Here is a 144,179-nt window from a genome sequence, read left to right on the forward strand (position 1 = left end):
ACTGCACATTAGATCTACCTCCAGCTTATACAAAAGACGATATACCTCTAGATCGAGATCGCATACCTACCTGTGAAGCAGCCAATGAATGGGAGCACCTATCTGTCATATCTCATGAAATGTCCCCGCTGAAGGAGTTATAAGTTGCAGATATAAGTTCTAAAGAAAAGAGTGTATCCCAAGAAGACAAAGTTCGTACACACTCTAAAAGAAAATATTCAGCAAAATCAACAAGGTCATCTTGAAATGCCTTTACCTTTTAGAGAACGGCCTCGTCTGCCAAATAACAAAAATCTTGCCCTAGCAAGATTGAAATGTTTGAAGAAAAAGATGGGAAGAGATCCCAAATTCAAGCAGAATTATTTGAAATTCATAGAAGGCATCCTCGAAGAAGGACATGCAGAGAAAGTTAATAACCAACCTAAAGAAGTGTGGTACATCCCACATCAAGATGTTTACCACTCAAAGAAACCAGATAAGATTAGAGTAGTATTTGATTGCTCAGCAAAGTACAATGGTGTTGCATTGAATGATCATCTACTAAAAGGACCAGATCTTACAAACACTCTGCCTGGAGTACTCTGTAGATTCAGAAAGTATCCCATAGAGGTCATGTGTGACGTTGAAAAGATGTTCCACCAGTTTCATGTGAAAAATGAAGATAGAGACTTCCTGAGGTTTCTATGGTGGGAGGATGGAGATACAGATACAGAGCCAGCAGAATACAGAATGAAAGTACACGTGTTTGGAGCAGCATCATCTCCAGGTTGTGCCAATTATGGTATGAAGTACCTAGCTAATCAGAATGAAAAGGATTGCCCATCAGCAGCAAATTTTCTGAAGAAAAACTTTTATGCAGATGATGGTCTTATAAGTCTAGAGTCCACAGAATCTGCAATCAAACTAGTGAAAGAAAGCCAAGAGTTATGCGCAAGAGGAAACCTGCACCTTCACAAATTCATCTCAAACAACAGAGAGGTACTGGAATCCATCAGTGACTCTGAACGTGCAGCAACAATGAAGAATGTAGATCTCAATTATGATCATCTGCCAGTTCAGAACGTACTTGGATTGGGATTAAATGTAGAGAACGAAAAGTTAATCTTTGACGTATCTATTGAAGAGAAAGTTGCAACTAGATGAACCATTCTTTCCGCAGTGGCTTCTATATTTGATCCATTGGGATTCTTGGCCCCAGTAATCCTCAGAGCAAAAGAAATACTGCAAGAATTATGCAGACAGAAGTTGGGATGGGATGAGCCCATACCTGAAAGTTTGAGGCCAAGGTGGGAGAGTTGGATAAGAGACTTGCAAAACTTGAGAGAAGTTCGGATACCCAGATGTTTTGTACCTCATGATTTCCGAAAGTACAAGAAAATAGAACTTCATCACTTTTCAGATGCCAGTAGTTATGGTTATGGTCAGTGCTCCTACATCAGAGTAATAAAAGAAGAAAAGATACACTGTGCCCTGGTTATGGGGAAGGCCACAGTTGCACCTACCAGTAGTCAGACAATACCAAGACTTGAACTGACAGCAGCTGTTGTTTCAGCACCAGTAAGCAAGTTTCTGAGAGAAGAATTGGAATTGAAAATAGATGAAGAATATTTTTGAACAGACTCACAAGTTGTTCTAGGATACATAAACAACGAAGCTCGAAGATTCCACATCTTTGTTGCCAACAGAGTTGAGAAAATTCGGGAAATAACAAATCCGGAACATTGGCATCACATTGACACAATGCATAACCCAGCAGATCATGCTTCAAGAGGCCTAAATGTAACAGAATTGAAAAATTCAAACTGGTTCACCGGTCCAGAGTTCCTTTAGGAAAAGGAAATCACGCCCAGTAAAAGTTACACAGAATTGTCTATGGGTGATCCAGAAGTAAAAGTTGTACAAACATTAAGCACTGCTGCCAAGTGTCAAGATGACATACTTGAAAGACAAATGTTCAAAATGAAATAGTCATAAACGTAGTAGCTCAAATTCAACGTTTGGCAAAGGAAATCAGAAAGAAGGAATCATTGAAGGTAGAAGAAAGACTGAAAGCTGAAGAAACAGCCATAAGACTCATTCAACAGAGATTCTACAGTGAAGAGTTGAAGAGACTTAGTCAGGAACCTAAAAGGCTTTCGAACAACCACCCATTGTACAAACCGGATTCCAAAAAAGTTGGGACACTATACAAATCGTGAATAAAAACTGAATGCAATGATGTGGAGGTGCCAACTTCTAATATTTTATTCAGAATAGAACATAAATCACAGAACAAAAGTTTAAACTGAGAAAATGTACCATTTTAAGGGAAAAATATGTTGAATCAGAATTTCATGGTGTCAACAAATCCCCAAAAAAGTTGGGACAAGGCCATTTTCACCACTGTGTGGCATCTCCCCTTCTTCTTACAACACTCAACAGACGTATGGGGACCGAGGAGACCAGTTTCTCAAGTTTAGAAATAGGAATGCTCTCCCATTCTTGTCTAATACAGGCCTCTAACTGTTCAATCGTCTTGGGCCTTCTTTGTTGCACCTTCCTCTTTATGATGCGCCAAATGTTCTCTATAGGTGAAAGATCTGGACTGCAGACTGGCCATTTCAGTACCCGGATCCTTCTCCTAGGCAGCCATAATGTTGTGATTGATGCAGAATGTGGTCTGGCATTATCTTGTTGAAAAATGCAGGGTCTTCCCTGAAAGAGATGACGTCTGGATGGGAGCATATGTTGTTCTAGAACCTGAATATATTTTTCTGCATTGATGGTGCCTTTCCAGACATGCAAGCTGCCCATGCCACATGCACTCATGCAACCCCATACCATCAGAGATGCAGGCTTCTGAACTGAGCGTTGATAACAACTTGGGTTGTCCTTGTCCTCTTTGGTCCGGATGACATGGCGTCCCAGATTTCCAAAAAGAACTTCGAATTGTGACTCGTCTGACCACAGAACAGTCTTCCATTTTGCCACACTCCATTTTAAATGATGCCTGGCCCAGTGAAAACGCCTGAGCTTGTGGATCTTGCATAGAAATGGCTTCTTCTTTGCACTGTAGAGTTTCAGCTGGCAACGGCAGATGGCACGGTGGATTGTGTTCACTGACAATGGTTTCTGGAAGTATTCCTGAGCCCATTCTGTGATTTCCTTTACAGTAGCATTCCTGTTTGTGGTGCAGTGTCGTTTAAGGGCCCAGAGATCACGGGCATCCAGTATGGTTTTACGGCCTTGACCCTTACGCACAGAGATTGTTCCAGATTCTCTGAATCTTCGGATGATGTTATGCACAGTTGATGATGATAGATGCAAAGTCTTTGCAATTTTTCGCTGGGTAACACCTTTCTGATATTGCTCCACTATCTTTCTGCACAACATTGTGGGAATTGGTGATCCTCTACCCATCTTGGCTTCTGAGAGGCACTGCCACTCTGAGAAGCTCTTTTTATACCCAATCATGTTGCCAATTGACCTAATTAGTGTTAATTGGTCTTCCAGTTCTTCGTTATGCTCAAATCTACTTTTTCCAGCCTCTTATTGCTACTTGTCCCAACTTTTTGGGGATTTGTTGACACCGTGAAAATTGGAATCAACGTATTTTTCCTTTAAAATGATACATTTACTCAGATTAAATGTTTGATCTGTCATCTACGTTCTATTACAAATAAAATATTGACATTTGCCATCTCCACATCATTGCATTCAGTTTTTATTCACAATTTGTTTAGTGTCCCAACTTTTTTGGAATCCGGTTTGTACAAGCTTAATCTTGTTCTGCAGGATGGTATACTGAAGGTGGGAGGGAGACTGGAAAATGCATGGTTACCTAGCAGAGTGAAGCATCCACCAATCCTACCCAAAAATTCGAAATCGACCTTCACAGGATTGATTATTGATCACTACCCCAACATATCCTTGCATCAAGGAAGAAGCTTTACCCAAAGCTGTTTGAGAGAAGGTGGTTACTGGATTGTAAAAGGAATCAAAGTTATAGCAAAGTATATAAGTAAATGTGTAGTCTGCAGAAAGGCACGTAGACCTACCGAAGAGCAAAGAATGGCAGATTTACCGGCAGATCGTGTAAACCCATCACCTCCATTTCTTTGTAGCGGACTGGATTGTTTTGACCCATTCATCACCAAACAGAACCGCAAGTAGTACAAGAGATATGAACTAAAATTTACATGTCTGAGCTACAGAGCAATTAACCTGGAAATGTTAGAGGATATGTCAACTGACGCATTCATCAACGCCTTAAGATGTTTAATAGCCATTAGAGGTACTGTGAGAGAGCTTAGATCTGACCGAGGATCTAATTTTGTCAGAGCAAAGAATGAATTGAAGAAAGCTCTAAAAGAGATTGATAAAGAAAAAGTAACTGAGTATTTGTTAGAGAAACAGTGTGATTTTCACATGAATGCTCCACATGCAAGCCATACAGGAGGAGTTTGGGAAAGACAAATCAGAACTGTAAGAAATGTATTAAGCTCAGTGTTGAAAAAGAACGTCGGAAGAATAGATGATGCTTCACTTAGGACCCTATTCTATGAAGTAATGTCTACTGTTAACAGTCATCCACTTACAGTTAACAACATCAACGATCTAACAAGTTTGGACCCTTTAACTCCCAACCATCTACTCCACCTTAAGTCGGATTACATACAACCACCACCTGGCAAGTTCACCAAAGAGGATTTATATGCTAAAAGGAGATGGCGAAAAGTTAAATATCGATCAGAACAGTTTTTGAAAAGATGGAGGAAAGAGTACTTAGCCAATCTTATGCTAAGAGGTAAACGGCAAACACGCAGAAGAAATGTCCAAGTTGGTGACATAGTGTTAGTGAAAGAAGAAGATTTACCTAGAAGTCAATGGAAATTGGCCAAAGTTCTAGAAGTTCAAAAGGATGAAGACAAACTAGTAAGAAGATTGTTGTTACAAATAGGAGACTCAAAACAAAAAAGAAAAACGTCTCACTACTCCACTTAAGTTGGAACGTCCTATACAGAAGTTAGTTGTTCTACTTAAGAGTGATAAAAGACACTTGGAAGTTGAGAACCTGATGGAAAATTCCTCAAATTCATGTTCAAGTCCTACCACTAAGAACATAGAATTATAGGTAATTTTGGTGGGAGTGTAGCTGGCCAGCTAAGACTTGTCCTAATTTTCTAATTTAGCTTGTATGTTTATGCAGCTGGACCTGCCAATAACCTTAATACAGTTCCTATGTTTATGTGTTAGAGACAAAAGCAGAGTTATTTATTGTGACATCATGTTTTGGATGTCATACAACTTTTATTTTTGTGTTCACAGAAGCAGAAAAAGATAATATGCATTTAAGATTCATTTTGTAATGTAAGGTAAGCTCAGTGACACAGCAGAAACAACAGAAAGCATAGTGTTAATCTGTTGTTTCTGGGCAGAAGTCTAGACCAATCAAAGCCAGCTTCTCACACAGCAAGAATTTTCACCAATCACAGCCAGCCTCACACACAGCCTGTCTGGGAATTCCCCTAGCAGATCTGCTAGAATCATTACTCACCAGAGAGAGAGGAGCTGAACCGACACACAGTTCCAGTCAGAGTCCAGTTTTATGGGAACAAGTGGCCAAAAAAGGGAAATAGAACAATTATATAATGTTCCTACTGTTAGTATAGTGATTAGAACTGTATACTGAACCAGTTATATGTGTGTTTACTTACAGTTCCACCAAATACAAATACAAGTTGCAAGCATACAAACCATATTCCATACAAATTGCATACAAACTGCGAACTGCTCATATGAGATCATAAGCAATTGCAAACTGCAAACCAAGTTGAGCAAGCAGAACTATTAGTTAGACCTCAGATATACCTCTCAGAGAGATCATAAAGTGCTTAAATAACTTAAAGTGAGAGTACAGATACTCGAGATAAATATATCCACCATTTTATGTTGAATGACAAGATTGAACAGTTGAACCACCATCTTATGCATACCGCCATTTTGTGATATCTTTTTAACACGTGTTTTGTACATGGACTATCTGCTGCGGAGGTGGCAGTGTTATATGAAGAAAAGTTGAAGTTAATAAAGAAGTTATTTCAAGCATTTGGTGTGCTCTTTAAAGCCTAGTGTTTCCATAGAACGGCGCTAGAGGAATTACAGAGTAATAGACAGTCTGGTTCGACTAAAAAAGTAAGATATCAAAATTCTTCTAATGCCACAGCGCAAAAGGCACTTCACAGTGCTGCGCCTGCCACACTGAGCTTGTACTTTACTCCAAGTGACCTGACTCTGAAGAAGTCCCCAAATAAGTTCTATACAGTTCTGATAAGATGCATTGGGGGTAACATCTCCTAACGACATGTCCACCTCTACCCATACACTGAACGGCATTAGAGTATTCTTGTGCCTTCTAAAGTCTTCCATGTGCCAAATAATGTTCCTTAAAATCACGTGGAAATCAACATTAATATTTCATTTTAAGGCTCATAATCAATGGTCAAAGTTTGTTTGTGTTTCACTTAATATATAGGCTTTAAAACATACTCATCTCTTAAATGCCCTGTTGCTCCAGCACCAACGTCCCCAGATGGTGTGAGCTCACATTGCTGCACCTATAAAGAGCTGTACTACTGCAGCTAATTCTTACCCACAGCAGTCCACATACTAGGGAGTGCACTTTTGATTAAATTTTCGTGCTATCACTGCTGTGCCCAATGATTACATGCTGGCGAAGCACGTCATCATTGCAGTGATGTAAACAGGGGTTGACAGATACCCCCCCAGACTGTCGACACATAGGTGAATGTGAACTGTGCTGAAATTCTATCTGCAAAGAGCAATCCCAGGGTGGCATTCATTTCAGATATTGTACAACGTGAGGTTTAGGAGGTTTTCTCTTCACTGACAGGCGGTTCCCTATTTCCCATATATGGGGTGAAAAAACAGACCTGTAATGATGGTGAATAGAGCACGAGGAATGCTTGAGAGTTGTCTACAACCGGTCTCCCATTACCCTGCAAAACACAGAACCTCAGCTTTATGTGGAGCTATGAAATGGGAATACCTCTGGAAGTGCAATTCCAATCCCAATCCGGGAAAACGTCTGAATCCTTGTAAAGTATCAGATGCCAGAGCCAGCTAAGAGCTGCAAATGTCTACAGTCATCAGACTGACAAAGCACTTGAGGTTCCTTAAAGACATTTAGCTTATCACAAGCACTTGCCTGTTGCTGTAATTTTACATAGATTAACCACTTAAAGTTGTTGTCTCACTTCAGCAAAAGGCATTTATCACGTAGAGGAAGTTAATGCAAGGCACTTACTAATGTATTGTGATTATCCATATTGCCATATATTGAAAATGTCAAAAAGAAAAAAAAAGTGTTTATTTTTCCATTTTTTTAAAATACCAAATAATTTTTTTTTAAACTATGTCACCTTTTCATAACAGTCGCTTTGATTTATAGGATGTATGGGTTATGGTTGCCAAGTGTGGCGTGTCAAGCGTAGGCTTTTAAAAAAAAATTTTTTAATATTTTGTCTTTATTATTTTTAACTTTTTTTTTAGACATTTAAGTGGGTTGTCCGGGTTCAGAGCTGAACCTGAACATAACCTCATCTTCACTCATTTAGCATGTATGAGTGGAGCATCAGAGCATTTCTTGCTACAATCCCCCCCCCCCCCCCCCCCTTGCCCTGGCAAGGCCTGTTTTGTTTACGTCTTCACTGGTCTAGGCAAAGCTTTACGTCTAGCAGTGGTCAAATGGGCAGTCTATAGCCTAGCATACTCTTGTGAAGCCTGGTATATCACTGGTAGTAAAAAAAAAAAAAAAAAAGCCCTTGCCCTGTGCGATGCAGCGCAAAGCAAGAGGGAGCATCAGGGAAATGATCCGATGCTCTACTCATACATGGTAAAGGCGCTGGGACCGGAGCAGGAAGCAGCTATGCCTTTTCCTGATCTGTATATACAGCTGCCATTGAGTGCTATGCATACTGCGATCTGGAAGTTAACGACGATAAAAAAAACATCCCTGCTTGCTCTATGGGGAGCATGGCTGTCCCCAGCAGGGTCCTCACTCCCGCAGCTGCACGATTAGCGTGCAGCTGCAGTCTCTGTGAGGACGTTCCATATATAGCTAATAAGTGCCACACTTATGCTTGATCAACTATCATCACCTTTGAAGCTGTTTTTTGCTGACCTCAAAGTTACAGCATGGGCCATGGAATCCACGTTCTCGCAGTAGACAGGGGGTCCCAGTGTCGGGGATGCCCATAGATGCTGAAAGGGTTCCATACACCTTAAACAGGTTGTCCCAAGATTTAAACTTATAAAATATGCACAGGTGTCCAATTGGTGGGGGTCAGAAATGATAGAGCAACAGACAAGCACACGTGTTGCCAGTCTACTCAACTTTATGGAAATGACAGATAGTTGAGCACTGTACTTGGCTTCCCTTTAGCAGACCCATAGAGATGAGACTCAAACACCACTGTGTTCACACAGGAGGGATGGGGAGCACGACACCAATTCTGGTGATCAGTGTAGCTTTGGTTATACATTCAATTCAGTCTAAGAAATCTTACTCAAAGAAGGATATCTGTGTATATGTCAGTCAACAGGGACTAACCAAAGCATTGCCAAGTATTACTGTTGATCGAGCACCAAAGTGCTTGAGAGAAACCGAGCATTAAACCAGGCACCCCCTGCTCTGAAGAGGGCAGGGTGTCGGGTCCCACTGAGGTCTATAGAGAAGATCACTGTACAGTGAGGGAATCCCCCAGTGTGAGTCTGTGGCTTAGAAGTCCCTGCTCTGACTCCATATATTGCTATGTACATATATGTAGTCAGTGCCAGTGTATTTAAATCTAATTTAGCCGCTATTACTGAAAAGTTTCTGCCGGGATTTGAACTCACAACCTTCTCCATTAGAGGCAATGACTTTAACCACTCAGCTCTAAGGCTGAATGATAAACTATGTCAGAAAGACCTCATAGTAGTTTGTCATGTAGTAAGTATTCCTATACAGCAGAAGTATCATTTCATATTTCAGTGCAGGTTAACATGTAGCTGTATAGCATAGTGGTTAAAGTTCTTGGCTCTAATGTAGAAGGTTGTGAGTTCAAATCCCGACAGAAACATTTCAGAAATAGAGATTACATTTACATTTATTTTTCTTTTTTGTAATTGTAAAAAATGTATGGCACAAAATAAATGCGTAATTAAAATAATAATAAAATATATATATATATATATATATATTACACACACACACAAAGGTAAAAGTATGGCAGCACCAACCATTGATGGAAGGGGAGAGACTTACCCAAAATGTATTGCTGAAAAGCAGAGCAGCACTCCAAGATTGCGGCAAAAAAATTGTGTTTATTCACCCATTAGTGACGCGACATTTTAGCTCCAAAACGGCTTAATGTTGGAGCCGAAACGTTGCGTCACTAATGGGCGAATAAACCCAAATTTTTTTGCCGCAATCCTGGAGTGGTGCTCTGTTTTTCAGCTATATATATGAAATTCCACGTCACTTCCAAAAATAAATAGCGTGTTTATTACACCAGGTGCGACGTTTAGGTCCTCTCTATGGAACCTTTTTCAAGCAATGCCCAGTATATTGATTTTATATATATATATATATATATATATATATACACACACACATACATATACACTTAGGTCCATAAATATTGGGACATCGACAATTCCAAAATTTTTGGCTCTATACACCACCACAATGTATTTGAAATTAAACGAACAAGATGTGCTTTAACTGCAGACTGTCAGCTTTAGGCTACATGCACACGGACGTTATTTTGGTCCACATCTGAGCCGCAGTTTTTGCGGCCTGGATGCGGATCCATTCACTTCAATGGGGCCGCAAAAGATGCGGATAGCACTCCGTGTGCTGTCCGCATCCGTTGCGCCGTTCCGTGGTCCGCAAAAAAAATATAACCTGCATAACCTGCAAAACGGACAAGAATAGGCAGTTATATTAATGGCTGTCCGTGCCGTTCCACAAATTGCGGAACGCACACGGACGCCATCCATGTTTTGTGGATCCGAAATTTGCGGACCGCAAAACACACAACGGTAGTGTACATATAGCCTTAATTTGAGGGTATTTACATCCAAATCAGGTGTAGGAATTACAACAGTTTGCATATGTGCCTCCCACTTGTTAAGGGACCAAAAGTAATGGGACAGAATAATCATTATAAATCAAACTTTAACTTTTTAATACTTTGCAGTCAATTACAGCCTGAAGTCTGGAACACATAGACATCACCAGACGCTGGGTTTCATCCCTGGTGATGCTCTGCCAGGCCTCTACTGCAACTGTCTTCAGTTCCTGCTTGTTCTTGGGGCATTTTCCCTTCAGCAAGTGAAATGCATGCTCAATCGGATTCAGGTCCGGTGATTGACATGGCCATTGCATAACATTCCACTTCTTTCCATTAAAAAACTCTTTGGTTGCTTTTGCAGTATGCTTTGGGTCATTGTCCATCACACTGTGAAGCGCCGCCCAATGAGTTCTGAAGCATTTGGCTGAATATGAGCAGATAATATTGCCTGAAACACTTCAGAATTCATCCTGCTGCTTTTGTCAGCAGTCACATCATCAATAAATACAAGAGAACCAGTTCCATTGGCAGCCATACATGCCCACGCCATGACACTACCACCACCATGCTGCACTGATGAGGTGGTATGCTTAGGATCATGAGCAGTTCCTTTCCTTCTCCATACTCTTCTCTTCCCATCACTCTGGTACAAGTTGATCTTGGTCTCACCTGTCCATAGGATGTTGTTCCAGAACTGTGAAGGCTTTTTTAGATGTCGTTTGGCAAACTCTAATCTGGCCTTCCTGTTTTTGAGGTTCACCAATGGTTTACATCTTGTGGTGAACCCTCTGTATTCACTCTAATGAAGTATTCTCTTGATTGTTGACTTTGACACACATACACCTACCTCCTGGAGAGTGTTCTTGATCTGGCCAACTGTTGTGAAGGGTGTTTTCTTCACCAGGGAAAGAATTCTTCGGTCATCCACCACAGTTGTTTTCCATTGCTTTCCGGGTCTTTTGGTGTTGCTGAACTCACCGATGCGTTCCTTCGTTTTAAGAATGTTCCAAACTGTTTTGGCCATGCCTAATGTTTTTGCTATCTCTCTGATGGGTTTGTTTAGTTTTTTTCAGCCTAATGATGGCTTGCTTCACTGATGGTGACAGCTCTTTGGATCTCATCTTGAGAGTTGACAGCAACAGATTCTAAATGCAAATAGCACACTTGAAATGAACTCTGGACCTTTTATCTGCTCATTGTAATTGGGATAATGAGGGAATAATACACACCTGGCCATGGAACAGCTGAGAAGCCAATTGTCCAATTACTTTTGGTCCTTATCAAGTGGGAGGAACATATGCAAACTGTTGTAATTCCTACACCGTTCACCTGATTTGGATGTAAATACCCTCAAATTAAAGCTGACAGTCTGCAGTTAAAGCACATCTTGTTTGTTTCATTTCCATTGTGGTGGTGTATAGAGCCAAAAATGTTAGAATTGTGTTGATGTCCCAATATTTATGGACCTGACTGTAAATATATATAGATAAAATCATACTTCTGCTATATATGAATGCATAATATGTGGGAAACTACTAATGATGTTTTTAGCCATAATATATTATAATATATTATAATATATTATATATTCTAAATATATAATAATATATGTAATAATATAATATGTAAATTAAATTTAGTCTCTATTTTTGAAAAGTTTCTGCCGGGATTTGAACTCACAACCTTCTACATTAGAGCCAAAAAACCTTAACCACTACGCTATACAGCTACATGTTAACCTGCACTGAAATATGAAATGATACTTCTGCTGTATAGGAATACTTACTACATGACAAACTACTATGAGGTTTTTCTGACATAGTATATCATTCAGCTTTATAGCTGAGTGGTTAAAGTCCTTGCCTCTAATGTAGAAGGTTGTGCGTTCAAATCCCAGCAGAAACTTTTCAGAAATAGAGGCTAAATTGGATTTAAATACACTGACTTGAGCATCGCATACGAGGTATTCGGTTGGACACTGCGATGTGCCGAGCATCGCGATGCTCGAGCCGAACTGGTGTTCGGCCGAGCATGCTCACTCAAAACTACTAAGTATCATTCTTAGGTGGAAAACGCACATAGGCATTTTATAGCATTTTAAGCACTTTTGTTGCTTTACTGGCATTTTTGCACATGCAGTTTTTGGGAGTAAAAATGTCAGCTCCAGACCAGATGTTAGCTGAAAGCTTAGGGGAAATAAGAAATGCAGGGTAAATGAGTGTTTTTGCCTACTGGCTTTTTTTTGTCTCTGGTGGTATATGAAGTTATTGCCATGTGATATGGAAAAATCTGCAAGCGGTTTCTATAGCATTTTTAGTGAACAAAAACGCTAGAGAAAATTTGTGTGTGTAGGACCCCTAATGCTGCAATCGCAAATTAAACCTTTGGTCCAAAACCTGGAGTGAATTTTAAAGAAATAGGTAATATGTAGGAAGGACTTCTCCTTCCTGCTGAGTCCACTTCTGGTTTTGATGCAAAAAATTGTCATGAAAATGTGTGATTCCAGCCTAATAGTACGCTCTTTCTAAAAACTCCAAGTAACTTCTAAGGCTACTGTCACACCTCTGGTCTGTTCCAGCAGACAAGCATAGAATCAGCCGGACACAAACCGCAGCATGCAGCAGTTTGTGTCCGGCTGGGTCTCCGCCCCATTATACCTAAGCAGTCCTATTAACCATACTTAGACCACCATAGCTGGTCTAATGTAGATGGGGTGGTCTTGGGTATTGTGGCCGTAAAATGTGGCTGTATTATGGTCAAGTGGAACTGGTATTGTATATCTATACCTATGTTGAGCTCTATCCACAATAGTGTCATGCTTTCTGAGTCAAGACAACTGTGCTGGGTAAGGTTTAGTGATGATTGAGCATGCTCGGCCGAACACCTGTTCGGCTCGAGCATCTCGATGCTTGGCACATGGTGGTATTAAGCCATGTGCTACGCAGCCAATAAACGTGCAGGTAAGTACTGCCCTCACTGTAATGCCGTAGCCATGTTGGTCATCGGGTGCTATATAGGGCCCGATGACGCATGTTCGGCTCATTCTTAGGCAGGGAGAGCTGTGCTGAGGAAGGGACAGACAGTGTAGGGAGTGATTTAAGAATATTATTACCACCAAAACTTTTCAGAGACCCAAAAGTCATTTTAAGGACTATTGTGTGTGGCAGCAATCTATATTTTTAGCGCAACCTGTCAGCACCTCCCAGTGCGCAGGTGCACGCTGCCATGGCAAAGACCTAGAGGAAAAAAGACAATGCAGCAGCACCCTGCAAATCAGATAAAGTACAATAATGCCATAGTCACAAAAAATTATAGTGCTACGCTTATTTATAAAGTGAGATGCTTGGCCAATGCATTTTGTACAAAACCATCTGAGCCCGCCTGCCGAACGTCAAGGCGATCTCTGTAAGACGGGTCCTAACACTAAATACTACCTGTTATGTGCCATAATGGCCGCCATAAAGTTCAGGAAGTTGGATCCACATGCATGCTGGGTCCACTCTGCCTTTTACCATTTTTGGTGCCATAATGGTCTCCATTACAAGGGATGCAGGTACCAACATGCATGCCGAGCCCACTCTATACCTTTCCTTGTGCCAGACAGCTTCCAATGAATGTAGTGAGAGCAGGCTACAGCTTTATACTGAAACTAATTAAAATCAGCCTATGGGGCAGACAGGCTAATCAGGAGTGCACAACTCGCTGGAGTGCCACATCTCCAGCGCTGTAAATCTGCAAATAAAAGGGGGTTAGTCATCACCTCCCAGTGCGCAGGTGCACGCTGCCATGGCAAAGATCTAGAGGAAAAAAGACAATGCAGCAGCACCCTGCAAATCAGATAAAGTACACTGCTCAAAAAAATAAAGGGAACACAAAAATAACACATCCTAGATCTGAATTAATTTAATATTCTTCTGAAATACTTTGTTCTTTACATAGTTGAATGTGCTGACAACAAAATCACACAAAAATGAAAAAATGGAAATCAAATTTTTCAACCCATGGAGGTCTGGATTTGGAGTCACCCTCAAAATTAAAGTGGAAAAACACACTACAGGCTGATCCAACTTTGATGTAATGTCCTTAAAACAAATCAAAATGAGGCTCAGTAGTGTGTGTGGCCTCCACATGCCTGTATGACCTCCCTACAACGCCTGTGCATGCTCCTGATGAGGTGGCGGACGGTCTCCTGAGGGATCTCTTCCTAGACCTGGACTAAAGCATCTGCCAACTCCTGGACAGTCTGTGGTGCAACATGACGTTGGTGGATAGAGCGAGACATGATGTCCCAGATGTGCTCAATTGGATTCAGGTCTCAGGAACGGGCGGGCCAGTCCATAGCATCAATGCCTTCGTCTTGCAGGAACTGCTGACACACTCCAGCCACATGAGGTCTAGCATTGTCTTGCATTAGGAGGAACCCAGGGCCAACCGCACCAGCATATGGTCTCACAAGGGGTCTGAGGATCTCATCTCGGTACCTAATGGCAGTCAGGCTACCTCTGGCGAGCACATGGAGGGCTGTGCAGCCCTCCAAAGAAATGCCACCCCACACCATTACTGACCCAATGCCAAACCGGTCATGCTGGAGGATGTTGCAGGCAGCAGAACGTTCTCCACGGCGTCTCAAGACTCTGTCACGTCTGTCACATGTGCTCAGTGTGAACCTGCTTTCATCTGTGAAGAGCACAGGGCGCCAGTGGCGAATTTGCCAATATTGGTGTTCTCTGGAAAATGCCAAACGTCCTGCACGGTGTTGGGCTGTAAGCACAACCCCCACCTGTGGACGTTGGGCCCTCACATCACCCTCATGGAGTCTGTTTCTGACCGTTTGAGCAGACACATGCACATTTGTGGCCTGCTGGAGGTCATTTTGAAGGGCTATGGCAGTGCTCCTCCTGTTCCTCCTTGCACAAAGGCGGAGGTAGCGGTCCTGCTGCTGGGTTGTTGCCCTCTTACGGCCTCCTCCAAGTCTCCTGATGTACTGGCCTGTCTCCTGGTAGCGCCTCCATGCTCTGGACACTACGTTCACAGACACAGCAAACCTTCTTGCCACAGCTCGCATTGATGTGCCATCCTGGGTAAGCTGCACTACCTGAGCCACTTGTGTGGGTTGTAGACTCCGTCTCATGCTACCACTAGAGTGAAAGCACCGCCAGCATTCAAAAGTGACCAAAACATCAGCCAGGAAGCATAGGAACTGAGAAGTGATCTGTGGTCACCACCTGCAGAACCACTCCTTTATTGGGGGTGTCTTGCTAATTGCCTATAATTTCCACCTGTTGTCTATCCCATTTGCACAACAGCATGTGAAATTGATTGTCACTCAGTGTTGCTTCCTAAGTGGACAGTTTGATTTCACAGAAGTGTGATTGACTTGGAGTTACATTGTGTTGCTTAAGTGTTCCCTTTATTTTTTTGAGCAGTGTACAATAATGCCATAGTCACAAAAAGTATTTGTGGCGCATGTGGATCCAACACTCCCTGAACTTTAAGGCGGCCATTATGGCACATAACAGGTAGTATTTAGTGTTAGGACCCGTCTAACAGAGATCGCCTTGACGTACCGCAGACGGGCTCAGATGGTTTTGTACAAAATGCATTGGCCAAGCATCTCACTTTATAAATAAGCGTAGCATTAGCACTATAATATTTTTGTGACTATGGCATTGTTGTACTTTATCTGCTGCTGCATTGTCTTGTCTTTTTTCCTCTAAAATTTTACAGACCCAAAAGTCCTTCTAAGGACTATTGTGTGTGTTAGCAATATCTATTTTTAGCGCATCCTGCGCTAAATAGCGTACAATAGTTAGGCTGCTGCAGACAGCAACATTAGATGCGCCACATCTCCAGTGTAAAGTGTGCGCATCCAAACAATATCTGTGACATACAGTTTACTTTGTCCTTACACGGTGTCCACTGTGGACAGTGACATTAGCTGCACCACATCTCCAGTGTAAAGTGTGCGCATCCAAAAAATATCTGAAATCCAGTGTACTTTTTCAGTAGACTGTGTCCGCTGCGCACAGTGACATTAGCTGTGCCACATCTGCTGTTCAACTTGTGCACTTAAAAAATGTATCTGTGACATAGGCCTCATGCACACGGCCGTTGTTTTGGTCCGCATCTGAGCTGCAGTTTTGGCGGCTTGTATGCGGACCCATTCACTTCAATGGGGCCGCAAAAGATTCGGACAGCACTCCGTGTGCTGTCCGCATCCGTTGCTCCATTCCGTGGTCCGCCTAAAAAATATAACATGTCCTATTCTTGTCCGTGCTTTGTGGACAAGAATAGGCAGTTATATTAAAGGCTGTCCGTGCTGTTCCGCAAAATTGAGGAACACACACGGACCCCATCCGGGTTTTGCAGATCAGCCGTTTGCGGACCGCAAAACACACAACAGTCGTGTGCTTGAGGCCTCACAGTGTACTTTTTCAATAGACTGTGTCCGCTTCTGACAGTGACATTACCAGCGCCCCATCTGCAGTGTAAAGTGTGCGTTTCAAAAATTTATCCGTGACATACAGTGTACTTTTTCCGTAGTCGGTGTCTGCTGCGGACAATGACATTACCAGTGCCACATCTGCAGTGACATACAGTGTACTTTTTTGCGTAGATGCTGCGTACAGCGACATTACCGGTGGTACCTCTCCTGTATAACGTTTTCTCATCCCAAATACCTGTGACATTCCTTGTAATTTTTAATTAGCTGCTGGTGACAGCATTGACATTATCTGCATGATATCTCCTGTGTGACGTTTCCACATCCCAAATACCTTTTTAAATTTATTTGCGCATACACTTACAAATCCTACACTACTGTACGTGTGACAGACTTTCAATCATATATAACATTTAATATGAAGAAGGTGAGCAGTAAGGGACGGGGCAGTGGCCGTGATGCTGATGGTGCACGCAGAGGCCGTGGCCCTGGGTGCGGTGAAACTGTGCCTGCTGCAAGAGCACAAAAAAAAACAATAATCCACGATACCTAGATTCATGGCCCAGTTTGCAGGGCGACGCAGGACACCACTCTTGAAGTAAGACCAGTGCGACCAGGTGGTCGGTTGGATTGCAGCAGATAATGCTTCCAGTCGGTTAAGCACCACCCTGTCTTCCACCAAGTCCAGTCTCAATAGCCAAGAGTCTGCTCAACCCAATCCTCACCCTGATCCTTCTTCCTCCCACCATGGAGAGTCTGGGCAAACAAGTAATCCCACACTTGGATATTCCGAGAAGCTCTTTTTAGGGCCATTCCTTGATTTGGCCCTCTCGCCAAGCACGCTTGAAGAGGGCTGATCTTGTGCCCTGATTCCCAAACTCTTGAGCATCCACAGTCACAAGAAGATGACTGTGGGGAACGGCAATAACTGTTTAATGAGGTGGATGATGATGAGACACAGTTGTCAATCACTGAGGTAGTGGTTAGGTCAACAAGTCAGGAGGATGAGCAGAGTGAGGATGGAAGAGGAAGTGGGGTGGCAAAAAGGGAGAAGGCGGGCCACACAAAACAGGCCCGCAATTGTTCCCCGGAGCACCCCCTTGCGGAAATCTCCCTTGCCAAGGGGTAGGTGTTCCACAGTCTGGCGCTTTTTTGAGGAAAGTGCGGACGACAACAGAATTGTAATTTGCAACCTGTGCCATACAAAAATGAGCAGGTGCGTGAACACTAGCAACCTCACCACCACCAGCATGGTCCGCCACATGGCATCAAAGCACCGTAATAGGTCAAATGCCTGGGTCCACAATCTGTGTCTGCGGGTCACACCACTGCCTCCTCTTCCCCTGTATTACATGCTGGCCAATTCCCTGTCGAAGGCGCAGGCCGGATGCCTCCCACCCTGGACCTTCACAAGCACCATCAGTGACCACATCCACTTCAGTGTCCCAGCGCAGCGTACAAATGTCCTTACCCCCAGGCATTTGAACGCAAGCGCAAATACCCAGCCACCCACCCACAGCCCATAGCACTAAATGCGCAGCTTTCCAAATTACTGGCCCTGGAAATGTTGCCATTTAGGCTTGTGGACACTGAGGCCTTCCGCAGCCTCATGTGGGCGGCCGTCCCGTGTTACGCAGTCCCCGGCCGCCACTATTTTTCAAGGTGTGCAGTGCCCGCCTTACACCATGTGTCCCGTAACATCACACGTGCCCTGACCAACGCAGTTACTGGGAGGGTCCTCTTAACCACGGGGACATGAACAAGTGCATTCGGCCAGGGACGCTACATATCCCTGACGGCACACTGGGTGAATGTTGTGGAGGCCAGGAGCGAGTCGTACCATGGGATAGCACAGGTGCTACAGACGCCAAGGATTGCAGGCACTATGTCGATCAGGGTTTCTGCCAGCACCTACGTTAGTGGCTCCAACCCCCACTTTTTCTCCTCCACTTCCACCTCCAAATTATCTGCGTGCAGCACCAGTCAGTAGCTGGAAGCAGTGTAGCCCTGCAGTGGGGAAGCGGCAACAGGCCGTGATGAAGCTGATATGCTTAGGGGACAAACAGCACACCGCCACAGAGGTGTGGCTCTCGCCACTAAACCTAGAACCAGGCATGGTTGTGTCTGATAATGGCGGTAACTTGATGGCGGCTTTGGAGCTCGGCAGGCTTAGACACATCCCATGGCCGCAATCTGTGTCTTGCGCACTGCAAAACGGATACGGTCTTGTGCATGAGGCATCTGTCATGGTTCCACAAGTATATTTGGGGTCCGACTCCTGAATCAGCCTGTTATCGCCACATATGTTGATCTTCATATACAGTATTTCTCCGGATTATTCACAAGAACTGTGCCTTTGCGGCTCAGCTTTGTGCAGTTTGGTCAAGCTAGAACATCTACACAATAATGCTTTAGTTTTGCAAATAGGAACAAAATGAAAAACATGATAAAATTGAACCTAAAGTGCATTTGTTTGTACGATACAAACGTAATTAAAAATAAAGCTAAATCAATAGGATTTCCGCTTGTGTGTTGTTACGCAATATATTCAGTGTCTGGTGGAATTCCATGGAGGATCATAGAAAAATTAGGTAGAAAGCAGTGTTTGCATAGCTTACATCTTCGAAAATTTAAGTGGCCCTGCGTAATTCACATGGCCGGGTCGTGAAAAGTTCTGCATGCTTCTCATTTCATAGCACTGATTGCCTTGGAACCTTAGCCTTCCTCCTGAACCACAGAGTAAAGGGTGAAATAACAAGAGCAAACGCCAGAGAGGATTAGAGCCTGCACGGAACACAAGGAGTAGAAAGGAGCCCAAAGGTTTCTGATGTAGGCTAAGCCCTCTAATTCTGGGCATATGGGTTTCATTAAAGCTCAGATTAGAGAAATGAACTCATGCAGACTATACAGGGAGGACACACTTCGGACTCTTCCATCCCCGCGAGCACAATAAGGCCACACATATTCTTTAGAAAGTTAGAAACTGCAGTGCCTCTGTTTGAAAGCACATTACAGCCGAAAAGATAATTGAGTCCATACACAGTAGACTTGAAAACCAATACTGTATGTTTTACGTACCTGCCTCTGTATATGAGAAACTCGAAATAGAGGAGATGTTCACAAGAAACTCAATTCTTTTAGAGAAACCGAAAAACATAAATGCGCCTGTATGCCTCTGATACATAGTGTGCGAAACGGTCATCCCACGATGATGACATGTCAACCAACTGGTAGCCCATGTGGACACTAGGACAACACTTTAGGGCCAGTTGACACAAAGTCTTTTGGCGCTGATTTTGGCCAAAAAGCAGCATGCCCTATCTTGGGGAGAAATCCACTCTGAATATTCCATTGAAAGGAATGGAAAGCCCAAAAAAAACTGCTCCATAAGTGTCCATGAGTTTTTTTTGTCTGGGTCCGCGCCAAAATATAAACTGTACTACCAGTTTTGTATGTATCTAATTGCACTTTATTGTAATGCGCCCCGGAATACGCATGCACTATATAAATCTTAATTAAAGATATATGTAACAATCACAATGGATCTGTAGTGCTAATTCTATCCCATTCATTGTCACAGATGCTTCCTTCCTTTTCCCACTGCCACTCAGTTTTACAATGCCATAAAGTGACAATTTCACATGACATTTCATGACCACAGTGGACCATGACTGGAGGACATGGTTATGTGACGTCATGTCCCCTGTATGACCAGCAGGCCTTGGAAAAAAATAATTGCCCCATCTTGTAGGCGGTATACATGAACAAAAGATGGGGAAACACAAGTAGGCAGGGCCTGCAATACCATAGTGCACAAAATAGTGCGGTGCTGCACAAAATACTGCCACCTTCACCACACAATTCAACTGTAGCATCGTCCTGAGGATGTGATACAGTTGAGTTGGGCACTTGCAGAAGTTGGCCAGGTGCATACGTACCCGAGGCTCCCCAGCATTAAAGCTGAGAGCATCAGATCATTATGTACTGGACCAGCTTCCATGGTTAGGGCCCCCTTGGGCATCGTCCCACCGGAAAATTTCCCTGTAAAGTCTATGGCCAGTCCGCCCTCCGCCAGCAGTGGCATGAGAAAGGAGTGATGACAGCAAAACAAGAGAGGACTTGTACTAAAACCTCAATGCCAAAAGCCCTTCTGTTTTTGCACAAATTATGTCGTAATGATCTAAAAATGTATATTGCACCACAAGAAAGGTTACAGTTTTTATACAACTCCTACTGTGATCGTCCTGAATTTCATCTGTTTTTATAAAAAAAATAGCTGCTCATGAGTATTCATTAGATGGTCTGCCTTATTAGGTTGGGCGCATATCAGCTGTTAGACCTACCATGTGTAGTGCACAGGTCTCCATAGAACTGTCAGTTTGTCCAGCGTTGTTTGACATCCAGCATCAAAACTGATGTGTTGGATGCCATGAAAGATCCAATAGAAAACAACGGGATCAGCACTGGCATCAGTTTCCCTTCAGTGCTTCTGTACCACGCTAGAGGGAAACTTAAATGGATTGCCACATGTAGGTAGACCCAGCCTAGTGATAATGGACTGACCGGTCAGGTGATATCACTGTTGTGCAACGATTAATGTGACCGACCTCAATCCAGCATCACAGGACAATCCTATAGACATTTGCTGGAAGAAAGCTGAGAGAATCGAATCCCTCCATGAGAATACGGCCTCTTTCACATGAGCGTAATGAAATCCATCAGTATTCTGGCTCTGGATTATGCACCCATTCCAGGTGACATACCATCAGTATTGCTTCAGTAATTCATCCGGATTTACATGCGTTTTCTTTCCTTCCTGCATTTTTGAAGCACTCCCATAGACTGTGGTGTGAATATTTGGAAACTAATACGCACAAAACTCAGACATGCTGCGGATTTCAAATACTCATGGAAATTATACGCCCATGTAAATGGCGCTATTCATTAACATTAGCAGCGGATTCCTGGACATAAAATCCGGGCCATATACAAATTGAAAATATGCTTGTGTGAAAGCATCCTATATTGTAAAATAACATTGCTTACAAATCAAAACACAGTGACACATGCCCTTTCTCATGTAAGGCTAGGTGCGCACTTGCACTTACCAGATCCTATTTACTATAATGAGATCCGTTGAGTACCAGACGTTCCTCATTTTAGCTTGAACCTCCACCGCAGAGGTGTATGGCGCCTAACTAGTCATATAAAGACTATGGACACCTTTGGGGCAATTTTTTAACTATATATACATTTTGGGCTAAAAAAAATAATATTTTTTTGTAAAAACATGTCCGACTTCTGCCGCTAGTGAATCTTCTACGACTGGCTGCCTGATGACTCTCGCCATCCCTCACTCTCCTCTCCTGAATGATCTTCTAAGCTGATTGATGTCCAAATCAGAGCAATTTCTTTAGTTCAATAATTTAAAAGGGCTTTCTGACATTTTATTACCGACGACCTATCCTCAGGATAGGTCATTAGTATCTGATCGTGGGGGTCCGAGACCCCCGCCAATCAGCTGCTTGAGAAGGCACCAGTGCTCCTGTGAGCGATGCGGCCTTCTCCGTGCTTACCAAGCACAGCGCCGTACATTGGATAGCGGCTGTGCTTTGTATCGTCCATGCAACTGATGAACATGTCGTGATTGGCCAAGGGAAAGCAGCGAGAAGGCCCCGACGCTACTGCGAGCGTAAAGCTGATCGGCGGGGGACCCCCACTGATCAGTAGTAAACTGTTGGAAAACCCCTTTAACAAGGAGTTTTGCTGCTTAACTCAACCACATCTGGGTATGATCTTATTCCCAGTTTCTGACAAACTAGAACAATGGATGCTTTGGTTATGCACTTACTACAATGTGCGCTCCTGAGGCAGAAGAGCTCCCTGACCACTGCCGTGCAACATCTGATACTATGGGTGGTATGAATTATGAGGGCAATATTTGAAGTCAGTTTTGCTTGAGTCCGCGTGGGCAAACTGCAGCAAACACATTTTGCATGTTGGTTGTTACATCTAGTGCATCTTTAAACCTAACACTTTTGTCTAGAAACAATACTCAGTTTTTTTTAACCTACACAAGTGAATTTCCAACTTTTTAAAAAAAAAAATCCTTAACATACCTAACCATATGCCCACCACTTTTCAAAATTGGAGTTGGTGGTGTAAGATTGCCAAATTTGTGCAAGAAAGCCCAAAAAGTTGTCAAGCCCTATTTGGCGACTTTTTGAGGCCAACATTCTGAAGTGTAAGGCGTGATAAATTCCGCCTTATGATTTCAGAGTTGTCAGTCATTAGTTTCTCCAGTGTCTTTTATTGAAAATGAGTAACATGCAGTTTGTTTTTTAAAGTGGTTGTGTCACGAAACATATTCTAGATTTTTGAAACCAGCACCTGGATCTGAATACGTTTTGTATTCGCATGTAATTAAAATGTAACTATAGCCAGTGAACTATTCAATAAAATGTATCTGTATAGCCCACCTGCTGTTTGCTCTTTTCCGTCTCACTGAGCTGGTCAAATATGTTCATTTTAAGGGTCCATTCACATGTCAGCAAAATGGGTCCGCATCCGTTCCGCAATTTTGCTGTCCGCATCCGCACTTCCGTTCTGCGGCCCCGCAAAAAAATAGAACATCTCCTTCCTATGCATTTTCTATTATAGTGCCGACCATGTGCGGTCCGCAAAATGCGGAACGCACATGGCTGGTGTCCCTGTTTTGCAGATCCACAATTTGCGGACCGCAAAACAGTTTCAGACGTGTGACTGGACACTAAATGTTCAGTTGCCACCAGCCATATGTTCTGAGGGAGGCTATGGTAGTTACATGGAGAAAGCAACAGCAGAAAGGACACACCTACTAAAAGGCTAGGCTCAAGGAGCAGTGAATGTAGATATCTCTTTACCCATGTCAAGTACAAGGCTGGTTCTAGCTTTGTTAGAAAGATATTGTCATTGTCTATATGATGTATGATTTAACCTTTTTTTTTTACAACAATTATGGCATAACCCCCTTTAAGTTCTTACTGTTCCGCTCAGTCATATTTAGTCACTTTAATACAAGGTGTTCATTGCAAGAATAGCAATTGCCCCGCATTTAAACACAAAATATAGCCTACTAAAGAAAATAAAGGAAGCACTTTTATGATTTTTTGAAGATTTTTTTTATTGTGGGGGGGGCTGGTAACATCCGATGTCTGTGTAACCACATAAGAGAAAAAAAAATCTAACAGACGTTAATTGGACAGTAGGCAAACAGACTTGGGCTGCTTTCACACTAGCGGTTTCTGCCGATCCGTCATGGATCTGCAAAAACGCTTCCGTTACAATAATACAACCGCATGCATCCGTCATGAACTGATCCGGTTGTATTATGTCTTCTATAGCCAGGACGAATCTGTCATGAACTCCATAGAAAGTCAATGGGGGATGGATCCGTTTTCTATTGTGTGTCAGGACGGATTTGTCTCGCTCTGCATCCCAGGACGGACAGCAGTCCGCCTCCAGAGCAGAATGGTGACTGAACGGAGGCAAACTGATGCATTCTGAGCGGATCCTTTTCCATTCAGAAGGCATTAGGGCAAAACTGATCTGTTTTGGACCGCTTGTGAAAGCCCTGAACGAATCTCAGAAACTGAAAGCCAAAACGCTAGTGTGAAAGTAGCCTAAGGAGACATGAAACGGTTAGCCTCCTCCTGATTCATTATAGACATCACCAAACCACCAAAATATTCTCTGTAACTAGAAATCTGTTACTTGATAGGGCAGGTTTTCATGACGAGAAGAAGGTTAAGCTGTTGTGGGCGTTTACAGTGGCTGTATAAAGTTTTGCGTATACACAGTGACGGTCGGGCATTGTCTGCCAAGCATCCTTACAGTTAAGAGGCACATAGTGTGACAAGGGACCCGGTCATACATGTTAGGATAAAGTTTTCAAAAACATCCACAGCACTGTAATAGTTTAAAGTGAAGCTTTCATTAGTTTTGGGGCCACTTAATTTACCCGCAGGTCCTTAGAAAAAGAACCCGTCTGTTACCGGAGAGGAGCCGGCAGCTCCAGACACATTTAATCCGAGGACAGTACACCTCAATTCGTTGCACATGCGCAGTGAAGCAAGTTGTGTGGTCCTTGGGTTAAATTAACTATTTACTTATGGTCCTTGGCAAGAATCACCTACTGAAAGATTCTTACTTACCCGTTCTGCCATCTTCCAGTGCCCAGGCTTGTATACTTACGGCCAGGTAAGGACACTGTCAAGTACGCTTCTGCAGCCAATGACTGTCTTCAGCAGTAACGTTTTCCCAATGGGTACGTAACCTAGCAGTGATGTACCACTTGGGGAAAGGTCACTGCTGAAGCCAGTCATTGGCTTCAGCAAGCGCACCCGACAATGTCCATACGTGGCTGGCGAACAGGTAACGTAAGATGGTGAAACAGAACCCAGGGTGCAGAACTGAGTAGTGGGGAACAGGTAAATATGAATATTTCATTTCACCAAAAAATCCCTTTCATCCGTGCAAATACTCATGTGTCTGAAGAAGCCAGACGTATCTCCTGGACTCATTCTGGGTAACTGATAAATTATTTTACAACATAATGCACCTGGTGGTTGAGACAGGGACATCTTTAGAAAGCTAAATGATAGGACCCCTTTAAAAGGTGACAAATGATATGCTAAATGATCACATATCTATTTGATGCCTTTCAAGTAGAAGATACTTTGACTAAATTAGATTTACATTTCATATCAACCTGGTTAATTATCTAGCCACCAAAAACAACCAAAAATCATGTCTATAGAGGCCGAGTCCTGCAGAACATCCGAAGCCATACATAAAGTGCAGTCTCTTAAATACCAACACATTATATATTCATATCGGTCTCAGCAACAAAGAGCAATGGTTTCATTTCTAGAATGACAGAGGGGCACATGGACTGAAGCCACCACATTTTTCTTCCTTCTTCTCACATTTCCACTGCATGGTCTCCTTCACCAGTGCGCTGAGGAGGGGTAGATTTCTCAGGGGGCATCTTAATGTATGCGGGAGCTGGTGGCAAGTCACACTTTTTCAATGAGTCATCTGGCAGATCTATGTTAAACTTGGTAAAAACAATGGCATGCAGTCTTCTTCTCCAGAGCTTTATTTATGAGGGACCATACTCAAGGAATTTCAGCTGCGGTATAAGAGCATGCGTTCTGCACAGGTCTGACCCACCAAGGCGGCATATTGTTTCACAACAGTCTCATCGCTTGGCCCTTTGCGTCTCTTCTTGTATACGCTGTAAGGCATGACCGTGCGTTTGTGTAAGACTCGAACTCGACTCAACTCTGTCAGATAATCTAGGTCTCCTGTGAAAAAAAGACGCAAAAGTGATAGTCACAATGTGATGCCACAAAAGAGAGGGGGGTAAAAAGCTATAGTAAGGAGGATTTCCTCAACCATCTGTACAGAAGAAAGACATCAAGATGCAGGAGTGCCAGTTCAATCTATGATGGATGAGAGGAATTTAATTCTTCACAAGAACATCTGGGGGCCAGCTGGATTTAAAGAGACCACCTCAGCACAACACTTGAAGTCCTCTACTGAAAATGAACACTATAGAAAGAGTCCCTCTGGCCTTGTGTGAAAGTTGTATTGATGAAAATGGCTGCTCATCAGCTAAATAAAGAATAAACTTAAACAAACGTAAACCATCTTCACATAAAAGCCCAAAAAACACAGAGGGCAGGAATGCAGGCCAGAAAAGAACATACCTTCTTCAGGATTACCATTAAACCGAGAGTATTTGGAGGACTCAAGCAGTGGTACACATTTCTCAATAGGCACCCAGGAATAGCTCTCCGGACAAAGTAGTTGCGATGGCTTATAATGACCCTAGAAGAGTGAACAAACATGAATTACAATACGGGCAGGTAGATGGATTAACTGTTTAGGACTTGACAAAATACTGCATGTGGGAGCCTCCAGAAGCCTATGATTATTGTAGTGCTCAAGTAATAAGGACATTCACAGTCATGGGCAAGAGTAAAATCAAAAAGTTAGCAACCATAAAAAACTAAAAAAATAAATAAAAATAATCCCACTGACTAAATGATCCCGGGTTTGTCCTGAGGTCAGTGATTGGCTGCAGTGGTCACTTGGCTGTACATGATGTCATCATCATCACTCCAGAACAAGTAAACAAAGCTTGGGGATACCAGGGGATCTGTAATACCAGGGGTTTTTAATATTTTTTTTCCTGCTTTCAGTATATTATTTTTTTTTAGATCCTGGACAACTAGACTGCACCTCCAAAACTAAAACAGGATTTATTAAAAGTTACAAACTCATTAAAGGGAACCTGTCACCAAAAAAACACTTACTAAGCTGTTAATAGTACCTTATAGGGCTGCATAGTAGTTTCCGAATGCACTTTTCCATCATTTAGCCGCATCTAGCCTCCTTGAGAAATCGATGTTTTATTCATCCGCTGCCCCCTGCTTCAAGTCAGGATTGAAGTCAAGGGGGCAGCGGCCTAGGCGTCTCCAATGCTGCTCTCCCCGCCTCCCGCCGCCTTTATTGACAGGCTGGATCTCAGTGCTGGGACCGCGCTCCCAGCCCGCATGCGCAGTAAAGGGCTGCTGTAGCGCGATCCCGGCCCCACTCGTACACTCAGCCGGCTTCAGTTTCGCTACTGCGCATGCGCCCGGCATCTTCTGTAACTGCGCTAGTATGTAAGGCGCTGAGAGCGCGGTCCCGGCACTGAGATCCGGCGTGTCAATAAAGGCGGCGGGAGGCGGGGAGAGCAGCATTGGAGACGCCTAGGCCGCTGCCCCCTTGACTTCAAACCAGACTTGAAGCAGGGGGCAGCGGCTGAATAAAACATCGATTTCTCAAGGAGGCTAGATGCGGCTAAACGATGAAAAAGTGCATTAGGAAACTACTATGCAGCACTATAAGGTACTATTAACAGCTTAGTAAGCGTTATTTTGGTGACAGGTTCCCTTTAAAAACATCAATTCATGGAGCATTCCCCACTAGTGGGTAAAATCATATGCAAAAATTCATCCGGTACCACCATTGAACAATCAATGTATAAAATTATCAAGAATATAACAGCAAATGCCTAAAATCTGTTCAATAAATATACTTATCAGAAACACAGTGGTGGCACATAGGGAATGAAGACCCACAAGGGGGAAAGCAAATCCTCACGCGTATCGCTAGAACATATGCTAGCTTCCTCAAAGGTCCATGTGAATGTGCATTAACGTTTCAACAATATATACCCTATTGAATCAATCAATTATCAATTGTAGCTGTGGTCAGATACATAAAACAATAAACAGAGGAGGAGATAGGGAAGGCGCACGTGGATATTACCTGGATTCTTCCTGGTGCATGGTCCGAGCGCGAGTGAAGGCGCCGGTAAAGACCGGCGTGCTGGACAAACAAACGCGCATGCGCAAGATGGCGCCCGGGCGGAAGTCGACGCCGCGATGCGTTCCAAAAGGCGGAAACACATCACGGCCTCGCCAACTCCACAGAGCGCCGAACCGCACAAGTGCATCCCCCAATGGATCGCCGAAACCAAGGGGAGTGCTAATAGTGCACTTACTAATGTATTGTTATTGTCCATATTGCTTCCTTTGCTGGCTGGATTCATTTTTCCATCACATTATACACGGCTCATTTCCAGGGGTTACGACCATCCTGCAATCCATCAGTGGTAGTCGTGCTTGCACAATATAGGAAAAAGTGCTGGCCTCTCTGGTGGCAGGAACTGTGGGAGAATGCATAGGCATGAATGCACAGCAGCCACCGCTGCAGAAGAGATACCCCTGGAAACAGGCAGTGTGTAATGCGATGGAAAAATGAATCCAGCCGCCAAAGGAGGCAATATGGATAATAATACATTAGTAAGAGCCTTGTATTAAAGGGAACCTGTTACCTGGATTTTGGGTATAGAGCTGAGGACATGGGTTGCTAGATGGCCGCTAGCACATCCGCAGTACCCAGTCCCCATAGCTCTGTGTGCTTTTATTGTGTAAAAAAACGATTCGATACATATGCAAATTAACCTGAGATGAGTCCTGTCCCATTATAAAAAATGCCATTTGCTAAAGTGAGACAAGCCCCTTAAGGGCTGCTGCTTCTTCAAAAATGCTGCTGTCCCAGAAGTCGGCGCCTACTGATCAGCGATAAGCTACAACATTACAGGATATGTATACACCTTTAAATACTGGTACTTTTTAGAAATGGGAACAGAGAATTGCCGTATAATGATCTGCTAGCTGTTTCTGACAGATTTAATGGAGCTGATAAAACACCTCTGGAAAAAGCAGAGTATTAAAACCAGTTTTTGTCAGAATATTTCCTGGCACAAGCAGTCAACTTACGGTTTGATTCCACACAAAAAGCGCACAAAAATAGCTGAAATTTTCTGCTATGGAACGGAGCTACTAAGACACCAATGTGAGACTGCCCGAAGGAGACCACACACAATTCTTATTTTTTCGGTCGGGTTGGTGATTTCAAAGTTAACACCGAGGCAATTCAGCAAAACTAAAGATTCTCAAAATTTACATGGAGTGGAGGTAGCTTTTTCTACTCTCCAAAAATGTATCGGGATGTTCCACTGGCTTCCTATAAAATTGGTGTATAAACAGGCATCCCTAAAGGAGACCATACACATTAGATATCTAGAGAATATTAATGGTTGAATGACCATTGAAGGACTGATCTTATGGTGCACAGTGGCAGCCATCCACATTCTAGTCTATATTGGTTATTTCAGTCATTCAATGACAATAGGTGAAAGACAAACAATCTTTCTGGGAACAGTCACAGGGGCTGTGCCACTACTAATTGTCATTTGAACTTCTTAACCCCTTACCAACGTAAATATATGTCAGGAGTCGGGGTATTTAAAGATGGCGCCCATAGCCGCCAGGTGCTCGCTGTTTTAAACAGCAGACATCCAGGGCTAAGGTATGCGATCAATGATGACATCAGGGGAGTCAGATGGTGTGTGCGGCAGCCTCGGTCCTCCTGAATGATCTGAGGTTTCCATGGAGACCCTGCCTGTAGCAGAGCTCCATAGGAACGCAGTAAAATTCTTCTAGACTACAACGCTAATGCACTGGTGTCTATGAGAGAAGCAATCTCATGATTGTGTGTTTAACCCCTTCACGTCTGCAATCTGTATATATACGTGATAGCTGCACATGCCCCGTGCAGCTACCACGTATATAAACGTTCTGGCAGCTCTTTAATCCAAGCGCTGCAAAGCGCTTGGATTTAAGCTTCTGCCCCTGCCCTGCTGCTGTCACGGACAGCATACAGTCTAGTAATGCCGGCAAGGGGCCAATCAGAGTGGCCCCTTGCCGGCAATCGATCCGATTGGTTAGTCTGTGCAGACTAACCAATCGGATCGCGGCAGTGTTAAAGTGCCGGTTTCAGGCTCTGATCTGCGCTCTGCAGATCAAAGCCTGAAAGCAGATAGTGTAACTCATGCCCCCCGATCTGTGCCCCTCCAAGCCCTTAATGCCGATCTGTGCCCCCCCATCTGTGCTCTGCTGATCTGTGCCCCTCTCCTGCTCGGATGGCATGCGGTCCGCTCCCTCCCCGCCCCCTGCATTAATTTTCAAGCCGCCCCTCCTGCCCCAGCCTCCCTCGATATCCTCGATATTGTGGGCAGCCTCCCGACCCCCCCCCCCTTCCCGCGCGGCCCCCCCCCCCCCCGATCCCCCTGCTGTGTGCGATGGCGGCGGCTCAATTACTGAGCCGCCGCCATCAGCAGAGAGTGTCAGCTCTATGCTGACACTCTCCTGTAACCCCTATAGATGCCGCGGTTGCGGCATCCATGGGGTTAACAGAGGGAGGGAGCTCCCTCTCTCCACCATCGGGGCTGCAGCGCTGTGATTGCAGCACCCGATGGTTGCCATGGCAACCGGACGCTTTGCAAAAGCGTCCGGTTGCCATGGCAAAGGCGTCCAGTGCTGCCACCTACAGGCAATCTGGAAGTACTATACTTTGGAATGCAAGAGCATTGCAAAGTATAGTACAACTATCAGCCCCACTGGATCTTCAAGATCCAAGAGGGAACTGATAAAAAAAATAGTGAAAATAATAAAAGTAAAAATAAATAAATAAAAATGTAAATTAGAAAAAAGAAATTGCCTTTTCCTATAAAAAAAAAATAAAAAAAAAAATAAAATACACATATTAGGTGTCGCCGCGTCCGTAACGACCATCTCTATAAATATATCACATGATAGACCCCGTCAGATAAAAACCATAAAAATAAAATAAAAAAAACAGTGCCAAAAAAGATATTTTTGTCACCTTACATCACAAAAAGTGCAACAGCAAGCGATCAAAAAGGCTTATGACCCCCAAATAGTACCAATCAAACCGTCACCTCGTCCCGCAAAAAATGATAACCTATTTAAGACAATCGCCCAAAAAATAAAAAAAGAGACACTAAAACATAATTTTTTGGGTTTCAAAAATGCTATTATTGTGTAAAACTTAAATAAATAAGAAAAAATATACATATTAGGTATTGCCACGTCCGTAACGATCTTCTCTATAAAACTATCACATGACCTAACTTTTCAGATGAACACTGTAAAAATAAATAAATGAAAACTGTTCCAAAACAGCCAATTTTTGGGTCACCTTGCCCCATAAAGTGTAATAATGAATGATCAAAAAATCCTATGTACCCAAAAATGGTACCAATAAAAACCTCAACACTTTCTGCAAAAAACGAGCCCCTGCACAAGACGATCGGCACAAAAATAAAAAACATATGGCGTTCAGAAAACCAATCCAGCAAAATCTGCCTTCCAAAAACCGTATGGCATTCCTTTCCTTCTGCGCCCTGCCGTGTGCCCGTACAGCAGTTTACGACCACATGTGGGGTGTTTCTGTAAACCACGGAATCAGGGTAATAAATTATGAGTTTTGTTTGGCTGTTAACTCTCAATGTGTTAAAGAAAAAAAAATTATAAAAATGGAAAATCTGCCAAAAATGTGAAATTTTGAAATTTCATCTCCATTTTCCTTTAATTCTTGTGGAACGCCTAAAGGGTTAACAAAGTTTTTAAAATCAGTTTTGAGTAATTTGAGGGGTGTAGTTTCTACAATGGGGTCATTTATGGGGGTTTCCACTATGTAAGCCCCATAAAGTGACTTCAGACCTGAACTGGTCCTTAAAAGGTGGGTTTTGGAAATTTTCTTAAAAATTGTAAGAATTGCTTCTAAACTTCTAAGCCTTCTAACGTCCTAAAATAATAAATGACATTTCCAAAATGATGCCAACATAAAGTAGACATATGGGGAATGTTAAGTAATAAATATTTTATTAGGTATGACTTTCTGTTTTAGAAGCAGAGAAATTGAAATTTGGAAAATTGTGAATTTTTCCAAATTTTTGGTAAATTTGGGATTTTTTCATAAATAAAGGTGAAATATATTGACTCAAATATATGACTGTCATGAAGTACAATGTGTTACGAGAAAACAATCTCAGAATGGCATGGATAAGTAAAAGTGTTCCAAAGCTATTACCACATAAAGTGACGCATGTCAGATTTGAAAATTTTGACCTGGACATTGGGGCATCAATGACCCTTGGTCATGAAAGGGTTAAGTTCCCTAGGGGAACTACTGAAAAGTGTGGGGGAAGAAAAAAGTTTTTAACCCCTTCAAGACCAGGCCTATTTTCATTCTTGCATTTTTTTTTATAAACCCCATTTTTTTTTAACAATAGCCAGAACTTTTTTATTTTTCCCTTCACATAGCCATATGAGGGCTTATTTTCTGTGGGACAAGATGCATTTTTTTAATGGTACCATTTAAATTTACCATGTCTTGAACTGGAAAACAGGAAAAAAATTCTCTGAGGGTTCAAAGAAAAAAAAATAATAAAAAATAAAAAAGCTATTCCGCCAATGTTTTGGGGGTTTTAACATTGAGTGTTCACTGTGCGCTAAAAAGGACGTGGCATCCTTATTCTGCAGCTCACTACGATTACGGCAATACCAAACTTGTATAGTTTTTATTTTGTTCTATTACTTTCACAAAAATAAAGACCTTTTACATTTTCTTTGCATCGCTATTTTAGGACAATAACTTTTTTAATTCCAGTCTACAGAGTGGAACGAACTGTAGTTTTTATTTGGTACCATTTCTATGGTATGTACAACTTGTTCATCTCTGTTATTTTTTTATTTTTTTGGGGGGGGGGGGGGGGGGCTTCGGTAAGGTGACAAAATATTTGGATGTTGCGATGCCTAATACGTTTATATTTTTTTAAATGTAAAATTGGGAAAGGGGGTGTTTCATAAACTTTTTAAACTTTTAATATTTTTTGTTTATTTCTTTTTAACTTAAAGAGGACCTTTCACCGATTATGACACTATGAACTAACTATACAGACATGTAGAGCGGCGCCCGGGGATCTCACTGCACTTACTATTATCCCCGGGCGCCGCTCCGTTCTCCCGGTATGCTCTCCGGTATCTCCGCTCACTAAGTTATAGTAGGCGGAGATTCCAGTCACTAAGTTATGGTAGGCGGAGTCTGCCCTTGTTCTGCTCTAGCGCTGGCCAATCGCAGCGCAGAGCTCACAGCCTGGGAGGTTATTTTCTCCCAGGCTGTGAGCTCTGCAATGCGATTGGCCAGCGCTACAGAAGAACAAGGGCAGACTCCGCCTACCATAACTTAGGGAACGGAGATACCGGAGGACATAGCAGGAGAACGGAGCGGCGCCCAGGGATAATAGTAAGTGCCGTGAGATCCCCGGGCGCCGCTCTACATGTCTGTATAGTTAGTTCATAGAGTAATAATCGGTGAAAGGTCCTCTTTAATAAAGTTCAAGTTCACACTTCAGTTATTTGGTCAGTTATTTCCATCAGTAATTGTTAGCCAAAACCAGAATCGGGTTAAAAACACAGAATAGGTGAAGATCTTTCCATTACACCTTATCTCTGAGTAGGCGTCACTACTGGTTTTGGCTCACAATAACTGATCGAAATAACTGACCAAATAACGGAAGTGTGAACTTGGCTTTTAGGGGGCTAGAGCTTGGGATCTTTCAATCCCTAAACCGTTCACCCTAAAAGATCTATCAGGGTGAATGGCATTCTGCCGCGCTATCTGCTGAGCTATGACTGGTGCACAGCTTAGCAAGGAGGTTACTATGACAGCCCTGGGAAGCCTCAGCAGGCCCCCAGCTGTCATGGTAATTGATTTAAGCTCCACAATTTCACTGCAGGGGCTCCGATCAGAAGGCAGAGGGAGCCGCATCCCTTTGCCTTACCTCACAGATGCCTCAATCGCTGTTCAACGCGGCATCTGAGGGGTTAATTGACTGGGTTCGGTGTGTTCACTGTTCCTAATCATTGCAGCCAGGTGCCTACTGTATTATACCGCTGTGTATGGAGCAGGCTTAGCGCAGCAGTAGCCTGCTCCATACAATTGCAGGCACATAATTAAAATAAACAAAAAAATAATCATTGTCATCTCAGTCTGTAAAAAACGCCCACACTATTAAAATATGCAAATATTTATCCCATATGGCGAATGATGTAATGGAAAAGATCATCATAATCACCAATTAGCCATTTTTTGGGTCACTCCTAGCCCTCCTGCACATATGTAAGTGGCTCAGCCCCCTTCCCAGATGCCTCAGTGTCAAGGTCCTTGTGTCCTGTTAAGCTTTCTGATATTTGCTCGTGTTCCTGACTCGTACATTCTTGGACTCTGCTACCTGTTTGATCTCTGCCTGCTTGCCTTGACCGTCCTGTTGCCGACTCGGAATGCCTGACCTATTGCCCGTTTGACTTCGCCTCTGCCTTCAGTCCTGCACTGTTGCTCCTGGTTACAACTCAGCCTGCTGACAACACCTGTACCTCTGGTACCTTGGTCAGGTACCTCCTGGTCCGCCTGTATCAGCTGCCTCGTGTGTCAATCCTCCTCAGGAGGTAGCGACCTGCTGTTTCCCTCGGGAAAGTCTATCCCCACCATTAGGGGTACTGTAAAGATCTATTTTTTTTTTTATAATTATACCCCACTACATTGTATGCAACAGTAAATGGTTCCATTAGAATGTACAACTTGTCCCGCAAAAAACACAAGCCATTATACTGCTAGGTCAATGAAAAAATATAAAAAGTTATGGCTCTGGGAAAGCTGGGAGTACAAAGACAAAAAAAAGAAAAAACAGAAAATGGCCCAGTCCTGAAGTAGCAGCCCAATTTTTTTTCTGTTTTCATTTTTTCCTTCCTTCCAAAATCCACAACTTTTCAATTTTTCATCCACATAGCTGTATGAGGACTTATTTTTTTTGCAGGACAAGTTGTATTTTTTAATGGCACCATTTAATTTACATTATCTTGTATTGGAAAATGGGCAAAAAATATTTGTGGGGTGAAACTGTAAAAAAAATAAAAGATTCCCCCAAGGTTTTTGGTGGTTTGATATTACAGCATTCACTATGCACTAAAAATGACATGTCAACCTTATTCTGAAGGTCTGTACGATTACTGCAATACCACATTTATATACTTTTTATTTTACTACTTTTAAAAAATAAAAACCTTCGGAAATAAATTCTTCACACCCATAAACTTCCATCTACAGAGCTGAGTGAACTGTAGTTTTTATTGATGCCAATGTGGGATAAGTATGACTGTTGTAAGAAGGTACAAGGAATCATTGTGGATGATAGGTACGCCGGTCAGCAGCAGTTGCTGTTTGACACCTTGATACTTAGTATGGCTATAATAGCTGATCCGGGGTGACTCTGACTGGGAGTAGTCAAAGTGCTGGGTGGGTGACTACTCCCCATGTTCCAGGCCGGGTTTTGCCAGGCATAAAAACCAGCCAGCACTGCCAGGTGGAGAGGATTACCTCGGTCTGACAGTGGAGCTCAGGAGGTCTGTGTGCCGTGATCTGAGGGCTGTGTTGGGATCTGCGGCTTGAGCTGGGCTGGAGGGCTCAGACCCCTGTAAGAGCGAACAGGCCGCCTAACGCCTGCCTGTGGACTTGACAAGGCAGAACTTCCAACAGGGTGTGAAGTAACACCCAGGAGAAAAGGTGACTGTTTTGTATATTAACTTTTCATGTGTGTGTGTGAACGATCACCAAGCAACTTGTGTTTTTGTTTTGCTTTCACGTGTGAATAAACACTGATGTTTTGAACCAAGACTTGTACTTTTCCTCTGTGCTGCACCCGCTAATTCTTACTACCAGAGCGAATCCCCACACCGTTTGATCAAGGTGACCAAAAATGGTGACTGCATTCAGTAGGCAGGAAAAATATTTTAATAGGTTGGGCATACCTATTATGTTTATTTAAAAAAAAATATTTTTTTTTTACTATATTACACGGCAATCAATTTATTTTAATTTTTTAAGTTTAATTCTTAACTTTTTAACAGGGTCATTCATGCAATCTTCTGATCTTTACTTGAATGTGTCAGCAATCGCAGAGATGCGGAATGGAAGCACGGATCAAAACCCCATGAAAGCACTATGGAGTGCTTCCGCTGTGTTTCTGTCCGTGCCTCCGCAAATTGCGGTTCCCAATGCACGGAACGGATGCACAACGTTTGTGTGCAAGAGGCCTAATACTGACTCTTTAATACTAGAAGTGTTTAATACTGATGACCTATCCTCAAGAAAGGTCATCAGTATGTTATCAGTGGGGGTCCAACTCCTTGCACACCCGCTGATGAGCTATTTAAAGAGGCTGCAGCGCTCAGGTGAGTCTCCTTGCAGTTTGAAAAAGTACAGCGCCATACCTTGGATAGTGGCTGTATTTGGTATTGCAGCTCATCCCCACTCACTTGAATGTGATGTTACTGGCACACCAGCTGATCGGCGGAGGTGCTGGAAGTCGGACCTCCACCGATCTGATACTAATGAGTTTAGGCCATCAGGATTAAAGGGATTCTGCAGTTTGTTTAAACTGATGATCTATCTACTGGATAGAGCATCACCATCTGATCGGCGGTGGTCCGACAACCGGGATCCCCGCCGATTAGCTGTTTGAGAAGGCCCGGGAGATGGACCCCTGCCGATCAGATGCTGATGATCTATCAAACTGCAGAACCCCTTTAAACACCCCTTTAAGTAGTCTTGTTAGATGTAGTCTGCCTGAAAAATCCTCATTAAAAAAAAGAACATCTACTCTCAGCATATGGCTTTCCTCGCTTCTATAAACATCCTTTGCAGCCGGGAGACCCTTCCAATATGGTTCTTACAGGCTGCCAGCTATCTTTTTCCACTTTTAAGAAATCAAAACACAAGCCATATTCGTGGTCAGGAAATGACTGTTCGTCCTCCAAATGGACATATCTGTACGGTATACAAAGATAACACTAGCATGTCACCTACAAAGCCTGTAACAATAGGAAATCGCTTTATACACAGTAGATAATTTCATAAGGACCGGAAAGACCTAATTGCAAATGCTGACAAGTTCTCGCCCGCTGGATGCGTGCACTCCCAATTAAAACAACTTATCTAGAGGGCAATATACTAGTGATCAAACGACTTATCAGCATGTACTAAACAGAGGGTGGCGAGAAGATATGCTTTAATAATGTTTCTCTAAATAAAGCTGAAGGATCCAGGACATTGTACATGGAACATCTGCAAGGTCATCAGAATTTTTTTCTTCTGATTGTTTAAATCCCTTGTCGAAGCATACATCCAGAATGTCTGCAGTCAGCATGCGGATTCAGAGCAGCGTGCCCCACAAGGTTTTGTGCTGAACCTTAAGACTATACCGTCAACTTTGGCAAATATTCATTAAGGACCTTTAAAATACCCTAATGAAAAACTGATGGAGCAAATGCTTCTCATCAGTGGATGTCAATGTTATATCAACCCCCAGTTGTGGAGATCCAGCATCACCACTCCCATTGAGCGGGAGCGCTGGCAGGATGTACCTATCAGTCCAGGAACATGTCCACATCTGCACTGGAAGCTCAGTCGCAGAACATGTCATATTTGGAAGTAACGGATAGCTCAGCAGAACCCTGAATTATAGGTCAATGGGGGAGTATGGAAACAATGTTCACTTCTGGATGAAAAGACTCCAAAAGGTTCAGTGTCAACTTCCAAAAACTTTAAAAATATGGGCAAGAAGAACCAACAGCGTACAGAAGTTGTAAGAGACCGTTATGGTCCCAAAACGCGCTGGTATTTCTTGCACCTAATAAAGTTACTGAAACCTGACACCAAACCTGTTGGAGTCTTTTCATCCAGCAATGGCATCAGAAGTGATCCTTTATTGTTTCTATACTCCCAAATTACATGTAAAAGGAAAGAAGGCTTCAGCAGCTGGCATACTGGGCGTGATGCGGTGATGCACCCTTAGGTCAGCACTGAAAGCGGAGCAGGCTCATTGAGGGGGGGGGAGCAGTACAAGGGACCCCATTCTACGAAGAGCTTGTGTCTCCATTTTCTCATTACAGTTTTAAATTCTCTCTGCTGGGCAACGGTAATGTGCGTTGTGTGACCGAACTGGAAGAGCACTGGGCTCCTGTTATAAATGAAAGCCACAATGCAAATGTGAACAGAGCCTTACATGGACAGACCAAGAAGGGACTGCCTATGAAGAGCAGCTTACTTGCAGCAATGAACTCCTCCATATCTGACTTCCTCCTTCCTAGTTGTTTCTGCTTCCTCTCAAAGGGGTTTTTGGATTTTTTAACTGATCTATCCTCTGGATAGGTCATCAGTATTTGATCAGTGGGGGTCCGACACTCGGGACCCCACCGATCAGCTGTTTGAGAAGGCCTCAGCACTTGCAGTAGCTCTGCGGCCTTCTTGCAGCTTTCCCTAAGCCATGTGACGTCATGTTCATCGGTCATATGGTCTAGGCGCAGCTCACCCCATTGATGTGAATGGGGCTAAACTGCGATATCAAGCACAACCGCTATACAATGTAAGTTGCTGTGCTTGATAGAAGGTTGCAACCCTACTGAGAGCACCGCTGCCTTCTCAAACAGCTGATCGGCAGGGGTCCCGGGTGTCGGACCCCCAATCAATCATATACTGATGACCTATTCAAAGGATAGGTCATCAGTTTAAAAATCTTGGAAAAGCCCTTTAAGCACTGCATGTAAAAGTGACCATTCACAAAAGATGAATGTAGGCCGAACCTACCAACTTTGGTGGAATGGCCGACTAATGTGTAAAGATGGAGGTGTCCCGCCTCTTAGTTGTCAGGGGAAATATCGATCAGTTTAATTTCATGCCCGATCCATTTGTTCTTGAGGGAGATATGCCAATGCCAGAGGTGCAAGTCAGATCTTACTACCCTTGGCTATGGGGGGTTTGGAATAGCGGTCGGCAGATGGGTCGTTTGTCCAACATCAATCTAAACTATGTGTGAGCCACTAGTGGAGCTGTGCGGAGGCCAGCAGAGATAGAAGTCTTCACGAACAGCTCCTGCTTTGCTTCAAAAAAACATGTAACCAGTGGAAGCAAATGGGTGATACAGCAGATTGAGGAAATTAATCTCTCTCCCAGAATCGTAAATTTACCATTCGACAGCTTGTGGGTGGAATTAGGCATTGCTAGCCCCTAGTATACACTTATCTCAACCTCCACATAGGAGAGCAATGTTCTTCTGTACTAACCTATGTAGGCAATGAAGGCCCAGGGATGTGTCTATGGAAGTAATATGCACAAGGATGACAAACGTGGATAAATGAAAGGTGATGGATGGACTGGAGAAGTGTGTGTACATGTTCCTTTGAAGACACAAAATCCTGGTCTGAAAAAGACCTATATGTAGTTTCAAAATTTTCACATAAGTGACATAAATCTAATTCCGGAGAAATCCTAAAAGTGACTGCATTGCATTAAACATTCACATATTAATAAAAAATAAAAAAAAGAGACTGGAATGAAATTTTATGGAATTGAAGTCGGGGGATTAACAACTTCTTTCTCCACTTCCAGCCTTAAAAAAAAGAAAACGACTACGTGGACCGGGGTGGCTGCTGTTAACAGCCGAATTGCGCCCTACTTACCAGTGATCTATGGCGATCCGTTAATACAGTGTTAAAGGGGGGTAAAGTGAAAACATAAAATGTTGAAAAGAATGTGGGCTGGGTAATTTGATATAAAGAGAGGCTTGAGTCTCGGGCCTCGGCACCTAAATCGACAGAGAAAATGTCGGTCAACTAATTTTTGTTTGGTAAGCGAACAGTCTTTTTAAGTAGTGCCATATAACCCAAATATTGGCACGCACACAGCATGCCCCCGCACAACATCAGAAGCAGGCAGCAGCCCCCGACCCCCTCCCCTACCCTGCATTCTGGAGACATTTCAAAGGGAATACTGGGAGGGATTTATTGAAGGGTCTGAAAAAATACTGTTTGCTTTGTCATATCCCATCTAGGAAAGGGTCGCAAGGAGATCAGCCTTTAACAAAGGGGAGATTTAACTCAGCGGAGTCCACGAAGGCTGGTACAGGGAAGGTTAACATACAGCCATTCTTGCATTCACATCTGCAGTCTGCTGCGGCACCATGACCCCTGTTGGGATTTTATTAAAAGGGTATTAAAAACAGCTTTGCAATTGCTGCATGAACTAATCTTCCCCTGCCACCAGCAGAATATTAGTGACAGTAACCCCTCTGGGGTTCATCAATTTTATTTGCCTTTAGTAAAAAGGTCTCTGCTAGAAGATACATTTATTAAAAATGTCGCTCATGACACAATTTCCAAATTGAAAATGGTGCAAAGTGTTCAGTGCATATGTGGCGCAACATCACTGGAAGTTTTCCTGGCTGGCACACACAGCCGTGAGCAGATTTATATGAAACCTGTACAGGTGCCATCACAACGACGCAAGGTTTAAACCTTGGCCAAGAGACACATGAAGTTGTGAAAGCTAATTATTGTCTGTAGTTTTTGATACTTGCTAAATGCTGTACTGGAAATGGATGATCGTGTGCGTTAGTGAGACATATGCAGGACCACATCGTTACTGCGGCCCCTTAGCGCACAGCCATAGGAGTCCTGTGCACCACAATACAGTGGTAATAAAGCATCTCAGAGACCTACAGTACTGCCCCATCAAGTGTAATACACTAGTGTGCATGAGCAGTTTACATATCTGTCCAGTCCAGAACTCTGTTACTTGATGACTTGACCTCTACAAGAACAAAAGAGAATCAGACATGTTGGAATCCAACTGCCTGATTATTCTCTGCCCAGACATATACCATCAGGGACATTAGATGGTCAGCCGGGTTCCACGAAAATTACCAGGTTTGGCCCACTGTAATCTAATGTGTATGGCCAGCCTTAAAAGGGGTTGTCTCACCTGGAACATTGGTGGCATATCGCTAGGCTATGACACCTATGTAAGATAGGTGCTGGTCCCAAAGGTGGGACCAGCACCTATCTCTAGAACAGAGCGCCCAAAATTCAGGACAGCCTGCCGCAGCATGATCGCCTATTTTCGGAAGTCCCACAGAAATAAATCAAGAGTGTACCACGCAAATGCGGCCACCGCTACATTCACTTCTATGGAACTGCTGGAAATAGGTAAGCCAGCACTCGCCAATTTTCGGCACAAACACAGAAATGAATGGAGGGCGGCGCACATGCGTGGTGCACTCTTGTTCTCTTTGGGAGCTTTGTTCTACTCCTCTGGGTCCCGCACCTATCTAACATTGGAGGCAAGCGCTAGCAATATGCCAATGTTCCAGGGGAGACAACCCCTTTAAGAGGCTTGAAGGGACGTGATTGAATCTGGGCAGCATAAGACAGAGGGGTAGATGATAACCTCAGCATGAGGTTGAGGCTATTAAAGGTGTTATCTAATGTCATAAACAGCCCCCCCCCACCCAATGTGCCAGGCCCCTCACACGGAATAGGCTTACCCCGCTCCGCCACTTCTCCCTGTACACGGATAAAAACATCCGGTGTCGGGGGGAAACAGCCATTGGCAGGCGGGGACAGGGATGAGCCTCCCTAGCGTCAGCCGTGATGCTAGGGAGGCTTGTCTCCGCCTGCCATTGGCTGCTCCCCCCTAACACTGGATGTTTTTAAAGGTGTACAGGGAGAAGCAGCAGCGGCGTAGTGGGGACAAGGAGCAGAGTGGGAAAAGTATATTCTGTGTGAGGGTCCCGGCATATAGGGGGGCTGTTTATGACATTGGATAACCCCTTTAAATATTAAAACAAGTCACAGCATAGAAAGAAGAAAAAATTCCCCTATACAGGCTCGCTGCATACAAACATATACAAGAAATTCAAGTAAAGTACAAGTAAACCTGACAACGAAATACTTTGTCCTGGCAGCCGTTAAATATCTTATACATAAGTTGTCACAGGTAATTAAGATGAACCCCCAGGTTACTAGCGGATATCGGTGGCCATAGCAGTACTACATGGCAGAGCGATAGCAGGGTCAAATAAGGGTTGGCGCCATTATATGGAGGACTGTGGGGCTCCACGAGTTGTATTTTAAGCAACCTTAAGGAGAAATCCAGCCAAACCTGTCCTTGTCGTCTGCCAAGTAATCAGTGGTATTCTCCCTTTGAATCCCTGTGTTATGCACGGTCTTCAAGGGCCCAGCACTAGGCAGAACACAGTGCATAAGGATCCTTATACATGGGCAGATTTCCTGCCTTAGCTAGCGATGACTGATGATATAGCAAGTCATTTGGCTGCATTTACATGGAAAAATCATCGATACAGTATTTGGCCACACAAACGTCACCAGCAAATGCAGTTTCATTACCATCAGCAGCATATCCCTGTTCACTATGTACAGCCAACAATGATTTTAATGCTTGCAGACCACAAACGGACAGTTGCTCAGTTCGTCAAATGATCGCCAGGCACGTTTATGAGGAACCGATTATCAGCCTGTGTTTAAAGGCAGCAAGTAACTCAGCTTTATTATAGACCTTGGGGGTGATATAATCTGACAATGTAGCCTTCAGACCAGACTGTTTGTCCACCCCTGGTCTACATAAACATTTGCTCACGTATTTGATTGTCTTTAAAGCTAGACGTAGGACATTGAGTAATGGTAGAAGTAACCGAGGAGGCGTAGTATGGAATGGAAGCCTTTGCTTGGCCGCTAACCAAAGCTCTGTAGGGCATTTAGCGCAAACACTGCACTTGTTAAGAATTCCTGGTATGTAACTATACTTCACCCTCTACAAAAACAAATCCAAATAAAAAAAATCCGAGACCCAGAAGAATTATATTCAGGGATACAACACACACACGAAACAGCTCGGGCCTGAGTGTCATACTACATATCGGGGCCAGACACTCATGACACATCTACGGTGACAGACCAGTTTTCAGGCAGGACTGATCACTTTTAAGGCGGCCATATACACTCAATAGCTGTCGGACGAACAATTGGTCAGCCGACCGCTACCTCTCCCGACTCCCCATACACATTTTGTCTGTGTATTCAATGGAGAGAGAGGAGAAAGTCACTGGCAGACACTTCTAGCGGTGGCTTATCTCCCAGGAAAACGAAAGGATCAGGCAGGCAAAAATAATCACTTCACCCAAGCCTTCCCTTCTGACATCATCTGATGGCGGAGAGTCACAAACTCCCCATACTTATTAGACTGTTGGTCAAACCCGAAGTTCTCGATAGGTTCGGCCAACTAATGGGTATGGGGGACTTTTAGACACTAGTGCCTATCACTACAAATGAAAGCATTTACCAACTGGCCAAATTTTATAGAAATTAGAAAATAAAAAAAGTTAATTAGGGGGAAATCTGATCGTATCACCCTCATTCCTCTATTATCACAAATTGCTAAACAATCCCCTTGAATGTTCCAAAAGGGAATTATGTCTGTGGTTATTTTCATCCAGGGTTAGTACAGAGTCAAACATTTGCTGCAGAAATGTCTGCAACTGCAAGCGCATTGATTACTGCAAGTCCCAACTCAGATGAGTCGTGTATGAATGCTAGCTTTGGAAAGGGTTGGGGAGTTTTGACAAGAAGAATAGTCAGCGTGGCTGCAATAATTTCTTCGAAGAGGCTGATAAAAATTGCATGGGATTTGGACATGGTGTATAAAAAAAACACATCACCCCTGACTGGGAGGCAGCAGACGTGCACGGTCCGCAGGGAACTGGAAAGAGATGCGAGCCCCGATGGAGGAACATGGGAAGCTCTGACTAGTTAAGTCTTTCTTTTTTTACCTTTACTCCTTGTCTAGACCCCTGCCAATTATTATAATTTTTTTTTTTTATCAGTCTCAGACAACCCCTTTAATAGAAAAAAGAATTCCGTTAAACAATTTAACAACATTAAAGAAAAGCAGAATCTCTCCAAACACGGCTCACCTTGTATCTCATCTTCGGACAGGAGTGAATATAAAATCCCATGTAGTAATAGCACAGGTCAGCGGCCTTTCTTTGCAATTTGCGAGTAAAGGCTATCTCTCTGGTGGAGGAAAATAGGGGGAAAAAAATTGAGAACGGCATCAAAATCTGAAATTTCCCAAGACTACAAGTAGCAATAACCAATTTCAGAGTCTCCTGCTTTCCTTAAAAAAACAAATTTGCAGAATCTGGAAAAACATGAATACATTGAGAACTGAGCGTTACAGTTTCCCTCGTCATTAGGGTGCGTCTCAACAAGGTCCGACGTTGATTGGACAGTGGGAAGACAGTGTAGGGACATGCCCCATTGACTGGTAGCATCAGGTTGTAAACTTATTCACACATTTCCAACAGAAATAACAGAAAAAATGCTGCAGCATTAATTTATAGGAAATCTAAAACAGACATGGTAGGAGAGCTGGAAGGTCCTCTAGAAGATTCCATTCATATGAATTTTACAAGAACTAGTCACATCTTCCAAGACAACCATAGCCGGTGAAGCCAGGCCGACTAGTCATGTTTACCAAGGCATGAAGCAAGAGCTTTGTCAAAACTCTCCATCCTTCTGAGGTTCTTACCGTAAGGCAGAGTAGACACCAGGGGACAGGAAGGAGCAATCGGGGTCGTAGTAGAGGTATACAGACGAGACACAGTATGGAAGGATGTCAATAACCCCAACGGCAATGATCTTCCCATCAAGCCAATACTGCTGGTGAAAAGAACCGTAACCACACGAGATGCCATCTGGCCGAGTCTCCGGCTGTTAAAAAATTATTTTAATGTGTCATCACATCTTTTCAAGGAATAAATGTCAAGTGTGTTAGAAGCCGAAATATTAACACATAATAGAAAAAGGATGACAAACAGGCTTTCCTTTTCTAATATCTGACAATCTTTTACAGTATGTGACAGTACAGTAAGTATGTGACACAACAAGGCTTGGTTTACATGTTGCAGTTTTTGTAGCGTTCCAAGCATTGACTAAAATGGCATGATAAAAACCACATGCAGTTGTCCCACTACTAAAGTCATGGACTGCGCTGCATCTCAGAGGTGCCATCAACGCATGGGGGGGGGGATTTATCCTTAGGGTCTGGAATTAAAGATCCGCACATGATGTCGCACTTTTAAAAAGTCTGCTATGTTAAAGGGGTTGTCTCACTTCAGCAGGTGGCATTTATCAAGGAGAGAAAGTTAATACAAGGCACTAATGTATTGCGATTGTCCATATGGCTTCCTTCGCTGGCTTGATTCATTTTTCCATCGCATTATACACTACTCGTTTCCAGGGATTACGACCACTCTCCAATCCAGCATCAGTCGCTATCCAAGCACGGCCACTGCTGCTGGATTACAGGGTGGTCGTAAGCATGGAAACGAGCATTGTATAACGTGATAAAAAATACATTAAACACAGCCAAAGGAGGCAATATGGACAGTCACAATACATTAGTAAGTGCCTTGTATTCACTTTCTCAACATGATAAATGCCACCTGCTGAAGTGAGACAACCCCTTCAATTAGTTTCACTCCAAATTTATCACTACAACTTTTTAAAAAGTTGAAAACTCACTCCTGCTGGGGGGCGGCATTAAAAAAAATTGGAGCAGCATTTCAAGACAAAAGTGTAATGTCTAAAGATGCGCCCAAAATTATCAACCAATGTGCCACATTTAATAAATGTGGCATAAGGCACTCCAACGTTACCATTGTGATAAATTCCGCCCATAGCCTTTGCTGCTCGCACATGCCATTCCAAACGCCACTTCCTATAAACTCCTAGAGGATGAATTGCAGGATACATGCCACGGTACCCCTCCCCATGCCTTATGGCAGTGTCATCCTGAGGAATGTAAACTGTCATTAAGGCATTCTGTGCATTTGAACCGAAACACGGCAAGGACAGGACGGGAGTGTTTTTCATCTCCGCACCCCCCTCCTCCAAACTTTAAAACTGCCAGGGGGTCTGTATTTCTTTGAGAACCAGACACTGTATTCTCCACTGGATTATTAGGATAGGCTTTTTCTTTTTTTTTTAGGAAGGAAGATCTCTCTGCTGTAAGTTTCTTTGTTGTCTTGACACCTCATAGGGCAGGAGGGAAAAACTAAGTCCATAATAAACTGGTAGCGGAGAGAGAGCCGAGTTAAGACAGCAGGAGGGGAGGCTTTGCAGAAATCTGCAGTTAAGACACTCTGATGTGATTTACTGCCACCGATTGTGAAACAGCATGAAACGTACAATGGAGGGAAATGAAAGGCACCAGCACGTGGAGAGGATTAGTACAATTTGCCTTTTCCAAACGTATATTAAGCTTTTTGTTGCCATAGGTTCCTTTACAGCGGTACAGTGCGATACAACACCCAACGTCATCAGTTCGGCCGGATTTGCAAACAGTGATTTTCACTTTAATAAAACAGAATCTTAAATCGTAGGGATAACTGCAGTCTGTAAATGGCCACAAAGATCAGACCTGATCATTTCGGGTTGCTCTAGTCTCTACTCATAGCAAGTAGCTAAAGCATGCCAAAGCGCAAGAGAGAATTTCTGTATTTTATTCAATATAATGGATGATGTGAGTTGATCAGCTGTGGAGTCCGGACTCTATTCATGTCCAGCTTGGTTCGAGGAGATTTAGGGCTCATGCACACGACAGTATTTTGCGTTCAGTATACTGGCCGTTTTTGTAGTTCAGTATGCGGTACATATACTGAACCATTCATTTCAATGGTTCAGCAAAAAATACTGAAGTGTCTCCGTGTGCATTCCGTTTCAGTATTTCAGTATTGCCGTACCGTGAAAATGCATCCGTATGTCTTCCGTTTCGGTTCCGTTTTTTGCTGAACCATCTATTGAAAATGTTATGCCCAGCCCAATTTCATCTATGTAATTACTATATACTGTATATGCCATACGGAAAAACGGAGCGGAAAAACGGAACAGAAACGGAAACACAACGGAAACAAAAAACGGAACAACGGATCCGTGAAAAATGGACCGCAAAACATACGGTCGTGTGCATGAGGCCTTAAAGTGAGGCTGCGTACCTGCCCGAGCTAGTTCTTGGCGTCTCCACGCCAATGTTTATTCCACCTTTACAGAGATTTTTATTCTTTTTGCTAAAATGCTTATAAAATTTAAAAAACAAGGGCCAACTCTGCAAATTGTTGTGTCTTCAGATCCTGTCCAGACCTGTATGTTTCCATGGTAACAGATAAACTTATGTAGTCAGATCCAGCAGTCCTATAGGTTTACATACACGATGCAGGCACAAAATGCTGAGAAATGGCTTCATTTTAGGTGCAATGTAAGGCTACTTTCACACTAGCGTTTTTATTTTTCGGCATAGAATTCCGTCCTAGGGGTTCTATACCGGAAAAGAACTGATCAGGCATATCCCCATGCATTCTGAATGGAGAGTAATCTGTTCAGGATGCATCAGGATGTCTTCAGTTCAGTCATTTTGACTGATCAGGCAAAAGAGAAAACCGTAGCATGCTACGGTTTTATCTCCGGCGAAAAAAAACTGAAGACTTGCCTGAATGCCGGATCCGGCATTTTTTCCATAGGAATGTATTAGTGCCGGATCCGGCATTCAAAATACCGGAATGCCGGATCCGTTCTTCCGGTCTGCGCATGCGCAGACCTTTAAAAATGAGAAAAAAATAAATAAATACCGGATCCGTTTTGCCTGATGACACCGGAAAAACGGATCCGGTATTGCAATGCATTTTTCTGAGTGATCAGGCATTTTTCAGACTAATCAGGATCCTGATCAGTCAGAAAAATGACGTGTGTTTGCATACAGTTTGCCAGTTCAGGCAATTGAACTGCCTGCCGGAATCAAACAACGCAAGTGTGAAAGTACCCTAATAAAGAAATGGTTGCAAATCCTATACATGTATTCTCTTGCAATGTCCGTTGCAGAGATTGTCTAGTGCTGTGACTTCCATACCCAAGCTTGTGTTACTCACAAAAGAGTAGACGGGAGCCGTTGCCTCCATGGGCGTCCTCTTTAATAAGCAGCATCTCAGTCAAGCAGATCATGACTGGAGTTAGATATGGTTCATGGAAACACTTAAGTAAATAACAGGCAGAACCAGGATGGCCACATTCATACCCCAACAAAGACAGCAATGTACCGCTGGAAAAGGGAGGAACGTACAGAAGGCAATGCACAAAATGACCACTGGACCCCTAAATAGAAACTTGTAGGCTGGGTTTAGGAGCAGCCATGTGCGACAAGCCACAGCAGGTCTACAGCAAATATCTCCACATGCTTTGTGAAATGGGGCTTCCTGTGGAGGCAATTGACTGAGGATTGTATAATTTCACACAGTTCATTAAATAGGGGCATTGGGTTTTAGGCTGGATTTATATTGTTAAAAAATGCACTTTTTTACCACAACTGTCACAATTGAAATGTTCTAATTACTCAGGCAGTTTCTACAGGCGAACAGGAGTGGAGCCTACAGAAAAAATGCATAATGGAAAGATTTGTGCCTCTTCTGTGTTTTGGACCCGCTCCTGGTTTTGATTTACAAATACTGATGAAAATACTGACTAAATACTGACCATTGCCTCAAGCTGTGTTTACAGGCTTTTTAGATGAAGTTTTTGAAGCCAGAAACAGGGAGTGGATTGTAAAGAAAATAATATCTGTCCTTTATATGTTCTGTCCACTCCTGGTTTAGCATTCCAAAACCTAAGCATGGAAATCCAGCCTTAGGGGTTACGTGAAAGTAGAACAAGCTGACAGTACAAGTGAAGTTCCAGATGATCTTTATAGGTTGAATTTCTAGAACTAGCAGAAAATCCACCAGTGGTTAAAGTATCCATGTTCGAAGGGGCGGGAGCACGAGGAGGTGAAAAAAAACGAAAAACTAAAATAACATTTTATAATATATATATATATATATATATATATATATATATATATATATATATATATATATATATATAATTAAAATATTCACTAGTGTTCACATTAGTTTTGAATGTGATTTTGAATAAAGCCAACCATAGCTATAGAAAACACAGCAGGAATGCAGGAGGGAACATCAAGACATCTTACAAAGGTCAAAACACTACATTGGGGAGAAGTCCTGCTTGGCATTGATGAAGTGATAACAAGTTCTTCCTGTTAGTACTAATTGTCAAGTTCCTCAACCCAAATCTAAGCAGAGGACTCACTATAATCTGATATATGCAGGAACCCTGACAAAGTTCAATCAAGAATGTGTTGACTGCGAATCATGGAAGTCATCTGAGTGTTTATAAGACGTCTTTCCTTACATGTTGTTGACACAAGTATGAAGAGTGTATCCTGTTTTCTTATACCAGGGTTTCTCAACTCCGGTCCTCGGGACCTACCGACCAGTCATGTTTTCAGGATTTCCTTAGTATTGAGCAGGTGAAATAATTAGTGTCCATGCATCAGGACTTACCGCAGGTATTCATTCTGTGGGATAGTCTTAAATCCTGACCGGTAGGTGGGTCCCGAGAACGGGAGTTAAGAAAACCTGCATTAGACAATTATTGTATATACGGGGGATGGATCCCTACATTGAGACTAGCACTCCTCTCTTGAGCATAGAAGAACTATGGAACAAAAAGGCCACACGGTCCATATAGTCTGACCTTCTATTTCCAAAGACACGTCTAGGCCAGAAATGAAAAAGAAAGGTGGCCGGGCATGGGCCCTGACCATTTATTTCCATAAGAGCTAGAGCTTGCTAGAGTATTGGAGGATTCAAGAGTATCATCCAAAAATAACATATCCAGATAAGACTATAAATGTCTGTAACGGGAATAACCCACTAAATTGGGCGGAGTATAACATTTATAAAAATAAATCCAAGGTTGGTTAATACAGCCAGGCATTCTTTCAGTGCATATCCCCCACAGGTTAGGTTTATATGGCTGTTAGAGCAATCGTTCACTCTGTGGTCATTTTGTTCACAAAAACGACTCCAAGATTCAAGGAGATTGGCAGCAGTCATTAAAACCCATTTCCAAGTGTCGTGCAGATATTGGCTGTAGCGGCAAGACATTGACATAATCACTGCCCTCCCTATTCCATGGCTGCTGGCTGAGAATAAATTTTGAGAATTAGTGTTTCCTTAAGAAATGAAAAAAATCCTTACCTCCAATGGAGAATCGCAGAGAAATCTTGTGAACTGGCCCAGAAATCAACGTGGTAGGAATCATATGTAGGAAAAGAGGAAAAAACAAGTTACACACAAATAAATGTTGCATAACTGATGGCATGTATCAGAAGAGTAATATGTTAACTGGTGTCACTGGGAACCTATAACATATGGTGGAAGTAGTCACTGTATGTCGTTTTCTACATCTAGATTATTCTAGAAAACTGAGAAAAGGAAACCTGATAGATTGGAAATGATCTAGAAGCTACTTTCTGCACCATGTAAGATAGGTTTTAGGCCTTCATTCTGCAGTAGTCTGCCACGACACCCCACAGTTTCAACTGTACCCCGATGTATAGAGGCCAAATTTATACCAAAAAGACACTCTTCCAGCTTATGTTTGACTGCTGACGTCTATGCTGCACATTAGACATACAATACTGTGCAAAAGTTTTAGACGGGTGTGAAGTAAGAGTGCTTTTAAAAAATACAAGCGTTAATAGTTTATATATCAACTAACAAAATGCAAAATGAATGAACAAAAAAGAAATCTAAATCAGGCCTGAGGCCTTCAAAACAGCCTCAGTTCTAGGTATACTCGTACACATCTTTTGAAGGATCTCGGCAGGAGGAGGTTGTTCCAAACATCTTGGAGAACTAAGGCCGGGTTCACATCACCGTTTTGTTTTCTAGTTCTTCTGAACCGAAAACAAAACAGAAAACAAAAAAAATAAAAATAAAAATACCTAGTGAAGGAGTTTTTTCAGTGTAAAATAACAGATCTCAGACGGAAATGGCTAAAACAATTGGAAAATATGCTTGAGGCTAGGTCTACACGACGACAATAAGTCGCACGACAGATAGGGCGCAACATTTTGTTGCACTAATGTCGCGCGACAGTTTTTATAATGGCAGTCTATCTCGAATGGATTTTCTGCGACTGTTGCGTCGCAGCATGTTGCAGTGCGACACCATAGACTGCCATTATAAAAATCGTCACGCGACATTGGTGCAACAAAATGTCGCGCGACAAATGTCGTCGTGTAGACCTAGCCTAAAGGGTTTCTGTCACCTGAAGAATGGGTATTAAGCTGGCTGACATTAGTGATGTGCTAATGTCAGCTGAACATAACTATATTAGTGCCATCTCACTGCCTGCGGCCGTTATTGAGAAAAACAAACTTTTATAATTGCCAATTACCCTCTAGGAGGGGGGGGGGGGGGGGGGCGTTGCACCTGCTCCTAGAGGCTCCGTTTGCTCACCTCTTTTCACGCCCTTCTCTTGATTGACAGGGCCAGGCAGTGCTGCTCTCCTCCCGCCAGCCGTGTCTGCAGTGTAAATCTTGCGGTGCAGACGCAGCGAGGGAAGGACGCTCGGCGGCTGCTGACTTTCCCACTGCGCCGAATAATGAATGGCGCGAGATTTACACTGCAGACATGACCGGAGGTAGGAGACCAACGATGCCGGCCCCTGTCAATCTAGTGTAGCAAGGGGTGGTCAGAGGTAGGAGAACGGAGCCTCTAGGAGCAGGGCCACGCCCCCCCTGCACCTAGAGCCTAATTAGCATATTATAAAAGTTTATTTTTCTCAATAACGGCGACAGGCAGTGAGATGGCACTAATATAGTTATGTTCAGCTGACATTAGCACATCGCTAATGTCAGCCAGCTTAATACCCATTTTTCAGGTGACAGAAACCCTTTAGATGAGCATAACAGATGCTTAACCCCTTCAACCCCTGGCCTGTTTTTACCTTCCTGCCCAGGCCATTTTTTGCAAATCTGACATGTGTCACTTTATGTGGTGATAACTTTAAAACGCTTTTACTTATACAGGCCATTCTGAGATTGTTTTCTCGTCACATATTGTACTTCATAACAGTGGTAAAAATAAGTAAACAAAATAAACATTTTTATTTATAAAAAAATACCAAATATTTTGAAAAATGTGCAAATTTCAATTTCTCTACTTTTATAATAGATAGTAATACCTTCAAAAATAGTAATTACTTTACATTCCCCATAGGTCTACTTCATGTTTGGATCATTTTGAAAATGACATTTTATTTTTTGGGGACGTTAGAAGGCTTAGAAGTATGGAAGCAAATTTCCAAAACCCACTTTTTAAGGACCAGTTCAGGTCTGAAGTCACTTTGTGAGGCTTACATAATAGAAACCACCCAAAAATTACCCCATTTTAGAAACTACACCCCTCAAGGTATACAAAACTGATTTTACAAACTTTCTTAACCCTTTAGGTGTTCTACAAGAATTGATGGAATATGGAGATGAAATTTCAGAATTTCACTTTTTTGGCAGATTTTACATTTTAATCCATTTTTTCCAGTAGCAAAGCATGGGTTAACAGCCAAATAAAACTCAATATTTATTACCCTGATTCTGCAGTTTACAGAAACACCCCACATGTAATCGTAAACTGCTGTACGGGTACACGGCAGGGCGCAGAAGGAAAGGAACGCCATATGGTTTTTGGAAGGCAAATTTAGCTGAACTGGTTTTTAGATGCCATGTCCCATTTGAAGCCCCCCTGATGCACCCCTACAGTAGAAATTTAAAAAAGTGACCACATTTTGGAAACTACGGGACTACCAGTTTTATTGGTACTATTTTGGGGTACATATGATTTTTATTGCTCTATATTACGTTTTTTGTGAGGCAAGGTAACAAAAAAAATTGATGTTTTGGCACCGTTTTTATTTTTTATTTTTACAGCGTTTAACCGAGGGATTAGGTCATGTGACTTTTTTATAGAGCAGATCGTTACGCACGTGGCAATACCTAATAAGTCTACTTATTCTTATTTATTTAAGTTTTACACAATAATAGCATTTTTGAAACCGAAATAATGATATTTTAGTGTCTCAGTCTGAGAGCCATAGCTTTTTTATTTTTTGACCGATTCTCTCAGGTAGGGTCTAATTTTTTGCGGGATGAGGAGACGGTCTGATTGGTACTATTTTAGGGGGCATACGCCTTTTTGATCAATTGCTGTTGCTGTGATGTAATGTGACAAAAAAATTGCTTATTTTTTTTACACAGTTTTTTTTTTTTTTTTTACGGTGTTCATCTGAGTGGTCAGGTCATGTGATATTTTTATAGATCCGTTTGTTACGGACGTGGCGATACCTAATATGTATATTTTTTTATGTATTTAACTTTAGCACAATAATAGCAGTTTTGACACAAAAAAAAATGATGTTTTAGTGTCTCCATGTTCTGAGACCTATAGTTTTTTTTTATTTTTTGGGCGACTGTCTTAGGTAGGGGCTCATTTTTTGCAGGATGAGGCGACGGTTTTATTGATACCATTTTGTGGGGCATACGCCTTTTTGATCGCTTGGTGTTGCACTTTTTGTGATGTAAGGTGACAAAAATGGCTTTTTTTTTACACCGATTTTTTATGGTGTTTATCGGACAGGGTGGATCATGTGATATATTTATAGAGCCGGTCATTATGGACGCGGCGATACCTAATATGTTTGGGTTTTGTTTTTTTTATTCAGTTTTTTATTATAAAATAAGGGGAAAGGGGCGTTTTTGTTTTTTTTCATTTTTCTATTGTAATGCATTGCCTGTTAGTTTATGACACTGAGGCTGGAGGCTGGATCTCCTCGGCTCCCGTAGAAGGCAGGTCCCGATGCCATGCAAGGCATTGGGCAGCCTCTGCACGGCATCGGGCTGCCTTGTGTCGCATCGGGTCCCCGCCACAACAGCGCGGGGACTCGATGCTCTCCCTCACCCGACACAAACCTCTTCTATGTCGCGGTCAGCGCGGACCGCAGCATAGAAGGGGTTAATCCGCCAGCATCGGCTTTTACAGCGATGCCGGCGGATACAGCAGGGGCCCGGCTACCACAGACTGCCGGGCCCCTGCAGTGATCGATCGCGCGCGCGCACCGCTCCGGTGCCCGCGCGATCACTATGACGTACTATTACGTCAAATTGCGGGAACTCAGTGGTTCCCATGACTTTACAGTACGTCAAAGGTTGGGAAGGGGTTAAAATACAGAATCCGTTTTGTTTGCTGTTTTCTGATGGATCAGAAGAACAGCAAACCAAACGGTGATGTGAACCCGGCCTCACCACAGATCTTCTGCGGATGTAGGCTTACTCAAATCCTTCAGTCACATAGGCAACAATGAAGCACTGTGAAGGTTGCTTGCAAGTTTGGGCTGCATTTGAGCAAATTAAGTTGGGAATGTGGTCAGGATTAATGGTGTTCTCAATGCTGAGAAATAAAAGGCAAATTATTTAACCATTATGATTGGCTCCAAATTTATTCTGCAGGACAATGACCCCAAACATACAGCCAATGTCATTAGGAACTATTTGCAGCGTAAAGAAGAACAAGGAGTTCTGGAGGTGATGATATCGCTCTTACAGAATCCTGATCTCAACTTCATCGAGTCTGTCTGGCATTACATGAAGAGAAGGAAGTATGTGCGCAAGCCTACATCCACAGAAGATCTGTGGTTAGTTCTCCAAGATGTTGGAGTTCCTTTAAAAATGTATACAAGTATACCTAGAAGAACGGAGGCTGTTTTGATGGCAAAAGGTGCTCAGTGCTCACACTAAATAGTGATCTGATTTAGATTTCTCTTTTGTTCATTCACTTTGCATGTTGTTAATTGATAAAAAATAATCTATTAACACTTCTATTTTTGAAAGCATTCTTACTGCATTTTTTCCACAACTGCCCAAGGTTTCTGCAAGTACTGTATAGGCTAAATGTTCACCTGAGATGTATATTGAATGTGGACAATGAGTGTGGAAGGCCACAATGTAGTGACAGGGCTAGTGGTACTATCCTGTTGTCGATTCAGTCGCACATTTCCAGGAGCAATAACAGAGCAGAGTTCTAAGGAAAGATGCTCCAGCATTGTCATTTCATAGCAAAAAGCAAGCATTTACTAAAACGGACATGTCAGGAGAGCCCACAGGTCCTCCGTAAAGGGAACACGTCACCATGAAAACGTCAAGTAATTTGCAGGTTATAGAGCAGAATTGATGGATAGTTTTGTGGGAAAAGGTTCTGTATAACTTGTATTTTATACATTTATATTCCTGCTCATTCTGGGCCTCCTTGACTTCAAAGCCCGGAACGAGCAGGAATTTAAATGTATAAATTACAAGTTTTACAGAAATAAACCTCAATCTGCTCAGTTCCTCCTGCTCCATCACATGCGGCTTTCATCTCAGACACCACGTTCTACGCGACAGGTTCCCTTTAAGAATAGGACATTTATTCATAAGCTGTAGAAGAGATGACTGAAGGAGGGCAACAAAAAATTTCGGCCATTGTTAACCTTTCGTCATAAAGCCTCAATAGGAAACGTACAGTATGTGTCTCTGTTTTGACAGAAGCCTTGGAATAACCCTTTGTGCCCCCTTTTATCTAATTAGCAATTAGCGCTGCAACTTTTCTCGCTCGCTCCGACTGCCGAGCGTGGCCTCTCTCGCTGATTAGGAGCAGGAATGTACTTGCAAGTAACCAGAAAGAGATTAGTCATGTTCTGATAGAGAACAAGCACGGCCTATATATGGTAGGCGAACGGTTTATTCCAAGTGTCACTTCTCTTAATGTGGTTCTGCTTTGCGTCCGTGTATGTTTATTTCTGGACAGTTCAGATGTAAATTTACCACTAGCGGAGCTGGATTTTTTTATATAAACACTATAGAGACATTATGCTCCTGGACATTCACTTAAAAGGTGCTGCAGACTCTGCAGTTTACTCAAATATCCCGCTACAGCGGTAGCAGCGCACAGGGGTCAGACAGGTAGATACAGGAACCAGAGAAACTGAATTTTCCATCTTACATTTGTACAACGTATTCCCCATTTATCAAATGCGGTAGTAGTCTATGTTCACACAGGGCAGATACACTGCAGATTTTAAATCCTGATTTTGCAAGCACAAAGTGGGTGAGATTCCAATGAATCATCCATGCGATGCAAACAAAATCTGCACTGAATCCGCATAGTAATTGACCCGCAATGTGAGATTTCCAGAGGTGTTCCCATCTGGGACTCCACGCCAGCATATGCCATCAATGTCTGATAGGTGGGAATGGAGAGGTGGACTTCTGAAGATAGCTGGGCATGCGCTTTGTGCTCTCCTGCACTTCAGGTGGCCTGTTCTGGATATAGGAGCAGGTACCAGAGGTGGGACCTGCACCTATCCGACACTGATGGCAAGCCAACCCCATTAAATCTGAGGCGTGTCAATTTAGGTTTTCACTCCAGATTTCACCCTTTGCAACGCATTGGGCGAGTTCTGAAGCAAATCCACCGCAAAATTAACATCCCATGTGGACGTTCCTTTAGGGTGCAGATGTTCCTTCAGGGTCACTACAAAGGTTGTAGAGTTATACAGCACCAGCCATGGACTCTCTCATACACAAGACCATCATATGACAGGCTCAGAGAATCCTATTCTGTTCACATCATTTATGGATCCAATTTATTGCTAATTAATAATAGGAATCGCAGCATGTGGTAAGTAAAATAACGTAAGCCACAATAAAAGGCAAACCGCTCTGAATGGGCAGCCGGATTTTACCACATGCTGAATTAAGTACATTAGCGCCCAGATGTAGGACGATGAAGAGATTTCAAAAGAGCTAAAAAAAATTCCTCTGGCAAACCCGTAAGCATACAGTCATCCCAGCAGAGGATAATGGGAGCAAGAACTAGACTGAGGCACAGAAGCAACTTACAGAAAAGGGAAATAAGGTCACTATGACATGAGAGGTGTCCATAATAGGGATGATTCAGGGACACTGGGGAACATTTGGGGTTCGGCTACACAACGAATGAATGGGGTCGCAGTACGACTCGCACGTGTGCTGCAACCTCGACCCCAGAATCGCTAAAAATTATACACGGTCATGCTGCAACCCCACACATTTCTATGCTAGCACCGCTACACTGTGATCCACAATGCGATCCTTGGGCGCGACAGCTGTAGCCGAACCCTTAAATGATGATAAATCTGTTGGGGCCAATGGTCTCGCCCACACCATGCCAGATTTTCTTGCGTTGGGGTTGGATAAATGACCCTCACTGTCTGATTTAGTAAATAATTGTGTTCCCTATTAAAATAGCAATTCAGGAGCAATCTGCACCATGCCAGTCCTCTGTTAATCCTCCTGAAACTTACAAATACACTGACTGTAATGCATACTTCACTGTTATCTAGTGACTTGATCGAGGCATCCACATGACACCAGAACCCAATCTTCCATTACTTCTACATACATTCTATACTGCAACTAACAGGTGCCAACATGCATGTCATGGCGGTCTCTGTGTCATCAATGCCTGAAGAAGAAATCTTACCGTAAGGGCTCATGCACAGGACTATGTTTTTTGGAGTCCGAAAATCCGGAAAGCAAGAATTCCGTTTATTTTTGCGGGACATCGGAACAGACACAAGAATGTGGACAGCACAATAACATACCTTTTCATGCAGATTTTCTTAGCAGGAGCAGTGTAAATATGAACTTTTATTCTGCCAGATTCTGCTCCTCAATTATCCAGGAGGCGGGGCTTCGCGGCATAATGCCCTCCGTATTAAGATGCTTCACAACCGCTCAACAAAATGCCCTCTGTATTAAGATGCTTCACAACTTCTCCCCTCTAATTTGAGTGACAGCTGCAGCAGCAAGAACAGAAAATTCCATGGAAAAAGCACTGCACAGTGAAGATCTGCCTCCAGTGCACTTTCAGGAGGAGAATCTGGCACAAGAAAACTTCATATTCACACTGCTCCTGATAATAAAAACTCCACAATAGGTATAATTGTCCTGCTCTCCCCAGCTCCGACCTAACGCGGTCAGCAGTTTAGCATGGTCAAAACTGCTGACAGATTCCTTCTAATGTACTGCCTGTGTCAGTGCTGTACCACGAATGTCATCCAAGCATCTAAAATAACCTGCTCTTAACGTTCAGTACTATCCTGTGTATTTCCAAGTCATAATTCACAAACTTACGCATAAGAAATATACCGTGGAGGATTCCAGCATGATTTCTAAAAGGTCACTGCAAAATTCAATGTTTGAAACATAGGAAACTGCTGTATAAGAATTCCAATGCACTGGTTTTTTTTTCCAAGTGACTGCTATGAAAAAAAAAAGCCAAAGTTAAAAAATGCTATATATTTGGACAGTTATATTAATAGTCTGCCCCGCAGGTGAACTTTCTACAAAAGACTGGCCTTTCTCCAGCGATACATACGGCTTTTATAAAGTCTCTTGAGATGCAAATACAAAGAGACCTGGAGCAGACTGAACAATAAACTAGATCGCATGGGTACAAGTGTACTGCTTCTTCGGGGTCTGGTACAGTCTGCCCTCTTTACAAAGCTGGCACTGGACAAGTACTGCTTGCTCATTTACAGTTCCAGGAATAGACAGCTTTAATCCCACAGCTGCATGAGCAGCCCCCCAAGCAGGAGGGCTTGGCGTGCCCGGTTAAGGCATATCCTGCTGCCCTACATTTTCCAGGTCCGCTAAACAAAAAAAATAAAAATAAAAAAAAATCAGAGGGCACACGCTGTTTCACACCAATACAGGGGACCATGTACTTTGATGTCTGTACATATTTCAGCAGGCTGCAAGATGTTCATGGCAACAGATTCCTGAAGAGGTCTGGATAACCTTATTCACTGCTACTAGTACAAAGAGAACAAGACCATCACAGCCAAGTCTTCTCCTGGACACGAGGACGTTTCATTTATGGAAAATAGCATACTCTGGTGTCGTACCAGAATATATGGACCAGACACAGAACTAGACTATAGATCAGTATTTATCTAGTAATGGAAAAAGGTGAAGTCCAGCACACAATGTCTGTTAAATCATCATTTATTAAAGTCCATTAAAAAAAAAAAAATACTGCGGGACCGGTCTACGCGTTTCAAATTTGATAGTTCTTAATTATGAGCTCTTGAGAACAATCCAGCAGGAAGGAGAAGTCTAGGGCTTCACAACCGCTCAACAAAAGCGGTCATGACAAATTAGATCGAGATTACGCTATGCTAACATGAAAGCCCAATGAATGGAGCTGCACTGCGACTTGTGTGTTGTGGTGACGACAGCAGGGCTGGATTTCTTGTGACTGTAACTAGCAAGTCACTATGTAATTCCACTCATTTTCACTACGTTGCCTTGTAGCATATTGAAAGCACGATCAATGGTAAAGTGACTCAGTGGCATTGCAAGGGGTGTGCGGACCGCACCAGGTGACACCAGCAGGGCCGGCATTTACGAATCATTTGTATTGCCGTCCTCAGGAGAGGGAAAGATGTGTCTGGGATTCTAACCCACGACCCTCTGTATCAGAGGCAAAGCATTTAACCACACAGCCATAAGAGCAGCCTTACTACTGACTGAAAAAATATGAGACTTCTACTGTTATAGCTGGCTAAGTGTACATCTATACACATGACAGCTGCCCCAACACACCCAGCACTGCTATATCTCTATATGACAGCTGTCCCAGCACACTCAGCTCTGCTATATCTCTATATATGACAGCTGCCCCAGCAAACCCAGCTCTGCTACATCTATACACATGACAGCTGCCCTAACACACCCAGCTTTGCTACATCTATAGATAAATTCAATTTTTGAAAGGCACACCGTTTCTATGAGGGAAATATAGATCCCAGAGAGGTGCTCAATGGAGGGACAGTCACGTTACTATATCAATTAAAGTATATATCCACGGCACACTCGTTTATGCTGGTCAAAAAATAGAATTTATTGTATAATCGGCACCAACTGATTGTAGTACATAACAATAGGGATAGGGCCAACGTTTCGGTCCAACCTGGACCTTGATCACGGCCTATAAACAACATAAAGAAAAAAAAAATTATATATATATATATATATATATATATATATATATATATATATATATATTTATATTTATATTTATATTACAGCAATCGGGTGCTGAAAAGTATAAAAAATAAGAATGGTAGAAAATAAGTAGTCCACATTTATATAGAAATACAGTAATGGTCCACAAGGGTGGGATAGTCTGGCAAGGAACAAAGTAGAAAAAATAATCATAAGAAAAAAAAGCAAAATAGAAGCTGAAAGAGGAGTCTAGTCGAATGTATATCATGTATCATATCAAAACTTAGTAGAAAATCCCAATCGAAAATAGGGGATTAGATAAAATCTAATCAACAATGATAGCGATTCTAGTTGTAGTGTAATCACATAAAGAGACTGACTCCAATTGCAGCTCCAATATTCTATCATCAATAGAGTATGCATATAACAAATGGGTCCAGTGAGAGTAAATTAACATGTGAAAGTAAATAGAAAGTAGATCAAAGTATCAAAGCAACCAAAAGAAGATTAAGCAAGAGACATTAGTTCATAATATCAAGAGTATTACCCGATATGTCCGAAGCGATGTGTACTCGTTGGTGGTATAGGGAGAACTGACTGAGAAGCGCCAGTTATAGTAAGTTTCCCTCGTGTTAATCGGCGTCTGACGTCACTGTTAGGCGCCGGATGTTGTATTTGGAACGCAAGCATGCGTCGAACTTGTCAGTGGAACGCAAAAGCGGCCCGCGTGCATGTAGATGACTTCAGAGTGATGCGTCTAATAGCGGAATGCAGCGCTAGTCTCTGTGTTTGAAGAATTGGCCTCTATATCACCAACGTTGGTGATATAGAGGCCAATTCTTCAAACACAGAGACTACATCTGCGTCATCTACATGCGCGCGGGCCGCTTTTGCGTGCCACTGACAAGTTCGACGCATGCTTGCGTTCCAAATACAACATCCGGCGCCCAACAGTGACGTCAGACGCCGATTAACACGAGGGAAACTTACTATAACTGGCGCTTCTCAGTCAGTTCTCCCTATACCACCAACGAGTACACATCGCTTCGGACATATCGGGTAATACTCTTGATATTATGAACTAATGTCTCTTGCTTAATCTTCTTTTGGTTGCTTTGATACTTTGATCTACTTTCTAATTTACTTTCACATGTTAATTTACTCTCACTGGACCCATTTGTTATATGCATACTCTATTGATGATAGAATATTGGAGCTGCAATTGGAGTCAGTCTCTTTATGTGATTACACTACAACTAGAATCGCTATCATTGTTGATTAGATTTTATCTAATCCCCTATTTTCGATTGGGATTTTCTACTAAGTTTTGATATGATACATGATATACATTCGACTAGACTCCTCTTTCAGCTTCTATTTTGCTTATTTTTCTTATGATTATTTTTTCTACTTTGTTCCTTGCCAGACTATCCCACCCTTGTGGACCATTACCGTATTTCTATATAAATGTGGACTACTTATTTTCTACCATTCTTATTTTTTATACTTTTCAGCACCCGATTGCTGTAATATAAATATATATATATATATATATATATATATATATATATATATATATATATATAATTTTTTTTTTTTCTTTATATTGTTTATAGGCCGTGATCAAGGTCCAGGTTGGACCGAAACGTTGGCCCTATCCCTATTGTTATGTACTACAATCAGTTGGTGCTGATTATACAATAAATTATATTTTTTGACCAGCATAAACGAGTGTGCCGTGGATATATACTTTAATTGCTACATCTATACACATGACAGCTGCGCCAGCACACTCAGCTCTACTATATCTCTATATATGACAGCTGCCCCAGCAAACCCAGCTCTGCTACATCTATGCACTCAGCTCTGCTACATCTATACACATGAAAGCTGCCCAAACACACCCAGCTCTGATACATCTATACACATGACAGCTGCCCCAGCACACCCAGCTCTGCTGCATCTATATATCTCTAAGTATTGCTATACAGTAGATAGATATATAGAGATATAGCAGAGCTGAGTGTGCTGGGGCAGCTGTCATGTGTAAATATGTAGCAGAGCTGGGTGTGTTTGGGCAGCTGTCATGTGTATAGATGTAGCAGAGCTGGGTTTGCTGGGGCAGCTGTCATATATAGAGATATAGTAGAGCTGAGTGTGCTGTGACAGCTGTCATATAGAGATATAGCAGTGTTGGGGCAGCTGTCATGTGTATAGATGTACACTTTGCCAGCTATAACAGTAGAAGTCTCATTTTTTTAAGTCAGTAGCAAGGTTGCTCTTATGGCTGTGTGGTTAAGTGCTTTGCCTCTGATACAGAAGGTTGTGGGTTCAAATCCCAGCAGTAACTTTTCTGAAATACAGGCTAAAATTAGAATACAGGGCGGGACACAGGAAGAGGCTGCATTGCATCGCTGACATGGAGGTAAGTATAAGTGTTTATTTTATTTTTTTAATACCCGACTGTTACTGCCATGGGGGGAGCGGGAGGCACTTGATACTGGCACATAGGGGGAGGGGGGTTGGCACCTGATACTGGAACATGGGGGGGGGGGGAGATGGCATGGCACTATGATACTGGCACTTTTGGGCGGGGGGGGGAGAGAGGCACTTGATACTGGCACTTTTGGGGGGGGGGAGAGAGGTACTTGATACTGGCACTTTTGGGGGGGGGGGAGAGAGGCACTTGATACTGGCACTTTTGGGGGGGGAGATGGCATGGTACTATGATACTGGGACATGGGGGGGGGGAGAGGCACTTGATACTGGCACATTGGGGGGGTAGATGGCACTATGATACTGGGACATGTGGGGGGGGAGAGAGGCACTTGATACTGGCACATTGGGGGGGTAGATGGCACTATGATACTGGGACATGTGAGGGGGAGGAGAGAGGCACTTGATACTGGCACATTGGGGGGGGTAGATGGCACTATGATACTGGGACATGTGGGGGGAGGAGAGAGGCACTTGATACTGGCACATGATGGGGGCATCTATGGGGACACTTACTGGCAAATTATTGGGGGGCATTATGGGGGACACTAGGCCGGCAGCCTATCAGAGGCCAGACACTGAGGGCATCTACTGGGGCACTATATATGGGGCATTTTTACTGGTACATTATGGGGGGCACTAGCAGGAAGGGGGGAGAGGAGCACTATGGGGGAATTTACTGGGGGCACTATATAGGGGTATTTTATACTGGGACATTATGGGGGCACTATGGGGACATTAGCTCAACTGGGGGCATTACAAGGGGGTATTTTTTGCACTGTCACATTAAAAGGAAAATTATTTCTACTAGGGGGGGGGGGTTATGGTGGGCTTTATTACTCCATGGTATGACCCCCTAGTAGCAGCACCAGCCTCTCCCTGCTCTGCTATCCCTCTGCCCCTTCTCCAAATCCTTATTATGAAATCTTTCTCATTAGGATAAAACAGAACATCAGCTCCGCCGAGCCCTCGGCCAAAGTGTTGAAGTGGTGTCCGAGATCCCCAAGGGCCAAGCCAAGTAATTGTAAGTTTTTGTGTGAAATATGTTTGTTTGTTATACACATATAGCATAAACTATATGGGGGGGGAAGGGGTGACACCATTTTCTACCGCACCAGGTGACACCAGCCCTAGCAACGCCACTGAAGTGACTCACAGCAAAGTCCTTCCTTTATATTTGCTGTTCCTTTTAAATCCACTCCTGACATCTGTAATTTCAGTTTAAAGGGGTTGTCTCATCACAGACAATGGGGGCATATCAGCATTCTCAGTCATGGCCCACACCAGGGCAAGGAGTTCCAGCCGATAGGAACTTTAGTTGTGGGGGGTTTCGCTCCGTATCCCGCAGGGACCTACTGGCATAGGCGATAACTCTTTTGTGTCCATCTTCTACCTGCGACAGGACTGCCCCAAGTCCGTAGGGACTGCCATCAGTAGATAAGAGGAAAAGTTTGTCGAAATCGGCATAATCTAAGATGGGGGCCGATGTCGGGGCTTCTTTCAGGGCCTGAAAGGTCTCCTCCTGCTTCTGTCCCCAGGGAACACTTTGCCCCTTGGGTCTCCCAGCCGTTCCACTTAACAACTCATTCAGAGGGCCCGCTATCTTTGCGTAGTCTTTGATGAACCGCCAGTAGTACCCGTCAGTCCAAGGAAGGCCTTCAACTCCCGCAGCATTCTGGGCACTAGCCATTGTCGTATTGCAGCCACTTTGTCTTGGGACGACAGCACTCTGTCTTGGGACACCATACGGCCCAAGTACTCGATCTCCCTCTTGAAGAGATGACACTTCTTTGGCTTTATCTTCAGGCCATGGGTAAAGTGGTGGAGGGGGCGCACTGCGCATATGCAGACGCCCTGCATTAATTTTCTATGGGGCTCGGCTATTTCGTCAGGCCCATAGAAGTGAATGGAGCGCTTGCGGGGCTCTGTTCCCGATATAGGTGCACCTATAACACAATAGGAGCATATCCCAGCGATATGCCCCCATTGTCTGTGATGAGACAACCCATTTAAGGCTTTCATCCTATAGCACCTAAATTAGCTTACCATCCACCAGACTTTTACACCAAAATTCAGATGCAATTTTGGAGCACGTTGTCATATTTTAAGCCACCCTGCAAAGGCCACTTGTTGGCTTGGTGGAAAAATGGTCTAAAACCCTTAAGGCTCCATTCACACGTCCGCAATTTAGTTCCGCATTTTGCGGAACGGAATTGCGGATCCATTCATTCCTATGGGGCAGCACGATGTGCTGCCCGGACACAGAATTGCGGATCCGCACTTCCGGGTCCGCACTTCCGTTCCGCCAAAAAATAGAACATGTCCTATTCTTGTCCGCAATTGCGGACAAGAACAGGCATATTCTATTAGTGCCGGCAATTTGCGGTACGTTGAATGGAGCCTTAAAGGACTTGTCCAGCCCTACATTTTGTAAATAGCCTGAACAGTGTGTTGTACCTAGTGGGGGGGAATCACTCACCTGCTCCACAGCTCCAGTTCTGGCCTTAGGGCTGACGTGTCCCCAAGAAGCACGTGACTCAACAGTAATGTGCTGCTTGGGGACAAGTCGTGGTTGAGGTTAGTGATAAGCTACAGCGGCACATGTGGCCCTGTACAGAAGTTCACAGGTCTAGGACTGGAAGATTACAAAACGGAGCCAGGTAGCTGTAAAACCTCATTCACATGTCAGTGTTTTCCATCAGTGATTGTGAGCCAAAACCAGAATTGGAGCCTCCACAGAGATAAGGTATAAGGGAATGATCTGCACCTGTTCTGTGTTTAGATCTGCACCTGGTTTTGGCTCAAAATCACTGATGGAAAACAATGACTGTGTAAATGAGGCACAAGGGAGCAAGTGACTTATTTTTTTTTACAAGGTACATCACACAGCTAGGGCTAGTTCTACAGGGAGTGCAGAATTATTAGGCAAGTTGTATTTTTGAGGATTAATTTTATTATTGAACAACCATGTTCTCAATGAACCCAAAAAACTCATTAATATCAAAGCTGAATATTTTTGGAAGTAGTTTTTAGTTTGTTTTTAGTTTTAGCTATTTTAGGGGGATATTTGTGTGTGCAGGTGACTATTACTGTGCATAGTTATTAGGCAACTTAACAAAAAACAAATATATACCCATTTCAATTATTTATTTTTACCAGTGAAACCAATATAACATCTCAACATTCACAAATATACATTTCTGACATTCAAAAACAAAACAAAAACAAATCAGTGACCAATATAGCCACCTTTCTTTGCAAGGACACTCAAAAGCCTGCCATCCATGGATTCTGTCAGTGTTTTGATCTGTTCACCATCAACATTGCGTGCAGCAGCAACCACAGCCTCCCAGACACTGTTCAGAGAGGTGTACTGTTTTCCCTCCTTGTAAATCTCACATTTGATGATGGACCACAGGTTCTCAATGGGGTTCAGATCAGGTGAACAAGGAGGCCATGTCATTAGATTTTCTTCTTTTATACCCTTTCTTGCCAGCCACGCTGTGGAGTACTTGGACGCGTGTGATGGAGCATTGTCCTGCATGAAAATCATGTTTTTCTTGAAGGATGCAGACTTCTTCCTGTACCACTGCTTGAAGAAGGTGTCTTCCAGAAACTGGCAGTAGGACTGGGAGTTGAGCTTGACTCCATCCTCAACCCGAAAAGGCCCCACAAGCTCATCTTTGATGATACCAGCCCAAACCAGTACTCCACCTCCACCTTGCTGGCGTCTGAGTCGGACTGGAGCTCTCTGCCCTTTACCAATCCAGCCACGGGCCCATCCATCTGGCCCATCAAGACTCACTCTCATTTCATCAGTCCATAAAACCTTAGAAAAATCAGTCTTGAGATATTTCTTGGCCCAGTCTTGACGTTTCAGCTTGTGTGTCTTGTTCAGTGGTGGTCGTCTTTCAGCCTTTCTTACCTTGGCCATGTCTCTGAGTATTACACACCTTGTGCTTTTGGGCACTCCAGTGATGTTGCAGCTCTGAAATATGGCCAAACTGGTGGCAAGTGGCATCTTGGCAGCTGCACGCTTGACTTTTCTCAGTTCATGGGCAGTTATTTTGCGCCTTGGTTTTTCCACACGCTTCTTGCGACCATGTTGACTATTTTGAATAAAACTCTTGATTGTTCGATGATCACGCTTCAGAAGCTTTGCAATTTTAAGAGTGCTGCATCCCTCTGCAAGATATCTCACTATTTTTGACTTTTCTGAGCCTGTCAAGTCCTTCTTTTGACCCATTTTGCCAAAGGAAAGGAAGTTGCCTAATAATTATGCACACCTAATATAGGGTGTTGATGTCATTAGACCACACCCCTTCTCATTACAGAGATGCACATCACCTAATATGCTTAATTGGTAGTAGGCTTTCGAGCCTATACAGCTTGGAGTAAGACAACATGCATAAAGAGGATGATGTGGTCAAAATACTCATTTGCCTAATAATTCAGCACGCAGTGTAAAGGCCAAAAAGCTGGTAACCCCCTTTAAGGCTATGTTCACACAAAATCTACAGCAGAAAAATCTGTAGCTGAAAATAGGTTCTTTTGCATGACAGTTTTGTAATTTGATGGTGATTTTAGTGAAGTTTTCACACGTGTTTTTAGAAAAGTTTTTTGAGCGAGGTTTTTTTTTTTTTTTTTGCTTCCCTATTGACTGGAAATCAGCAGTGGGTAAAAAAAAAACACCAACACATGTACATGGTGGGACCTACCGCTGGGACCCCACCGATCACAAGAACAGGGGCCCCATACCTCTGCAGCTCCCCTGAAACGAAGGGAGTGGTCGGTCAGGCATGTGTGTGGCCGCTCCATTATTCTCTATCGGAATTCCGGAGATAGCCGAGCGCCGTACAATACAACTCGCCATACAATTTTCATAAATCAGACGGGAGGGTATGATCTTGAGTCACTGGGCCTCATTTATCAAAATTGTCTAATGGAAAACGGTCTTGGTCATAGCAACCAATCAGAGCTCACTTTTTTTTTTTTTAAATACTGTAAGAAATAAAGAGAGCTTTAATTGGTTGCTGTGGGCATCTAAGACAGTTTTCCATTAGACCGTTTTGATAACTGGGGCCCATTAAGTCTACCGCTAGACGCAGCCCTCCACTCATCATTTCTATCGCCCTAGAGCGCTCTGCATTATTTACATTTACTGCACGTATTAACACTGGCAAAGAGGTGGCGCAGACGATAACACGTCTCTCACGTGTTAATCTGCACTACCATGACAATGCATAACCACCATGGTCAACTCATTTCTACTCTAGTTTTATTATAGAAGGCCGATTTTTTTCCCCCAATTAGATAAAAATGTATACCTGCAAAAACAGTAATGAAAAGGAGTTGAATACATTTTCATGAAATGGGTTGTCTCATAAAGATAACCCTTATCTATGTGCCCAATCGGGACATATGGAAGTCAGAGGAGGTGGTCACTCACTCTTCCCCTATGTGATCCAGAAGGGAGAGCCATCCTGGAGGACCCATCTGAATAATTAATAAAGGGGAAGCTCATTTCACCCCTGGATACAAGGTGAAGCTGGTGAGAAGCGTCTACCGTTGTGGTTGCCAACTTCATTCACGTACACCTCACAATTACAGAGATCATCATAGGAGGATAGTGGTAGTCTAAAAGCCGGGGAGATCTCCTCTTCATAACTAGTGGCAGGATTATGCTGACCGTCACTAGTGTGATCCTCCAAGAGAAAAGCGAGGTCAGGGCCTTCGCTTTCATTAAGAAGGTGATCAAGCATTTCAGAGTCTAAAGAAATGCATTTTACTCAAGTAAATGAGAAGAAATGAGTACTGATGAAAAGGAGTATCCATATATGTGTTTGGGTTTTTTTTTGTGTCAATTTACCTGTAGAAATGTGAACTGTTTTTGTGACGTCTTGAAAGGAGCTAGCACAATAGGCGGTCATTCTTTATCTGGTTACAGTTATTGTGTCATGTAGAACAATTCACCGTCGATAGCCCATAGAATTACATGATTACAGGGCTGACAATTGCCAAGCGTGCAGAATAGGCCGTTATTTGAGTACTCATTCTCTTTAATTGGCTGTGAAATCTGGCGATTATAATTAGGAAATCACATGCAACTGGATACCCTTGTTAACCCGTATATTTGCAGTTCAACACATCCCCCAAGTCATTCCCACTAGGCTGCTAATCCTTCCCCAGCCGGGATAATCTCCACAGTATCAGATGCACAAACACAGTGGGGTAATGGGGATCCCATCTTTGAGCTTGGACAGAACCTATTAAAAGTAAAAAAAAAAAAAAAAAAAAAAAAAAAAAAAAAAAGTAAAATAAATAAATAAATACAATATTATATTATATTATATTATATTATATTATATTATATTATATTATATTATATTATATATATATATATCTATATATATATATATATATCAGTGACCTTGAGATGATTATTAAGAATACAGCTACAAATTAGAGGAGTTTTCCGAGATTTCCTGTGAGCTCTGCAGCCTTCTCACAGCTCACCAAGCACAGCGCCGTACATTGTATAGTGGTTGTGCTTGGTATCACACTCAGCGCTATTCACTTCTATGGGGCTGAGCTGCACATAAGCCATGTGACCGATGAACGTGTCATCACTTGTCCTAGGAAAAGTTGAGAGGTGGCAACTGCGAGCGCCACTGCCTTCTCAAACAGCTGACTGGCGGGGGTCACGGGTGTCGGACCCCCGCTGATCAGATACTAACGACCTATCCAGAGGATAGGTCATCAGTAGTAAACTCTCGGAAAACCCCTTTAATGTGTTTGAAGCAGGAAAAACAGGCAAGCTTAAGGACCCGAGGCGATGGGTCAAAATGTGTGATGGGTGACAACTGAGTCACAGCTTCTCCTAAATGTCTGGTCTTGCAAGGTGCTTCCAGCATACCGTAATTAGTACTTTTCAAATCACAATGTCTGTGAAGCGTTGCGGAATGTGTCAGCGATATATACTGATTAAAATAAATAAATTGGCCCAAGGAAGGACAACCGGTGAACTAGCAACAGAATCACGTGCACTACGGTACTGATGAACTTCCGATCCATGATGGCCCCAACCACACGACTTAGGCTACTTTCACACTCGCGTTTTGGGCGGATCAGTCATAGATCTGCAAAAATGGATCTGTTACAATAATACAACCGCATGCAACCCTCATGAACGGATCCGTTTGTATTATCTGTAACATAGCCAAGAGGGATCCGTCTTGAACACCATTGAAAGTCAATGGGGGACGGATCAGTTTTCTATTGTGCTAGAGAAAACGGATCCGTCCCCATTGACTTACATTGTGTGCCAGGATGGATCCGTTTGGCTACGCTTCGTCAGGCGGACACCAAAAATGCTGCAGTCAGCGTTTTGGGGTCCGCCTCCAGAGCGGAATGGAGACTGAACTGAGGCAAACTGATGCATTCTGAGCGGATCCTTTTCCATTCAGAATGCATTAGGGCAAAACTGATCCGTTTTGGACCGCTAGTGAGAGCCCTAAAACGGATCTCACAAACGGAAACCAAAACGCCAGTGTGAAAGTAGCCTTAAAGCGTCTGTGGCTAACATCTTGGTGGCAAATTCTGCAGGAGGTCTTGTACAGTCTAGGTCTCAACAGGTCCGAACTTTTTTGCAGTGACGAGGGGGGCCTACAAAATATTAGGCAGGTGGTTTTAATGTTAAGGCTGCTCAATATGTCAACTCTGGCCATAGATTGCGATGTGTCTGACATTTTCAATCATTGAGAAGCTTGGCACTAAAGCGGCATATAATCAAAGATATTTTAAATATGGTGGCACTGTTGCCTACAACCAAGGACAATAAAAACTAACTGATAGGTTAGGCGTAGGTTCACATTTACATTCGGTAACTCTAGCATAATGGGATCTGGTGGGTTGGGTTTCCAATAAATATGCTGACTTTCTGCTGGAAAAATAGCGCTATTCATTATAGTAAATAGGGATCGGGCGGTGCCCGGCTATGCTGGATACAACTGGGTTTGAGTCTCTGCCACAAAAGACTACCAAAGTTACCAAACACAGACCTCAACCTATCCTATCTGAGGACAGAATCTCAGGGGAGCGATCACAACCTATGCAGAATAGGTTGAAGCTATATAAATAACGGGAAAAGCATTCCTATTGTTGCAAATTTTTTTGGGCATTCCTCCATGTTAGTGCTCAGTCAATAGTTTTAGGCACCATAAAAAAATAAATATATATTTTGATGCAGATCCAGAGATTGTTCCAACTGCTGGAAGAGATTGGAACTGGATGATCGCCAGCAATCATCTTTACCTTTTGGAACGTTAATAACTGTTCAGTCTATGGACAGCTTCAGTGTTTGCTTTTCAGTAATGAACATAAACTTGCTTTAGCACATCTATCCTGACTGCACCATGACACATAGCAAAGCCACATAAATGTAGAAACGTCTCATCAAAGTGCCTTCAGATCACACAACACACTGCTCCTTTCAGAACATCTGTTCCTTCTTAACCTAACACCCATTACTTCTATCTGAAGGGATTTACAGCTTGCCTCACTAACGTCTTAGGCCGCATTCACACATAACGTGGATTTTCACGGACCACGGTCCGTGAAAACCCGTCCTGCTGAGTGCACGGCATCATTGGTTGCTATGACGCCGTGCGCTTCGTGCCGCCGCTGTACAGTAATACACTAGAGTGTATTACTGTACAGCGGCCGCACAAAGCGCACGGTGAAAAGGTGAGGGTGCGTTGCGGGAACATGCGCGATTTTCCGGCGCGAGTGCAAAACATTGTAATGCGTTTTGCACGCGCGTGAGAAAAAACGGCATGTTTGGTACCCAAACCAGAACTTCTTCACAGAAGTTCGGGTTTGGGTTAGGTGTTGTGTAGATTGTATTATTTTCCCTTATAACATGGTTATAAGGGAAAATAATAGCATTCTTAATACAGAATGCATAGTACAATAGGGCTGGAGGGGTTAAAAAAATAATAATTTAACTCACCTTAATCCACTTGATCGCGCAGCCGGCATCTCTTCTGTCTTCTTTGCTGTGCACAGGAATAGGACCTTTGATGACGTCACTGTGCTCATCACATGGTCCAATCACATGGTTCATCACCATGGTGAGGGACCATGTGATTGGATCATGTGATGTGACATCACCACAGGTCCTTAGCCAGCAGCTCAACATTACAGAAGCAGACAGAGATCCGCAGCTACGCAATCAATTGGACTCGGTGAGTTAATTTTTTATTTTTAACCCCTCCATCACTATTTTACTTTGCATTCTGTATTCAGAATGCTATTATTTTCCCTTATAACCATGTTATAGGGGAAAATAATACAGATCGGGTACCTATCCCGATAGTCACCTAGCAACCATGCGTGAAAATCGCACCGCATCCGCACTTGCTTGCGATTTTCATGCGGCCCCATTCACTTCAATGGGGCCTGCGTTGCGTGAAAAACGCAGAATATAGAGCATGCTGCGATTTTCACGCAACGCACAAGTGATGCGTGAAAATCACTGCTCGTGTGCACAGCCCCATAGAAATGAATGGGTCAGGATTCAGTGCGGGTGCAAAGCGTTCAACCCGCGCGGAATACTCGCCCGTGTGAAAAGGGTCTTATTCTTAAACAAGGTAAAACAGAAGACGATATGGGGTCTTATAGACCTATATCACTTATGAATTCTGACGCGAAGTTGTTGGCCAAGGCTGTTTCATCAATCATACATAAAGATCAAAATGGTTTTATGTTAAATAAGTCTATTAATCATAATTTACATGGTCTTTTTTTTTTAGTTTACGGATGTGTAAAACATATGGTTTAGACCAGCATGAATTGTCAATTCTATCTTAATATAGACATTTCCAAAGCCTTTGATAGCATAGATTGGTCTTATCTTTGGATTTTGTAAAACAGTTTTGGGTTTCCCCCAGAATTTATAAGGCTACTTTCACACTGGCGTTTTGGTTTCTGTTCATCGATGATCAGTTTTAGGCCTCATGCACACGACCGTGCAGTTTTTTTTGCGGTCCGCAAACTGCGGATCCGCAAAAGACGGAAGCCACCCGTGTGCCTTCCGCAATTTGCGGAACGGAACGGGCGGCCAATTGTAGAAATGCCTATTCTTGTCCGCAAAACAGACAAGAATAGGACATGCTATATTTTTTTTGCAAGGCCTCGGAACGGAGCAACGGATGCGGACAGCATCCACATGCTGTCCACATCTTTTGCGGCCCCATTGAAGTGAATGGGTCCGCACCCGAGCCGCAAAAACTGCGGCTCGGATGCGGACCCGAAAAACGGTTGTGTGCATGAAGCCTTACCCTAATGCATTCTGAATGGAAAAGGATCCACTCAGAATGCATCAGTTTGCCTCCGATCATTCACCATTCCGCTCTGGAGGCGGACACCAAAACACTGTCTGCAGCATTTTGGTGTCCGTTTGACGAATCTGACACAATCTGGCACAATAGAAAACGGATCAGTCTTCCATTGACTTTCAATGGAGCTCATGACTGAACCGTCTTGGCTATGTTACAGATAATACAAACGGATCCGTTCATGACGGATGCATGCGGTTGTGTTATTGTAACAGATCCATTTTTGCAGATCTATTACGGATCCGCCCAAAACGCGAGTGTGAAAGTAGCCTAAGGTGGAAAGGGAGAGGGGGCTGTTCTTTCTTGCACAATTTTAGGCCTCATGCACACGACCGTTTTGTGCACCCGTGGCCGTTGTGCCTTTTTTTTTTTTTTTTTTCGCGGACCCATTGACTTTCGATGGGTCCGTGGAAAAAACGGAAAATGCACCGTTTTGCAGCCGCATTCGTGATCCGTGTTTCCTGGCCGTGAAAAAAATATGACCTGTCCTATTTTTTTCACGGCCAACGGTTCACTGACCCATTCAAGTCAATGGGTCCGTGAAAGAACACGGATGCACACAAGATTGGCATCCGTGTCCGTGATCCGTGGCCGTAGGTTACTTTTTATACAGACTGATCCGAAGATCCGTCTGCATAAAAGCTTTTTCATAGCTGAGTTTTCACTTCGTGAAAACTCAGAACCGACAGTATATTCTAACACAGAGGCGTCCCCATGGTGATGGGGACGCTTCAGGTTAGAATATACTAAAAGAACTGTGTACATGACTGCCCCCTACTGCCTGGCAGGTGCTGCCAGGCAGCAGGGGGCAGCCCCCCCTGTAGTTAACACATTGGTGGCCAGTGCGGCCGGCCCCCCCTCCCTCCCCTGTAGTTAACTCGTTGGTGGCCAGTGCGGCCGCCCCCCCCCCCCTCCCTCCCCTGTAGTTAACTCGTTGGTGGCCAGTGGGCCCCCCCTCCCTCCCCTGTAGTTAACTCGTTGGTGGCCAGTGGTGACAGGTCATGTCACTTACCAGTAGGAGGAGCTCCCGGCCGGATGCAGACATCGCAGCTCGCAGGTAAGTATAATGGTTCTACAAATTGCTAAGTAACCATGGCAACCGGGACTGCAGTAGCGTCCTGGTTGCCATGGTTACCGATCGGAGCCCCAGCGATTAAACTGGGACTCCGATCGGTACACTCTGCTGCCACCAATGATAGGGGGGAGATTTTAATTAGGAGGGGGAGGGAGGAGAGAAGGCCCACTGGCCACCAACGAGTTAACTACAGGGGAGGGAGGGGGGGCCCACTGGCCACCAACGAGTTAACGGGGGGGGGGGGGGGGGGGCCGGCCGCACTGGCCACCAATGAGTTAACTACAGGGGAGGGAGGGGGGCCGGCCGCACTGGCCACCAATGAGTTAACTACAGGGGAGGGAGGGGGGGACGCCGGCCACACTGGCCACCAATGTGTTAACTACAGGGGGGGGGGCTGCCCCCTGCTGCCTGGCAGCACCTGCCAGGCAGCAGGGGGCAGTCATGTACACAGTTCTTTTAGTATATTCTAACCTGAATCGTCCCCATCACCATGGGAACGCCTCTGTGTTAGAATATACTGTCGGATTTGAGTTTCACGATGTAACTCAAATCCGACGGTATATTCTAACATAGAGGCGTTCCCATGGTTATGGGGACGCTTCAAGTTAAAACATACCATCAGATTGGAGAAAACTCCGATCCGATGGTATATTAACTCCTGACTTTACATTGAAAGTCAATGGGGGACGGATCCGTTTGAAATTGCACCATATTGTGTCAACGTCAAACGGATCCGTCCCCATTGACTTGCATTGTAATTCAGGACGGATCCGTTTGGCTCCGCACGGCCAGGCGGACACCAAAACGACTTTTTTTTCATGTCCGTGGATCCTCCAAAAATCAAGGAAGACCCACGGACGAAAAAACGGTCACGGATCACGGAAAAACGGAACCCCGTTTTGCGGACCGCAAAAAAATACGGTCGTGTACATGAGGCCTTATAATGAAAATTGAAACAGTAACGTTCCAAGAAGTGGAGAGAATGTTTGGACGTAACGGGACTCAAAAATGTTACTATAACCAATTGTTTTATGTCATTTGGGAAATTAAGTGTATTCCCCGATTTGTGATCCAGACCTGTTCTCTGATGGAGGACATTATTAAGATTAATGTAATAAAAAAAAGGGGCTACTGCTAGATTATATCGGACATTGGCCAGATAGGATAATACCTCGGTTTGCCCCTCCCTTAGAGAAAAATGGGTTAGTGATGGCCTTGTTCTTTCTGAAGGAGTGGATGAGAATCTGTAATCCAATGATTGAATTTTTACCAAATATTGATCATAGAATGACGCAATCTAAAATTTATAGGCTGTACTTAGGAAACTGAAGATGATGAAATTAAGAACAGCAGATTATTACCCCAAATGTAATCAGGAAGGGGCCGACTGGGTACATCTCACGTGGCAGTGTCCAAAGCTTGTTCGGTATTGGCTAGAGATTATAAATTATAGGTAAAACAAAAAAATATATATATATGAATATCGTGCAAAGTGCATTTTTTTTTGTAAAAAATATATGAGAAACTCATAACGATTTGTTATAGTTTGGATGATTTGGGCTTTCAGTTTATGAAAACCCCAAAGTCACAATCTCAGGTCCCCTTTGCTCAGGGGGTATGGATTAATTAGCTGACTAAAGTGGGACACTTTGAGCCTAGAATATTGAACCTTTACACAATATTCAAATTTTAAGCTGCTGCATGAATGCAAAAAAAATTTTTTTTTTTAAATTACCAGTCCGTACTTTTTTTTCCAACCCTTCTCCCTCCTTCACGGTAGAGTGTGGGTAGCTCCCCATGCACATTAGCTTGTCAGAACCTGCCGTTCTCAGCGAATTTGGCTGACAATACACTAATGTGTATGCCTTAATGATTTCTTCCTTCATTGTCCTCACAATATTTGTAGGATGGCCATAATCTTTAAAATATTGCAATTTCAGAATATTGGAACAGAAAATCTACAATTAATTTACAATTTTCAAAAGTGTGAATGCTCAAAGTTCTAGCAGAAATGTGAATTGAATGGATGTTTTCCGCTCCCCCCTGGTTTCCTCTGTATTGAAAGACCACCTTGTGCAATAACCAATAAAAAGACCTCTACCCTTGTCTGACAGCCAATGCAAACATACTCCCCCACCACGGCGCTTCGGTGGCTTCTATTTACAGCAGCCAAGGAAATGGAGGATGCTCAGATTACAGGAGTTATGTAAAAGGTGGCGGCAGTGCATCATCATGGACCTCCGACTCCACAGCAAAATGTAGACCAAGCTAAGTTTAAGCTCTGTGTCAAGGGTCTATAAAAGTGTTGAGTGCTGGTCATATACATGCAATTAACATCTAGGCAGGTCTAGATCCCACAAATGAGATCAATGAAGAAAAAGCTATAAAAGTATTAACTCTGAAAAGCAACACATTCAGGTCACAAATGAAGTTTCCACCAAGAAGAAAATGAAGAGCTATAAATTAGCCATTTGTTAGGTCAATCCGGTGCCTAGGAAGTGGTATCTTCTAATGGTGCATAGATCTACAATCAAGGCCTAAAGGGCTATTTCTGCATTTATCATTCACAATCTGGCCACTGGTTTGGAGAGGTCAGCATCTGTGGGGGGGTCTTACTGCTGGGATCACCACCGGTCATTAGACGAGGAGCTGAGCTGGAGAAATAGGATGCATGTCGGACATACAAACTTCTCACCACAGTTGCAGAGGAGATTTGAGGTCTCCCATCCTTTCTATGGATACGAGTGGTCAGACCTCCCCTAGAACATAGCATTAAAGGGGTTGCCCGCGTGTTTAAAACTGATGAACTATCCTCAGGATAAGTTATCAGTATCTGAACGGTGGGGCCAGACTTCCGGCAACCCCGCCAATCAGCTGTGCTGGTGCTCATTCATTTTGTGGGTCTCAGACAACCCTTTAAAGGGCATCTGTCAGCAGACTTGTACCTATGACACCGTCTGACCTGTTACATGTGAACTTGGCATCTGAAGGCATCTGTGTTGGTCCCATGTTCATATGTGCCCGCACTGCTGAGAAAAATGATGTTTTAATATATGCAAACGAGCCTCTGGGAGCAACGGGGGCGTTACCATTACACCTACAGGCTCTACTCTGTCTGCAACTGCTGCACCTTGATTGACAGGGCCAGGCAGTGAAAACGTGAATATGCCTGGTCCTGTCCATCAAAGAGGAGAGGGCGCGGCAGTTGCAGAGAGAGCAGAGTCTTTAGGTGTAACAGCAACGCCCCCGTTGCACCTAGAGACTCATTTGCATATAACACTACCTAATTTTTCCCAGCAATGTTGGCACGTATGAACACGTATGACAACCAGGTCAGATGGTGTCATAGGTACAAATCTGCTGACAGAAAAGGACAACTCAAGTAATTCACTATTAATTTATTTTTTTGCGCTATTGTAGGAGAAACGCCCAAGTGTATCGCACTTTTGATAACCTCAGCTTGATAACTTTTTTTTGGAGGTAGGTACACTTTAAGGTGACAAGTCATTCAGCAAACATGCAGAATGAGATGGAAGGAACCGAAAATCAAGACGCGTTTTGACTCTAACAAATGCATACTTCATCTTCCAATAAAGCCTTGTGCCACTTGGCAGTACGGGCTGGAACTGCAGTAAAGTCCGAAAAAAACACTCACTCACACCTACTCTGCCTTTTTTACTGTTTGAAAAGTTTATAAACTTGTTACCTTGTGAAACAAAGGCGGCTTTGCTGGAAATGGTGAGTGCCTCCTGTTACAGGACCTGCAGTCCTTACGGTGCAGCAATGAGGTTGTAAAGAGGCTCAGAAGGCCGCACGCAGGACCCGCTTCAAGTAAACCTCATCCACAACATTGCACAGCCAAATCTGCAGAGCACATTAGGGCAGAAGACTTTAACACTACTCAGACCAACAAAAAACTACGAAGCGTGGTGCCGCCTCACGCAAGCGGCAATTAATAGGAATTGCAGAGACAAAACAGAAGCCGCAGAGGTTCGTGTCTATGCAAACCGCCGATGCTTCTTGTGTACTTTGGAAGCTCCAGTAAGTGAACGAGCCAAAGAATCCTCAGTAATGCCGTGGTTAATTGAAGAAAGGCATTTGTAAATGGAAGGTGTGGTGAGGAAATGGAGAGATTGTCCAGAGGAAGGGTAAGCCGTAGACGCAGGCGAAACACGCAAACTGTATAGAGGTTATAAGTCCGGACGCTGCTCCATATGGCAGGCTGCGGTGGATAGGAGAGAAGGATAGGGACATGAAGAAACTGTCCTCGCAGAATGGAGCCTCGCAAATGACATAAGATTCCTCACCAACTCTTAATAAATACATATATTCTACATAAAATGCCAATTCTGAGCCTTCTTTTGTTAGAATGATCCTCTGTTATTCCTCCCATCAACTGATGACTGGGTGTTACCAATCCCCCTTTTTAACAGGGTGCATTCCTACACTGTCCAATCAGCACTGACAGTGTAGGCACATCCCTACTGATAAGGTATAAGGAAAGTTACTCCAAAATCGTTAAAGGAGTAAACCGGGTCATCATTATCACATCAGCAGGGGTCCAAGTCCCTGCATCCCTGCCAATCCTCTGTTTCAGGAAGCCGATGCGATCGCCAGAGCTCTGATGAGCGATGCAGGCTCCCGGCAGCTTTCCAAGGACAGCGCCGCACATTGTATAGTGGCAGTGCTTGGTATTGCAGCTCAGCTCCATTGACTTGAATGGGGATCAGCAGCAACTAGGGCAGTAAATGTGACTGATGTACAGTGATGTCACTGGCCTAGGAAGAGGCAGTAGCTACAGGAACGTTTCAGATCCCTTAGGGTACTTTCACAATAGCGTTCATTCTTTTCTGGTATTGAAATCCCGTAAAGGGTCTCAATACCGGAAAAAAACGCATCAGTTTTGTCCTAATGCATTCTGAATGGAAAGCAATCCGTTCAGGATGCATCAGGAGGTCTTCCGTTCTGTCCCTTGTACGGCAACTGACCGGACAAAATACTGCAGCCTCCAGAATACTACCGCACTTGCCGGATCCGGCTTTAATTTCCATAGAGATGTATTAATGCCGGATCCAGTACCAAGTGTTCTGGAAATTGCCGCATCGCCGGATCCGGTTTTCCGGTCTGTGCACGCACATGGCTGTTGATCTTTGAAAAAATTTCAATACCGGATCCGTTATTCCGGATGAGACAGATCCGGTATATCACTGGATCAGTTTAACGGATCCGGAAAATAAAGCTATCCGTTTGTACACGGCTTGCTGGAACTACCTGCCGTATTATAACAAACGCTAGTGTGAAAGTACCCGAACCTTCAGCTACTGTAAAAGTACATCTACAGGCATAGGCTACAACAGCATGCTGAGAGTTGTAGTAACAGACTGCGGGCCAGGCGCTGGCGACTCTACAGGGCAAATCACAGGCATCAATCACTGCATGGCGCGTCGCCACTGAAATGAAGGACATAGAGACACTTCTAAAAATAAAAACTCAATCTAGGCCCAAACGACAGTGAAGTTCAATGTTACCCCTCGACGTCTAAACTATCTTCATCAACAACGTCATACAATGCATTTCAGATGATGGGGTTCACGGTAAAATATAACAAGGATAGGCTATAATGTACAATTGTTTTATGGCTGCTGAGAGTCCAAGGGTCTGCAGTGAAGGGTTAAATACGAGTGAAGAGCGGGCGGGGGAGAGATGGAAAGAAGGCATTCCATCACTATGCTGGCCTGCTTCCTTGCACATGCTGTTACTGCACAATGTCAAAGCTGTGATTGTCCCTTGGAGCTGGAACGGACCGCGCTGGGCCCGGTGTGCTTGCCTCCTGCATTTCCGTTTCACTGGCGGGTGGCTGTGGTTTAGAAAGCACGCAAAGTGTACCCCTTCAGAAGGAAGAGAGGGGGGGGGGGGGGGGGGGTGGCTGAGCTAATGTAGTACAGGAGAACAGAGGGACGCTTGTTCACCTTCTTCCAACAAGCTCCACAGTGCACTAAATCGAAGCACAGAAACCAGGCTATATTTAAAGGTCTCGCCTGTCCACAGACCTAGCATGGAGGACAGGGGCCGGAGTGTGTCCTGGAACAGCAAGGGGAAAGGCTCTTGAGGAAAACCATTTAAGACCTTATGCCCACAAATGTATTTTCATTCCGTGTCCATTCAGGTTTTTTTTTTTTTGCAGACCGTATATGGAACCATTCATTTCAACGGGTCCGCAAAAAAACGGAAGGTACTCCATGTTCATTCCGTTTCCATATTTCCATTCCGTAAAAAAATAGAACATGTCCTATTTTTGTCCGCATTATGCACAAGGATAGGACTGTTCCATTAGGGGCCAGATGTTCCTTTCCACAAAACACGGACGTCATCCGTATTTTTTGCGGACCGCAAAATACATACGGTCGTGTGCATGAAGCCTAATGCTCATTTTGTTCAGACACTAGCAGATTTACAGCACGGGGCAAGTAAAGAATAAAAGGCTTGTTTAGAAGGTGGATATAAACTATAGCGCTCGGGACAAGGTGATCAGCTCCAGGCTCAGCTGAACCAGATTTCCTAGTCCGAAAGACATTACTGATGGAGGCATCTGGTATGTTTCACATCAGATATATAGATCGTTGGGGGGTTTACATAGGGCAAAGCCCCCTAGTCATACCACCGCTGCATTTGCATGGGGCACTTGCAGACCCCCATTCTTGCGATGGCTGGTCAGGCCCCACTTATCCTGTGGACACACACACACACTTTTTGTTGTTTTTGGCTTGTGCAAAATACCATTAGTTCAATATACTAGAAACGATTTTTGGTGTGCTTTTTAAAAGGGCATCTGTCAGCAGATTTGTACCTATGACACCGGCTGAGCTTTTACATGTGCACTTGGCAGCTGAAGGCATCTGTGTTGGTCCCATGTTCATGTGTGTGTTTTAATATATTCAAATGAGCCTCTAGGAGCAACAGGGGCGTTACCATTACACCTAGAGGCTCTGCTCTCTCTGCTTTGTCTTCTCCACTTTGATTGGCAAGGCCCGGCAGTTCAAACGTCATTACACTTCCTGGCCCTGTCAACCACAGTACAGAGGATGTCACAGTTGCATAGAGCAGATCCTCTAGGTGTAACGGTAACGCCCCCATTGCTCCTAGAGACTCATTTGCATATATTAAAATCAAATTTTTCTCAGCAATGCGGGCATGGGACCAACGCAGATGCCTTAAGCTGCTAAGAGCACATGTAACAGGTCAGACAGTGTCATAGGTACAAATCTGCTGACAGATGCCCTTTAAATCTTCCCTGCACTTCTTATTTCCATAGAGAAGCCTTAGGGTGAAAAGAAATGCCAAAACAGCTCCTATAATACAATTCACATTTATCTACAGCTGTGCATTTTTTTTATTTAAATCCGTATTTAAATCAAATGTGTAACAGCATGTCGCAGTGACACCATTGACTATCATTACAAAACAATTTTGCACGACTTTTCGGCAACACGTCGCTGTGTAGCCCTAGCCCTGGGGGGTGGGCTTTGGGTATTTCTGGGCTAGTTTTGCTCTTAATGAGGCTCCACTGGAACATAATGATTGCCCCTGGTACGACGGCTAAACCAGGTACAGGCGCTGCAGGGGAAAGGTTAATAAACGGTGCCATGTCAAGATGTGTTGAATGTCCGCTTACCTAAGGACCCCCTAGTGCACTTGCTCAATGTGGTCCCGGAGGCGGTTAGTCTGTTTCTCCCCCTTTTGACGTCTGCCAAATGCCTTATATCTCTTTACTGGGGAAAAAGTGCTCCGTCCTCAAAATCTGAGCTTTATGCTCAAATTCAAGATGTCCACTCTTTAGAGTGCTCAGTCGCCCTTCAGAGAGGTAAGACTACCAAATTCTTGAAGACATGGCAGGCTTGGGGCTCCTGTGCATCCAGACGGAGAGAAGTACCCCCCCCCTTCTTTTTTCGCTTACCTTTTATTTTGCTGTCTATTAGGCTCCGATCACACGTCCGCAGTGTATTGCAGATCCGCAATACACCCGGTCGGCACCCCCATAGAAATGCCTATTCTGCGGACAAGAATAGGACATGTTCTATTTTTTTTCCCGGAGCCGCAGACCGGAAGATCAGCAGCGAGCTCCGGAAATGCGGACAGCACACCGTGTACTGTCCGCCTCCATTCCGTCCCAATAGAGAATGAATGGGTCCACACCCATTCCACACAATTGTGAAACGGATGCAGACCAAAATTACGGACGTGTGAATGGAGCCTAGGCAAAAGTGTTACATTTCTGATATGCGAATGACTTGTATTTTGGTCCTACTGTGTTAGGCTGACCGAATCTTTGTATGTTCCATTTTGTTACGATAAAGCTCAAAATATAAAACTTAATAAACATTACAGTTAGAAAAAAAAACTGTGCCATGTGACAGATTGGCGCACAGTTTCCTGCCACTCTATGCAGCTGCTCTTGCTAACAGAAATTAGCGAAAAGAACAACCCTTGAAGTTGGTTGGAGATGTATCAAATATCATTTTAAGAAAGTGCAGTTGCCATTAGCAACGGAGTCAGGTTGCTGCTCCCATTTTCTAAAGGGTATATGAAAAAGGGCTGGACCGTGACTGGTTGCTAGGAATAAATGTTCCTAGTCTTTGCAGACACACACGTGTATGTTACTGCTGCCAAAGTCTCCAACATACTGCCTTCCAAAGAAAACTTCAAGTGGGCAACGGAGCCCAGCAATTGGCATCCAAATTAAAAAGATACACAAATAAAAAAAATCCCATCTTAAATCACCAAACTAAACTACTGCCAATAAGAGGATATGGCGGTTTAGCAAGGTGTTGTGGGGTATAAACGAAGCGATAAATCAGACTCGGCAGCCCTTCCAGCTAAAGCAGGGTGCACGAGATACGGCCAAGGATAAATTCAATTTGTTACTGAAATTTCTGCAACTATTAACACATTTTAACCATCTGAATGGAGTTGCTCCTGCAGCAATCCTATGTTTTTCTGCAGGCCCCATTCACATGAAAAGAACTCAATTTCAGCCGCAGAAAACAAAAGTGTTAAAAGGGTTGTCGCTAGCTGAGGTCTGGGGGACGACACCTCCAAACAGTTTCGGGTGTAGCTCCATCACTGGATGTCAGCGCCGGAACTACCCAGCACCATTAAAGGGGTATTCCGGTTATAACAAGGTATGTCCTATACACAGGATAGGGGATAACCATCAGATCGGTGGGGGTCCTACTGAACATACCCCGTGGAGTCCCCTTGAAATGGACGGAGCGCCGCCATTCCATTAATTTCTAAGGGAGCTCCAGAGATAGCCAAGAGCTGTATTCTGCCATCTATGGAGCTCCCTTAGAAATGAAAGGAGTGGCTGCATGCATTTCCGGCTGGCCACTCTGTCCATTTCAGGGTACAGCGCCAGCCCCCCCCCCCCCCCCCCCCCCCATTCTCGAGATCAGTGGTGGTCCCAACTTTAGGACCCCCACCAATCTGATAGTTATCCCCCAAACCCGTAGATAGGGAGATAACTTGTTATAACCGGAATAACCCTTTAACCTTGTAGTTGAGGGAGCTATTACAGCAGTGCTGCTCACACTGAATTCAAACACCACATTTCTAAAAAAAAATGCAAGGAATCTTGATGCAGATTAGGCTACATGCACACGACCGTATGCCATCTGTTTTTATTTTTTTTGCGGATCCATTGTAACAATGCCTAAAACGGACAAGAAGAGGACATGTTCTATTTTTTTGTTGCGGGGCTACGGAACGGACATACTGATGCGGACAGCACACTGTGTGCTGTCCGCATTTTTTGCGGACCCATTGAAATGGATGGGTCCGCATCCCATCAGAAAAAAAACGGAACGGACACGGAAACAAACAACGTTCGTGTGCATGAGGTCTAACGCGGCAAAGTTTTCAGCATGCTAATACATGTGAACATACCCTAAGGGTTAGCCCAGAGGCGGCAACATTTTTCAGCAAGTGCGTCCACAGTGGATTGTGCTGCAGTTTTCATCCATGCTAGTGGTAAAGTGCCAGTCCACAGCACTTCAGTAACGGCATGCGTCAGGACGAAATGTGTCAAATCTTGTACTGTGCTGCATTGCTCTGTGCTAATCTGCGGGTAAAATTCTCCATGTGTGAAACAACCAAGTGTCCATTTGAAAGGCTTGCTTTGATGCTGAGGACCTGCCAACAAAGACTCTGCGCAGTGGTTGGCACTTACAGTGTTGAGTGCCAACCGCAAGCACTTTTGGGGGAGCTTTCTTGCATGGACCATAACCACAGTGAAATACAGAGGCGATCTGTGCGCTGATCGCAGGAGGGCAGGAGTTCTAAGCGATGAGCTGGGGACAAGGGCTACAGTTCAGTAGTGGTTTAATTATTGGGATATTGGAACAGAATTTATTTTTATAGCAGAATATAATCAAATAGTTATAACCATTTCCAACTCTGCATTCTCAACATACAGACCAACCTTCAACTTACTGCTGGAAAAATATTATCCGTCTGCATTTTGAAGGGGTTGGTAAACAGCATGGAGGTAAAACGCAGAATTAGGAAAGAGCGAACTGTCAGCAACCCACCGACATGAAAACATCCACTTTTTGCGGTGTGTAAACAGCTTTTCTAATAGCAGACTGGAAAGCATCACCCACTGTTAAAGAGGTAATATCATCACAGACAATCCCTTTAAGGGTCCAGCAGTGTTGGATTTTTCCCCATTCAAGTTTTGCGCCCACAGCAAACATGTGAGTTTCAATGAAACCCCATCAATTCAGAAGGCAGTCCTCTACACTGCAATACTTGGGTGCGCAACGTGTTGGTCCCAAAAGCGCCATGTAGCCGTACCCTATTATGAGGGGCAGCGCCAGCAGTTGATTTTACCTGCAGGAACTGGGACACTGCCAAAATAAAATAAAAATGCATCAACAATTGACATGCTGCAAAATCTGCACAGCAGGTCAATTTCCGCACCAAAGAAATAAAAAAAGCAAAATAAACATGAGATTTGTCTAGCCTCATACTGTATTATAACATGTACACAGAAACGATGCGCATAATCCGCACTGTGCGCAGCCCCCCCCCCCCCCCCCCCCACCCCCACCTTAAAGGCTGCCAATAATGAAGGCAGTGTACAAACCTACAGGGATAACTTGGTAGACCTCATGGATACAAAGCTCTAACAAACTATGCCTGAGCTGTCTATTGGAAGGCAGGGTTGAGAATAAAACCCTATGAACACAGTGTGCGTCAAAAGTGTACGCCTTGTTTTTGGCTGTCTGCAACCACACATTTTGATTGTACTAAAATCGGAATAAAGCCCCGATGTGAAGATCTTTAGACAATGGACACAGCTTTCCTTCCTTGTTCAGAATAACAGAAATAGTCGGACTGGATGCTTTTATGCATGAGAACTATTGTGTGAAATAGCTGACTGGTGTATAAGAATAATGCTGTGACTTATTGCTGCGGTAGAGGCAGACAGAGCAGTTCTCAGTGCTGCAGTAACCTCACTCTAGCAATCTAAAGAATACATATGTCATTCTATTCTTGTAGTTGTAGTTCCACATTCAGCTCATCACCATTAGAGTGACTTTGTGTTCCTACTGCAAATATATTGCTTGGCATCAACTGCACGATATGTCAACTCAAGAAGCAGCCACAGAATATTTTCTATTGTCTGCAAAATTTATGCAAACAGGCCTTACCACACAATTACCAGTTGTGTTTGTAGACATGGCACACAGAAGCCAAACTACAGATCAGCTATAAGGCATGCCAAGCTTGAGGAGGAAAAAGTCATCATCTATTTCGTAGTACCGTAGTTTGCGACAGAGAAGGCTGTTCTTTCCCAGCAGCAATTCATCAGACTGCGCCATATTTACAGCTATGGGGGCCTTCCGTGCTCTTAACAAGCAGGAATGAGTCACAAGCGAGAGTGCGTAAAACCTGATCTGGACATCTTCAGAAAAAGGGACCATAGAACATACTGGAAAAGTCGGAGCAAAGAGTCTTATACACCTTACAGGAAAAATATGACTCATTAGCCGTGCTACACTTGATGCAAAAGACGACGTGTGAGGGAAAGGTCAGTCGTGTCTAGAGAGTTCCATGACGATCCATGCAGAAATTGAAGGGAAAAAATAAAAAAATAAGAGGGGAGAAGAAAAAGGACACAAAACATACAGTTACAGCAGACAGGCAATACCTCTGAGGGTTGGCATTCATAAGGAAGGTCCTTGTGCACGCTCATCTGATACTTGGCATAAAGAGCGGCTGAAGAGTCGAAGGAAGCCACAAATTCAGGATCCTCCATGGAGACTGGAACTAACTTGACCTTCAGGGGCAAGGGAAAGTCCAGCTTAGCTACAGAAAAACACAACTGACAGCACTTCCGAAGTGATCAATCTAGATGGAATGTACGGGCGCCGTAAATGGTCACCTGCTACAATGGGAATAAAACATACATGAATAACAATATACATCAGAGAAAAGTCGTGGCTCCAAGTGTCTGCATCATCAGATGTTCCTTCTTTGCCAAGAATCTGTTACCTGTAATTTGTAGGGTTACAAAAACACACTTGGCGGATACCCTGCCAAATAATGCACACCATTATACTAGGTATATCAATGCAAAAAACACTGCGCTCCATGTAATTCACAGCTTTTTTTTCTTCCCTTTCTGTGGGTGGGCAGCAGCTCGTCAAGCACACGCAACTCCAGGAGTGCACCACTGTCAACTCTTGTTAATTCCTTCCTACCCATTCACCAAAAATATTCTGGCACACACACCACGAGAGAGTCCACTAATAAATAGCACTTTAGTATGTAATGCTCCTCTAAATATCCTTTTTCTGTATAGAGAGATGTAGCTATATAATTTCCATGAATTTAGAAGAACGGGTGAATCACTAATCTAGCACTAGTCCAGCACTGAGAGGTGAGGAAGAGAGCAGGGGAACTGCAAAGCATTTTAGTTCACCTCTGAATTCAGAAGATGGTGGACAAGAATTTCAGCCACATGAGAAACAGCAGGGGGCGCTGACAGAGATCAAAACGTAATGCACAAATACAAACGAAAAAGATCAATTTTCTTATTGGACATATATTGCACTAATATTTCACTTGAAATGCCCTATTCACTGTATAGGAATACTTTTTATGGGATAACCCCTTTAAATCTGCAGCATGTTAATTTGGATTTCAGCCGAGGAATTTACCATTTGCAATACACAGGGTGAAGTCTGTGGAAAACCCTCGGCATTTACGCATTGAAGAAACAGTGCAAATTTTGATACTGCAGAATTCTGACTGATACACTGCGGATTTTCAGAGGCGGAAAGTGAAGATACCCTGAGAAAAACACATTTAAGGACGACTCCCTCTACCGGGCTAGGTCCTAGGCTGCAGTGGTGATAAGAGGTGTCATTTTCACTGCAGTGACAAAGAGAAATTTAGTGATTCAGCATACAGACCCCATTAGAAGACAACGAGGTATGTCGTACGCTGTTGGTATCTATCATGTGACTGATCCAGAATCAGGGACCACAGTCCCTGTTTAAACCACAATGCAGATGTGAACAGAGCGTATAAATAGCCTTACTAACAGTGACCACAGGTAGGTAGTACAAAGTCCAGTCTTGAAGAAGTGTACAGTTGACCATCACCGTAAAATGGAAGAATAGTTGCTACTAGGGTAAGTTTTTCTTTTTCCTGCGATACGGGATAGGCCATAAATGTCCGACAGGTGGCCTAAGACCCACACCTACTGAGAGAAAAGAGGACCCCCTGACCCCCAGGGCTGTCAGACAGGCCGGATGCATGGAAAGGTGGTAGCTCACATACACAGCTCCATCCAAAACTATGGAAGTTATGAATTAACCAAGTTTGCTCCACTATGTATTCACTCTGCCGAATAAACTGAGCGGCAATGAGGAACAGGCATATAATCAAAACTGTGAAAATGTGGGAAAAAAACTGCTTAATACGTTCAATCAATTTTGTGTATCCAGAAAAACTCAACATGCTTATGTAATAAAAAAAATAATAAAAAAAAATAAAAAAAACATGAAATTCATGTGTGTTTTTGAGGGTGCCGTTTTTTTTGTTGCACAATGTTTTAGGGCATTTTATAATTTCCTACTGGCCAACACGTAACATCTGGCCGAGGCTTCCTAGAAGGAAAACATTCATCACATATTCCTCAGCAGCAGACTGCCAGTAACTGGTCAGTGGTCTGCAACATGATGAGAACCTACACGTCCCAGCATGCCTTGCATGCTGCAAACATATGGAATGCTGGGAGGCCACAAGTTGAACTAGGAGGCATCAGCCATCGGAGAAGCAATGGTTTTACTCTCCAAGTTATGTTTACCTCCCAGATGGAGTTAAAGAGTTTGTGTCAGCATGATCAACCCTATCCATATTACCTAGTAGGGTTGACCATGATGATTAAAACAATACCTTTGATTTTCTCTGTAGACAAAATGGTTCCCAAGATAACTGTTTAAAAAAAAATATATATAATAATGTAAATAGGTTGGTTCAAGTACCAAGGGGCTGGCCAGGGCCCTTGGAGCACCGCTTTTGTAAAGACCCTAAGTTCTGGACACGCCTCTGTCCCCATTGATTGACAGGGCTAGAAATTTCACCTAGCCCTGTTTTCATGCACCTGCACCATGGCGCTTGTGTACTTGATCTGCTATGGCTTCCGGACCAGTGCATATCCAGACTGTGCATACGCCGATGATGCGAGGCTACACCTGGAAGACGAGGAAGTCAGTGCTTCCAGGTCTAGTCTCAGGAAGCAGGAGGAGATCCAATGAGCAAGCGCCGAGCCACAGTGCAGGAATACAGGGCTAAGTAAGATGTCTAGCCCCATCAATGAAGGGGGATAGGGGCGTTCTAAAAGCAGTGCTCCAAAGGCTCCAGCTGACCTGTTGGTGCTCAAACCAGCTAATTTACATATGACTAAAAAAGCTGATCTCTCTACCTGCAGAGATAAATGTATCATTTTAATCACCTGCCTGCAATATGTCTGGTGCAGTAGGGTTAATCTGGTTCTTTAAAGAGGACCTTTCATCAGTTTTTACTTGCTAAAATCACTGCGCTTTATTACTGATCCGCTCCTCCGTTGCGGCGCTGTGCCCCCCGTTCGGTTTTGGCGCCCTGCATGCTGATCAATAGCATTAGTACAGGGAGGAGCAGACGGCCATGCTTCTCAGGGGCGCCTCCTCCTTCCTGGCTGTGATCTGTCCAATCGCAGTGGACCGAGTCACAGCCAGGGAGAAGGTGAGCGTTTTTTTCTCAATGGCTGTAATGCGCTCCGCTGCGATGGGACCACACCACAGACAGGGAAATAGAGACGCCCCCTGCAAAATCTTGCCGTTTCCTCTTCCCAGTACAGATGCTACTGATTAGCATATAGGGCGCCAAAACCGATGCGGGGGTGCACAGCGCCACAGCGGATATGAAAAAAAGCGCAATGACTAATCACTACCTACTGCGGGATTTTAGCCAATCCTACAATAAATTCCTGTGCAGAGATACAGGACAGCATGAGAAATTTACAAATAGCACACAAAAAGTCTCATGAACGTCTATTAACATTGCCCAATACAAATCTACCGGCCAAAAACGCCCATTCTCCCACCCACCGCACAACACTGCCAAGGCAGTGCCTGAACACCTGAACGATTACAGCTCGGAGAGCAAATGTCAAGGGTATCATTAGAAAGTCAATATCTCATTCACTCCTTAAAACTAGAGGGGGCACAGACCCCCACACAAGCAGAGCACTACCACAATGTAACTGGAACACGTAAAGAGACTGAAAGCGTTTGTCCTGCTCTAGGCACGCAGCGATTGATATCACTGGGTTGGCTCCCTGTAAGGAGAAGTGAAGAAGGTCACTGCCTATTTGTGCAGAACATCGAGATCCTGTTTAGATTTCTTCGCTATCTAACTAGAACATTCGTGATTATGGCTGGCACACAAGCAACCGCAAGCTGCAGGAATAGCAGCCTAAGGAATGGATCAGAAACCAAATCCAGTTTGTGGTGCCATCTGAGGCAGGTCACGTTATCTACCTATGTGTGTGCAGCAAGGGACACACAATGGAATCTCAGGCCGTCAAGGTCTTGTGAAGTGCTGGCTGTGCTGGATAAATCTGAACCCATTGCAGAAGGAAAAACAAATGGGTATAAAACACACTACTTATATTTATATCCTATCATTCTTATGCCTGCAAGGTCCTGGTGTCTTTGGTCTTCTGACCTGGCTCACAGTTGGCTTGTCGGGTGGGTCCTTGTGAATGGTCATCTGATAACGCTTATATACTTGGTAAGACTCTTGAAACGTTGCTTTGAACTGGTGGCTGGGAGGAGAGGACCTCACAAGTTTTACCTTCAAAAGGAGTGAAATAAAACACAGCCGTTACGGCACCTTAGGAGACATCGGTCACCCCAGAAGGAGAAGGGACACCATGCCGGGCATAATCATGATGCAGAGAAATGTACAGATTATAAAACATTGCGACACAATAAAAAAAGGAATTTAAAGGGGTTCTCCGGGAATAATTTAAATTGGCAAAGGCGACTGGTTGCCACCACTTCTATAGCTGCCTAGGGGGATGAGGGGGTCGGTAATGATTTGATCCTGCCTACGAAATGCCATCATGGCTTAGCAGCCTGACAGGAAAGCTCACCAATATGTAGTATATGCAAGTGCCAAAGTGCAATGTATAGTGACCCTCACCTCCATAGGCTGCTTTGCAAGTGGAGCAACCAGTACTACTCACATTCTAGGAGAGGATGCTGGGGGACATTTTAAATCATTCCCAGAGAACCCTTTTAAACGGGTTGCCCAGAATTATAATTTTTTCCCCGAAATGCTGGGACCACTTTTGAATAAAATAAGAAATACTCAACTCTTTAGTCCGTTCTGGTGCCCTGCAGTGTCCTTTTTCTTCTGGGCAGCGGTCACGTGCCATCTATGCCAATCGCTAGTCTCAGTAGGGGTGCTGCTGAGAACAGTGATGGGCTGTCGGGGAGCAGTGGCTTAAAAAGGAGTATTAGTCATTTTATTATTTTAATGTGCTACTAGCCTTTAGGGGAAAACCATGTATACTGGGCAACACTTTTTAAAGTGCTTCTCTCATCATAGACAACAGTGGCATATTGCTAGGATATGTAACCAGTGTCTGACTAGCGATGCTAATAGCTCAAAATTGGTGGCAATGGCACTAGGGACGTGCTGTGCCAGTTAGTCTCCTATTAGCTCTGCTCAGCTTATATTGAGGGTGGGCCAGTTATAGTCAACGGCTCTAAGTTTGCAGCCAGCAGGAGACCAAGTAGCACAGTGCTTTCCCAGCGACACTGTTCTGGTGATACATATGGATCCCAGAGGGCCCCCACTGATTAGAAACTGATGACATACCCCAGTGATGACTCGAGATGCGGTATACATGACGTGACTGCCACCAAGCAGCTTCGCTGCTGGCATCAGTATCAATCAGCCTGGATATGAACAGTTGACAGACATATTGGTTACTATGGATTCATTTCCTAACAACCCAGTCTTCTCAATGTGGCTGCCAACTCGTCCTGAGCAAAGTCTTCAACTCAAGAAAAAGAAGGGATTTAAAATAAGAAATGAGGCTTGTAGGAACTAAAAAAAAAGTAAGGCTAGTTTCACATCTGATGCTGTCCTCTCCAGCAGGCTGTCCAGGTATAAAACAGGCGGACAGAGTTCTCCATATCTGGCATTGCTGGATATCGCCCTCCCATTGACTATAATGGGGTCTGGCAGAGAACAGTCTACTAGCCGGGAATTGGTCTGACAAAAACCAGTGCACACAATGGTTTTTGTCCAGCCCATTCCTACTGGAGAGGATATCCGCAGGTGCAAAACTTGCCTAAGAAATAAAAGAAATGTATATATTATTTGTTTTCTCCCAAAAGAAAAACTCCACTTGTATCCACAGGCTGTGTGCGGTAATGCAGGGTAGATATAAGATATACAATAGTGCCTGCAGTGGTTTGTAAAGAATTGTGAGAAAATGAGGATGAACAGTCGGGTCCGGAAAACGAGGCAGAACAAAAAGATGAAAGGTAATAAATGGCATTTGGCAAATAAATGAATACTTTTTAGCATTACAGAAGAGCAATTACTGTACATACAGTAATACAATGGGAGAGGTAATAAAACGCTGCAAGAGGAGACTGAAAGCACTGATTTTGCTTACTAGGAAAGCTAATAAAAAATGATATCATATTGCCCCCTAGTGGCTAAACACTATGAACAAAGAAATTGTGTACATGCAATATTGTGAGCGTCCATCATAAAAACATTAAATAATTCCTAACATAAAAATTAAAAGGGTTGTCCGGGAGTCAAATACTGATGACCTATCCTCCGTATGGGCCATCAATATCTGTTCAGAGGGGGACAACTCCCAGCATCCTGCGGCATCTTCCTAGGACGGTGACATCCCCTCTATTAGTCACAAGCGCTGCAGCTCAGTTTCATTCAATGGGATCGGGCAGCATTACCAAGCACAGCAGCTATACCATGGCAATGTGCTTGGTATACTATGAAGAGGCCCAGCGTGGGATTGTTAAGAGACTGACCCCCAGCGATCTGATATTGATGACCTGATATCCGAGTCCATTAACTATTACATAGTAAAAGAGGTTAACACCTATTGGTGGTGGTTTTTTGGAAAAGATTATGATGTGACAGCAATGTCAGAGCATTTCACAATGCATTCATACACTGTCGGAAAAAAAATCCATAATAAGTTGAGGGTATGGTGTTTTAGAATCTGCAAAATCTGGATTAGTTGCAAGTTTCACGCTCTGTAAGGCAAGGGGGTTAAATATGCAATAAAAGGTAAAACCATTTCTGCTGCATGTGAACATTGTCTAAGATTACAAAGGTAGGCTATACTACTAGTCTAAACTTAAACTGTAATACCCCTGTGAGGAGACTGGAAAACACCCTGTAAGGATGCTGTAAAGGCAGCCATATTTATTCTTATACAACTTTCCCATAAAAAAGGATAAAACCAAGAAATAGCTGGTTTACTACATTTACTAGAGTCCACTGCAGAAATCCAAGTGTATAAGCCGTGGATCCATAGACAGATTAAAGGGGCCGAGCAGCACTAAAATATTGATGACCTATATTCAGAACAGGTCATCAATATCAGATCGACGGGGGTCCGACCCCCAGCACCCCCGCCCATCAGCTGTATGAAGGGGTAGGGGTGCTCCGACAAGTGTCGCTTCCTCTTCAAACTCACCTGTGCGTCATCTTCGGTTGTAGAGGCAGCGGAGGTTAATTATAACTGCTCATCCTATTCACTTAAAGGGGTTATGCCATGATTGAGGTAATAAAAAGTAAAAATCAGACATCACATAGTACATGTCAATCTCTTTCCAGCAAACCTAGAACCAGCCCTGTACATCAACATGGATCCAGAGATCTCCAATTGTCCTTCCAGAATTATTTCAGGCTGGCAGCTCAGGGAGGGTGCCCTTTCTCAGGCGGCATGTCCTTTCTGATGCATCTCTCTGTAACTGCCACAGCTTCTAACAGAAGATTTAGTCTACACAGCGACAAGAAAGGTGCTGGACATTTCATATAATGTATTTCAATGGTGCTGTGACACCACAGTTACAAAAAACATATGTAGCCATACCCTTTTGCGTCAGGCGACACGTCGCCATGTAGCTGTACCCTTAAACTGAGCATGTGCGACCACCTGGGTGAGGTGGATAAGAAATAAAGGAAAAACAGGTGGCGCTATACAGGTACATTTTATTGAATAACTCAGTGGGTATAGTCAACTTTTAAATACATGCAATTACAAAAGTATTCCGATCCAGGTCCTGGTTTGAAAATGTAGAATATTTTTTGAAGGACAACCAATTGTACCTACACTGTGCCGCCTCTACAAGTGAAACAACGCGCCAGTGCTGGGAGTCGGACCCCTGCCAATCTGATAATGATGACCTATCCTGAGGATAGATCATCAATATTTTAGCGCTGCACAACCCCTTTAACTACATTCAACTTTACATGTATGAAAAAATAAATATAATTTTTTACCTCAAGTTTATGAGCTACATTTTCACGGTCCGGCACATCAATGAAATCCTCTATAGATTTGATGCCACTTGCTTTGGGTTTTGGTGGAGTCGGGGCGACAGCTGGTTGTTCCGACGCCTGATCTTGCTTTTGAAGCAGTGTTTTCTGCAAGCGGCGCTCCTTACGGATGTCTTTGGCTTTCCGACAAGGTGGCCTAGTTGTATCAGCACCTTTACCTGTTAAAATAAAACCAAAATCCCATAAAACGATATAACTGCACCTATGGATACACGTCATAAAACTCCACAGAAATTTACACTGGCATATAAAAACGTACCAAAGAGATTGCCAAATTCCACAAAAATCTATGAGTCTTTAGAACAAAAGTGAATTCAAGAAAAGAAAGAAAGCTGAACGCCACTGGAGCCCCTAACTGGCAACTGTGCAATGAAATATCGCCACCTTCTGGCACTTGTGCATCACTGCAACCCAGCACCAAAGCTCCAATATACTGTGGGTTGGAGAACAGGTAAAGTTCTGAAGGTGGAGACTGTAAGAAATGTCAGACTATTTAGACCACTCATACATACCTAGTCCCAAAGATAATTAATAACAGGTAAGGGGTGAAGGTCACCCACAATAAATATCGTCCACAACCACAATTGTAGTATCAAAAAAGTGCTTTTACTGATTAATGACCATACACAAAAACAGGACATAATCCCCAACATAAGGTTCCCGTTAGGGGGCTCTATACTGGCCTGCAAGATCACATCCTCTAAGGAAGGAGTTGCAGGAGAGTAAAGCTCCCCCTCCCAGGTGCCTTTCCCCGTTTAAGGGCTCCTCAGGGGACAATGCCACCACAATAGACATATAATAAACATGACAGGCAAACTCAAAACATATAGGGTCATTTATCCAACTGGTGTAAAGAAGAACTAGCTAGTTGCCCATAGCAACCAATCAGATTCCACCTTTCATTTCCCAAAGGAGTTGTGAAAAATGAAAGGAGGAATCTGATTGCTTGCTATGGACAACTAAGCCAGTTCTAATTTACGCCAGTTTGATAAATGACCCCGATAGTTGAAATTGAAGCTAGAAATAACCCAAGCAAAGAAATGCTCCACTGATAAGTAGTCCCAGGTTGGGTGGTCAAATGATCAGAGTAATTGGTATTATGTCCTTTGCATCCACGGCAAGAGAGATCCTCCAAATACCTCCAGATGGAGAAATTAGGTATTAGCTCCTCTAGTATGAATGTGATGTTTTAAGCTACAGGGAGAGGCAGTGATACAGGTTTGGATGATATTAAGAGCTCACAAAACGGATGCCGGCTGTGACGATAGACAATCGTCTCTTCCCCCAATGATGGGGCATTGTATCACTGCTCAGTGTAACAGTGATGGCCCTTTAGTGTGCAGCAGCAGAGGATAGCAGACTAATACCGGACTACACAGCTGATGAATATATGGTATCCTCAGAAAATAGGGAGGGGTAGGAAAAGAACCACCCCGCAGTTACGCTGGGTTCACACCTAAGTGTACTGAAGGAGCGCTCTGTATGCGCGATTATTTCGGGCGTTTACTTACGCGGCCGGCAAACAAGCAAACGCCCATTGACGTGCGTTCCCGGAAGTTTATGTACGGGAACGCGCGACACTACGCCCCAAAGAAGCTCCTGTACTTCTTGGGGCGTAGGGCGTTTTACAGCGCGTTCGTTTGCGATCCGGCTGTTCCGCAAAAAGATAGAACATGCCCTATCTTTTTGCGGAACAGAAGTACGGGACGAAACCCCACGGAAGCACTCCGTAGTGCTTCCAAAGGGTTCCGTTCTCTGCTTCCGTTCCGCATCTCTGGATTTGCAGACCCATTAAAGTGAATGGGTCCGCTTCCACGATGCGGAGTGCACACGGAGCGGTGCCCGTGTATTGCGGATCCACAAATGCGGTCCGCAATATGGCCACGGAGTGCACAAGTTTGTGTGCAATAAGCCTAACCAGTGCCATCCACTACAACCCGGCATTGTGAAAATGAAAAGCAACCTAAAGGCCGCATGTTATAGAGCAGGAGGAGCTGAGCAGATGGACATAGTTTTATGGGAAAAGAGATTCTTTGTATACTGCTGACGCATTTCTGCCAGCACAAAAGTCTCTGTCAACCTCGTAAAACGTAACCCTTCCTGACACCACACACATTTATCTATATGTACAAATCAGGACACATGCCCCAAACCCACTCATAGCAAAATGTGCAGAGGCGATGTGTGCAGAGAACTAAACTGTACGACTATTATGTGGCGTACACACATGCCAATAGTCATACAGCATGTGTGACACAGAAGTTACAGGCCGAACTTTATAGAGCGTTCACCCACAAAAGGACATTCATCACCTGTCCACATGGCTGCTCCATTCAAAGTCTACGGGACAGAGACAGCAGCGTACAATACTCATCAGACACTGAATGGAACAGCTGAGGTCATGCTGGCACGGTGCCCCCCACTGCGGTTGTGGAGTGAAGAGGAACGAGCGCTCAGGAGCCTTGTTCTGGTAAGCAGTGGGCCCCTGGCAAACTAACATGTATCACCTCCCCTGTGGAGAAGCATCCATTGTGGGACAAGCCCCTTAAGACAAAACTCATGTCATGTTTCTATAAGCCGATCAGGGAAAACCTCTTCAAAGGAACTGGTACCATACGCCACCAGTTATAGCGTTTATGTGAGTCCATAATTAATGGCTAAAAGGGTCAGAATCGTGTAACGTTATTTCAAACTACAGCTCAGTAGGTTTGCTGAATGTTTTATTTCCGTAGCGCCGTTATGCGGATTTGCATTGGTAGAGTCTGGAGGGTAGAAGGGCACTGTACTATCACAGCGTCCAATGGATTACATTGAATACAGTGATTTTAACACAGAAAAGCCATGTGACGTCACCGTACATTGTTCACGTGACCTAGTTGCAGCTCAGCCGTGTTGACGTGAATGGGGCTGAGCTGCCGTGCTTGGAAAGCTGCCGGGAGCCAGCTGATCGGCCGGGTGTCAGGACTCAGACACCCGACGATCTGATAATGATCACCTATCCTGAGGATTATTCTACAGCTAAAAAACCAGATGTGCGGGTGACATACATGTATCCAGTCAACGTGTGTCCCTTCAATTTCATTTACCTGCATGCTCAAATAGGCACAAGAACATGTCTAAATGTTAACTCATGTAAGCCGAGAGAATGGCCCCGATTTATCCCCCCTTCACTCCAGAATTCTGGAGCTTTTGAGACTTTTTTGGGCTCACTTGCGCAAAGATTTTGCAACTTTTGGCATTTTTACACCACTCACTCCAGTTTTGAAATATGGGTGGGGAAGTGGGCGTGGTTAGATATGTTAATGAGTTTCACTTTAGATTTAGACTGTTTTTTAAATGTCGAAAAAAAAAAAAAGGCGCACTCACTCCAGTAAGAAGGGTGGAGTAGGAAAATGGAAGGAGCTTTTCTAGACAAAAAAGTGTTAGATTTAAGGATAAACACAAATTTATTAAACATGAGATATTTGATAAATATGGCATCAAGAGCAACAAGGCCGACTCAGAGCAAAACTTCTTACAGAACAAGGCTTGTGGTCAGTGATATCTTGCTTCTTAGCTCGTAGCGCACAGTGGTTCCAAGTCCGAGCTTCACTTCAAACACAACGTAAAACAAAAAGTAAAAACCAGCACCGTTCTTAAAAGCTGTGACGGTCCTTTATTCTTGAGTACAGCAAGCACATACAAATAATCTCGGCACCCCGACTGTAAACGCGTTTTGGACAAACAGGTCCTTAATCATTTACTTTATGGATTACAAAAGGTCGGGAATCGGACAATAACCATGCACGTCTGGTACCAAAAAAAGGTACAGGTGATCTGGAGCTTACTTTGCATACAACATAAAACAACTAACCTGGTTTTGGCATTGAGTGAACATTTGTCTTTAATGTAGCAGTTTCTATCGGGTCTCCATGTTCCGTGTGTATTTCAGCACCAATGATTTTCTCCATTTCCTTGTCTCCATGTTGTTTCTCAGTTTCCTCGCCCTCGATGCTCAGTGGTTTGAGCTCATCCTCTGGGATTTCACTCTTGTCTTTGCAGGAAACGCTGCAAGAGACCGGGCCGTCAGCCTGAGAGTCCATTGCTTCAACTGAAATTCCTGGGAGAAAGACAAACATTTAGATGAAAGGAAGATAATGCCAATGTTCAGTAAAGCAGCAGTGCGCAAATTAGTATTTTGGGGTATAGTCACAAATATTGGGAAAGATTTCTCAAAACTTACGCAAGAAAGTGTGGAGCAGGGAGCAGATTTCATTTTTCAAATGGTTTTTAGAAAAGATATGAAATCTGGTGGCTATGACCAGCACTCTACTCCCCCTTAGGTCTCTTTCACACGACCGTATGGCTTTTTCAGTATTTTGCGGCCTGCAAAAAACGGATCCGCTAAAAATACGGATGACGTCCGTGTGCATTTTGCGGAACGGAACAGCTGGCCCCTGATAGAACAGTACTATCCTTGTCCGCTATGCGGACAATAATAAGACATGTTCTATCTTTGAACGGAATGGAAAAACGGAAGGCATACGGAGTACCTTCCATTTTTTTTGCGGATCCATTCAAAATGAATGGTTCCGTATATAGTCCGTATACGGAAAAAAATATGTTTGTGTGCAACAGGCCTTACAGCAACGATGCAGCACAGAAAATAAGAAATGAAACCACAAGTAGTGCCCCCCCTTCCTGTTGCGAATTTATAATGATATTCATTTAGGGTATGACCACATGGTGCTGTCGTGTTGCAGTTGTGACACGCTCATGCTGTGGTCGAATATTTAGCTAATTAAAATCGCACTGTTTAGTTGGTGTGCATTGTTAATGGCCACCCGGCAACCACAATACTGCACGGCCATTAACAATGCAGACCGACCAAACAGTGCAGTCCTAATTCATTCAATTGAAGCGAGTCAAGCAGTATGCAACCGCGCTGTGTGGTCACGTAGTCAAACATAGATCCATAAATATCATCGTGAGCTCCAAGTACAATGCACAATGTAGGAGCATAGTCCGGCATAAACACACACCATGGCAGCATTTTGGGGAAACACCCTCCTTTTTCAAGAAGTGTACATCCACATGAAAGAAGGGACCATAAACTTTGACAGATGACAACTTATTAAGGAGCTGTAATACAAGAGCATGTGCATACGTGTGGGGGGTGTCCCAGTTTTCCTTCATATCAGATGTTGGGGAAAGAAGGATAGGGCAATTTAATTTTAGAGGACCTTTCACCGGCTCTGACAATACAATACGAGTACCTGGCACTGTGGGGAATGTTGAGAAGAAGTCCTCCCGCTTATTTTTTTTTCCAATGGGCTGCTCCGTTTCGCCAATGTGCCCCCCATTCTGGTTTCCCACCCTGTATGCTAATCAATACCATTAGTACAGGGAGGAGGAGACAGCCGTGTTTTTTCAGAGGGGGGGGGGGGGGGATTCTCCTTCTTCATGGCTGAGAGCTGTCCAAACGCAGCGGAGAGCGTCACAGCCAGGGAGGAGGAAGATTATTTTTTTTTAAATAAACTCACCTTCTCCCTGGCTGTGACGCTCTCCGCTGCGACTGGACAGATCACAGCCATAAAGAAGGAGACGCCCCCTGAGAAACATGGTCATCTTCTCCTCCCTGTACCGATGGTATGGATTAGCATACACGGCGGGAAACAAGCCGTGTCCATTCACTTGAATGGGTCCGCAAATCCGGAGATGTGGTACGGAACGGAAGCACTACGGAATGCTTCCGTGGGGTTCCGTTCTGCAAAAGAGTAGTGTATGCACTACTTTTTTGCGGTGCGGACCGTCGGATGCGGATCATGGACCCTATTCAAGTGAATGGGCTCGTAATCTGCGTGCGGCTGCCCCACGGTCGTGCGCGTGCATTGCGGACCGCAATTTACGGTCCGCAGCACGGGCTCGTGGGCATGAGCCCTAAAGGTGGATTTAGACGGTGCAATAAATTGGGCAGATTATAGGGAAAGAACGTTCCTGCAAACCCTCGTTCCCGATAATCGGTCCGTGTAAAGATGCAGCCAATCACCCGATGAACGAGCAAAATGCTTGCTCATCGGGTGAACCTGTCGTTCGTGCAGGCACACCAATTATCATTTGTGGGCAGCAAAGCGTGCAATCTGAACAGCAATCTGTAAACACAGCGCTTCACCTCCCCTTAACAAGCAGCCAACTGTCGGGAAGGAACGCTTGCTTCCCAACAATCGGCTGCTCTTCGGCAGGTGTAAATGCACCTTTAGTCCGCAGGATTTTCTTCATGCCGCCAGCAAACAGTGTTATTTAAATCTTGCAAGGAGCACATTCATCATCTTATTCGTTCCATTTCCTTGCTTCTATATCTTTCTGTATACTTGGACAATTACCAGTGCATCCGCTCTTACAAAACCAGATTTAGCCAAGAAAAAGAGGATTAAAATAGTAAAATGAGAAGAGACTAATGCAATGACATCTATTCACTGGTGATTTTTATTATAGTAAGTAAATGCAAAACCATCATTGATAAAAGGCCAGCAACACACATAGGATAGCTGCTGGCCAAACGCACGTTCAGCCAACATCTATCACTCCCGACACCTCCATAAATATACATACTCGGCTAAGAATGCAAGAATTCTCAGTAGGAGGAAGGGAGTTAAAAGTTGTAAATCAAAACGCCATTTTTGCATCTACTACAGTGGTTGAAGCCATTCATCATCTGCAATCTACTTACCATCACTGGTAGAATGAGACACTTCTCCCTCCTGAAGAAACCTCTGCACCTTTTTGAGCACTTTCTTGTGGGATTTGTTGAGTTGGTAATTTACTGCAGATAACCTATGAGCAGGTATAAGGTCATAAGAAGATATTCAAGAAGTCATTGGCACAAGTCGTCCGAGTTGGGTCAACTGACTGCTTGGTATTCCATAACCATCTACAAGGTGGCAAACCTGAAAATATTGCTACAGGTTAGGTGAGAACATTCTGATCGTTGGGGGTTCCACCAGTGGGAACCCTAGAACAAGGGTGACGAGCACCTTGGTCTTCCTCACTGTGCAACTTCAGTGAAGAGAAGACTGAATGGATAGGTGGTTAAGCATGCTCTACGCTGCTCTATTCAATGGGGTTGAGTACAGTCCTCTGGTCCTGTGGGTTCCAAGTGGTGGGCTCCAAGAGATCATTTATCACCTATACCCTGAATGCACAACTCCATTAAAGCATTAACGGGAGTTTCTGCTGCTCCTCTTATCTACCACCTGGTGGTGCTTCTCTTTAAATATAGCGTAGATACATCTGGAGTAAAAATGTATTCAGGGAATAAACATATCCAGAACTGCATCTGTCTTCCTATAGATAATGTATACTACTACAAGTTAAAAGGGGATTTCTGGGATTTTCATATTGATACCGGATCATCAGGACAGGTCATTAATATCAGATTGGTGGGGGTCTGACTCCTGGGAACCCCATTGATCTTCTGTATGAAGATGCGGCGGCGCTCCATGAGTACTTAGGCCTCTTCTGAGGCCAGGTGAAGTCATATTCATCGGTCACATGGCCTAGGTGCAGCTCTGTCCCATTCAAGTGAATGGGGCTGAGCTGTGATACCAAGTCCAGCTGCTATACAATGGATGGAGCTGTGCTTGGTAAGCTCCACAGCTTCCTCAGACAGCTGATCGGCAGGGGTGCCAGGAGTGGGACCCCAACCGATCAGATACTGAAGGAAAGGCCATCAATTTAAAAAAATCTCTGAAAAAACATTTAAAGGGATTCTGTCACCAAGTTTTGGGCTGTAGAGATACGGACATGCACAGCTAGATCGCCGCTAGCATGTCCGCAATATATCTGTCCTATAGGGCTGTGTGCTTTTAATTTCTTTAAAATAAGGATTTTATAGATATCCTTAAATGAGTCTTGTATGTGTCAAAGGGGCTGTACTAACCTTACTGGAGCCCAGCCGTGCCCAGCCACGCCCGCCTGTGAAGGAGCCCAGCACCGCCTATGTCCTCCGAATCTCCTCCTTTCATCAACTATAGATTGCCGTAATCTCGCGCATGCGCAGTTCTTTCCCTGAGGCTGATGCCAGCACAGGGAAAGAACACTATACCGGCACTGCGCATGCGCTAGCTCGCGCATCGCGAGATTACGGCAATCTATAGTTGATGAAAGGAGGAGATTCGGAGGACATAGGCGGTGCTGGGCTCCTTCACAGGCGGGCGTGGCTGGGCACGGCTGGGCACAAGTAAGGTTAGTACAGCCCCTTGGACACATACAAGACTCATTTACATATCTATAAAATGCTTTTTTAAAGAAATTAAAAGCACACAGCCCTATAGGACAGATATTGTGGACATGCTATCGGCGATCTAGCCGTGGATGTCCGCAGCTCTATAGCCCAAAACTTGGTGACAGAATGCCTTTAATTATTGCCTTCCCAAAGCAAAAGCAGTCCGGGTTTTCTTGCTAGCAGTAGATGTGCATGTCAGACATGTGGTGCACACCATTTGTGGTCTGTAAAAGCACTGAGGAGCAATCTTACCTTATAGTGTATTGTGGGCAGCAGGTCTGGCTCATTAGAGGTTTGTACACATACTTCCCACTCCTACAAACAAAAGTCACAAAAAGTTTTAGGCCCAAATAGAACAGCAGACAAATACACAAACCCCTTCTGTACACAGAGCGATCCCACACAAGTGTAAATGTCAACCGGACAATCTGTGCAGATGTGGACCACATCGTGTAGCATCATCGGCTATTCTCTGCAGGTTCTACCAAGTGCTAACGTGGCTATGGCACATATGGCAGTTCAACTCCTGATCACTGTCAAAAAGATCTCTACTTGCTGTCAGCGAATGGAAGCATTCGTGCTCACTTCCAGAAGTCGGAAACATATCTTGATTAGGCCCATATGATATAGGTGCACGGCTTATTTCAAGAGACACATGAAGACTATAACAAGTCGTGTGCTTGTGTACTCCGCACGTGATATAGTACGGGCTAAAACCCCGCTGACATGTGGTTCAGCACAATTTTCACAATAATTGTTCACATTACACGCAGTTTTACAAGTAAAACAAAGTTTGCTAATTGTGTGGCCATTAGTGAACTGACCCTTTAAAGGGTTTTCCAGGTCTTTTATACTGATGACCTTTCCTCAGGATAGAAATCAAGCAGCGGTGGCAGCATCTCCCATTACTTCATCTTTATTAGGACTTCACAGCATACAAAAAACTGAGCAACGTTTCGGCTGTACACCAGCCTTTGTCAAGCATAAAAACAATACAACACATATGCATCTAAATACTAAAATCACGGTCCACCCCCTATTGTCAAAGCCAATCGAGACTCCCTCTAAGCACACCCGTATATCTCACCCCTCCTTTCATTACCATACTTCAATTACTCATCACCTGTGATTTTCCTTCACCTTATGGACAACATGTTTCTCATTGTGGTCCGCGTCCTCCATTCCGTACTGCGCATGTCTCGGCAACATCGGCTTTACTCTAAGACCCGCACGATCGTCAGGAGCGAGATCCCGCGATAGCTGACGTCAGCTGTCAGCCGAACGCAGCAGCCCAGAGATCACGCCCACTCCATCGCGCAGTCCCAGAGCTAAGCCTTGCGTTGCCACGGAGATCCCACAGCACCAGTGCATCGGAACCGCTTATGGATCAAAAACATGATTCCAGGCCACAATAGAAACCCATTGTTAACACAAATGCGATCTATATCCATATCGCAACATAGCGAATATAGACTAGATCAGCAAGAGGTGTTGGACAGGCATTAGTTCTGTTGACACAAAACAACATAGCATATATATGCATAGAGACATGGGATGAATACAGTTCTGACAATATATAATCATTGACATGGGTGGAACCCGACTTATCCTAAAAACATATACAATACAGAACACCGATCAGGAACACACCCCAAACCTAGTCTATACTGGCTACATTAAATTCTAGATGCAGCCCATAAGACTGCAATGATCTCAAGGTGTGGATCCATTTTAATTCCTTCCTTCTAAGTAATTTCTTTTTATCACCCCCTCTCCTCATTGGCCCTACAGAGTCTATAGCACGAAAACGGAGTTGATTGATCGAGTTTTCGCAGTTAATAAAGTGTTTCGCTACCGGTTTTTCTATCATGGCCTTCCTAATGGTACTCTTATGCTTGTTAATTCGCTCCCTGAGCTCCATAGTGGTTTCTCCCACGTAAATGTAGCTACAGGGGCGCTGAATCATGTAAATTACATCCCTGGATCTGCAGTTATAGTATTCCCTAATTTTAAAGGTTTTCCCACTATACGGATGGGTGAAGACATCACCCTTCATAATCCCACTGCAATTACAACATGATAAACATGGAAAATTACAATAGGGTCTGTTTTTCCATTCTAGCTCCATCCACATCGGATTTAACTAGTTTGTCCCGTATACAGGTACTCCGTCGGTATGCCATCTTCGGGGGTGATGCAAACGCCTTCATGGTTGGCATCCCTCGATGGAGGATGTGCCAATCTTGCCTGAGGAGATTAGATATCGGACCACTGTCACCCCAGAAGATGGACACAAAGGGAATTCTGTTTTCCGTCGTTACCCGTGTGGATCCGCCCAACACCGTCTCACGACTGACTGCTAACACTTTACTCCTAGTTTTCTGTAGTAAAGTACGTGGATATCCCCTTCTCAAACTTTCTACACATCTCATCTGCTCTAGTTAGAAATCTATCATTGTCAGACACTATTCTACGTACCCGTAGTAATTGGCTCCATGGTAGAGACTTCACCATACTACGAGGGCGATTACTGTCATATACCAATAGTGTGTTTTTAGCGGTCACTTTTTGGAAGAGATCTGTTCTAATCTCTCCATTCTCAATGTATACACGTACATCCAAAAATTGTAACTCCTCCATAGACGCAGTCAATGTAAATTGTAGCCCCGGGACACCACTATTCAAATGAAGATGAAATTGTTCAGATTCATCTTTGGTCCCACCCAAAATCATGAAAATGTCGTCGATGTAGCGCCACCAGCATAGGACCCTCCCAGCAAACATGGAACGATATACCAATCTGTCCTCGACCTCCGCCATGAAGATGTTAGCGTTGGACCCCATGGCCACACCCCGCTTCTGTTGGTAGAAGGTGTCCCTGAAGAGGAAATAATTCCTCCTCAGGACCACCTCCAGGAGGTCGAGAACCAGACGGCAGGCGCCCAGGGAGAGTCCTATGCCGGCCAGGGCCACATCGACGACATTCAGACCATAGGTATGGTCAATAGAGGTGTAAAGTGAAACAACGTCAAAACCCACCAACATGTATGTATTGGGCAATATAATCTGTTTTAACTTTGAAAGAAAATCTCCAGTATCTCTGACATAGGAGGGAGCCTTATTAGATCCACGGCTGGTGCGGGGCTGTTGAACCTTCCGGTTAGAAGTACGGACCGCTGTGTGCTGTTCCTGCATATTTATTCCTACTTTCCTCAGGATAGGTCATTGGTATCTGATCAGTGGGGATCTGACACCCAGGACCCCCGCTGATCAGCTGTTTGAGAAGGCACCGGCGCTCCTGTGAGTGCCACGGCCTTCTCCATGCTTGCCAAGCACAGTGCCGTATATTGTATTGGTATTGCAGCTCAGCCCCATTCACTTCTATGGGGCTGAGCTGTGCCTCAGCCATGTGACTGATGAACGCGTCGTCACTGGCCTAGGAAAAGCTGCGCTCAAAGAAGCACCAATGCCTTCCTAAACAGCTGACCGGTGGGGGTCCCAGGTGTCAGACCCCCACTGATCAGATACTGATGACCTGACCTATGCTGAGGATAGGTCATCAGTATTCAAATTTCGGAAAACCCCTTTAAAGGTAATATTTCACCCCGATTTTAGATTATTATCTACAGTAAGGCTACTTTCACATCAGCGTTTTTGCTCATTCCGTCATGATAATACAACCGTCTGCATCCGTTATGAACAGATCCATTTGTATTATCTCTAAAATAGCCATGACGGATCCGTCTCTAAAACTGTCAGTGGGAGACGGATCCGTTTACTTTTGTGTCTGAGAAAACGTCTTGCATTGTTTTTCTGTACGGTCTGGGAACGCAACCAAACGGAGCGGAATGCATTCTGGTGCATTTCGTTCCCTTCAGTTCAGTTTTGTCCCCATTGACAATGAATTGGGACAAAACGAAGCGTTTTCCCCCCGCTATTGAGATCCTATGATGGATCTTAATACCGGAAAGGAAAAACGCAAGTGTGAAAGTAGCCTAATACATGAGTAGTACGGCACATAAGTCCAGATCACAATTTTTTTTATTTACCTACTGCCCCCGTTGACAGCGCTCAAAGTGGCGCTGGAATACAAATTATGCTAACATAATGGGGAGGACTTCTATGAGAATGTGCATCAGTCCTGCCAATGTATTTCAATGCAGCTCTGATCACTGACAGCAGGGGGGAGGAGAACGAGAAATAAGAAAATGCATCAGGTCAGCCGGCTTCATAGGTACGAAACTGCTGACAGATCGCTATAAGGCCTCATGCACACGACCGTTGTTGTGTTCCGTTCCGCAAAATGGGGTTCCGTTGTCCGTGATCCATTTCCGTGTGTCTTCCTTTATTTTTGGAGGATCACCAGACATGAAGGAAAGTAAAAAAAAGTCTAAGTCAAGTTTGCCATGCAAATGATAGGAAAAAAAAAACGGACACGGACGTCAATCTTGTGCGCCTCCGCGTTTTTTCACGGTCCCATTGACTTGAATGGGTCCGCGAACCGTTTTCCATGAAAAAAAATAGGACAGGTTATATATTTTTTTGACGGACTGGAACCACGGATCACGGACGCGGATGACAAAAGGTGCATTAGCCAAGTTTTCAACGGACCCATTAAAAGTCAGTGGGTCAGCAGAAAATCACGAAAAACGGACACGGAATAAAACAACGGTCGTGTGAATGAGGCCTAAACTGAATTTACAGATGGGGGGATTTCATGCTCTGCGCTCTTGCCCGGCAGGCCCATCAACAAAAATCGCAAATTCCCTAATCTAAGAAACTATCTTTAAGAGAGGGAGTAAAAGCAATGTCGGAATTAGGGAGCCAAAATATACTTTTTACACTAGTAACCTTCCAATCAAAGGACCTAATAATACATTTCAAGATGACCCAGCTTGCGTGATTTTTGGGCAACGCCTCACGTTTTGAAGTTTATGCTGTTTGCTGAGCACACGGCCAAACAATGAGACGTCAGTCAGTAATGAATGAATCCAGCGCTAGATCTGAAGAAGTCAGAAGGGAGAGGCCATGTGTCAGATACTGCGCTGTATGAAGTACACAAGGACAGGAAGGGGAGACCGCCTGCAACAAAGCGATCGCTGCAGAAAGAATGCTGGGAAAAAACACGGCCCCCAAAGACGAGCTCTTACCGTCTCCATCCTCTGTCTATCAGGCCTTGGTAATCTTGAACAGTCAGAGAGTGCGCCCACATTCCTAGAAGGAAGGGAAAAAAAGACTGAATAAGGAGAAATAACGGACGTCATGTACCACGGGCTCATTACACGGTACATTTATAACTATGTTTTCCAAAACTTCATAATTCTGATGCAATTTAAACCCTGTCAGATCCCATCCTGCTGTCTGGTTATCAAAACAAGCATATACTGGATTTTTGGAGGGTGCCTCTACACATTAGATGGCTGAAACAGGTGGGTGGATTCTCCAAATTGCCTCACAAAGGCAAATATTAAATTACAATAAGGCTTCTTTCAGATTTGCGGTACAGGCTTCCAGCATATAAGGCTAGGAATTGGCCGGACAAAAAACGTTGCATGCAGCGTTTTTTTCCGTCCGAATCCCAGCATATCTGTAAGAGGAGCAGCCGGATCTCCGCCGGACCCCCTTAATGTTAATAGGGTAGGCAGGAATTCCGGTAACATCTGATAATGTCCGATCCGGACAATGCCGGCATGTTGTTCTCTTCCAGAATGCTGTGCCGCAAATGTGACACTAGCCCAGTGCTTCTCAAATAGTGGGGGCTCGTAAAGGGGGGCTCGTTCAGGGCCGGCCTTTGGGGTGTGCGAATTTCTTCTGTATAATGCCGGCAGGCAGGCCGGGCGGCCGGCGCGTCCCTCAGTGATGTCACGTGCCTGCGCCGCATGCTTTATGAATGAAGCAGACAAGTGACGTCACTGAGGGACGCGCCGGCCGCCCGGCCCGCCTGCCGGCATCATACAGAAGAAATTCGGATATACGGTACTATTAGGAGTGAGGGGGGCATGTTTAATAACTTTAAACGGCGGAGGCGGGCACACGGAATCTGTGGATGGCACAGTTAAGGGGTGGGGGTCTGTGGATGGCACTGTTATGGGTTGGGGGGGCACTGTGGATGGCACTGTTATGGGGTGGGGGGTCTGTGGATGGCACATATATAACAGTGCCAGCCACAGATCCCCCCCATAAGTGTCCGTCATCCACAGATCCCCCATAAGTGTCCGTCATCCACAGATCCCCCCATAAGTGTCCGTCATCCACAGATCCCCTCATAAGTGTGTGTCCGATCCACATTTCTTTCTTTTTTTATTCTCTTATACGTTAATAAGGATACAGTGTTATGCAGAAGTGTACTTATAACAATTTTATAGACAAAATGATACTATTTACAGTCACGCGGGGGGCGCGAAATGTTTTCTTCTTCCTAGGGGGGACATGACAGAAAATAATTGAGAAGCACTGCACTAGCCTAAGGTAAGATGGCCACACAAATCAGACGAACGTGGGACCATCTAGTGTGTATGGAGGGGACCAGGACAGAATCAGACATGCCCAATTCTTTGTTCTCAAGGGGGAAAAGCCACCACCAAAGTTCTCCATACCTGTTCTTTACAGAGGCCACGTGTATGCCCGGCCGAGCATACATGTATAATGGGAAGAGGGGCTGCTGACAACTATCTAAGGTGTATTGGGTAGAAATAATTCTCAATATATGGTCGGCCAGTACCGCTCCAGCAGTACAGTCATCTCACCTGGCACAGTCACTGAGAGAGGGGATGGCAGAGGTAGGAGAAGCAAGGGTGCACAGAGTGGCATGGGACTGCCCTCAGTGCACTTAAAGGGGTTTTCTAGTACTTAGATATCCTCATGATAAGTCATCAAAATCCTCAGATCGTTGGTGGTCCATTTCCCTGCACCCCGGCCGATCAGGCACTGGAAACCATAAGGGGAGGGAAGGCTCGAGCTGAGCAGCAGCCGGCGCGGCCAATACACAGGGAATGAAACCATGTGCTACAGGCTCCATCTACTATGTCATTTCTGGAGCCTGCTGAAATATCGGCCCTCCACCAATCTGATCTTGATGACCAATTCTGAGAACGTAATACGTAAAGGCCCCTTACACTGCTCAATTGAGAACTGTTCCTTCCCGACAACCGCCTGCTCGTCAGTGAACGAAACCACTGGGCAGCGCATGCACACGACCGTAGTACAAACTGCACGTCCGCAAAACACTGACACCAGCCATGTGCACTCCGGATCACGGTGTGGAACCATTGACTTCAATAGGTCCGCGATCCGTAAGATACGGCGAAAGGACATGTTCTATTTTTTGCGGTGTGTAGGCATGGGAGCCTATGGAAGGGCCTCTGTGTGTTTCTGTGGGCTTCCGAGCCTCTGCAGTGCAAAAGATAGAACGCGTCTTTTCGCCTTATCTTGCTGATCACGGACCCATTGAAGTCAATGGTTCCACACCGCGATGCGGAGGGCACATGGCCGATGGCCATGTTTTGTGGACCTGCGGTTTGTAGCCCAGAACACTAGCACGGCGGCCCCTCGGACGTGTGGTTGAGGCCTTATGAGACAAACTATGTATGCAAGGCAGGCTGTCAGTCACTGATAAGACCCCCCACTTGGCTAATGAGCCCAAAAAGAGGAGAGAGATAAATGTATAAATGACGCATCAATCTTCTCAGTGCCTTCTGCTCTAGGACACGCTGCCCGCAGATTGCCCTGCATTACAGTCAGCTTTGCTGGCCCTACAAGGCATTGTGCGTCCGTTACAATGGACCTATGGGCGTACAAAAAAAGTTCTAAATTTTTTAAATGTCAATGTGCCTAAATTCAGGAACAAGTACCCTTTTAACACTGCCCTTGCCACTTTCCGATGAGAGGACGGTGCCATCGGCCCCAGCACATTTACCGTCACTTAAACCAGTTTACTGGCACAGATCTCAGTCCAAGTGCCTGCACCTTGTCATTAAATTACAGCCTCCGGCAGCGCAGGAGCGCAGTCACAGTGCCGATATTGATAACTGACCCCCAATGTGCTTGGTCCAACTGTAAATCTCCTAGTGTCAGACTCCCTTTAAGGCCTCTTTCACACGGCCGTGTGCTGGCCGGGCACGTGCTGCGGACCGCAAATTGCGGTCCACAATGCACGGGCGCCGACTGTGGGGAAGCCGCACGCGAATTGCGGACCCATTCACTTGAATTGGGTCCGCGCTCTGTCCGTTCCAAAAAATATATAGAGTAAGTTCTATATTTTTGCGCAACGGAAGGACGGAACGGAACCCCGCGGAAGCACTCCGCAGTGCTTCCATTCCGCACTGCATCTCGGGATTTGCGGACCCATTCAAGTGAATGGGTCTGCATCCGTGATGCGGAATGCACATGGCTGGTGACCCGTGTATTGCGGAACCGCCGCATGCGGCCCGCAATACGGCTCGGCTACGGCCGTGTGAAAGAGGCCTAACTTATTCCAGGACATGATAGGTCCTCTGTAATTTCTGTTGTAAAGAGACATTTGGTTTTCTGTTAATATCCCCTATTCAGACTCCAGATGTAAAGCACAATCTATACTTGCTTGGCGGAGGATGTCGCCGTCGCCCGCCCCCCCCCCCCCACAACCATCAGCCAGGACTCTCCCTGCGCCATCCCACAGAACAGCTGTGTCTGGCAGGGAAATGCCTGCGAGCCGTTCAAATCAGCACGTCTCAGAACTCTTCTATTTCACATATGTTCCCCTATTTAACTACATTCAGTGAAACTTTTCTGTCATTTATTTAGAATTGAAATAAAACAGGTCATGTTCTGATGCCACCTTCCCTGCTTCTCCCCCGTCACAGACCAGTACAAAGCGTGTGAACTGGGATTAGCAGACGCTGCAGAGCGTTTTACAAAATGGAAACCCAGTGAAACAAATAAGGAGCATTTTTACATCTTCTGGTAAAGGGGTTGTCACGATTAGGGATAGGCTAATTGCAGAATACCGGAGCTCCTCGCTATCTGATCGGCGAGAGTCCGACACCTCCGTCTATCAGCTTTAACTCTGTCCACTGTGTGAGGGCTCAGGTGGACAAGCGTAAGGGCTCCGCGCCCGTATTGCAGCCCGCAATGCATGGGTACTGACAATGAGCACTACTGGTGCCGATGCGGACCCACTGACTTGAAGGGGTCCGCGATCCGCAAAATACCACAAAAGATAGGACGTCTTATCTTTTGCGGTGCGGAGGCACAGACCCTATATACTACGGAAGAGCTTCGTAGTGAGTCCGCTCCGCAAAAGATAGGAGAAGTCCTATCTTCAGTCGTATCTTGTGGACCCATTCAAGTCAATGGGTCGGCATCTGCATCACAGACTGCACACGGCTGATACCTGTATATTGCGGACCAGCCATTTACGGTCCGCACTATGGGCACGGAGCCCTGACATTCATGTGCATGAGCCCCAATGGATGGAGCTGGTTAAATCTGCACTCCACTAGCAAGCTCCTTCTACAACACGAGGGCATCTACTCTGAAACAGCTGCCTGGCGGGGGTGCAGGGTGTCGGACATCCCCTTTAAGAATATTAAAAAAAATATTAAAAAACACAGACCTTCAGAATAGGCAGTCTCCCTTCTAAGTGTGCAGCTAAATGGCTCCACTGCTACACAGCAAACATTGGGGGTCATTTACAAAGACCGGATCTTTCTTAACCCTTTACTCTGCTGGAGGATTCAGCTAATTTACCACGAGGCGTGCACCTTGTCATAAATTAGGCGCGCGTGTACCTGGAGGGAAACTACTTCAGCCCCTGACTGGAGTAGTTTTCACTCCTCTCTCATGTCCAGATTAGTGGCGAGCGAACTTCTGTTTTAAGTTCAGCGTCTAAAGTTTACTATAAGTACAGGGACTGAGTCACACCACACAAAAACTAAAGTTTTAGATTTTAGAAAAACAGACTTTTCTAAAATAAGATTAGTGGTATACGAGTCCCTATCAGATTGGAACAGTTTAAAAGGGTTTCTGTCATGAGAAATAACGTTATGTAGCTGACTGACAGCGATGTGCTAATGTCAGCAGTACATAACAGTGTGCTTCATAACTCCCTGCCCCCCGCCGCCGCTCTCTTAAAATAAAGAGTTTTAAAATATGCTAATGAGCCTCTAGGTGCTCATTAGCATATGTGGGCGTAGGCGCATGACGTAGTGAGTTACGCTGCTACCGGGCCCCGCTGCTATTACAAAACCGAAATGCCAGCCCCCACCCCTGTATTGGGGGTCATTCACAATCACTACACAGGGACACTGTTATGGGGGGGAATCTATGTGAATATATGTGCCATCCACAGATGCCCCCATAACAGTGCCTGCTATCCACAGATGCCCCCATAACAGTGCCTGCTATCCACAGATGCCCCCATAACAGTGCCATCCACAGATTCCCCTCCCCCCCTTATAACTCAGCCAGGTAATCAGGATAATAGTAGTAGGGAGGAGTACGAGTCTTGGAGATTGAATGTGCAATAAATTTGCAATACTGGAGACTCTCCTTGAGTCTGGTGGCAGCAGTGAAGAGGACACAGAGGGAGAACACATGGAAGAGGATATTAAAGGGGTTCTGGACTTTCATTTAACTGATGATAGATCATCAGCTTCTGATCGGCGGGGGTCCGACACCCAGGACCCCCACCGATCAGCTGTTTGAGAAGGCAGTGGCGCTCCAGCAGCGCCGCGGCCTTCTCACTGTTTACCGCCGGGCCACTGACGCCACGACTAGTATCAACTAGCGTGGGCGGGGCTAAGCTCTGTTCACTTGAATGGAGCTTAGCCGCGCCCACGCTAGTTGATACTAGTCGTGACGTCAGTGGGCCGGCGGTAAACAGTGAGAAGGCCGCGGCGCTGCTGGAGCGCCACTGCCTTCTCAAACAGCTGATCGGTGGGGGTCCTGGGTGTCGGACCCCCACTGATCAGATGCTGATGATCTATCCAGAGGATAGATCATCAGTTAAATGAAAGTGCAGAACCCCTTTAACACAGTCATCAGAAATGAAGTACAGTCCTATTTTGCTGAGAAGCCTCTCCACAAGGATGGCTACCCTTTGAACTGGTGGAAGTTTAACGAAGACAGGTATCCTACAATGGTTAAACTTGCAAGATCATACTTGTCTATCCCAAGGACATCCACACCGTCGGAACGTCTCTTCTCTGCAACAGGTAACATAGCGTGTAAGAAGAGAGCTAGCCGAAGCCCTGACCATGTGGACATGTCTTTTTACATTGTAATGCAAAATTTTTATAATTATGTAAGTCCTAAAATTGTTTTAATATGGCCTTTGAACATACTTTTTCAAGTAAAATCATATAAACCCCTTTTTTTTGTCATTTTGGTGTTTTTTCCGATTAATCGATGAAATTATCGACAACTAATCGATTATTCAAATAATCGTTAGCTGCAGCCCTACTGGAGACCATATCTCCAGAAGGATACTGATACTTTGGAGAGAGTTCAGAGAAGAACTTTTAAATACATAAAGGGAATCAACAAGGTAAAAGAGGAGAGAATATTTAAAAGAAGAAAAACTGCTACAAGAGGACATAGTTTTAAATTAGAGGGGCAAAGGTTTAAAAGTAATATCAGGAAGTATTACTTTACTGAGAGAGTAGTGGATGCATGGAATAGCCTTCCCTCAGAAGTGGTAGCTGCAAATACAGTGAAGGAGTTTAAGCATGCATGGGATAGGCATAAGGCCATCCTTCATATAAGGCTACATGCACACGACCGTATGTGTTTTGCGGTCCGCAAATTGCTGATCCGCAAAAAAAAACGTACGACGTTCAGTATGCAGGGCTGTGGAGTCAGTAGATAAATTCTCCGACTCTGACTCCTCAGTTTTTGGTACTTCCGACTCCCCGACTCAGACTCCTCTGTATTTAATATGCAAATGTATTTTATACATTCCTTGAAGGAAAGAAAGGCAACATACATGTCATTACCACAGAACTACTGGCTAGGAAGCTGCTGCCTTCTCCTTTGTGTGCTGATCTTCTGCTGAAGATCGGGCAGTGGGAGGATCCAGGAAGGGGCATTTATTGTAAAACATGATTTCCCTAGTAGAATCCCATAGTCATGTTTAAAGTTTAAAGGGGTTGTCCGGGATTGGGGACATTGCTCTAATAGTACAAGTGTGGCATACACATTACATACAAGCAGGTAGTACCTTTGTCACAGATTTCTGCAGCCCCGGTTTTCATCTTTGAAATTCATGGCCGGAAGTTACTGTTTTCTTCTCCTCAGTGACGTACCGGGTCCCTTACAGGCGAGCAAAGCTTCCTCTTCCACTGCTCAGGGAGCCCGGTGACGTCACTGGCAGCAAATGAATCGAGGTGAATATTCATGAGGGGCGGAGTTACAGCGGCTGGCCGACATCCCGCTAAGCCCCGCCCCTTAACAACCAGCCCAGCCCCTTGACAACCCGCTCAGCCCCGCCCCTCCAGTCCGGTGAGCTTCAGAATGAATTGAGGTGAATATTGATGAAGGGGCGGAGTTACAGCGGCTGGCCGACATCCCGCTAAGCCCCGCCCATTAACCCGCTAAGCCCCACCCCTCCAGTCCGGTGAGCTTCAGAATGAATTGAGGTGAATATTGATGAGGGGGCGGAGTTACAGCGGAGCAGAGAGACAGCTGTAACCACCTGATGCTGCGCTGCCCCAGGACCCACAGGGCAGGGAAAGATAAACAGATAAATAAACAATGAGTGGGGGACCGTTGGAGCCACATAGAAGTGGCAAAAATAGCTGAAAATGTATGGAGGCCTTTACTTAGATGTATATTGTGAGTAAACGTGTTTTTTTTTAAAAACATTTGGTCCCGGACAACCCCTTTAAGCTAACAATCTGAGTTTACAAGTTTTTATAGCCTTAGCTGAATGACAGCAGTTTGTCAAATGGTTTACAGCTTCAGTCTTGAGCTATTGACTATCCATTCCCTTCACTTATACAAGTGTCTCTAGTCCTGCAAAAAAACATATTTACTTAATCAGTTAGCAGTGAGAGGCTAGGTTAACCATGGGCGTTGCGTTCCCTGTAAGGCTGGGTTCACACGGGCGTTGCGGGAAAATGTGCGGGTGCACGATTTTTCCGCGCGAGTGCAAAACATTGTAATGCGTTTAGCACACGCGTGAGAAAAATCGGCATGTTTGGTACCCAGACCCGGACTTCTTCACAGAAGTTCAGGTTAGGGATCGGTGTTCTGTAGATTGTATTATTTTCCCTTATAACATGGTTATAAGGGAAAATAATAGCATTCTGAATACAGAATGCATAGTAAACTAGCGCTGGAGGGGTTAAAATAAATAAATAATTTAACTCACCTTAATCCACTTGACCGCGGAGCCTGGCTTCTCCTTCTGTCTCCTTTCTTCAGGACCTGGGTAAAGGACCTTTGGTGACGTCACTCCGGTCATCACATGATCCATCACCATGGTAAAAGATCATGTGATGACCGAAGTGACGTCACCAAAGGTCCTTTACCCAGGTCCTGAAGACAGAAGGAGAAGCCAGGCTCCGCGGTCAAGTGGATTAGGGTCCATTCACACGTCCGTTTTTTCTTTCCTGATCTGTTCCGTTTTATGCGGAACAGATCTGGACCAGTTCTGTACCCATTTATTTTCAATGGGTCCTGGAAAAAATATCGGACAGCACAATGTGTGCTGTCCGTTTCCGTTGTTCCGTTCCGCAAGTCCGAAAAAATATAAAACTTGTCCTATTCTTTTCCGCAAAAATCGGATCCTGGACCAATACAAAGTCAATGGATCCGCAAAAAATGGAAGACATTCGTATGTCATTACGTATGTCATCCGTTTTATGCAGATTCCGTTTCTGGAAATTAAATGGCACCTGAGGTAACACATAACTAGACTTTTATTCACTTTTTTTTTTTTTTAATTTTTCAAAGAAATCCAAACAACTTTATTTGCTTATTGAAATTTATACATGTTTCCGTTTTTTGCGGATGCGCAAAAAACGGATGACATACGGATGACATACGAAAACATTTTCAGGAACAACGGATCCGCAAAAAACGGACCGAAAATCGGGATATAGAAAAATACTGACGTGTGAATGCTTAAGGTGAGTTAAATTATTTATTTTAACCCCTCCAGCGCTAGTTTACTATGCATTCTGTATTCAGAATGCTATTATTTTCCCTTATAACCATGTTATAAGGGAAAATAATAATGATCGGGTCTCCATCCCGATCGTCTCCTAGCAACCGTGCGCCTGAAAAATGCACCGCATCCGCACTTGCTTGCGGATGCTTGCGATTTTCACGCAACCCCATTCACTTCTATGGGGCCTGCGTTGCGTTAAAAACGCAGAATATAGAACATGCTGCGATTTTCAAGCAACGCACAAGTGATGCGTGAAAATCACCGCTCATGTGAACAGCCCCACAGAAATGAATGGGTCGGTATTCAGTGCGGGTGCAATGCGTTCAACTCACGCATCGCATCCACGCGGAATACTCGCCCGTGTGAAAGGGGCCTAACAGCGGAACACAACACAATGGAAAGTATAAGTATTGCCGCTCCTTAACTGTGCGTTGCGTGCCATATAGTGAAGCATATGAAAAGCATGCTTCTTCATGGTCACTTAACGTGTTCGTTTTGCGGTAACGTGACGCACTGCATGCATTGGCCTTTATTCTTACAGTAGAGAAGTACCGTATTTTTCGCAAAAGTGGGGGAAAAATAGCAGTGCGTTTTATGGGGCGAATGCTGCAACCGTCCGGTGAATAGGCTGAGAGGGAGGAGGGGCTGGGGGCCGGCATCTGTTTCTGTAATGGCAGCGGGGCCCGATGCAGTCACTGTATTCTACTACACCGGGCCCCGCTCACTGTAGTATACGGTAATCATATCTAACTTGTGGGTATTGTTAAAGTATTCCAGTGCCCCCATAACAGCGCCATCCACAGGTGCCCCCATAACAGCGCCATCCACAGGTGCCCCCATAACAGCGCCATCCACAGGTGCCCCCATAACAGCGCCATCCACAGGTGCCCCCATAACAGCGCCATCCACAGACCACCATTAGTTCAAAACCCACCAAAAGCACACCTTTTGGTTCAAAATATTTTTTTCTTATTTTCCTCCTCAAAAACCTAGGTGCGTCTTATAGGGCGAAAAATACGGTAATTAATTATAACTTTTTGTGAATTGGGACATTTAAACTTGCTTTTTTTTTTTATTCCAATTTAAATCTAGTAGGAGTCGGAGTAGGTTCATTTTTTGCCGACTCCGACTCCAGGTACCCAAAATTGCCTCCGACTCCACAGCCCTATCAGTATGGCATCCGTTTTTTTTTTTTTTGCGGCTCCATAGTAATAATTCCTATCCTTGTCCGCAAACTAGAAAAAAAATAGGACATGCACTATTTTTTTTGCGGAGCAACGGAACGGACATACGGATGCTGTCCGCGTTTTTTGCGGACCCATTGAAATGAATGGGTCCGCATCCTATTCGCAAAAAAAAAAAACGGATCGGACACAGAAACAAAATACGGTCGTGTGCATGAGGCCTAAGATAGGGCCAGGGGCTATCCATAGTACTCAGTATATTGGGCAGACTAGATGGGCCAAATGGTTCTTATCTGCCGACACATTCTATGTTTCTCTGTACCTCTCCTGGATCCCGAGATCTCCCCGCTCATTGATCTTCAGGCTGGCCGCTCAGGGAGCGTGTCTTTTCTGCTGCAGTTCTCTCCCTATTACAGCTTAGGGGGAAGGGAGCGTGTCCTTTATTGCTGCAGTTCTTTCCCTGTAACTGTCAGCTTCTAACAGTAGATATGGCTGGTGACTCAGTGAGGTGGACAGAAAAAAACCGAACAAACCGCAGGTGGCGATATACAGATACATTGCAAAAGTATAGAATATTTTTTATGGCACAACCACTTTAAAGGCTATAAACACCCTCAGGGCAATTTTTCTATTACTACATTACTCATTTTGGGCTAAAAACTATATTTTCAATTGGTCTTTATTAAAAATGTACAGCAGTTGTTATTCTGCAGGGTTAGTTTCAGTTTATATGCCGACTGTCACTTTGTTTTACACACAGTCCGGCCATGTTGTTGTTCTGATGCCGCTCATCTCTGAACTCCTTACAGCTCATAATCACTTAAAGGGGTTATCCAGTATCTGGGCGATGCTAGGTATGCTCGTCCCGGTCCCCGCCTGCCTTTGGCTGCTGCCCCCGACACCGGATGTTTTCATCCGTGTACAGGGAGAAGAAGCAGCAGCGGCAGTGCGGGGATCGGGGTAAGTATATTCCCACAGAGGGGCCCAGCACATGGGGGGCTGTTGTAGATACTTGATAACCCCTTTAAGCCATACTGTTATCAGTTTTTATAAGAACTGACCTATACTTAGTGATTAGGAGCTGTCAGGAGCTCAGTCATAAGAGCTACATATCAACCATCAGGACAAAACTTAAAGGGCTTTTCCAGGACTTTACTACTGATGACCTATCCTTAGTATCTGATCAGTGGGTGTCCGACACGAGGGACCCCTGCCGAACAGCTGTTTTGAGAAAGAAAACCCCTTTAACACTGTAGAACAAAAACTGCAGATTTTTATTTTTTTATAAAACCCAATTAAAAATATTGTTTTGAGCCCAAAACGAGTAAAATCAATAATACAAGATAGTTTGCTCGGAAAGGTGTCCATAGCCTTTGACAAGCACTAAGCATAAAGTTGAGTGTTTTGAATCGTGCAGCAGTCACGTGATGTGAACCCCCTCAGACTGCACAGCTGTCATGCTGAGGTCATGGACCCCATTAGTTGACACACCTAACTTCTCTCATCCACACTGACAGACAAGCCTGCCTCACAAGAAGAAGAAACACTCAGCTCCTCACCGTGAGAGAAGTTCCCGGCTTCGCTCTTACAGTACCCGCAGCGGTTCCCATCCTCCCCGCCGAAGTACTCCAGAATACTCAGAGCTCCCGCACCGGCGGACGCCATCTTCCGCCCTGTTCCAAACAGTAAGCACAGCCGGCAGCACGCATGCGCAGTACCCTGTCCGTGCGGGGTAAAGCCGCCATCTTTACCACTGGCATAGGCAAGTTTCCTGTCCTAGCGTAACCGAAAAACGTCATGCCAACAGGTGTACCTCAAAACGCCATGTTGGATGCGGGTAGGAAATGTTTAGTAAAAAAAAAAACGGAAATATTAACTTCCGAGCCTGCTACTTTACGTGTATTGGCGGGACTTACCGTGAGACGCTTTGCCGCCTTCTGAACGGCAATACCCACACGCAGCGTCATCGCGTAGCCCCCTGTAGTCTACTATGGAGTACATGGCTGCGCGAGGAGCTGTAGAGGATGACAGAACGGCAGAGCAGCGGGCAGCGACCAATTACACAGCCTGTCATTCTGCCACCATGCAGAGGACAATGATGTAAGCAGGCATCTAATTGGCTGCCCCGGCCAGCCCCGCCCCTCTGTCTCTTTATATGATTCTATATATTATTATCAGTTATTACAGCATGTAAGGGGTTAATCACGCCCCGTTGTGTTTCTGCACTTTGTTGCACATATTATGGTTGAAAGGGAAAACCTGTTCTCACTGGATCAGATTTATTAATCCCAGGATCCTCCAGCACTCCAGCTGTGCTCAAACTACAACTCTGCTGGGAGTTCTAGTTTCGAAACAGCTGTTGTGCCAAAGTTTCCAGAATCCAATAGTGCCCTTGGGGAGCTAAGCCGCAGTGTAAAGCAGGACACACAGTGTGTCTCTACATCAGTGCATGAAGCTGACACAGAGAAACTTACTGTACCTGAGTGCACAGAGCAGGGCATGGCGGCGTTACACTGTGTCGGTGACTGAGAGGTTGAAAATTCAGGTTCATCTGCAGAGCAGAACTGGGGGTTTGTAACGCCCCAGAGTGGCATCACCACTTCTGTACCCTGCTACTATCTCTAATCTTATGTATTTTCTTCAGGTCCTTTGCACTGTGCATTTCTAATGTTTGCAACTGTTATGTTTAAGTGTAATGTGCCTGGTTCACCAGCAGGTGGCAGCAAACATGGCAGAGCTGCAATTAGGTAGAATCCAGCATTCCATTCTAAACCCGCCCCCTGGAGAGAAGTGGGCGAGTCCTACTTACTGCAGGAAGGGAGGGTCCCACTTACTAGTCAGTTCTAGCTTACCCACGGCCCCTGCTAAGGGAAGCTGTGCAAAGGCAAGTCTGCTGGACGTGCCCAAGCCAGCCAGAGCACCCTCAGCTCTGCTGGCCATGGAGACCAAAGCTTAAAGCCTCAGAAGCCAGCAACATAGTTCCCTGGCATAACTTAAAGAGGACCTTTCACCAGAATAAAACCACTAAACTGACTATACAGACGTGTAGAGCTGCGCCCAGGGACCCCCCTGCACTTACTGTTATCCCCGGGCGCCGCTCCGTTCTCCGGTTATAGCCTCCGGTATCTTCATAGTTAGGCTCCACCCAGGGGAACCTGACAGCGTCTCTTTCTCCTATGCTATAGCGCTGGCCAATCAGAGCGCTCAGCTCATAGCCTGAGAGGTTTTTTTTTCTCTCAGGCTATGAGCTGAGCGCTGCGATTGGTCAGCGCTACAGCATAGGAGAAAGAGACGCCGGCAGGTTCCCCTGGGTGGACCCTAACTATGAAGATACCGGAGGCTATACCGGGCGAACGGAGCGGCGCCCGGGGATAACAGTAAGTGCAGGGGGATCCCTGGGCACCGCTCTACACGTCTGTATAGTCAGTTTAGAGGTTTTATTCTGGTGAAAGGTCCTCTTTAAGAATCAGACTACAAAGAGAAGGTGCAGCAGACAGAAGAAGCAGAGTTATACAGTCAGCCTGTCAGTACAGCAGAGCCAGAGATAAACAGATGTAGCAGAGATGAGTTTGCCTGCTAGTTTCATGCTAAAGCCTGCTGGGACCAAGATAAAGTTTGAAGATTGATTCTGATGAACGTTTATTCAAGTAAAGCTGCTATTCAAATACATACAAGGTCTGGACTCAATTTTTCTTGCAAATTCCTCAGTTATTCCCCCTATTTATTGCTTCGGAGCCAACGCCTGGGGTCCAGCCGTATCCAGGTAGGAGCACCATGACACACATAAAGGGACATTTTAGGCTGCACTATACCACTTGGCATTCCTATACCTAGGTCGCATTACATAGAGGGCCCTTAGGGGAGGTCCCCGTTGCAGGTTCAGTACTGGAAATGAGGGGTTCACTTCACACCTAAAACACATATTACTGACAGCACAGTCACTTCTCACCTTAAGTCATAGTTTCTGCAGAAGTCACTCTCATCATCCTCTACACTGTCACTTGCAAGTTGCTTACAGAGGAATGAAATCCCAACTCCCGTGGCACAGGGCACTAAAGTTTCTCTACTGGGCGCTAGGCAAGCCAATCAGCAGCAGGCTCTGCGAGCACCGCTAATGCTGATTGGACAGCCCAGCACCAAGCAGTGAGACAACATAGAGCGCTAGTCGGGTCTCCAGCAGGTGCAGCGCTAGCCACTGATGATGTGCTGAGTAAAGGGAGGCCCCGAGGACAGGACAAAGGAAGCAGGGAGTTGAGAAGCGGAGCCTGAGCCCCGAGCAGCGACTCAAGACAGGAGCGAGAATTAAGAGTAATTAGGAGGAGGGGATTTTAGTCCAATATCGGGCCCCCCTCCTCCAGATGCCCCATAGCAGCAGCGTATTCTGCCTCCATTGGAGGTGCATAGCTGACTGTACCTCAATTTTTCTATTTCATTTTTTTTCAGTAGGATCTATATAAGACGCCATGCAAACAACCATATCCATTTTGCGGTCTGAAAATCGATGATCTGCAAAAAATATGGATGTGGTCCATGTTACATCCACATTTTTTGCGGACCTGTTGACTTCAATGGGTATGTGGTCCGGAGATAGTTTCTGTCAATACAAAACTTTCTCCTATCCACAGAATATCCACTGATCACGAGAACTGGATCCGGCGCCCCTTACTAATGAAGTGGCAGGTCGAGCGTGCACATAGGGACTGCTGGAGATAGACGAGTACAATGCTCAGCTATTTCTAAAAGTCCCATAGACACTGAATGAAGCAGAAGGGAACATGGTTGACCTACAATTCAATTTTTTGGGGGACACAGGATTCCCATTCTCATGATCATGGGGAACCCAGCAGTCCCCACCGATCAGATACTTATCCCCTATCCTGTAGGTAGGGGATAAAAAAATAAGATGAGCTATAAAACCAAGAAAGCCATCACTATCTGATCAGCAGGATCCGACACCCTGCACCCCCATCCAGTTGACTATGAAGATTGATAAAGAGGCTCAGACACACCACTACTTAATATACACTGACTTCTTTATTAACTGCAAGGTATCAAATGTACAGTAGTAGATGTTTTCATTAGAAGTCAGGGCACTAGTCTTAAATGTGGCCCTGTTGATGATGGGGCTTTGACTCATGAAGAGTCGGGCCTTCAGCACTCAGGAGAGGAAAACCCCCCAGTGGAGGAAACCTCTAGGGAACCATGGCTGAAGGACTGCCCTTCCCCTAGGCGGTGGAGGAAAACAATGTCACATGACAAGGATGGTAGATTTTTCCTTCAATCAATGGTAAATGTGTGTTGACTTCTGCAGAGACCAAGCCTGGAATCTGCCTTTTGATGCAGCAGGAAACTCACTTCTTCGGTGAATACATCTGACTGCGGAAAGTCCGGTGAATGACAAGTCCAGTGGTGAATGCAGAGACCGAGCCCGGAATCTGCCTCTTAATGCTGCAGGAAACTCACTTCTTTGGTGAATACATCTGTCTGCGGAAAGTCCGGTGAATGTCAAGTCCAGTGGTGAATGCAGAGACCGAGCCCGGAATCTGCCTCTTAATGCAGCAGGAAACTCACTTCTTTGGTGAATACATCTGTCTGCGGAAAGTCCGGTGAATGTTAAGTCCAGTGGTTATTGCAGAGACCAAGCCTGGAATCTGCCTTTGGTGCAGCAGGAAACTCACTTATTCGGTGAATACGTCTGACTGCAGAAAGTCCGGTGGGTGAGTGCAGAGACCGAGCCCGGAATCTGCCTCTTGCTGAAGCGCAAGTCATCTGATCCTGACAAGGTGGCCACCATGTCGTTGACTTGTGGTAGAGTCATCACCTCCAGCTGTATCCCATATTCATTGCCAGGACACAGCGAGACCCCCACTCTGGTACAGTGATCTGCAGATGTGAAAAATATAACTAATTATGACTGAACATGGAGCAGCGGAAAGTTACATGTAAGTGACACACAATTTACTCCCGGTCACTGTGGGTCATTGTAATCCCTTTAACTGTATTAAACTTGGGTCCGTGTTTCTAACAGCGATACCAACGCTTATCATTTTCATTGACTGTTATAGCTGTTATTCTTGTTCTGGGACCCACTGCTGTATCCAACATAAACAGAATAATACACCTTATAATTGTGGGCTTATTTATTTTCATCTTTATAGGGTTTGGAGCTAAGTTTTTCTGATACAAATGGCCAAAACCCCTGCTTTCTTACACACCCTAGTGGTGACTGCAGATAGTTAGAATTTTATTATACTTTTATGCCATGTATCAGGCGATTTGGACGAATTTCCACTAATGGCCACTGAGAGAATCTAAACCCTAAATTATTCTGTGTCATCACTCTGGTGCCTCCAGAACTTGGCATCATGTCTGTTATTATTATGAGCTCCTGTCATAAATCACATTACATTTTATGAGTCCTGTAGCAAGGATCTTACCTTATTTAGGGCTCTTTTTGGTTCTTAAGACCAATACCTTCCAGCAGGGGTCACTGGTGAAGATCAGGAGATGGTTTATTCTGCGCCTCCTTTTGTCTCAGACCTCTGGTGATCCGATCTGCTGCAATTGCCTTCTTAACCCCAGGCTGTTTTTATTTCCAGTGGTGACCAGTGGATAGTGCTGTGTCCAAATTATACAGAAAACACCATAAATATCAAGGAAGCAGAAAAATCACAAATCATCAATATACCCAATGAAGATACAAGGTCTTCTCATGGATGCAGTCCCTATCATCTGATAGTCTGACACATGTTCCCGGGACACAACTGCCTGATAATCAGGTCTCTGGGACTGAGTTAAAATAATAAATTAGGACACCCCCACATTAATAGGTATAACTATAGACACAGCAAAGTTATGGGGCCCATAGGCTAAAAGGCCAATGTTTGTGGGCATTATCCAGAACCTTTGGTGGTTGTCTAAGTACTTACCACACATACATATATTATCACATGAGAAGACTTTATTACAATCAGTACAGGAAGATGATAAAACTCAGAAAAGTCACTGGTTACTTACCGATGCCAACAAGTCTGTGGGTTCTAGACCTGTACCACGGGTCAGCGGTTGTAATCTGGGGTCAGGTAGAGACTGCAGCTTTGGTGACGTAGAGGATCTAGGTCTGTTTCAGTAATATCAGGCTTCTGGTCAGGGCGATCTCTTGGCCCATCATAGACTTGACATGTCATGAAAGACATGGAGTCGCTAATTGACCTTTTTGGGAAAGCCTGTGATCCTGCCATTCTGTAGGCAGGATATTAGATGGTCTCTCATCACGTTGTGCTGGAAGATTGCCGTGGGTTCACCGTCATCTGCCAGAAACTCAAAGGCAAATGCTATGGCGAACACCCCACAGTCATAGGTGTTTCTCTGCTGATCCACGTTGAGAAATTTTAGATGTTTCAGGGGCTCATGGACCACTACACTGTAGATGTTATTAATCTGCTGGCAAACAGATAGAGGCAAATTGCTGGTCTTGATGCTGTCGGCCACTAAGATGTCGCCATTTTTGAAGCAGGTGGTCAGCCAGTGCACCCTGTCCTCGTCGTAGTGGATTTGTACAGCCTTATTTAGCACACTGTACCCTGGAAAGAGAATAGCAGCTGCGGGCTGCAGGCCATCAAAGTCTCCAAACTGATTCTGCAGGAGATCCTGGGCCTTGTTAATGATGTCATCAACCAGCATGCCTTCCTGGCCGCTGCTCTTCAGGATGGATAAGTGCTCTGGAGACAAGTTGTTCTGTGCTCTCCAGGTATAGGCCATCTCCACTTGTGGTGTTCCCAGCTCCGGGCTTCCTACATCGTTCTTAGATGGAGCGGACATGTTTTCTGCCGCAGCTCTTTTGGCTAGTGGAAGTGTCCCGGACTGACTGTCATTGGAGGTTGGTGCTTTCCTTTTAAGACTGGCTTTGGAAGCTTCACAAGATGCCTTCAAAAGGTCTTCAGCAGACTCGGCCATTTTCTTGTCCTGTTTTTGACGATTTTTTCTATTATATCGTCGCTTACAGCTCTTTGGTGTTTTTTTAGCAGGTGGTGCTTTGTGGACAAGGAATGGCTCCACAGCATCAGTGTCCCGGGGTCTTTTTTGTGGGGGTTCCCCCCTTTCTGGTATTTCTCCCAGGGACATGCCTTGTGGTATTACGGGCCCCTCATGTGCAACTTTTGGATCAGCAATAAAATTGGTTGGTGTCTTCTCAGCTGTGTCATGGCGGATGACATGGTTTTTACGTCTTAAGACAACTGACCTGAAGAAGCTCCTGGCCTGTGTTATGATGGTTGATTTATTGGCCAGGAAGCTGGAGTTCTTGATCAGAGTTCTCCATTTTTGATTCAATTTCCTGAATCGGGTCAGAAAGAATGAGCCAATCGACATGCAGGATGAGAGAGAGTTGACCAGCAGCCGCCGATCAACATAGCGCCGACGCCTATGAATCCTCATGATGGCGTCCAATCTTCTTTCTGAAGTCGTGTGCAACTTGGAGTCACACCTTCACAAATTCGTCATTGTGATGTCATCCAGTGACATCACAGCTGTAGGCCCAGTTCTAAAACATTCTATGCAAATGTGGTGACATCACAATGCTGTGCCAGGATGAAGGCCAGATTATTTTAACCACTTAATGGCCAGAGCACATAATATGTTAATGAGCTAAGATATATGGATAGTGTTTGTTTAATGGATGCAGATTTTCAGTTTTCGAGAATACATAGATTTTTACTTTTACAGTACATTTTGTGCTTCGCATTTTTAGTTGATTTGGTTGCTGATTATTATTTTTAAAATCTGTATAGTTCCAAAACTTAGGGGTCAGACCTTTCTATTATATGAAACACTCTAATACTTTAAATAAAATTACATCATGCCGATGCTACAGAACCTCTTTTCTGAAAAGTAAGTAAGAGATTCCTGTCCATCGTGATTGCTTGGAAAAGGCCTCGTCATAAAAAGGTCTGCAGTATATGAGATGTGTATTTTTGTGTTGTGCCCACACTGGTGATTACAGAGGGGTTGTCCAAATTGTCAATTTAATTTCAGCCATCCATTGACACCAGAGTAATATGCAAGTGGTACGCAGCCATAATACAGCCCCCAAAGTAGTCTATGGGGCCTTACTGTACCCAAGGGCATAACTAGGGGCAAAATTTGGAAACACCCCAAGCAACTTCCCCAAAACCTCTCCTTCCGTAGCGAGTCCTGCACCGTTCAGGAGAAGGAGTCAAGAGTTTACTAATCAATGGCTGATGAAAGCAGTTCCCAAGGCCCTTCCCCCTTATTAATGCCCCTCCCCTCCATCTACATGCAGCAGCTTCCTGATAGTCCTCTTCTCTCTGAGGGTTTGGGTCCCTGTAGTTTATAATCTTCTGTCCTTACTGTAACCTAATCATCTCTCTACGTACTGACCTTCCACTTACACACAGCAGCAAAATTGAACGGGCCGTGCTGCAGTGTAAAGCATGAGGGAGATACAGAACAGCAGACCAAGTTTATATGTAGACAGAACCTCCTATACACAATGCAGCTAAGCTGCAGTCACTGATCATAAGGCTGTCTATTCCTGCACCAGATTTATCACAGTGGCTCAGGCTGGATGATAAATCTGGTGCAGGAATAGACACTTTTCTCTAACTCGCTAACAACTATTGGTTGGCTTACTTTGCAACAGAAGTTTATGCCATAATTGTGGTGCAAAATTAGGCCACACCCCTTCCGACAATGCTCCACCGCCTTTCAAGCAAGTCTGAAAAAATGTGCAAACCCTAGTTGCACCAAAATGGCGCCAGATTTTAGATGCACACATAAGTAAATTTAAGTGGATTAGTAAATTTGGGTCATTGCAGGGCATTGATTATTACCCCCTATGCCAGAAACTGGTGTAAAAAATAAGTCACACGGCCCCGTTTGTGACTTTTTGAATGCCAATGCCCCTAAATTTAGGCACACACAGTGTTTTTACACTCTGAGGAGTGGCAGAGGCGGGGACCGTTTTCTGGCATATAAATGCCGATTTAAATCTACTCCACCTAGGGGCTGGAGTAGGAGTCAATCTAGACATACAGACTGTGCTAATTTAGGGCTCATGCACATGATCTTGGAAAGCTTTGCGGTCCGCAAATTGCAGATCCGCAAAACCCGGGTACGCGGAAAACAGAACATCCAGCCGCTAATAGAACAGGCCTATCCTTGTACGTAATGTGGACAATAATCGGACATGTTTTATATTTTTGCGGAACAGACATACGGACACAAAATGCACATGGAGCCATTTCCGCCCCATTGTGGCCCCTTTGAAGTGAATGGCTCTGCATACGGGCCGCAAAAAAAAAACAACACAGAACAGACACTGAAAAAATACGGTCGTGTGCATGAGCCCTTATAATGAGGCCTGAGTCTCGTCATAAACAGATGTAGCAGAGATGAGTTTGCCTGCCAGTTTCATGCTAAAGCCTGCTGGGACCAAGATAAAGTTTGAAGATTGATTCTGATGAACGTCTATTCAAGTAAAGCTGCTGTTCAAATACATACAAGGTCTGGACTTAATTTTTCTTGCAAATTCCTCAGTTATTCCCCCTATTTATTGCTTCGGAGCCAACGCCTGGGGTCCAGCCGTATCTAGATAGGAGCACCATGACACACATAAAGGGACATTTTAGGCTGCACTATACCACTTGGCATTCCTATACCTAGGTCGCATTACATAGAGGGCCCTTAGGGGAGGTCCCCGTTGCAGGTTCAGTACTGGAAATGAGGGGTTCACGTCACACCTAAAACACATATTACTGACAGCACAGTCACTTCTCACCTTAAGTCATAGTTTCCGCAGAAGTCACTCTCATCATCCTCTACACTGTCACTTGCAAGTTGCTTACAGAGGAATGAAATCCCAACTCCCGTGGCACAGGGCACTAAAGTTTCTCTGCTGGGCGCTAGGCAAGCCAATCAGCAGCAGGCTCTGCGAGCACCGCTAATGCTGATTGGACAGCCCAGCACCAAGCAGTGAGACAACATAGAGCGCTAGTCGGGACTCCAGCAGGTGCAGCGCTAGCCACTGATGATGTGCTGAGTAAAGGGAGGCCCCGAGGACAGGACAAAGGAAGCAGGGAGTTGAGAAGCGGAGCCTGAGCCCCGAGCAGCGACTCAAGACATGAGTGAGAATTAAGAGTAATTAGGAGGAGGGGATTTTAGTCCAATATCGGGCCCCCCTCCTCCAGATGCCCCATAGCAGCAGCGTATTCTGTCTCCATTGGAGGTGCATAGCTGACTGTACCTCAATTTTTCTATTTCATTTTTTTTCAGTAGGATCTATATAAGACGCCATGCAAACAACCATATCCATTTTGCGGTCTGAAAATCGCTGATCTGCAAAAAATATGGATGTGGTCCATGTTACATCCACATTTTTTACAGACCTGTTGACTTCAATGGGTATGTGGTCCGGAGATAGTTTCTGTCAATACAAAACTTTCTCCTATCCACAGAATATCCACTGATCACGAGAACTGGATCTGGCGCCCCTTACTAATGAAGTGGCAGGTCGAGCGTGCACATAGGGACTGCTGGAGATAGACGAGTACAATGCTCAGCTATTTCTAAAAGTCCCATAGACACTGAATGAAGCAGAAGGGAACATGGTTGACCTACAATTCAATTTTTTGGGGGACACAGGATTCCCATTCTCATGATCATGGGGAACCCAGCAGTCCCCACCGATCAGATACTTATCCCCTATCCTGTAGGTAGGGGATAAAAAAATAAGATGAGCTATAAAACCAAGAAAGCCATCACTATCTGATCAGCAGGATCCGACACCCTGCACCCCCATCCAGTTGACTATGAAGATTGATAAAGAGGCTCAGACACACCACTACTTAATATACACTGACTTCTTTATTAACTGCAAGGTATCAAATGTACAGTAGTAGATGTTTTCATTAGAAGTCAGGGCACTAGTCTTAAATGTGGCCCTGTTGATGATGGGGCTTTGACTCATGAAGAGTCGGGCCTTCAGCACTCAGGAGAGGAAAAACCCCCAGTGGAGGAAACCTCTAGGGAACCATAGCTGAAGGACTGCCCTTCCCCTAGGCGGTGGAGGAAAACAATGTCACATGACAAGGACGGTAGATTTTTCCTTCAATCAATGGTAAATGTGTGTTGACTTCTGCAGAGACCAAGCCTGGAATCTGCCTTTTGATGCAGCAGGAAACTCACTTCTTCGGTGAATACATCTGACTGCGGAAAGTCCGGTGAATGACAAGTCCAGTGGTGAATGCAGAGACCGAGCCCGGAATCTGCCTCTTAATGCAGCAGGAAACTCACTTCTTTGGTGAATACATCTGTCTGCGGAAAGTCCGGTGAATGTCAAGTCCAGTGGTGAATGCAGAGACCGAGCCCGGAATCTGCCTCTTAATGCAGCAGGAAACTCACTTCTTTGGTGAATACATCTGTCTGCGGAAAGTCCTATGAATGTCAAGTCCAGTGGTTATTGCAGAGACCAAGCCTGGAATCTGCCTTTGGTGCAGCAGGAAACTCACTTATTCGGTGAATACGTCTGACTGCAGAAAGTCCGGTGGGTGAGTGCAGAGACCGAGCCCGGAATCTGCCTCTTGCTGAAGCGCAAGTCATCTGATCCTGACATGGTGGCCACCATGTCGTTGACTTGTGGTAGAGTCATCACCTCCAGCTGTATCCCATATTCATTGCCAGGACACAGTGAGACCCCCACTCTGGTACAGTGATCTGCAGATGTGAAAAATATAACTAATTATGACTGAACATGGAGCAGCGGAAAGTTACATGTAAGTGACACACAATTTACTCCCGGTCACTGTGGGTCATTGTAATCCCTTTAACTGTATTAAACTTGGGTCCGTGTTTCTAACAGCGATACCAACGCTTATCATTTTCATTGACTGTTATAGCTGTTATTCTTGTTCTGGGACCCACTGCTGTATCCAACATAAACAGAATAATACACCTTATAATTGTGGGCTTATTTATTTTCATCTTTATAGGGTTTGGAGCTAAGTTTTTCTGATACAAATGGCCAAAACCCCTGCTTTCTTACACACCCTAGTGGTGACTGCAGATAGTTAGAATTTTATTATACTTTTATGCCATGTATCAGGCGATTTGGACGAATTTCCACTAATGGCCACTGAGAGAATCTAAACCCTAAATTATTCTGTGTCATCACTCTGGTGCCTCCAGAACTTGGCATCATGTCTGTTATTATTATGAGCTCCTGTCATAAATCACATTACATTTTATGAGTCCTGTAGCAAGGATCTTACCTTATTTAGGGCTCTTTTTGGTTCTTAAGACCAATACCTTCCAGCAGGGGTCACTGGTGAAGATCAGGAGATGGTTTATTCTGCGCCTCCTTTTGTCTCAGACCTCTGGTGATCCGATCTGCTGCAATTGCCTTCTTAACCCCAGGCTGTTTTTATTTCCAGTGGTGACCAGTGGATAGTGCTGTGTCCAAATTATACAGAAAACACCATAAATATCAAGGAAGCAGAAAAATCACAAATCATCAATATACCCAATGAAGATACAAGGTCTTCTCATGGATGCAGTCCCTATCATCTGATAGTCTGACACATGTTCCCGGGACACAACTGCCTGATAATCAGGTCTCTGGGACTGAGTTAAAATAATAAATTAGGACACCCCCACATTAATAGGTATAACTATAGACACAGCAAAGTTATGGGGCCCATAGGCTAAAAGGCCAATGTTTGTGGGCATTATCCAGAACCTTTGGTGGTTGTCTAAGTACTTACCACACATACATATATTATCACATGAGAAGACTTTATTACAATCAGTACAGGAAGATGATAAAACTCAGAAAAGTCACTGGTTACTTACCGATGCCAACAAGTCTGTGGGTTCTAGACCTGTACCACGGGTCAGCGGTTGTAATCTGGGGTCAGGTAGAGACTGCAGCTTTGGTGACGTAGAGGATCTAGGTCTGTTTCAGTAATATCAGGCTTCTGGTCAGGGCGATCTCTTGGCCCATCATAGACTCGACATGTCATGAAAGACATGGAGTCGCTAATTGACCTTTTTGGGAAAGCCTGTGATCCTGCCATTCTGCAGGCAGGATATTAGATGGTCTCTCATCACGTTGTGCTGGAAGATTGCCGTGGGTTCACCGTCATCTGCCAGAAACTCAAAGGCAAATGCTATGGCGAACACCCCACAGTCATAGGTGTTTCTCTGCTGATCCACGTTGAGAAATTTTAGATGTTTCAGGGGCTCATGGACCACTACACTGTAGATGTTATTAATCTGCTGGCAAACAGATAGAGGCAAATTGCTGGTCTTGATGCTGTCGGCCACTAAGATGTCGCCATTTTTGAAGCAGGTGGTCAGCCAGTGCACCCTGTCCTCGTCGTAGTGGATTTGTACAGCCTTATTTAGCACACTGTACCCTGGAAAGAGAATAGCAGCTGCGGGCTGCAGGCCATCAAAGTCTCCAAATTGATTCTGCAGGAGATCCTGGGCCTTGTTAATGATGTCATCAACCAGCATGCCTTCCTGGCCGCTGCTCTTCAGGATGGATAAGTGCTCTGGAGACAAGTTGTTCTGTGCTCTCCAGGTATAGGCCATCTCCACTTGTGGTGTTCCCAGCTCCGGGCTTCCTACATCGTTCTTAGATGGAGCGGACATGTTTTCTGCCGCAGCTCTTTTGGCTAGTGGAAGTGTCCCGGACTGACTGTCATTGGAGGTTGGTGCTTTCCTTTTAAGACTGGCTTTGGAAGCTTCACAAGATGCCTTCAAAAGGTCTTCAGCAGACTCGGCCATTTTCTTGTCCTGTTTTTGACGAGTTTTTCTATTATATCGTCGCTTACAGCTCTTTGGTGTTTTTTTAGCAGGTGGTGCTTTGTGGACAAGGAATGGCTCCACAGCATCAGTGTCCCGGGGTCTTTTTTGTGGGGGTTCCCCCCTTTCTGGTATTTCTCCCAGGGACATGCCTTGTGGTATTACGGGCCCCTCATGTGCAACTTTTGGATCAGCAATAAAATTGGTTGGTGTCTTCTCAGCTGTGTCATGGCGGATGACATGGTTTTTACGTCTTAAGACAACTGACCTGAAGAAGCTCCTGGCCTGTGTTATGATGGTTGATTTCTTGGCCAGGAAGCTGGAGTTCCTGATCAGAGTTCTCCATTTTTGATTCAATTTCCTGAATCGGGTCAGAAAGAATGAGCCAATCGACATGCAGGATGAGAGAGAGTTGACCAGCAGCCGCCGATCAACATAGCGCCGACGCCTATGAATCCTCATGATGGCGTCCAATCTTCTTTCTGAAGTCGTGTGCAACTTGGAGTCACACCTTCACAAATTCGTCATTGTGATGTCATCCAGTGACATCACAGCTGTAGGCCCAGTTCTAGAACATTCTATGCAAATGTGGTGACATCACAATGCTGTGCCAGGATGAAGGCCAGATTATTTTAACCACTTAATGGCCAGAGCACATAATATGTTAATGAGCTAAGATATATGGATAGTGTTTGTTTAATGGATGCAGATTTTCAGTTTTCGAGAATACATTGATTTTTACTTTTACAGTACACTTTGTGCTTCGCATTTTTAGTTGATTTGGTTGCTGATTATTATTTTTAAAATCTGTATAGTTCCAAAACTTAGGGGTCAGACCTTTCTATTATATGAAACACTCTAATACTTTAAATAAAATTACATCATGCCGATGCTACAGAACCTCTTTTCTGAAAAGTAAGTAAGAGATTCCTGTCCATTGCTGATTGCTTGGAAAAGGCCTCGTCATAAAAAGGTCTGCAGTATATGAGATGTGTATTTTTGTGTTGTGCCCACACTGGTGATTACAGAGGGGTTGTCCAAATTGTCAATTTAATTTCAGCCACCCATTGACACCAGAGTAATATGCAAGTGGTACGCAGCCATAATACAGCCCCCAAAGTAGTCTATGGGGCCTTACTGTACCCAAGGGCATAACTAGGGGCAAAATTTGGAAACACCCCAAGCAACTTCCCCAAAACCTCTCCTTCCGTAGCGAGTCCTGCACCGTTCAGGAGAAGGAGTCAAGAGTTTACTAATCAATGGCTGATGAAAGCAGTTCCCAAGGCCCTTCCCCCTTATTAATGCCCCTCCCCTCCATCTACATGCAGCAGCTTCCTGATAGTCCTCTTCTCTCTGAGGGTTTGGGTCCCTGTAGTTTATAATCTTCTGTCCTTACTGTAACCTAATCATCTCTCTACGTACTGACCTTCCACTTACACACAGCAGCAAAATTGAACAGGACGTGCTGCAGTGTAAAGCATGAGGGAGATACAGAACAGCAGACCAAGTTTATATGTAGACAGAACCTCCTATACACAATGCAGCTAAGCTGCAGTCACTGATCATAAGGCTGTCTAGTCCTGCAGAAGATTTATCACAGTGGCTCAGGCTGGATGATAAATCTGGTGCAGGAATAGACACTTTTCTCTAACTCGCTAACAACTATTGGTTGGCTTACTTTGCAACAGAAGTTTATGCCATAATTGTGGTGCAAAATTAGGCCACACCCCTTCCGACAATGCTCCACCGCCTTTCAAGCAAGTCTGAAAAAATGTGCAAACCCTAGTTGCACCAAAATGGCGCCAGATTTTAGATGCACACATAAGTAAATTTAAGTGGATTAGTAAATTTGGGTCATTGCAGGGCATTGATTATTACCCCCTATGCCAGAAACTGGTGTGAAAAATAAGTCACACGGCCCCGTTTGTGACTTTTTGAATGCCAATGCCCCTAAATTTAGGCACACACAGTGTTTTTACACTCTGAGGAGTGGCAGAGGCGGGGACCGTTTTCTGGCATATAAATGCCGATTTAAATCTACTCCACCTAGGGGCTGGAGTAGGAGTCAATCTAGACATACAGACTGTGCTAATTTAGGGCTCATGCACATGATCTTGGGATGCTTTGCGGTCCGCAAATTGCAGATCCGCAAAACCCGGGTACGCGGAAAACAGAACATCCAGCCGCTAATAGAACAGGCCTATCCTTGTACGTAATGTGGACAATAATAGGACATGTTTTATATTTTTGCGGAACAGACATACGGACATAAAATGCACATGGAGCCATTTCCGCCCCATTGTGGCCCCTTTGAAGTGAATGGCTCTGCATACGGGCCGCAAAAAAAAAACAACACAGAACAGACACTGAAAAAATACGGTCGTGTGCATGAGCCCTTATAATGAGGCCTGAGTCTCGTCATAAACAGATGTAGCATAGATGAGTTTGCCTGCCAGTTTCATGCTAAAGCCTGCTGGGACCAAGATAAAGTTTGAAGATTGATTCTGATGAACGTCTATTCAAGTAAAGCTGCTGTTCAAATACATACAAGGTCTGGACTCAATTTTTCTTGCAAATTCCTCAGTTATTCCCCCTATTTATTGCTTCGGAGCCAACGCCTGGGGTCCAGCCGTATCCAGGTAGGAGCACCATGACACACATAAAGGGACATTTTAGGCTGCACTATACCACTTGGCATTCCTATACCTAGGTCGCATTACATAGAGGGCCCTTAGGGGAGGTCCCCGTTGCAGGTTCAGTACTGGAAATGAGGGGTTCACGTCACACCTAAAACACATATTACTGACAGCACAGTCACTTCTCACCTTAAGTCATAGTTTCCGCAGAAGTCACTCTCATCATCCTCTACACTGTCACTTGCAAGTTGCTTACAGAGGAATGAAATCCCAACTCCCGTGGCACAGGGCACTAAAGTTTCTCTGCTGGGCGCTAGGCAAGCCAATCAGCAGCAGGCTCTGCGAGCACCGCTAATGCTGATTGGACAGCCCAGCACCAAGCAGTGAGACAACATAGAGCGCTAGTCGGGACTCCAGCAGGTGCAGCGCTAGCCACTGATGATGTGCTGAGTAAAGGGAGGCCCCGAGGACAGGACAAAGGAAGCAGGGAGTTGAGAAGCGGAGCCTGAGCCCCGAGCAGCGACTCAAGACATGAGTGAGAATTAAGAGTAATTAGGAGGAGGGGATTTTAGTCCAATATCGGGCCCCCCTCCTCCAGATGCCCCATAGCAGCAGCGTATTCTGCCTCCATTGGAGGTGCATAGCTGACTGTACCTCAATTTTTCTATTTCATTTTTTTTCAGTAGGATCTATATAAGACGCCATGCAAACAACCATATCCATTTTGCGGTCTGAAAATCGCTGATCTGCAAAAAATATGGATGTGGTCCATGTTACATCCACATTTTTTACAGACCTGTTGACTTCAATGGGTATGTGGTCCGGAGATAGTTTCTGTCAATACAAAACTTTCTCCTATCCACAGAATATCCACTGATCACGAGAACTGGATCCGGCGCCCCTTACTAATGAAGTGGCAGGTCGAGCGTGCACATAGGGACTGCTGGAGATAGACGAGTACAATGCTCAGCTATTTCTAAAAGTCCCATAGACACTGAATGAAGCAGAAGGGAACATGGTTGACCTACAATTCAATTTTTTGGGGGACACAGGATTCCCATTCTCATGATCATGGGGAACCCAGCAGTCCCCACCGATCAGATACTTATCCCCTATCCTGTAGGTAGGGGATAAAAAAATAAGATGAGCTATAAAACCAAGAAAGCCATCACTATCTGATCAGCAGGATCCGACACCCTGCACCCCCATCCAGTTGACTATGAAGATTGATAAAGAGGCTCAGACACACCACTACTTAATATACACTGACTTCTTTATTAACTGCAAGGTATCAAATGTACAGTAGTAGATGTTTTCATTAGAAGTCAGGGCACTAGTCTTAAATGTGGCCCTGTTGATGATGGGGCTTTGACTCATGAAGAGTCGGGCCTTCAGCACTCAGGAGAGGAAAAACCCCCAGTGGAGGGAACCTCTAGGGAACCATGGCTGAAGGACTGCCCTTCCCCTAGGCGGTGGAGGAAAACAATGTCACATGACAAGGACGGTAGATTTTTCCTTCAATCAATGGTAAATGTGTGTTGACTTCTGCAGAGACCAAGCCTGGAATCTGCCTTTTGATGCAGCAGGAAACTCACTTCTTCGGTGAATACATCTGACTGCGGAAAGTCCGGTGAATGACAAGTCCAGTGGTGAATGCAGAGACCGAGCCCGGAATCTGCCTCTTAATGCAGCAGGAAACTCACTTCTTTGGTGAATACATCTGTCTGCGGAAAGTCCGGTGAATGTCAAGTCCAGTGGTGAATGCAGAGACCGAGCCCGGAATCTGCCTCTTAATGCAGCAGGAAACTCACTTCTTTGGTGAATACATCTGTCTGCGGAAAGTCCTATGAATGTCAAGTCCAGTGGTTATTGCAGAGACCAAGCCTGGAATCTGCCTTTGGTGCAGCAGGAAACTCACTTATTCGGTGAATACGTCTGACTGCAGAAAGTCCGGTGGGTGAGTGCAGAGACCGAGCCCGGAATCTGCCTCTTGCTGAAGCGCAAGTCATCTGATCCTGACATGGTGGCCACCATGTCGTTGACTTGTGGTAGAGTCATCACCTCCAGCTGTATCCCATATTCATTGCCAGGACACAGTGAGACCCCCACTCTGGTACAGTGATCTGCAGATGTGAAAAATATAACTAATTATGACTGAACATGGAGCAGCGGAAAGTTACATGTAAGTGACACACAATTTACTCCCGGTCACTGTGGGTCATTGTAATCCCTTTAACTGTATTAAACTTGGGTCCGTGTTTCTAACAGCGATACCAACGCTTATCATTTTCATTGACTGTTATAGCTGTTATTCTTGTTCTGGGACCCACTGCTGTATCCAACATAAACAGAATAATACACCTTATAATTGTGGGCTTATTTATTTTCATCTTTATAGGGTTTGGAGCTAAGTTTTTCTGATACAAATGGCCAAAACCCCTGCTTTCTTACACACCCTAGTGGTGACTGCAGATAGTTAGAATTTTATTATACTTTTATGCCATGTATCAGGCGATTTGGACGAATTTCCACTAATGGCCACTGAGAGAATCTAAACCCTAAATTATTCTGTGTCATCACTCTGGTGCCTCCAGAACTTGGCATCATGTCTGTTATTATTATGAGCTCCTGTCATAAATCACATTACATTTTATGAGTCCTGTAGCAAGGATCTTACCTTATTTAGGGCTCTTTTTGGTTCTTAAGACCAATACCTTCCAGCAGGGGTCACTGGTGAAGATCAGGAGATGGTTTATTCTGCGCCTCCTTTTGTCTCAGACCTCTGGTGATCCGATCTGCTGCAATTGCCTTCTTAACCCCAGGCTGTTTTTATTTCCAGTGGTGACCAGTGGATAGTGCTGTGTCCAAATTATACAGAAAACACCATAAATATCAAGGAAGCAGAAAAATCACAAATCATCAATATACCCAATGAAGATACAAGGTCTTCTCATGGATGCAGTCCCTATCATCTGATAGTCTGACACATGTTCCCGGGACACAACTGCCTGATAATCAGGTCTCTGGGACTGAGTTAAAATAATAAATTAGGACACCCCCACATTAATAGGTATAACTATAGACACAGCAAAGTTATGGGGCCCATAGGCTAAAAGGCCAATGTTTGTGGGCATTATCCAGAACCTTTGGTGGTTGTCTAAGTACTTACCACACATACATATATTATCACATGAGAAGACTTTATTACAATCAGTACAGGAAGATGATAAAACTCAGAAAAGTCACTGGTTACTTACCGATGCCAACAAGTCTGTGGGTTCTAGACCTGTACCACGGGTCAGCGGTTGTAATCTGGGGTCAGGTAGAGACTGCAGCTTTGGTGACGTAGAGGATCTAGGTCTGTTTCAGTAATATCAGGCTTCTGGTCAGGGCGATCTCTTGGCCCATCATAGACTCGACATGTCATGAAAGACATGGAGTCGCTAATTGACCTTTTTGGGAAAGCCTGTGATCCTGCCATTCTGCAGGCAGGATATTAGATGGTCTCTCATCACGTTGTGCTGGAAGATTGCCGTGGGTTCACCGTCATCTGCCAGAAACTCAAAGGCAAATGCTATGGCGAACACCCCACAGTCATAGGTGTTTCTCTGCTGATCCACGTTGAGAAATTTTAGATGTTTCAGGGGCTCATGGACCACTACACTGTAGATGTTATTAATCTGCTGGCAAACAGATAGAGGCAAATTGCTGGTCTTGATGCTGTCGGCCACTAAGATGTCGCCATTTTTGAAGCAGGTGGTCAGCCAGTGCACCCTGTCCTCGTCGTAGTGGATTTGTACAGCCTTATTTAGCACACTGTACCCTGGAAAGAGAATAGCAGCTGCGGGCTGCAGGCCATCAAAGTCTCCAAATTGATTCTGCAGGAGATCCTGGGCCTTGTTAATGATGTCATCAACCAGCATGCCTTCCTGGCCGCTGCTCTTCAGGATGGATAAGTGCTCTGGAGACAAGTTGTTCTGTGCTCTCCAGGTATAGGCCATCTCCACTTGTGGTGTTCCCAGCTCCGGGCTTCCTACATCGTTCTTAGATGGAGCGGACATGTTTTCTGCCGCAGCTCTTTTGGCTAGTGGAAGTGTCCCGGACTGACTGTCATTGGAGGTTGGTGCTTTCCTTTTAAGACTGGCTTTGGAAGCTTCACAAGATGCCTTCAAAAGGTCTTCAGCAGACTCGGCCATTTTCTTGTCCTGTTTTTGACGAGTTTTTCTATTATATCGTCGCTTACAGCTCTTTGGTGTTTTTTTAGCAGGTGGTGCTTTGTGGACAAGGAATGGCTCCACAGCATCAGTGTCCCGGGGTCTTTTTTGTGGGGGTTCCCCCCTTTCTGGTATTTCTCCCAGGGACATGCCTTGTGGTATTACGGGCCCCTCATGTGCAACTTTTGGATCAGCAATAAAATTGGTTGGTGTCTTCTCAGCTGTGTCATGGCGGATGACATGGTTTTTACGTCTTAAGACAACTGACCTGAAGAAGCTCCTGGCCTGTGTTATGATGGTTGATTTCTTGGCCAGGAAGCTGGAGTTCCTGATCAGAGTTCTCCATTTTTGATTCAATTTCCTGAATCGGGTCAGAAAGAATGAGCCAATCGACATGCAGGATGAGAGAGAGTTGACCAGCAGCCGCCGATCAACATAGCGCCGACGCCTATGAATCCTCATGATGGCGTCCAATCTTCTTTCTGAAGTCGTGTGCAACTTGGAGTCACACCTTCACAAATTCGTCATTGTGATGTCATCCAGTGACATCACAGCTGTAGGCCCAGTTCTAGAACATTCTATGCAAATGTGGTGACATCACAATGCTGTGCCAGGATGAAGGCCAGATTATTTTAACCACTTAATGGCCAGAGCACATAATATGTTAATGAGCTAAGATATATGGATAGTGTTTGTTTAATGGATGCAGATTTTCAGTTTTCGAGAATACATTGATTTTTACTTTTACAGTACACTTTGTGCTTCGCATTTTTAGTTGATTTGGTTGCTGATTATTATTTTTAAAATCTGTATAGTTCCAAAACTTAGGGGTCAGATCTTTATATTATATGAAACACTCTAATACTTTAAATAAAATTACATCATGCCGATGCTACAGAACCTCTTTTCTGAAAAGTAAGTAAGAGATTCCTGTCCATCGTTGATTGCTTGGAAAAGGCCTCGTCATAAGAAGGTCTGCAGTATATGAGATGTGTATTTTTGTGTTGTGCCCACACTGGTGATTACAGAGGGGTTGTCCAAATTGTCAATTTAATTTCAGCCACCCATTGACACCAGAGTAATATGCAAGTGGTACGCAGCCATAATACAGCCCCCAAAGTAGTCTATAGGGCCTTACTGTACCCAAGGGCATAATTTGGGGCAAAATTTGGAAACACCCCAAGCAACTTCCCCAAAACCTCTCCTTCCGTAGCGAGTCCTGCACCGTTCAGGAGAAGGAGTCAAGAGTTTACTAATCAATGGCTGATGAAAGCAGTTCCCAAGGCCCTTCCCCCTTATTAATGCCCCTCCCCTCCATCTACATGCAGCAGCTTCCTGATAGTCCTCTTCTCTCTGAGGGTTTGGGTCCCTGTAGTTTATAATCTTCTGTCCTTACTGTAACCTAATCATCTCTCTACGTACTGACCTTCCACTTACACACAGCAGCAAAATTGAACAGGACGTGCTGCAGTGTAAAGCATGAGGGAGATACAGAACAGCAGACCAAGTTTATATGTAGACAGAACCTCCTATACACAATGCAGCTAAGCTGCAGTCACTGATCATAAGGCTGTCTAGTCCTGCAGAAGATTTATCACAGTGGCTCAGGCTGGATGATAAATCTGGTGCAGGAATAGACACTTTTCTCTAACTCGCTAACAACTATTGGTTGGCTTACTTTGCAACAGAAGTTTATGCCATAATTGTGGTGCAAAATTAGGCCACACCCCTTCCGACAATGCTCCACCGCCTTTCAAGCAAGTCTGAAAAAATGTGCAAACCCTAGTTGCACCAAAATGGCGCCAGATTTTAGATGCACACATAAGTAAATTTAAGTGGATTAGTAAATTTGGGTCATTGCAGGGCATTGATTATTACCCCCTATGCCAGAAACTGGTGTGAAAAATAAGTCACACGGCCCCGTTTGTGACTTTTTGAATGCCAATGCCCCTAAATTTAGGCACACACAGTGTTTTTACACTCTGAGGAGTGGCAGAGGCGGGGACCGTTTTCTGGCATATAAATGCCGATTTAAATCTACTCCACCTAGGGGCTGGAGTAGGAGTCAATCTAGACATACAGACTGTGCTAATTTAGGGCTCATGCACATGATCTTGGGATGCTTTGCGGTCCGCAAATTGCAGATCCGCAAAACACGGGTACGCGGAAAACAGAACATCCAGCCGCTAATAGAACAGGCCTATCCTTGTACGTAATGTGGACAATAATAGGACATGTTTTATATTTTTGCGGAACAGACATACGGACACAAAATGCACATGGAGCCATGTCCGCCCCATTGTGGCCCCTTTGAAGTGAATGGCTCTGCATACGGGCCGCAAAAAAAAAAACAACACAGAACAGACACTGAAAAAATACGGTCGTGTGCATGAGCCCTTATAATGAGGCCTGAGTCTCGTCATAAACAGATGTAGCAGAGATGAGTTTGCCTGCCAGTTTCATGCTAAAGCCTGCTGGGACCAAGATAAAGTTTGAAGATTGATTCTGATGAACGTCTATTCAAGTAAAGCTGCTGTTCAAATACATACAAGGTCTGGACTCAATTTTTCTTGCAAATTCCTCAGTTATTCCCCCTATTTATTGCTTCGGAGCCAACGCCTGGGGTCCAGCCGTATCCAGGTAGGAGCACCATGACACACATAAAGGGACATTTTAGGCTGCACTATACCACTTGGCATTCCTATACCTAGGTCGCATTACATAGAGGGCCCTTAGGGGAGGTCCCCGTTGCAGGTTCAGTACTGGAAATGAGGGGTTCACGTCACACCTAAAACACATATTACTGACAGCACAGTCACTTCTCACCTTAAGTCATAGTTTCCGCAGAAGTCACTCTCATCATCCTCTACACTGTCACTTGCAAGTTGCTTACAGAGGAATGAAATCCCAACTCCCGTGGCACAGGGCACTAAAGTTTCTCTGCTGGGCGCTAGGCAAGCCAATCAGCAGCAGGCTCTGCGAGCACCGCTAATGCTGATTGGACAGCCCAGCACCAAGCAGTGAGACAACATAGAGCGCTAGTCGGGACTCCAGCAGGTGCAGCGGTAGCCACTGATGATGTGCTGAGTAAAGGGAGGCCCCGAGGACAGGACAAAGGAAGCAGGGAGTTGAGAAGCGGAGCCTGAGCCCCGAGCAGTGACTCAAGACATGAGCGAGAATTAAGAGTAATTAGGAGGAGGGGATTTTAGTCCAATATCGGGCCCCCCTCCTCCAGATGCCCCATAGCAGCAGCGTATTCTGCCTCCATTGGAGGTGCATAGCTGACTGTACCTCAATTTTTCTATTTCATTTTTTTTCAGTAGGATCTATATAAGACGCCATGCAAACAACCATATCCATTTTGAGGTCTGAAAATCGCTGATCTGCAAAAAATATGGATGTGGTCCATGTTACATCCACATTTTTTACAGACCTGTTGACTTCAATGGGTATGTGGTCCGGAGATAGTTTCTGTCAATACAAAACTTTCTCCTATCCACAGAATATCCACTGATCACGAGAACTGGATCCGGCGCCCCTTACTAATGAAGTGGCAGGTCGAGCGTGCACATAGGGACTGCTGGAGATAGACGAGTACAATGCTCAGCTATTTCTAAAAGTCCCATAGACACTGAATGAAGCAGAAGGGAACATGGTTGACCTACAATTCAATTTTTTGGGGGACACAGGATTCCCATTCTCATGATCATGGGGAACCCAGCAGTCCCCACCGATCAGATACTTATCCCCTATCCTGTAGGTAGGGGATAAAAAAATAAGATGAGCTATAAAACCAAGAAAGCCATCACTATCTGATCAGCAGGATCCGACACCCTGCACCCCCATCCAGTTGACTATGAAGATTGATAAAGAGGCTCAGACACACCACTACTTAATATACACTGACTTCTTTATTAACTGCAAGGTATCAAATGTACAGTAGTAGATGTTTTCATTAGAAGTCAGGGCACTAGTCTTAAATGTGGCCCTGTTGATGATGGGGCTTTGACTCATGAAGAGTCGGGCCTTCAGCACTCAGGAGAGGAAAAACCCCCAGTGGAGGGAACCTCTAGGGAACCATGGCTGAAGGACTGCCCTTCCCCTAGGCGGTGGAGGAAAACAATGTCACATGACAAGGACGGTAGATTTTTCCTTCAATCAATGGTAAATGTGTGTTGACTTCTGCAGAGACCAAGCCTGGAATCTGCCTTTTGATGCAGCAGGAAACTCACTTCTTCGGTGAATACATCTGACTGCGGAAAGTCCGGTGAATGACAAGTCCAGTGGTGAATGCAGAGACCGAGCCCGGAATCTGCCTCTTAATGCAGCAGGAAACTCACTTCTTTGGTGAATACATCTGTCTGCGGAAAGTCCGGTGAATGTCAAGTCCAGTGGTGAATGCAGAGACCGAGCCCGGAATCTGCCTCTTAATGCAGCAGGAAACTCACTTCTTTGGTGAATACATCTGTCTGCGGAAAGTCCTATGAATGTCAAGTCCAGTGGTTATTGCAGAGACCAAGCCTGGAATCTGCCTTTGGTGCAGCAGGAAACTCACTTATTCGGTGAATACGTCTGACTGCAGAAAGTCCGGTGGGTGAGTGCAGAGACCGAGCCCGGAATCTGCCTCTTGCTGAAGCGCAAGTCATCTGATCCTGACATGGTGGCCACCATGTCGTTGACTTGTGGTAGAGTCATCACCTCCAGCTGTATCCCATATTCATTGCCAGGACACAGTGAGACCCCCACTCTGGTACAGTGATCTGCAGATGTGAAAAATATAACTAATTATGA

The 144,179-nt window shown here is 44.4% G+C and overlaps 1 protein-coding gene across 5 annotated transcripts; it reads right to left on the minus strand.

Annotated features, from left to right (window-relative positions):
* Positions 1-24,122: 24,122 nt before the first annotated feature.
* ATE1 (arginyltransferase 1) lies at positions 24,123-120,271 on the minus strand. 5 transcript variants are annotated; one of them, XM_040438025.1, is made up of 13 exons: positions 119,275-119,512; positions 107,533-107,596; positions 102,635-102,697; positions 100,829-100,932; positions 97,973-98,218; positions 94,063-94,277; positions 90,226-90,354; positions 86,159-86,287; positions 50,090-50,122; positions 44,524-44,705; positions 43,907-44,006; positions 26,313-26,433; positions 24,123-25,907 (listed from the first exon to the last, which is right to left on the minus strand). In XM_040438025.1, exons 1-13 carry the CDS (start codon positions 119,378-119,380, stop codon positions 25,729-25,731), a joined length of 1,671 nt encoding a protein of 556 aa, XP_040293959.1. In that variant the 5' UTR covers positions 119,381-119,512; the 3' UTR covers positions 24,123-25,728. The 5 variants fall into 5 exon arrangements, with proteins under 5 accessions (XP_040293959.1, XP_040293960.1, XP_040293962.1 ...); XM_040438026.1 differs by lacking the exon at positions 119,275-119,512 and adding an exon at positions 119,632-120,271 and having other exon boundaries at positions 25,710-25,907; XM_040438028.1 differs by lacking the exon at positions 90,226-90,354 and having other exon boundaries at positions 25,710-25,907; positions 119,275-119,511.
* Positions 120,272-144,179: the final 23,908 nt, after the last annotated feature.

The sequence above is a fragment of the Bufo bufo genome, chromosome 6, assembly GCF_905171765.1.
Source record: "Bufo bufo chromosome 6, aBufBuf1.1, whole genome shotgun sequence".
NCBI classification, from domain to species: Eukaryota; Metazoa; Chordata; class Amphibia; order Anura; family Bufonidae; genus Bufo; species Bufo bufo.

Coding starts and splice junctions, on each gene's coding strand:
- ATE1 (XM_040438025.1), bottom strand. CDS start 119,380: ATGGCGTCCGCCGGTGCGGGAGCTCTGAGTATTCTGGAGTACTTCGGC. Junction 50,123..86,158: donor ATGAATGCCAACCCTCAGAG/GTATTGCCTGTC, acceptor TTTCTGGGCCAG/TTCACAAGATTTCTCTGCGA. Junction 25,908..26,312: donor TAATGGTAATCCTGAAGAAG/GTATGTTCTTTT, acceptor TTTTTTTCACAG/GAGACCTAGATTATCTGACA.